The sequence below is a fragment of the Sciurus carolinensis genome, chromosome 8 (genome assembly GCF_902686445.1).
Source record: "Sciurus carolinensis chromosome 8, mSciCar1.2, whole genome shotgun sequence".
Lineage (NCBI taxonomy): Eukaryota > Metazoa > Chordata > Mammalia > Rodentia > Sciuridae > Sciurus > Sciurus carolinensis.
In genome coordinates, this window is record NC_062220.1 from 7,251,659 (window position 1) to 7,393,319 (window position 141,661).

A 141,661-nucleotide genomic window follows, 5' to 3' on the forward strand; every position below is an offset into this window, starting at 1 on the left:
TCCCCCTCCTGTGCCTCCACTGCAAACCTGTAAAATGGAGATAGTAGGAGTCCACCCCTGAGGGGCTGTTGTGCAGGATAGATGACTTAATCCTCGTGCAGCACTCCAAACAGCACTGGCACGAACTCAGTTCTACACACTGTCTGCAGAACAAACAGACTCACCAGGAATCAGCACCATTCACTGAGTCGAGAGAGAATAACACTGGAGCTCAACCTGCAAAGACCCCACATAGGAAACTACTAGATAAGTCAGAGTATTTTACATGAGAGTGAACTACAATCACGTGTATGAAGTACAGTCAAGTGTGTAAGTCTTTATGTACAATTTGATGGATTTTTACATATACACACATGTGACCACCTGAATCAAGACACCTTCCTTCTCTAGCACTCAGGGGCTCCTTGGACTCCTTCCTATTACTTTGTCCTCCCAGGACCATCCCCGTGGATGAGTTGACCTGCTCTGCAGCTGTATCTCTGTGGAGTCAGACCCTATTGGTTCTTCTGTGTCTGGCTTTGTTCACCCAACCTCATGTCAATGAGAGCCATCCACACTTGTCCCCTATGGCAATAATCTGTTATTTAGAATCCTGTTTAGTACTCTGTGTTATGATCAAGCTCTATTGATTTATCTATCCTGCTGTAGATGGAAATTCCATCCGTGTCCAGTGTGCAGCTGTTTCAGTCAGCTTTTCCTCTCTTTGACCAACAGATCCGACAAGAAGAATTTAGAGGAGGGAAAGTTTATTTTGGCTTCCGTTTTCAGAGGTTCACTCCATGGTCGGCCAACACCATTCCTCTGCACCCAACATGAGGCAGAACATCCTAGCTATGGTGTAGTAGAGGGACGCAGCTCAGAACATCACACTCAGGAAGCAGAAAGGGAATCCACTCTCCAGGGGCAAAATAAAAACCACAAAGGCACACTACCAGTGACTGACCTCTTTCAGTCACACCCTACCTGCCCAGAGTTACCACCCAGTTAATCCATACAGCAGATTAGTCCACTGACTGGTTAGTGCTCTCACAATCTCATCCTTCACTTCTCAACATTCTTTAATTGTATTACATGTGAGATTTTGGGGACACCTTTTAGCTATACTGTAACAGGGGCTATTGAGAAAGTTCTGCTATGAACATTCTTGTATGTACATGGATGCCCTCTGAGGATTACATGTAGGGATATAGGAAGGAATAGGGTATCCCTATTGCTAAGTAGTAGGGTACTCATATGGCTAAGTAAGAGGTAATCATACTGCTAAGTAGTAGGGTTCTCATATAGTTAAGTAATAGGGTACTCATATTGCTAAGTAGTAGGGTATTCATATTGCTAAGTACTAGGGTACTCATATAGTTAAGTAATAGGGTACTCATATTGTGAAGTAGTAGGGTTCCCATATGGCTAAGTAAGAGGTACTCATATTGCTAAGTAGTAGGGTTCTCATATGGCTAAGTAAGAGGTACTCATATTGCTAAGTAGTAGGGTTCTCATATTGTTAAGTACTAAGGTTCTCAGTACTTAACAGTTAAGTGATAGGGTACTCATATTTTTGACATAGAAAATGCCAGACTGGTGTTAAAGCAGTTCAACCAGATTCCATTACCACCAGTAGGATGAGTGTTACTGTGGTTGTGCATCCTCATCAACATGTGGAACGCTTAGTTTTTCCCATTTTTACTTTTCTGCTAAGAACATGGTGACATCTTCCTGGCAAGCAATGAGATGTGGACATTCTTTCACATGCTTAATAGAGGTAAAGTTTATTTTGGCTCATTTCTTCATAGGTTCAGTCCATGGTGCACTAATTCCATTGCTCTGAACCCAAAGTGAGGCAGAACATCATAGTGGAAGAGTGTGGAGGAGGAGCGCTGCTCCATATATGGAAGCCCGGGAGCAAAGACAGAGGGGACGGGACCAGAGGGAAGAGGAACCCTTCAGAGTGTCCCCACAGAGATTCACCTCCTCCTGCCTGACCCATCTGCCTACAGCTACCACCAAGTCAGTCATTCACCCCAGGATGGACTGATTAGGTTACAGTTCCTACAATCTAATCACTTTATTTCCTGACCTAACTCAGGAGCTTGCAGGGGATACCTCATACCTAACCCAGAACAATCCACTTTTTGCCCCAAAAAACTTATGACCACCTCAAAGTGCAAAATGCATTTAGTTCATCTCTAAGGGTCCCCACAGTCTTAACAGTTCCAGAATTATTCAAAAGTCCAAATCCAAAGTCTCCTCTGAGACTCAAAGTAAACTCTTGGCTATGAGCCCTTTTAAAATTAAAATCAAGTAAAAGATACAATGGCCCAGATTAAACATCTCATTCCAAGAGGAAGGAATAGGAACATACAAAGAAAGAATGGGACCAAAATCAGACCAAAATCTACCCAGGATCTTGGGTTACTTTTGTTTTCACAAAGTTTTTGTTTAAGACCTGCACTATTTCTTTCTGAAATGTTTAGTGTAACACGAGTTGAAACTACAATGGAGAGCTTGCTATTTTTTTCTTTTTTAATTTTTTTATTTATTTGTTTATTAGTAGTATATGACAGTAGAATGCATTCACACTTTTTGATAGATCGTGCATAAATAGAGTGTAATCTCTCATTTTTCTGATTATACATGTGGGAATCCATCCTCATCTAGCCAGACTATCTTACCTAATCAGACTAGGTTGAGCCATCGGACGCTGATGTCTGGCTTCTACTAACTGCCAGGAAGGTGTGTGGGTGTGGCTCCTGTCTCCTTCTGGATTAGTCCCGCTAAGAAATTGGCTCCCCAACTCCACCTTATCCTGTCCATCACAGAAGAGGCTTCTTGCAGTCTTGGCCCCCTTTACCTGGGTGTCAGTAAATAAGATAGTTGGGCGACTGCATGTTGTTGGAGGCCAGAGCTGGTAGGGCCACACCCATCAGGCCCCCTCTCATTTATGGAGTACTGGTTCTTGTGTGTTTATTGAGTAGATACGTTTATGGATAATTGATTTATACACAGCCAACATCATCCTCCAGCAATTACCCTTTTTCTCAACCTCACAGTACAGAGCTGAGACACCCACATTTACTGCAGGATCACATAGATCAGGCAGTGATTATACATGAGGTATATGCCTCATTGCTATTTAGGACAAAAAAATTTCACTATGGTTTCAATTTCAATTTCAACAGTTGTTGGATTATTCATGAGTTCTATTTCTTCTTGTGTTGATTTTGTAAAACTAAGCTCGGGGGCAGACAAACATCAAAGATTAGGTATAACTATAATTTATTGGGGAACAGGTGCAAGCTGCATCATGGCACCTACACCTCCATGAAGCGTCCTTTATTTCAAGGAAGCATTTCTTGGACTGGACATAGTTGGACACATCCTAGCAAGTCTGACAGAAGATACATCCCACCTCATGTACTTACAGGCAAGCTCGGAGGGACCACACAACAGTGGAAGACTTCTGGGGAAGGAAAGGCCTATCAATAGACAAGACAGTGTGAAGCTGGGCCATCAACTGCTTAGGAAGTAGCTGTGCTAGGACCTCTGTCAGCTCAGATATTGTATATTTTCCATTGAACAAGATCAGTCCTAGTAAACTAAAACAGATTAGTGAGAAGGGAGAGAGAAGCAAGATCATCAAGCAAAGAATTTCTCTGTCTTCATGCAAATTATATTTTTCTAGAAATGTTTCTATGCCATCTAATATCATATTTCATACTCAAAAGTGACTTCTAATATCATGGTACAAGCATTTCAATGTCTTTAGAAATTATGCTAATGTATCCTTTCTAAAGTAATGTCCTGTTGACTATGAGGGTTTCTGTTTTCACTTTGTTACTATTGCCTGAATTATCAATTTTATTAGTTATTTCAAAGAACAACTTTTGCTTCATTGATCCTATTTATTTTCTATTTATCTTTAATTCATTCTTATTTTTTCTTGGATTTATTTTTACGATTCCATTTGCACCTTTGTTGAGAAAAACGCTTAGATTGTTTATTTTCACTTTTTCTACTCACTCTATTGTAGGTGAACTAAGGCTATAAATTGTCCTCTAAGTAGTGCTCTTGCTGCAACTCACAAGTTCTAATATTGAGTATTTTCATCACCATCGGTTAGTACAAAATATTTCCTAAAGCCTATTATAATTTCTTCTTTGATCCATGGTTGTTTAGAAGTACAGTTTTTAGTTTTTAAACGTAAGAATTTTAGAAATCTCATTTCTTCTCATTATTTGATGTTACTAGTTCCCAATTGAATTTTATATTTTTCCTTTCTTTAAAGTTGGAGATAGACACAATGTCGTTATTTCATTTATTTTTTTCATGTGATACTAAGGAAAACCCAGTGCCTCACATGTGTTAAGCAAGTGCTCTACCACTGAGCTACAACTCTAGCTCCTAATTTTATTTTGATCAGAAAACAATCTTTATGATTTTAATACTGTGGATATTCTAAAGCTGCCTTATCGTTCAGTAGAGTCATTTTGTCAATATTGCATGTGCACTTGAAAAATGCATATTTTGCCTTTAAGTGAAAGAATATTTACATTTTAATTCAGTCAAGTTTATTAATCATGTTTAAATCTTGGGTATCACTTCACAAGACAGAGTGTTTAAGACCTCTCATTAGGGATCCAATGGAAATTTGTCCATTTCTTCTTTTTAGTCTGATTAACCTGTGTTCTGTGTGTTTTGAAGCTGTTATAGATTCACTAAATTCAGAATTGCTCTTCATTCATGATTAGTTGACCTCTTCAACAATACAGAATGACTCTTTCTACTCTGAGTGTTAGTCAGTTTTCTGATACTATAAAAAACGCCTGAGGATTCCGCCTTTGGGTCCCCTTCTTCCACCCGGGAGAAGTCTGCTTTTCCTTTTCTTTAATAAAGCTGTATTTTCCACTCTACATTTGCCTCGGCGTGCTTCTCCGGCGTTATACTTCAACACCTGAGGAAGCAGGACTCGTCACCGGGTAAAAAGCGGTATCAGATTTGGAGGTCCCACCGAGATCTACGCCGAGGTAAGTGAGCTTTTCTCTTCACGCACCCCAATCTGTCCGAGGTGCATCTTTCTGTCTCTTTCTTTCTGGAGGGCAAAATGGGCAACCGTCGGCTACTTAAATGCAACTAGTGCAGCCGCCATTCTTAAGACTCGGGTGAGAGGTTTCTCGGCTCAGGCAAGTTTCCAATCCCCTGCTCTGCAGGCACGTTGGGGCTCTGCTGAAGCCGTTTCCTACTTTTCTGTCCAGGCCCGGAGCGCAATTGCCGTGAGTACACAGTGTCCCTAGTCCTGATCTGCCCAGGATGCGTGGAGGCGGAGGAAAGGTTGGAGCAACTGCGGGGTTCTCGGCCCGGGCTACTCTCGGGTGGACCCCAAAGGTTCCTTCTCTGGACTCCCCCTCCCGACCACCCTAAGGGGTATCCAAGGTGGATCAGTAGACAAATGGCACCGAGGGAAAGCGCCAATTACATTTGCCTCCGTATGGGCAGCGCAGCACACCGCACACATCCATTCCCTCCTGGATGTTTTCCCTTCACTCGCCGATCAGACATTAAACATTCAGATAGTAGGATCATAGGAAAATCAATAGGAAAGTACTCAGGTTATCTTTGTTTGCATATTTAGCCTTTGTTAGTTTGTTTAAAGTTTTTCTGTGCTTAAAGGTGCTCAGTGTGTTCTAAGCTGCAAGGAGGATGTATACTTTAATTCAACCCCTCCCTTGAATCCCTCAGAGAACAGGGTATTATATGTCTAACAATCAATAGGTGTCCCCCTCACCCTTTGGAGATCCCTTTAGTCTACAAATAGATTTTGCAAAAGGGAAGGAAAATGGTGTGAGGTACCTTATGTTCAGATCTTCTTTATTCTAAGGGAAGACCCCAAATTATGCCAACAATGTAAAATAGATTCAGCCAGAACCACTACTCTAAAGGAAGAAAGCCTTAAAGAGTCACCTACTGAGGGAAAGGAATTTTCTGCTAAAGTCCATCAGCAGGCCTCCTGTCCTCCATACCCTGGTCCTTCTCCATCTGCCCCAATGGACAGATCAAATGTACTACCTCTCCAGGAGATGCCGGGAGGAGAATTTGGACCAATTAAAGTATACAACCCCTTCTCCCTCCAAGACCTAAGACAGATAAAAACAGACCTAGGGAAATTTTCAGAAGATCCAGATAAATATATTGAGGTGTTTCAAAACCTATGCCAGGTGTTTGACCTCACCTGGAAAGATATTATCCTGTTACTTAACCAGACTTTAACCTCCAATGAGAAGGAAGCCACCCTAAAAGCAGCTGAACAATTTGGGGATGACCTACACCTTGCTTATGCCCCAGGAGCCCAAACTAGATCTAAACCCAACTATCCATCGGGAGCACAGGCAGTTCCAAGAAATGACCCCGACTGGGACCCAAACAATGAACAGGATGCTTGGAAGATCAGACACTTCCAGATGTTAGTCCTTGAGGCCCTTAGGAGAATCAAACAGAAGCCTATTAACTATTCTAAGATTTCTGAAATTACACAAGGTCCCGAAGAAAGCCCGGCTATTTTCATGGAGAAACTCAGGGAGGCAATGAGAAAACACACCACCGTGGATCCTGAATCCACAGAGGGCCATTTACTTTTAAAGGACAAATTTATCATTCAGTCGGCCCCAGACATTCGGAGGAAATTACAAAAATTGGCATATGGCCCTGATCAATCCTTAGATGATATCCTCCGACTTGCCACTTCCGTTTTTTATAATCGAGATGTAGAGGAAAAGAAGGAAAAAGAGTGTAGAGACAGAAGAAAAACTGAAGCGCTGGTCTTAGCCCTAAGAGGAGTTAGCTTCCCGGGTGATGAAGAAAGAAAACGGAATGTACCTCAGGCCACAAAAGGGATTTGTTTCCGTTGTGGAAAGGAGGGACATTTCAGACAGGAATGTCCCCAAGCCAAACGGCCACCACCAAAGCCCTGCCCCAAGTGTCAAGGCAACCATTGGAAAAGTGACTGTCCTCAGGGGCGTAGGTCCTCGAGGCCAGACTCTTCCACACAGGCCTGACGGGGCCCGGGGCCAATTCTAATGGCTCCCGTAACTCCTATCACTACGCATGAGCCCCGGGTATGCTTCTCCGTAGGGAGCCAAGAGGTCAACTTCCTCTTAGATACTGGCGCTAGTTTTTCAGTGCTCACCTCTTATCCTGGACCTCTTTCCTCTAATACTATAACGGTGCAAGGGGTGTCTGGACGGCCTATTACCAGAAAGTTTACTCCCCCACTGAGTTGTGAGTGGGATGGGATGATGTTTTCTCATGCATTCCTGATAGTCCCAGAATGCCCTACCCCTTTATTGGGAAGGGATTTACTTTCAAAACTTCAGACTTCCATTACAATGAATTTGGGACCACAAGGATCATTATGTTTACCTCTACTAGAATGTGATATAAACCCTGAGGTATGGGCCACTGAACGCAAGATCGGACGGGCAAAGAGAGCAATCCCAGTTAAAATAGTCTTAAAGGATCCCTCTGTCTTTCCACATCAGAGACAATACCCGCTACGCCCAGAAGCAAAAAAGGGCTTATTAAAAATCATCCAGAACCTCAAACAGCAGAAACTTTTAGTACCTTGTAACAGCCCATGCAATACACCAATTTTGGGAGTTCAAAAATCAAATGGGGAATGGCGTTTAGTCCAAGACCTCAGAATAATTAATGAAGCAGTTGTTCCCCTCCACCCAGTAGTTCCTAATCCATATACTCTGCTATCTGAGATTCCAGCAACTGCCGCTTGGTTTACTGTGTTAGATTTAAAAGATGCCTTCTTTTGCATACCTCTGGATTCTCAGTCTCAGTATCTGTTTGCCTTTGAGGAACCAGATAGTGGATCTCAACTAACCTGGTCAGTACTCCCCCAAGGATTTAGAGATAGCCCCCACCTATTTGGACAAACTCTAGCTAAGGACTTAGCAGAATTCAAAGATAAGACAACTGCAATTGTTCTCCAATATGTGGATGACATCCTGTTATGCGCCTCCACCCAGGAGGAATGTCAAAAGCTACTACAGAGCTCTTAAACTTCTTAGCCAATCAGGGTTATAAAGTCTCAAAAAAGAAAGCTCAATTATGTCAGCAACAGGTCCAATATTTAGGATTATTAGTCTCTATAATCATCATCATACTCATTGGTGTGTTCCTATGTTGTGGCATTTACTGTTGCATTAATCTTATCCCGGTACTCATAACTTCTTGTTTCTCTTATAGACCGCCCATCTCTCAAATGACCCTCCAGCCTATTACTCTTCAACCAGACTTTTACCGTGGACCCCTCGATCGACCCGATTTCTAAAAAGGAACTCCAAGCTGCTTGCCCCTCGCCGTCCACTTTCAGCTCGAAGAAGTCAGAGCGGTCATCGACCCCCTTCCCCAGCAGCATGGAGTTCCTAAGATTAGAGGGGGGAATGAAGCCAGAATTGGGGACAGGTAGTTAGTGTAGAAATAGGAAATCGGGTCAGATCAAGAAAATGGAGGCCATAAAGTCATCTGCCCCTGGAAGAATGGAATGTCAAGGATCTCCGGAGCCCATTGATTACCAAATTTACCTGCCCTTGTCAGAGACAACAGGCAGGAAGATGCTAATTAATGCCCCCTGGGCCCTTGTCCATCTGGGTCACCTTGACCCTCCCCCTGCCACACCCGCTTTTCACTTTCTACATCTTACCTGCAAAACCAGGCCTAATCCGGTAGGCAGGAAGGGAGGAGACAAGGGGGAAAGAATGGGAGAATGAAACCCATAAAAAGAACGAGATTTGCTCATCCCACGGATTCCGCCTTTGGGTCCCCTTCTTCCACCCGGGAGAAGTCTGCTTTTCCTTTTCTTTAATAAAGCTGTATTTTCCACTCTAAAAAAAAAAAAAAAAAAAAAAAAAATGCCTGAGATCAATTTTATAGAGAAAAAATATTTTCAGTCTCATCGTTTTGAAGTTTATGTCCCTGCCAACTTGGTATCTTTGGTTTGGGGCCCATGACCAGGCAGTTCCTTGTTCATAGCAAGGAACACATAGCAGAGGGAAATCATTCACATCATGGATGGGATGTGATGAATCAGAGGAAGAAAAAGGGGCTGGGGACACAACATGCCCTTCAAAGACATCGCCCACTACAGGAAACCTCACACTAAGCCTCTCCTATTAAGTTTCCACCACCTTCCCAAAGCACCAATCTGTGGAGTAGGACTTAAATGTGTGGTTTTCAGGGACGTTCCAGATTCAATCTACAGCACATAGTAATGCTTTTTGCCTCAAAAATGATGTTGTCTAGTAATAATGAAGGTACACTGTGTGGTACATGTATCTGTCTTTTTATTTGTAACATATTTGTATCCTTGATGCAGATGTGTTTTCAGTGAGGAAGATACAGTTTGTTGCTTTTATTTTTTAATGTAGCAAAATTCTTTTAACTAGGACATTTAATACATGTGTGTTGGAGTATTTGGCATTGTTCTCAGTGCTTTCAATTCACACACACACACACACACACACACACACACACACTATAAAGCAGTACTACTACCAACAGCACCCATTGTGCTGATCCATACAGTAAGACACTGCAGAAGTTGGGCAACTTATCAGAGAAGAGTAAACTCATTCACCCCAGTGACCATCCTGGAGGTTCTGCCACGTGGAGTCAATATCAGACACCCCAAGGGAACCTTGGCGATCTTCCTACAGCTGACAGAAGTGGACAAGGTGCAACGCATCCTCTTAACCCTGAGCACTACACATGATACCTGCTCAGCGGATGACATTCACTGAGTTTTGTGGAACAGTGACTCTGCTGACATGCACAGCCGCCTTCAGGTCTTCACTCGAAGCTGGTGCTTGTCCTTTAGTAAGGTCTTGGCCTCTATCCCTCAACATAAACTTGAGAATTAGGGATCTGGGAATTCAGAAACACATATCATCGCACTGACCAGCTCTGGGTCATGCAACATTTCTCCCTGTGAGCATGGGATGAAGGTGGGGTATAGAGCAGTCCAAATAAGAGGGGAGGTCCAGAAAGGAAGGAAGGGCTCTCCAGGTGGCTTCTGAGACCAACTGTGTGTGCAGTATTATCATGAGGTGGGGGATTTCCAAGACAAGGTGGCCCTTGGGCTCTTGGGGATGATAGTGGGGTTGAGAGGTTGACCCTATGCATAAAATAGATACCACTGTGGTCTCATGTCATGCAGCCGTGAGAGGGAGGCTTTTTGGTTTCAGAATTCCCCAATCCATTAATGAAGGTCTTCCAACGTCAACTGGGGCCCTCCTAAGAGGAACTGCTTAAGGTAGTTACCAAAACAGGACAGTATGTAAATAAGGGGGCACCTGGATTTGAACCAGGGACCTCTTGATCTGCAGTCAAATGCTCTACCCCTGAGCTATACCACCACTTACATGGAACCTCTCATTAGCACCTTTTCATCCGGGGCACCACACCCAGGCTACCTGTCATTTATATTGCAGGTTTCTCTGTATGTTCTAGCATCTGACAGCTTTCTCCACTAGAGTCTGCCCTACCCTCTTTCATCCCAACCTTAACTAGTCACCCCAGCTCCCCTCCCTCCTCACACTGAACCATCTTTGAACCTGGAAAGCACACCTGACTCCAGCATTTCCCTACGTCCACACACAGTGACCAGACAAGAGCAGTTGGTCCTGGTCTGCAGTGATCCTCACACACAGCCCTGGGAGAGCCTGCTGCATGCTGCAAGGACTCAAGGAGGAGGTTCCTTATTTCACTCCATCACTCATTCCCTCAACAAACAATCATGGAACTTGTTAGGCACTGGTTATGTCATTCATGTTAAGGTCAGAGAGACAGGAGAGATACACTCCTTGTTCCTCTAATAATCTTGGGCGAAACAGGAGAAAAACAAAGGAACAAAATGTTTCCACACATATGACAGAAGCTAAGTAGAGGCCTGAGGGAGCAGGGAGAAAGGAGTCCTGCTCAGTCATCAGGAGGGTCTTCCTGGAGAAGTGACAAGGAGGATTTGCCTAAGGAGAAGTTGGGCTCCTCAGCCCCACAGACCTCAGAATCTGGGAGTCCGTGCAATGAGGGAGCCTCATGGTCAATGTCTTAGTGGACAGCCTGTGACACCGATGACCAGTCATGACCTGGAGGAGCCTCACACCCTACCTCTGCTGTCTCCTTGTGCAGAGGATGACACAGATATGACCTGAGAGAATCCAGAGCACAGGTGAACACACAGCTGTTCACAGGACAGGGCTGTGGAGTAAGTGTTAATAGGGATGACATGGTCATAATGTGACTCCTTGTTATTTTCTACTTTAAAATTTTTTCTCTTTGGCATCTAAAGAGATTCTTGCAAGGGGGCACCTGGATTTGAACCAGGGACCTCTTGATCTGCAGTCAAATGCTCTACCCCTGAGCTATACCCCCTGCTATTACATGTCTGTAATAAGCACTCTATACCTGGATGGCCACATCCTGGATCCTGTACCTGGAGACTTGCACTTGACAGGGTCATATGCTTCCTTCATCATACACTTCCTTCCTGCTAGGCCACGCCCCTTCCTCTCTACACACCTGCCTGCCACCTCTACTTATGACCAGCACCTTCCCTCCCTAGTTTCCAGGTGAGTCAGTTACAATAAAATCATGAGTATTTGCAGCTGGATCCCTTCAGAAGCAAATAGAGCTGCTGAAGTCAGAGCTGCTGCTCAACAGACCCTTTGGTGGTCAGGGTGGGGCTAGCTCTACGCATATGCAAAACTCCTAGTTTCTCCCTTGGGATCTCTTAAACCTAGGCATCATGTGTGGCTCTGAGAAGTGCCCTGGATGATGCTGACTTACCTTTAGGAGCTATTTATGTAATTTGTGCCTTTTCATGTACAGATCTGGAAGAAAATGACAGAAGTTGCAATTATGCCAGAAAAAATCTGATAGCTGAGGAGTCATGACTGGAGTCCACATCTAGGCCTCTTGGCACCAAATGCTCTGGGCAGGGCATGAACTGCCCCTTAGTCTCTTCTACTCCCCTCATTTTCTTCATCTGCAGAATCCCTAAGCACTTCAGACAGAAGAAACCTGAAGACAGGACTCAGTCCTCAGAGGTGGGAGTCAGAGAGATCTCCAGTCTCTAGAGTCACACAGAGATGGTCAATGTATGGTCAGTGTGAAAGGAAGGGGCAGCCATTTACTCACAAGCTCACAGCATGGAGATCTTCAACATGTGCACAGAGGCTTCATCTCAAAGAAATAACATTTTAAAAGGAAACCAACACAAAATAAATGACCGCTCAAGAAAAGTGATAGGAGACCAGATTAGGTGTGAATGGCTTTATGGGGAAGTCCCTCCCGAGGATCTGGGAGGGCAGAACAAACTCACCTACTCACCCTGTGTTCCTTCATTTCAGGAAGATTGAGAATTAGGGGACCCTGAAGAAATCAGAAAACACTCTCCCTCTCTTTCTATTTTTTCTTTTTTTTTTTTTTTTTTTTAGTTGTAGATGGACACCTTTATTTTTAGGTGTTGCTGAGGATCCAACGCAGTGCTTCACATGCACTAGGCGAGCACTCTATTGCTGAACCATAACCACAGCTCCAAGGAAGATGTCTTCTAATGCCATATTCAGAGATCAAAATAAGCATAGGGGGGCTGGGGATATAGCTCAGTTGGTAGCATGCTTGCCTCATAACCACAAGGCCCTGGGTTTAATGCCCAGCACCACAAAAAAATTTAAAAAATAAAAATAAGAACAGGTTGGAAGAACATGAATTTAGTTCAGGGCCCCGTGATCAGGCAAATGCTTTTCTCAAAGGATCTGCTGTTGCTATGTCATCCTTAAGGAAAAGGAAGATAGTACAACACCATATTCCTAAAATGTCCCTTCCCATTCACAAAAACCTAGCCAAGTGTAAGTTCCAATACCATTTTCCAGTTAATTGCACTTGTTGGGTGTTAGGATGGACACTAGCAAGGGATTGCAATCCCTCACAGCAAAATTAAAGTTCTAAGATTCCAAACTAAACTAATCAGAAAGATGAAGGGAGATCTCTCTCTTTAGCAAGGTCAGCTGGTACTTCTGATGTACATTCAGTTGGGTAACTGTCATTCAGCAATGATGTCCTTCCACACTGTCAACCTTGCAGAACAACTAAGGACAATCTTCAGAGACCCCTGACAACAGCAGCCTGCCTCCTGCCAGGTAACTGACAGTCCAGAAAAAACTGACATGAGTCTTAGGAAATGTGGTGCTGAGGGCAAACAGTAAGGAGCACAGTGACCAGAGGAGAAGCCAGGGAGCTTTGTCACAAAGGAACATGCCATAGGGGACACCTGGATTCACACGAGGGACCCTTGGTCTGCAGTGAAATGCTCCACCCTGAGCTATGCGCACTAGACTGACTGGGTTCCCCACTAGCATGGGTCACCTGTGTCCCCACACCTCAGGACTCCATGGTGCTCTGAGAGTGTTATTCCTTCCTACCTGATGGTAACTGCCCATGCACCACAACCAGACTAGGGACCCCCATAGGCCAGTGTTAACCTTACAGGCCCCAGAGGGCTCTTTCCTCCCAGTCTTGCTGTGAGCTCATTCTCCATTCCTTCAGTAAGTGGAATTCTGAGCCCTCCCCTCACTCAGGAGGTGGGATACACTGAAGGGAGGAAGGCAGGGTCAGGGCTGTGTCAGCCACTCCTGCGACACTGCCTCACAACACGTGGGATCTGCCAATGAGATCCAAGGATCTGTGTAGATCCAGGTGAGGTTTCTCTGTATCAGAGATCTGTGAACTTAAAGACAATATTTTTGTCCATTGCAAATCCCAAACACAGTGGAAGTGCTAAAACAGACTTTCTTCAAAAAATTTCCAGCACAGAGATTGGAAAAACTGGAATTACAAAAACCTCACAGAAATTCAAATTACTGGGAAAGGTGGACTTGCCATTTTTAAATCTGGTGGTACAGTTGGAACTCCCTTCCAGAAACCAATTTCAGTATTTTCAAGCACATTCCCAATGATTATACATTAATAACCACTTCAAACTCAGCAACACCAATAACACCCATCTAGGATTAGGGAAAGTTCCCTGATTGGGTCCTGATTTGTTAATGGGGAGTGGCTCCAATTCAGAAATTCTGTATAAAAGCCTGCTTGGCTCCACCTTCAGAGAACCCTCCTTTCCATCATTCTCCTTTGCACTTTCTGAAGAAGTCAATGGTAAATATCTGCCTTGGTGGCTGAGCAGCAACCAAGCTCAGCTTACTCCCCCCATGGAGAGGAGAGAAGCCCAGATGTCTTTTCACTGCTCACACAGTCCCAGGGTCTTTTAGGTCCAGTTGCTAATGCTTTTGTCAATACAAGTATCTTTAAAAAAAGCAGGCAGGTTTCCTATGTATGTAATTCCATTTTCCAAAGGCCATGATCACAAATCATTTTGACATCACTTTCATATCTCAGTTATAAGTATTTCGGCACATTATGTTCCTGTGCCTGTCCTAGGAACACTTTGGTCAAACTGAGAAAACATACTTGACACCACCTTAATGATTTTAGTGGTCTTAAGAAAGGGCATTCAACACATACTACAGTGACACAGCCACACCAATGTTTATAGCACGTCAATTCACAATAGCTAGACTGTGGAACCAACCTAGATGATCTTCAATAGATGAAGGGACAAAGAACATGTGTTATATATACAAAATGGAATATTACTCAGCCATAGAAAAGAATAAAATTATGGCATTTGCAGGTAAACAGATGGAGTTGAAGAATATCATTATAAGTGAAATAAACTCAACCAAAAAACCAAAGGTGGAATGTTTTCTCTTATAAAGAACGTTGGACTGTGTAGAGAGAAATGAAAGGAGGGAAGGAGGCAGAGAAAGGAAAGATCGTAGAATGAGATAAACATCATTACCCTATATGCTTGTGTGATCACACAGATGGTGTGACTCTACATCTTGTACAACCCGAGAAATGAAAAGTTGTACTTCATTTGTGTACAATGAATCAAAAAAATTTTTTAAATAAAAAAAGAAAGGGCATTCAAGCCACAGCTGATCTGGTCTGTGTTGGGGCTCATGCTTTACTGGAAAGCTCTGGAGTTTCTCATTTTTCCTCAACTGGTTCTTGCTGTGGGGCTCCTTCCCATGAGCAGCACGTTGATAGCTGTGATTAGAGGGGCACTGAAGGGTGTTCAGGAGAGGGCCCTCTACTCCACTGCCCCGTGTGCTTTGCTTTCCTGCCTCCTGCCGCTGGATATTCCGTGGTGCACACACGCGTGGCTGCTCTTCCCAGGCACATACCCAGGGAATGAAGACCCTCACTGGCCTCGAAGTCCCAGCCAGACCCATGATCATCACCCACTGCCCACCAGCCTCATCTACCTCCCAGAAGCCTGGTTCCAATGCCCTTCAAGGACATTGCATTTCAGGTCTCATTTGCTAGTGTCTCACCATGTCACCTAAAGAAATGTGGTGCTTGCCTGGTGGCTGTGCCCCCAAGTACCTAGGGCACCCAGGATGCTCACCACGAGCACACTTTCCTCATTCAGGGTTGAACCCCAGATTCAGGGGTGGGGGGTCCTGGAAGCAAAATTGCTCCTGATTGAGTCCCAAAGTCAGTGGATATTTAGAGGTTTATTTTTCACCTTTGATTCTTATCCTCCTTTGCCTATTTTTTCAGTATTCTACCTAGAATATGTCCCTGCTAGAAATTGCTCTGTGATTTCTGTCTCTTGGTTGCAGGGACTGAGACACTTGGATGAGCACAGTGCACAGGGAATGGAGAGTGCTGTTGCTTGTGGAGAGGTCCAGAAACGTCTCCAAGCTCAAGGTGAGCACTAGCTACAGACACAGGTGATACACTGTGGAGAGGAGTGAGCATACCTCCCCAACATGCAGAGGAGGCACACCTGAGAAGCCAGCACAGTCGGGGGACAGTGGGGAAGATGACCAAAGACATTTCTAGGAAGGAGACTGCTAAATCTGGAAGGTGGAAGGAGATACCAGCAGGGAGGATAGGGATTTGAACCAGGGACCTCATGATCTGCAGTCAAATTTTCTACCCCTGATACATAACCCCCATTCTGAAAAAAAAAAAGATGATAAAATTGACCCCTTTACATAAGTTGACACACACTGACTGGCACAGCCCAGCAAGCTCTGTCTCTCTGACCTCTGTACTCTCCTGTCACCAATGCCCCTCCATTAGAAAGCTTTCCTTGGTCCTTCACATGTGTGGAACCCAATCCATGTAATGATGTCAAATCCCAGGTAAAGCAGAGTGTAGAGCAGAAACAACCTGTGCTCTGGGGAGGAGGAGTAACATTATTTCTCTTTGTAGAGAGGCAGGAAGAGGTAAAGACAGAACAGCATGAGCATGCTGACGGCCTCACATCACGTGGCCTTGGTCTCCCAAGAGAGAAAAAGAGCAAAGAAGTAGTGTGATGCTCACCACCTGGAACAAAGACAAACTATCAGCCTGGCTCTGTGGGAAATACAGAAGCAGTGAATTGGAAAGGAATCAAAGATTGCTCATTAACAGAGGGTGCTGTGTGAGGTCACAGTGCCACAGATTTGCATGACACCACTTATCTGACTCTATCCTTTACTCCAGGAAATGGGTGACCCCAGAAGGAAGACCACAATGGAAGAAATATTCACTGGCATTTCATCCATAGAAGGAGAAGGAACTGTGAGGACGGCAGAGAGGCCACAGGTCTAGACCCCACAGCAGCCAGATTCATGACTGAGAGGCAACTCTAGGGTCCATAACGGGTTCACAAACAGGAAACCCAAAGGGTTGCCTACCATCATGGCCCAGAGAGAGATGGAGGAGTTGAGGGTCAACATGAGGATAATGAATAGGTTCAGAAACAACAAGAAGAAGAGGAAGAATTGAGGAGAGGAGTCAGAAAGGACTTTGCAGGTTCTAAGATCGTGAAAGGAAACAGCTCTGAGTGTGGGTCAGTTGGTGTTTGTGTAGGATTAGACTTGACTGTGCATGCTGAACACCCAAAGAGCCAAGAATCATCACAATACACTAACAAGCAATTAAACCAGAAGATTCCTTTTCTCCCACATGAAAGTCCAGTGAGGGGTCCAGGTTTGGCATGGATAGCATAGGCTCCAGGGCCATATTCCCTCTCTCAGTTATTCTAACCCACATGGCTTTCATTACAAAACTTCCTCCAATGTTCAAGGTGGCATCTCCCACTTAAGATTTCACTACCTTCCATGGAAGAGAAAAAGAAGACAAAGAGACAAATCTCTCCCTCTAAGATGTTCTGCACTCTACTGAGTGGGGCTGGGAAATGGCACTTTGCTAGACTGTTCCGGTCATTCTGATTCATACTTGGGGTTAAAATAACCACAGTAAAGCCTCAGCGTGGACTGTCTGTGACAAAAATAGCATTTGTCCTGGTGTGTACTAAAGAAGAAGTGGAAATTGAGGCATCGGTGTAGGAGAGGAGGTCAAAAGTAAGCAGGAGTAGGGGGCACCTGGATTTGAACCAGGGACCTCTTGATCTGCAGTCAAATGCTCTACCCCTGAGCTATACCCCCTGCTGCTTAAGAGTGTGGAATAAGCACCTTAAACCTGCATGGCCACACCCAGGATGCTCCTCCTGGAGATGTCACTTGCTAGTGCTCTCCCATCAAACACTTCCTTCCTGCCTGGCCACGCCCCTTCTTGTCTACACCTCTAGGGATAACAAGCACCCTTCCTCCTCCTTAGAACCTGGCTGAGTGCGGGACTTAAATGTCATGGATGTCTGCAGCAGGAACCTCCTTCACACTCAACTAGAGGAACCAGAATACAAGAGCTGTCTGCTCAACAGGCCCTTTGGAAGTGAGAGTGGGGCCTCTGATGGGCAAGAGCAAAGCCTCTAGGTTTCCCCTGAAAACCCCTAACCCAACACTCTGGGAAGGGACCCAGGGATCCCATGTGCCTCTAGCAGCTCCCTGCAGTATCTGACTCACAGACAGGTTTGTGCTATGGCTTTAATCTGGGCCTATGTTGGTCAGCTTCTCACTACTGTGACTCTTTTAGTCAGTTTTTCATCACTGAGACCAAAAGACCTGAGGAGAAAGATTTTAAGGAGAAGTTTATTTAGCGTTCATGGTTTCAGAGGTCTCATTTCATGGCCAGCTGGCTCCATCCTGCAGGGCCTGAGGTGAGGCAGAGCATCATGGCAGAAGGGTGTGGTGGAGGACAGTGGGTCAGGACATCACTCCAGGAAGCAGAGAGATTCCCCCACCACAGGCAAAATATACATCCCCAAGGCAGGTCCCCAGCCACCCACCTCCTCCAGCCACACACCACCTGCTTACAGCCACCACCCAGTTAAGCCCTATCAGGGGATCAAGGCACTGACCATGCTAAGGCTCCCATAACCCAGTCATTTCACCTCTAAACTGTCTTGCATTTCCTCACACAGGAGCTGAGGGAGACTCCTCATATCTAAATCATAATGTTGACCAAAATATTAGATCAGAGTCACTTAGAGGAAGAAAAGTGCACCTCGGACTCATGAATTCAGAAGGTCAGTCCATGGCCATCTGACTCCAATATCCTGGGTCAAAGGTGAGGCAGAACAGCATGCAGGAAGAGTGTGGCAAAGGAAATGTGTGCAGATCATGGGAGGCAGGACGCAGAGACAGTGGTTGAGCCTCCAGGAATTAAATTTAAACCCCAGTGATGTCCCCAGTGGCCTACTCCTCCAGTTCCACCCCAGGTGCTTACAGCTACCACCCAGTTAGTCCATGCAATGCTTAGTCCATCAACCCAGACCTCCTGTGACCTGTGAGTCGCTGCTTAATGGTGGGAGCTCTTGGCAGCTTCCAGATCTGGATCACAGTATACATCACTGTGCTAACAACAGACAGGCTCCCTCCTCAAATGCCCATAGCCCATGTCTTCCCAGCCTCAGGGACTGGTGCAGTCAGCAGCCTGGAGAACCATTGGCTGCTAGAATGGCCTTCACAGTCAAATACTGTGGCCACCATGGTGGGTCCCCACTAAAACACATACTAGTGACTGAGGTCTATTCTAATACACTTGGTAACAAACCGACTCCATCCTTCTAACCCAATACTCAGATCAAGGAACTTGCTCAAAATTAAAATCTACAACAAATTCTACTCCTTCTAGCTTCTTCCTTAGCTAATACACATGAAGAATGATGCTGAATGATCCCCTCCAAGAATTTCAGGAACATTGCGGAATCTCTAAATTTTGACTGACCAACACCAACACAGCTCAAGGACCAGGACGTGCTCCCAGCGGCTTGTCAGGAGCAGGTGACACAGATGCTGACAGCTTGGACCCTAAAGCCACACAGCCTGGGTTCAACTCCCAGGGAAAGGTCACTTCCCCTCCTTGTGCCTCAGCTGCAAATCTGTAAAATGGAGAGAACAAGAAAACACACTTGATGGGCTGCTGTGTAGACTAGATGGTTTAATCCATTGAAAACATCCAACAACCTTGGCACATACTAAGTTCTATACACTGTTTGCTGACCAAATAGACTCACCAGGAAATGACTCCATTCACTGAGTAAGAAAGAGAATAAACATTAGAATCCAACCTGCAGAGAACACACATGTGAAATTCTTAGAATAAATCAGAGTCTTTCATTAGAGAGGTAATGGAAGCTGAATTAAGGATAAAAGCTATCAAAATGAACAATACATATTTTGAAAGAATCAGATGAGACATTCATGAACTAAAAATTTAATTAACACATCATTTGTATTTCTTTTTATTGAAATACATCTTATATAGTACAGTGCATAAGTCTTATGTCTAGCTTGATGGATTTTTACCTACATGCCTACACATGTAACCACCTGAATCAAGACTCAGGAAGTCTCTAGCACAAAGAGGATTCTCTGAACTCCCCCCTATTTCCTTCCTGCAGGACCTAACCACTCACCATCCCTGTGGATGTGTTGGCTTGCTCTGGGACTGAATCTACATGGACTACGTATTCTTTTAACTCTGTCTTCTTTCACCCTCCTCGTGTCAATAAGATCCATCCACATTTATGCACTATGGAAATGATTCATTATTTTTATATCCTGCTTCATGCTCCATGGTCTGACTGTACCATGATTTATTTATCTATCCTACTATCGATAGACATTTCATTCATTTCTAGTGTGGAGATATTTTTGTCAGCTTTTTTCACTGTGGAAAACGTTTCAAAAGGACAATTTAGAGAACAAAAATTTCATTTTGCATCATGGTTTCAGAGGTTCAGACTATGACTGACCGCCTCCATCATGCTGGGCTGAGATGTGGTAGGATATCATGGTGGAAAGGTGTGACAGAGGAGAGCAGCTCAAGACTTGGCAGCCAGGAAGGAGGGAGAGAGAAAGAGCAGGAGAGAGAGAGAGTGAGGGAGCTCTGGTCATCCCACAGACATGCCCCTAGTGACCAACTTACTCCAAAAGGAGGTGCCTCTGCTGACATACACAGGCCGTGCAGGTCTTCACCTCAAACTGGTGTTTCTCCTTCAGCAAGGTCTCGGCCTCTATCCCCCGACTAAAACCAGATGATAAGGGACCTGGGAATTCAGAAACACATCTCATCAGCCAGGGGCCAGCTCTGGGCCAACATGCACCATTTCTCCCCGTGAGCCTGGGATAAAGGTGGCGGGGAGCAGTGAAAGTAAGAGGGGAGGCCGAGGGATGTGGGAAGGGCTCTCCAGGTGGCTTCTGAGACCTACTGTGTGCACTGTCCTCATGAGGTGGGGGATTCCTAAGACATGGTGGCTCTTGGGCTCTTGGGGATGATAGTGGGGTTGAGGAGGTTGACCCTATGCATGAAATGGATATCAGTGTGGCCCCATGTCATGCAGCTCTCATAGGGAGGCTTTTTGGTTTCCAAAATCTCCAATCCATTAATGGAGGTCTTCTAATGTCACGGGGAACCCTCCTAAAGGAACTGCTTAAGGTAGTTACAAAACAGGACGTAGGTAAATAAGGGGGCACCTGGATTTTGAACCAGGGACCTCTTGATCTGCAGTCAAATGCTCTACCCCTGAGCTATACCCCCACTTACATGAAACTTCTCATTAGCACCTTTTCATCCAGGGCACCACACCCAGGCTACCTGTCATTTATATTGCAGGTTTCTCTGCATGTTCTAGCATCTGACAGCTTTCTCCACTAGAGTCTGCCCTACCCTCTTTCATCCCAAACTTAACTAGTCACCCCAGCTCCCCTCCCTCCTCACACTGTGCTGGGGAGCCATCTTTGCACCTGGAAAGCACACCTGACTCCAGCATTTCCCTACGTCCACACACAGTGACCAGACAAGAGCTGCTGGTCCTGGTCTTCAGTGAACCTCACACACAGCCCAGGGAGAGCTGCTCCATGCACCATGGCCTCAAGGAGGGGGCTCGTTATTTCAGTCCATCACTCATTCCCTCAACAAACAAACATGGAGCTTGTTAGGCACTGCATATGTCATTCATATTAAGGTCAGAGAGACAGGAGAGTTACACTCCTTGTTCCTCAAACAATCTTGGGTGAAACAGAAGAAAAACACAGGAACAAAATGTTTCCACACATGTGACTAAAGCTAAGTAGAGGCCTGAGGGAGCAGGGAGAAAGGAGCCCTGCTCAGGTATCAGGAGGGTCTTCCTGGAGAAGTGACAAGGAGGATTTGTCTAAGGAAAAGCTGGGCTCCTCAGCCCCACACCTCAGAAGGCTGGGTGTTCATGCGATGAGGACACCTCATGGTCATTGCCTTGGAGGATAACCTGTGACACAGATGACCAGCCATGACCTGGAAGAGCTTCATAGCCTGCCCTCTGCTGTCTCCTTTTGGAGACCATGACACAGATATGGTGAGAGAATGCAGAGCACAGGTGAACACACTGCTGTTCATAGGACAGGGCTGTGGATGAAGTGTCAATAGGGATGACCCGGTCATTATGTCATTCCTTGTTATTTACTACTTTAAAATTTGAAAGCCTACAGAGTGGGAGAAAATCTTCGCCACTCATACTTCAGATAGAGCACTAATTTCCAGAATATATAAAGAACTCAAAAAACTCTACACCAAGAATACAAATAACCCAATCGACAAATGGGCTAAGGAAATGAACAGGCACCTCACAGAAGAAGATCTACAAGCAATCAACATACATATGAAAAAATGTTCAACATCTCTAGTAATAAGAGAAATGCAAATCAAAACTACCCTAAGATTCCATCTCACCCCAATTAGAATGGCGATTATCAAGAACACAAGCAACAATAGGTGTTGGAGAGGATGTGGGGAAAAAGGTACACTCATACATTGCTGGTGGGGCTGCAAATTAGTGCAGCCACTCTGGAAAGCAGTATGGAGATTCCTCAGAAAACTTGGAATGGAACCGCCATTTGACCCAGCTATCCCACTCCTTGGTTTATACCCAAAGGACTTAAAATGAGCATACTACAGAGATGCAGCCACATCAATGTTCATAGCTGCTCAATTCACAATAGCCAGATTGTGGAACCGATCTAGATGTCCTTCAATTGATGAATGGATAAAGAAACTGTGGTATATATATACAATGGAATATTACTCAGCCATAAAGAATAATAAAATTATTGAATTTTCAGGCAAATGGATGAAATTGGAGAATATCATGATGAGATAAGCCAATCTCAAAAAACCAAAGGACGAATGATCTCACTGATAAGTGGATGATGATACACAATGGGGGTGGGAGGGGAGCAAGAATGGAGGAAGGAAGGACTGTATAGAGCGAAAAGAGGAGTGGGAGGGGTGGGAAGAAAGGAAAAAATAACAGAATGAATCAAACAACATTACCCTATGTAAATTTATGATTACACAAATGGTATGCCTTTACTCCATGTAAAAACAGAGAAACAACATGTATCCCATTTGTTTACAATAAAAAAAATTACATTAAAAAAATTTGGGGGCTGGGGAGATAGCTCAGCTAGTAGAGTGCTTGCCTTGCAAGCACAAAGCCCTGAGTTCGATCACCAGTACCGCAAAAAAAAAAAATTTTTTTTTTTTTCTCTTTGGCATCTAAATAGATTCTTGCAAGGGGACACCTGGATTTGAACCAGGGACCTCTTGATCTGCAGTCAAATGCTCTACCCCTGAGCTATACCCCCTGCTGCTACATGTCTGTAATAAGCACTATATACTTGGATGGCCACACTCTGGATCCTGTACCTGGAGACATACACTTGACAGGGTCATATGCTTCCTTCATCATACACTTCTTTCCTGCTAGGCCACGCCCCTTCCTCTCTACACACCTGCCTGCCACTTCTACTTTTGGCCAGCAGACTTCCCTCCCTAGTTTCCAGGTGAGTCAGTGACAATAAAATCATGGATGTTTGCAGCTGGAACCCTTCAAAAGCAAATAGAGTTGCTGAAGTCAGAGCTGCTGCTCAACAGACCCTTTGGTGGTCAGGGTGGGGCTAGCTCTAGGCATATGCAAAACTTCTAGTTTCTCCCTTGGGACCTCTTACACCTCAGCATCATGTGTGGATCTGAGAAGTGCCCTGGATGACGCTGACTTACCTTTTGGAGATATTGATTTAATTTGTGCCTTTTCATGTGTAGATCTGTAAGAAAATGACAAAAGTTATAATTATTCCAGAAAAAAAGATATCTGATAGCTGATGAGTCATGACTGGAGTCCACATCTAGGCCTCTTGGCACCAAATGCTCTGTCTCCGCTGTTGCAGCTCTGGCCTGAATCACACCCCTGCTGTCGCCAGGGTCCAGTCAGCACCCTCTCCCTTCTCTTCCCTCCCAGCTTTCCGACATCGTGTGGGAAGTTCCTACTTATCTCTAGAGCTGGAGAGACCATCAACCAGCTCCTGCACAGCCCCACCTCAGGAAGGTCCTCTCCAGTCCCAGGGTCCTGCACCCATCGCTGCTCCCACGTCTGCAAGCACACGTGCACACGCAGCTGCTCCTCAGTCTGTGGGGACAGCAGCAGCCGGGAGAAGCAGCGACAGAGCTTAGGATGGACACATCTGAGTTCCTCACCTTACACATGACAAAACCTCAACTCGAAGGGATCCTGACTAACCGTTTCTGGGACACTCGCAGTACCTGCATCTGGAGATGTTTCTCCAGCCTGTGGATCTATGCATCCAACCCTAAGCATGGCTGTCGATGAACGTCCCAGTCTGACTTAGACCATGGAGAAGTTCCAAGAAGCATCATAGAGAAAACACAGTTGAGGACAAACAGGGTCTCTGGAACTGGGCCAGGGAACTCCGGATCCCTAGAAGAAGGTTCTACTCCGATCTTCACCTCTATCCCCACTACATGGATATTTTAATGTGACATCTATATTTTTTTCTTTCAAAGTATGGTGTGTAATTATTTAAAGTCAAATGTTGTTTGTAAAAAACCCTCAAAACTTCATATTTTTCTCCAGCCACCCAGAAACACTCTCCGCCCTTTAGGCTATTCTTCTAATGTGTTCCCTGTGAGTATCAATAAAATAAACTTAATACACTATGTCTAATTTCCTCAGGTTTAGATAACATTAACTGACTCAGGCAGATGAGTATACAACTCACTTGCCTTCTTCCATTCTCACTTTCACAATGTAGTTGTATCTTGACTCTTGGTTAATTATCTCACATGTTGTTATTATGACAATTATTAATAGTGTTCATGTAGTGCTTAGCAGAACTAAGAATTCGGGTAGAACTTATTTATTTATTCTGAGGTTAGTGGTAGCCTGATGTTTTCAATTCCTTAGTGATCTTTTAACATCTAAGTTTTCCCACAACCTCTAATTTCTCTATAAACGCCCTTCAAAACAACATTCCACACTGTGAAAGTGTCAGATCATTCACATTTCCACTTCTTATTTGCTAGTAGCCATCCAACTTTGCCTGGTTGCTCTGTAAAGTCTCATCAAGGCCCCTGGGGCTTCCTTCACCCTTACCAGGACTTTCTTCCTTTCTGATTCTCTCCTGTGCAGTACTCCCTCTTTCCAAGACTTAAGTCTCAAATGCCTCTTAATTTACTTCCTTATTTGGGTCAATGATCTCTTACAATTTCTTTCTGCGAGAAGTGGAAGCAAACTTTTTAAGACCATGTGGAATGTCTTGAGGATCAATTGAGTAAGAGTCTCGATGGTCTTAGATCTCTAGTTACAAATCAGAGAACTTGGTACTGTGAGAGGTATTTCTTCTTCTCTAGGATCTAGTGTTGCTGTTAAAAGTCAAGTGCTGTCCTGATTCCCTGTCCTTGGTATGTCACCAGGTTCTTTTCCTCCTCAAGTTTTTAAGATCTTCCTTCTAGTCCTGGGCTCCTGTGAGTACTCTGTGATGTACTTGGGTGGGTCACTTTTTATTCCTTCTGCTTAGTACTCAGAGATCTTTTCTCATGGGAACCCACATCCTTTCATTTTGGGTAATTTTCTTGAATAATGTCCTCCCATCATTTTCTCTTTCAGTAACTCTCAGCAGTTGGTTTCTTGTTCATTCATTTGTTTGGTATCAGGAATTGAGCCCAGGGCACTTTATCACTGTCCCAATCCCCAGCTCCTTTTATTTTTATTTTTATTTTGAGACAGGATCTCACTGAGTTGCTGAGGCTGGCCTTGAACTTCTTATCCTCCTGCCTCAGCCTCTGCAGTTGCTGGGATTACAGGCATGTGCCACCACACCCAGCTCATTACTTGGTTTTTACACAAACTGGTTTCAATCTCTAGTTTCATTATTTTTATCTCTTTTATTACATTTTCCTTTGTCTATTTGTTTCATTTTGCTTCAACTTTATCTTCCAAAGTTTCTATTTCATTTTAGGCCATTGATCAGGAGGGGTTTCAATGAGCTCTTGCTGGAAAGGTGGGGGCCTTGGGCCTGAATCCGAAGCTGCGTGAGTGACGTCCAGAACCTCAGCCCAGCTACACAGAGGTCCTCGTTCTCTGAGCATTTCTAGATCACAAGGAAAGTCTGCTTCCCTGTCTTCTCGACACCTTCCCCCCTGTGATGGAGCCTCAGAAACTAGCTCCTGGAGACCCAGCAGGGGTGCCCTCGGGAAGAGGGGCTGGCTGGTGGGGAGGGAAGGGGCCTCCGGGCAGAGTCTCAGCAAGGTCGCCAGGCCTAGGCCTCCCCTATCTGCAGGGTCTGAATTTTCTCTCCAAAGCCCTGGTTTTAAGAAATGATAACCATTTCCCAAATCTGGATCTTTCCAATTACAGGACTACTCCCATTCCCAAATCAGGTTCCCACCTCCCACCCCAGGGCGGAAGGAGAGTCTGTGGAGAGGCTAATTAGGAAGGAGGAGGCTGGACAACTTCTAGAGCTTTCACCTGAGCTGTCCTGGCCTCTGCCTGACCCCAGCAGAGGGGGCCTTCTGGTCCTGCTGGGATGGGGAGAAACATGAAGAGCCACAACACATCTACTTTTAAATGGATTTATAGTCAACGTCAAATTTCCAGATATACCCGCTTACTACATCACAGTTGGTGACCAATGGTCACATCTACTCCTAAGGATTCCTCCATCATCTTGCCTCGATCCCCTGCAGCAACACACCCACACCATCTCTTGCAGTGGGCACCCTCTGCAGAGGGACATGCCCACCAAGTTCTCAGAAAGCTTATTTCCAAGTTGCAGTGGCTCTCAAGGAATCAGAGAGCCAACAAAAAATCAAAGGAAGGTTCTAACTCCTCCATCCCCCCTCCCTCCAGGTGACTGAGGAATAAGAAGACCTGCTAAAATGACCCAAAGAGGGGACAGGAATGGAGCTTGACCTGCTAGGAGGCTAGAAGCCAGTCTGACTGTGAAGAAAGAGGACCAGGCAGCAAGATCCTGTGGCTCAGCCTCCAGGGAGAGCTGCTGTTTGACCAGACCAGGGACAGCATGTGGCCGTGGGCACAGACCAGGATGCTTGGCTTCATTCTGAGGGTCTGACAGCTGGTCCCGCTTGATCAGCAAAGTTGGTCCTGGGTTCTCATTACTAACTTCTGCTGGGAAGCATGGTCCCTGATCTGTAAGGTCTGTAACTAAGACTGCCTAGACCTAAGTCCACTTCAATTGCACTGAGTGCCTCTCCCTAGCTTCCGGTGCTCCTACTCACGAGGACCTCACTGCACGCCATCTTTCAAATCACAGCTCACATGGTCCAGTCGGTCATATGCACCCTCCTGAAACCCAGACTTCCCTCAGAAAGAACTGCCTTTGCCTTAGGCCCTCAGGGAAAAAGAGATGAACTACCTAGTGTCCCCCAGGGCTCCTCCAGAGGATAAAGGGCTGTCATCTTGGGGTCAGTGCACTGCTTTTACCAATGAAGCCAAATCAGAGGCCCTTCAACAGAGTAGGTGCTGCCTCTCTCTGACCTGTTTCTTCTCCAGCAAGCTGGGGGCTCATTCACCAGGTTGGTTCCCTTCCTGAGCTACTTGTGGGGTCGGGAAATTAGTCCAGTGAGGCTCTCCTATTTTGAGGGTCCTATAGAGCCGGTGGCCAAGAGGGGATGGGGATGAAGGGGGAGTGTTGGGGCAGGAGTGCTGGTTGGAGCTGCAGCCAGGGAATGACCTGGCCTCTGCTGGAGAAGACCCTGTGTGACAGGCGACCCTGCCTGTGGACTGTCAGGAGGTGGTGGCAATGCTGTGACAACTCTGTAACTCTGCCAAGGAGACCAAGGCTCAGAACACACAAAGGCTTGTAAAGGACAGTCAGAGCAGGGCCACTTCTCCCCGTCATCAAGCAGCTTCATTTAATTACTATGTTTATCACAATAGAAAAAAGTGCTCAGTCAGTGCAGCGACATGCCTGTAACCCCCGAGACATGGGAGGCTGAGGCAGGAGGATTTCAAGTTCAAAGCCAGCCTCAGCAATTTAGTGAGGTCATAAGCATCCTAGGGAGACCCCGACTCTAAATATAAAATCAAAAAGGACTGAGGATGTGGCTCTGCGGTTAAGCACTCTTGGTTTCAATCCCTAGTACAGAAAAAAAAAAAAAAAAACTGCTCCAGGTGGAAAAGGTAGAAATGCATTCCCCTTGCATCTTTCTACAATGCCGAACACAACACGGAGCAGGAACGTTGGTATGCAATGAATATTTGTTGGATAGAAGTCAAAGGAGCAAAATTAGCAAAGACACCTAAGTGTGGAATAATTGTCAATGAACTGAGGAGGCACCAGACAGACGAGCTCTCTTCCTGCTTTGGAGTCTGGTTCTCCAAACTCAGGCATGCACGCTCCCCTGAGCTCTGGCACAATCCTCCTTGCTGGCGGAGAGGACCAGGCCACGGCCACGTGACGCTCTCCAGCCACTCCGCCCTGCTGGCCTCCTGAGCACTAGTATCCTCTTTTATTGAAAAGGGAAGGAGCAAGGAGGGAAATAAAGAAACCCACTTATTAAGAATCCTCTTCTTAAAACAAAAGAAATGCCCTCTTTAAGTCCATCCGTCTGCAAGAAAACTCCAGCAACCGTCATACTTAGTGATACACATCCCTCATACACTGGAAGCATCCTCTTGAAAACTGGAAACAAGACAAGGATGCCTGGTAGTATTGTTTCAATTTATCACTGTATAGAAAGCCAGAACTGGTGAATTAGGAAAAAAAAAAAATTTTTATAAATGGAATAGGAGGGATTTGGGTCTTGGGGTTGTGACTCAATGGTAGAGCATTTCACTGGCAAGTGTGAGGCACTGGGTTTGATCCTCAGCACCTCATAAAAATAAAAAAATAAAATAAATGTTCAGTGTCCATCAACAACTAAAAAATGTTTTTTAAATAGAAGGAACAAAGTACTGTTACTATGATGATCCACATAGAAAACACAAATTAAGGGCTGGGGATATATAGTGTTGAGAACAGGGTGATATCTGTGCTGCTAACTGTCTCAATCACCCAGATGCAGGCAATACAGGACTGCTGGGCCCCTGTGCTTACCCAGGTTGTTAAGAGATATTTGTCCGAGGAATGTGCAGTTGCCTGGAGACCTTATCTGTCAAGGACGGGAGCAGGGCTTAGCCCCCCGACTCATCTCCTGCATAGTTCACCCCTTCCCTCCACCCTTCTTCCACTAGGACCGTTCAGTTCTGGCAGGGCCCAATGAGAATCAAATAGATTGGCAGGACCCAACCAGAGGAGGACTAATGTTTAGCTGTTCAAATGTTAACCAATTAAAAGAACACTGTAAAACTGCTTGCCTTTCATTATAAAAACCCTGCTAAACGAGGGCTCGGGGCCTCTTAGCGTCACCGGTTTTCGAGAACGCAGAGGACCAGGTTCGAGCTTGCTAATAAATGACTCTTTGTTGCTTGCATTGATCGTGGTCTCTGGTGGTCTTTGCGGGGTCTCGAGCCTTTGGGCACGACAATAGCTCAGTTGGTAGAGTGCTTGCCTAGCATGCACAAGGCTCTGGGTTCAATCCCCAGCACTACAAAAAAAGAATCACAAATTAACCAAAAATTATTTGAGATTTTAAGTTTAATAAATTGTAAGATATAAAATAAAGTCAAATATATTTCTACAGATCAGTAAAAAAGGGTTAGAAATGAACTACTTGAAAAAATACCACTTAAAGTCATTTTTAAAATACGGGGGCTGGGGAGATAGCTCAGTCAGTAGAGTGCTTGCGAACACAAGGCCCTGGGTTCGATCCCCAGCACCACACACACACACAAAAAATACGGGATACCTAGGAATAAATGCATATATATGTGTATGTGTGCGTGTGTGTGTTTAGACTATTTTAAAGCTTCACTAAAAGATGTTAAAAGGGATGTGAATAAATAGAGAAATATGCATAAGCTTTAACCTCACAATTCCATTTCTAGAAATCTTTCCAAAGAACACAATCAGGTGAGTGTTCAATAATTTGTATTTGGATGCTCACTGCAGACTTATCTGCAATAATGAAGAAGCAGAAGCTGCATAAATACCAATGGCAGATAAAGAGGCACATGCTGCCGCATGTTCTCCAGCCCCGATGGAATCCAAGCCTCTGTGCCCTCTCCCAGTTTGGCACACGTGGACGATCATGGTATCTCCTCAGCACTGGTACTTCCCATGGCACATGCGTGAAAAGGAGGCCGGTACTCAAGGCTAGGGTGTCTCAACCAAAAGGCTCAAGATGCCCCAACCCCCAAACAACACTGCAAGGATCAAGAAGTGGAGATCTCAGCACACCTTGAATCCCTTCATGGCTTTGACGAAGACATTCTGGTTTAAATTGCAGGTCCGTCACCTCGTCACAGTCCCTCTCCTCTCCTGTTTCCATCCTCTTCCTCCAGCTTCAGATGCTGTTGTCCGTCATCATGACCACCGAATGTGGCCAGCAGTAAAAATGCACCCTGGTTAACTGATCTTTCTACTGCTCCACCACACCTGGTGTGGGCTCCCGGGGCTGACTGCTGGTTCATCTCTAGCCCCATGACTTCCCCACTCTCCTGGATGAGTGTTTCATGCCTTCTCTTCTCTCCCCAAACCTCCAACAGCTTCTCCCTCACTTTCAACTCCCTTCCAACTTCACTGAGAAAATAGAGGTAATGCAGCTGTTCGGTCACACCAGCAGGCCCACCAGGACACCTGTCCGTTCCCCAGCCTGCAAATTCTGCCTGCCCTCCAGTCAGCACAGATGCGCTCGCCCTCTGTGCTCCACGCTGTGGCCAGTCCCTTCACCTGGGCGCTGTGTCCCAGCTCTCCTCACCGGATCAAAGCCAGCTCTTCAGTAACCTCTCCTCTTTTTTTTTTTTTTTAGATGAAACTCACATAATATATAATTAATCATTTCAAAGTGCACAATTCAGTGGCATTGGCTGCATTCACAATGAGGGCAACTGCCTCCTCTCTCAGGTTTAACTTTTTCACCATCCCAGAAGGACCTCTGTATCCCCTGAGTGATCACTTCCCATTCTCCCCAGACTCCCCCATCTCCTGAACACACTCATCTGCTTTCTCTCGGCATGGATTTACCTATTCCAGTTATTTTATATAAAAACCATCACAGAACATGTGATCTTTCGTGTCTAGCTTCTTTTCCTTAGCATGATGCTTTCAAGTTTATGCATACTGTAGCACGTATGATTACTGTGTTCCTTTTTATGGCCGAATAATTTCCCACTGAAGGCATATACCATGGTTGATCCGTTCATCCATTGATGGATATTGGCTCTATGTCCACCTTTTGGCTTTGCTGCTACAAAGAGTCGTGAACAAGTGTTTGAGTGCCTATTTTTAACTCTTAGATACATGCCTAGGAGTGTAGTTGCCAGGTTATATGAAATTCTAACTTTTTGAGGAACCATAGAACAGCTGCACCATTTTCCATTCTTACTTGCTACATGTAAGGATTCCTTGTTTGTCCTTGTCCTGACACTTGTCACCCCACTTTTAAAACTTACAGTCATCCTCCTGGATATAGGTGGTATGTAGATCATCGTGGTTTTAATTTGAATGTCCCTGGTCACCAGCGGTGTGGAGCATCTTTTCATAAGCTTGCTGGCCATTCACGGATCCATGGTGGAGAAATGTCTGTTGGAGACCTTCACCTTTTTTGTTTTGCTGCTGTTAACCCTCTTCCTCTTGTTATTAACTTTCTCCTCCCCACTCCATCAGTCCCATTATCATATAAAAATTTCCTTTCATTTGTCCCAACAATTGACTTCTCCACCCTACCCCACCCTGGGCCAGGACCGTACTTCTCTGCTTCCCTTTATAGAAAAACTCCCTGAAAGCGTCGTCTCTGCTCAGTCTCCAACTGCCCTCCCCCATCTCTGAAACCCGCTCTGAGCAGGTGGCTGCCCTCACTGCTCCACTGGAGTCGCTTGTCGTGGTGGCCGATGGCCTCCGTGCTGCTAATGCTAGTTGTGGTCAAGGTCACTTTCATCACACTTGACTCAAAGTCCTTTCTTCACAAGGCGCATTCGCCCTGGTGGTCCTCCCTCTGCACTGCCCATCCCCTCAGTCTCCATTGCTGGGTCCTCATAATCTCCCTCATTTGTTAGCCATGGATGGCTGCCGGTCTCGTTCCTCTCATGATTGCCTCAGTCTGTGGCTTCACACACCCTCTCTGTGCCGACAACCGCCACACCTGTGTTCCCAGCCGATGTGGTTTGAATGTCCCCCAAAAGCATGGGATGGAAACTTTACCTCCAATGTGAGTGTTGGCAGGTCAGTCGGGCCTGCTGGGATGACCAGGCCATGAGGGCAGAGTCTTATTTAACTAATAGTTAAATCCGTTATCATGGGAGTGTGTTCACCTTATAAAAGTGGGAGTCTCGCCCCTTTTACTCCCTCTAGCCCTCTCCTTGCCCTTCCTCCATGAGATGCCTTCCCCCAGGACCCAGCAAAAGGCCCTCAACCGATGCAGTCCCCCATCCTGGACTTCCCAGCCTACAGAACTGAGAGACATAAGCTCCAGTTTGCTCTAAGTTACCTAGTCTGCAGTGTTCTATTACAGCAGCACAGAAGCACCTGCGACATCAGCGACCGTCTCCCTCCTGTGTTCAAGTGTGCAGTGTGTCACTCTACGCTCAGTACTTCTCCTTGAATGTTTAGTGGACATCTCGAATTTCACGTATCCAAAACCAAACCTATCTTCCTTCCAAAACTTCTCTTCTTCAAGTCTGTCCCCTTCTCATTTACTAGTGTCTCTGGCCTTCCAATTATTCCAACTAAAACTTACAGGCATCCATAGTTCACTTATTCTTCCAGTATCTCACATTCGACACACTAGCAAATTCTGCCGACTTTGCCTGCAGACTTCGGAGGGACACACACACACATATGCACACTACAGTGGGAAGAACTGGCAAATCTCTTGTCCCCCTCCCTCTCAAAGGGAAATCGAATTAAGAGGTTTGACTGTGTCTCCCTCAAGAGAAGTGCTCAAGAGAAGCCTATGGCTCTTCCTCCCTCCTTCCAGAGAGGTGACACTTTTGGAAAGGGGAAATGCACAAGACCAAGTAGGCCAAGGGGGTAGAAGGGAAGTCCACCCAGTGGACAGTTTGAACAATTCCTGATAGATCCAATCAGACCATCCAGACCCGGGTTCTTTCTTCTGAGGAAATCAAGGTAGATTCCAACACCAAGGATAGGTAACAAAAGGGAGCATGCACAGGGGATGCCTGGATTTGAACCAGGGACCTCTTGATCTGCAGTCAAATGCTCTACCCCTGAGCTACATCCCCATGCCCAGCAATTGCTTAAATAAACACCTTTCATCCTTGAAGTCACATATACCACATCCAAATAAATCAATCCATCTGCTATTCCTGCCAGACCAGAAGGCTGACTCCATTACAAACTGACTCTGTGGTGACCACCTCAAAGGATGCTGGACAAGCATAAGCTTGTCCTGCAGTCACTTTCTTGTCCTGTAAACTCTCCTGTTCACAGAAGTGTTTTGCACTCAAGGTTGCTTCCCAGTCACACTGGATGAGGCAGAAGGGAGGTGTTGCCCCCACGCCCTCCCCAAGAAGAGCTGCTGTTATAAAAGTTTTCCTTCATCTTTAAACCACAAGCAGAACAGGGTGGGGCAGCCTGAGAGTTTAAAAAGGAAAGAGCCCCAGACTTTGATTGGGACACAAAGATTGGAGAGCCAGTTCTGCTGGCGGAACTGCCATGGGAATTTAAGCCAATGAATTAAGATGTGGGCCTCAGACACCACTTGGGAAAAGGAGGCAGGGAGACCACTGTTCAGAAAGATTCCCTCTTACTGCACAATTCCAAGACTCTCCAAGTGCTGGACCAGGCTAGGGAGTTGGAGAAAGAGAGGATGAAGGGTTATGGAAAATAATATTCCTGCAACATAGCCCCCAAAGAATAACGGAGAGAGGTGCGGCTCAGGAGGAGTGAGGGGAAACTAGCCAAGGAACAATGGGCCCTGGGGGAAAGGGGCGGATACTGAATGCTGGGTCCTAAACTATGACCTTTGCCCATGGCTAATTAGTCCTCAATGGAAGCACAGCAAATACCGGTGGGCAAGATTTGAGTACTCATCCCTGGGATATGGACTCTTCTCTCCCCAGACAACACTGAGTTTCAACCCTCTTACAATTACCTTCCTAATTAAAGTTTTAACCTGTTCAACTAGCCCCTGACGGTCAAGACTGCACCTACACAGCTCCCAACGATTACATCATTGTACCCTATACAACCAAAATCCCCTCTGTAACTGACAGCACTTTCCCATCTGGAAAATGGGCCCGAATGGCGTTCGAGTCCGCAAAGGAATAAAGTCCTCTCTGAATCTGCCGAGGTCTGCTTCCCATCCTTTTGTGCTTACAGAGGACAGTCAGACAAGTTTAGGAGGACATGTCTGAAATCTCCCGTAGTAGCGGTATGTCAATGGAGTCCCATCGCCATTCCCATGTATATGGTTCCAGAGTCCAGGAACTGACAGACAAGTAGTCCCTGGTGCAAGCTTGGCTTTTACCTCTAAACCCTGGTCTTCAAAATCCTGTTTGCCCTCTGTTTTTCATACATTAGTAATGTGTATCTCTTCTACTTCAACTACCTCAAAGAAGGAAACTTGCCATATGTAGAATTCTGTGAGTAGGAATCTCCTGCTCAGAATGTTCCATGAATTAAGCAGTCTCTGGATTTGCGCTCTATGCCCCAGACCTTCCACTCTTACTCATCACTATCCTGCTGATGCTAGGCTGTCAATTTTTTCTATGAATAGTTCATCTCCTCAGGTCTTTATCATCTTATATGAACAGGCTCTACATTCCTCAAATACCCAATAATAAAGTTAACTAGTAACTACCCAATAATTTCTTATTTAAAAAAAAATTTCACATTCTCTTATTTATCCTCACAATCTATAATAGAAATATTGTCCCGATTCTTGTTTCTCATATAAAGAAATGAAAGGTCAGAATTTAAATATCTCACTCAACATGAGAACTAGGCTCCGTCCACCTGCACTGCAGGCTTTGACTTACCAGTGTGCCGTCTGAGGCCCTGTGCCTTCTGGAAGATGGAGGAGCCCTGCTATGGTTTGAATGTGGTTCTCCCCTCCAAAACCCCTACTGAAGCTTGATCTCGAATGTAATGGTATTCAAAGATGGGGACCTTCAAGAGGACCTGGTGGGAGGTTATTGGACCAGGGCCACCCTTGTGGAGGGATTAAAGCTGGTCTCCAGAAGCGGGTTAGGACTCGCAGGATTAGACTAGTTCCCTTAAGAGTGGGTTGTTCAATTAGAATGGCGATTATCAAGAATACAAGCAACAACAGGTGTTGGCGAGGATGTGGGGAGAAAGGTACACTCATATATTGCTGGTGGGGCTGCAAATTAGTGCAGCCACTCTGGAAAGCAGTGTGCAGACTCCTTAGAAAACTTGGAATGGAACCACCGTTTGACCCAGCTATCCCACTCCTTGGCCTATACCCAAGGACTTAAAATCAGCATATTACAGAGATACAGCCACATCAATGTTCATAGCTGCTCAGTTCACAATAGCCAGATTGTGGAACCAACCTAGATGTCCTTCAATTGATGAATGGATAAAGAAACTGTGGTATATATATACAATGGAATATTACTCAGCCATAAAGAGTGATAAAATTATGGCATTTGCAGGCAAATGGATGAAACTGGACAATATCATGCTAAGTGAAATGAGCCAATCTCAAAAAACCAAAGGATGAATGATATCGCTAATAAGTGGAGGATGACACATAATGGGGGGTGGGAGGGGTTAGTGTTAGGGTTAGAGTTAGGGTTAGGGAGGGGGGCAAGAATGGAGGAAGGAAGGACTGTATAGAGGGAAAAGAGGGGTGGGAGGGGTGGGGGGAAGGGAAAAATAACAGAATGAATCAAACAACATTACCCTATGTAAATTTATGATAACACAAATGGTATGCCTTTACGCCATGTACAAACAGAGAAACAACATGTATCCCATTTGTTTACAATAAAAATAAATAAATAAAAAATAAAAATAAAAATAAAAATAAAAAAAAGAGTGGGTTGTTATACAATCGTAAATATTTATGCCCCTACCAGTGGAGCATCTATGTACATCAAACAAAACTTTCTCAATTTCAAGAATCAAATAGACCACAACACAATAACACTGGGTAACTGTAACATGCCTCCGTCACAACTGTATAGATCTTCCAAACAAAAACTAAATAAAGAAGTAATAGAAGTAAAAAATACAATTGACGATTTAGACTAAAGAGGCATATATAGAATATTCCATCCATCAATGGCTGAATACACTTTCTTCTCAGCAGCACCCGGATCCTGCTCTAATACAGACCATGTTATGTAAGCTATCACATATGTTGGCAGAAAACTGTAATATTGTGAGCTCACGGACCACAAATGACGGAGGCAGGAGACAGGAAGCAAAGCTCAGATCAGCTAGCTTTCCTTTATTCTGCAGGGAAGTCCAACGATCAGGCACAGGAGGACCCATTTTCTGGATATAGTGTTGGCCTCCGTTACAGGAGTCTGGGTTTTATAGTTTCACTGGAGACTGCGGACATGCAGTGTGAACAGTCAGCGGCTAGTTGTGCAGGTTAAAATTTTAAGTCTGGAAAGCAGTTGTTAAAAATCTGAAACTCCCCAGCACAGAAAAAAAAAAAAAAAAAAAAAATCTGAAACTTACTGTCCCTAGGAAAAGAACTCCGTGTTCACTGCTGTACCTTCTTCCTCTGGGACCCTTTGTTACCGAGAGCTTCAGTTTGCCTTTCTTGTCCAGAACTCTTCTGCAATGGGGAAGGGTAAGAGTCCAGGGCCCAGCGTTCCAGCGTCTGCCTCCTTCCTTCAAGATGCTCTGGGTTGGGAAGGGGTAAATGTTTGCTTTTGGTGGGAGATGCTGGGGGTGAACCCAGGAAGGGACCAAAGTTTGCTTTTTCCCCTCAGGGCCCATTGGCATTGGAAAAGGATGTACTGGGAGAGGTTTAAGGTTTGACTAATTTCCCTCCCTCCTCCCGGGCCTCACTATCCCTCTGTTTTTCTTGGGGAGATGTCTTGTAGGAATATTATTTTTCATAACCCTTCAAATATTACCTTAATATATTTTTAGCATCTATAGTTATCTTGATAGCTCCCTTTCCATTGATATTAATTTTTGTGTTCTTGCTTTTTTTCTTGATTAGACTTGTTTGATTTTTATCAAATTTTAGTTGTATTATTTCTTCTCTATTTCATATATTTCTGCTCCTACTCTTATTTTTTATCCTGCTACATAATTTGAAAATAATTTGTTATTCTAGTTTCTTTCTGATACAAGTACTTTAAGTTATAAGGTTCATCTGAGAACTGCTTCATCCCAGAGATCCTGATATTTTAAACTTTTATTACCACTTAGTTCAAAGCCCTTTTTCTTTACTTTTCTTGTGCTTTCTTCCTTGACCTCTGAGATATTCGTAAGTGTGCCATCTAATTTTGAAATACCTAATGTGGGGTGGGATTCTATATATCTTAGGGTGATTGATTTATAACATAATAAATCATGCAGGGAACAGAGTCTTTTAATATTAATTATATTGGTTACATATTAATTGTATTGATTTAATATTATATTAATTGTATTAATACAATTAATGATATTAAATAATATTAATTAATTGTATTAATATTAATCGTATTGGCTACATACATGTCAATGCTGATCAAATATGTGCATGTTATTGTACTTCAATTTTACCATAATAAAGCTATGGGGAATAAAGAGAGTGGGTTATTATAAAAGAGCCTGGCTCCTCCCCAGTTTCTTGTGTCCTCTCTCACAATGTCACCACTCTGGTCTGGTTTTCTCTCTTGGGCACCCTTGTCGTGCCATCACCACGTGGCAATGCAGCAAGAAGGTCCTCACCAGAGGCTGGTGCCATGATACTGGACTTTCCAGCCTCCAAAATGATGAGTTAGATAAATTCCTTTTCTTTATACACTACCCAGCATTAGACATTTCATTACAGCAACAGAAAGTGGACTAAGATGAATCCCTTCCTAGGCCAAGGACTAAATGATCTGTGAAGAGAAAAAAAATAGTAATGAGTAGAAAATGGGGAAGGAAGTTTCAAAGACAGATGCTTCGGTTGTGTTTAGGGGGCCATTGGCCTGGAATGAGGCTGATGAGGTAGAGGAAAGTCCCTGGGATATGAGTCCCATAAAACGTCAGGAAGTGTGGTTCCAGGGCCATCCCTGACTTGTGGAGTCCTGGAGTTTGGCTAAGTGGCTGCTGGGAAGACAACCTCCTCTCTCCAGGGCCTGTGCTTAGTTGATCCCACTCTCCCTCTGGCAATGGACCTCCCATGGAGTCTCTACCCCCATACCGCCCTCTGAGCAACTAGGACTCTGGAATTTCTACCCGAAGGCTCCCGATGCACTTGCAGAGCCTACGTAGACCTCTTGCCTAGAACCACATGCTCAAAGTCTCTGATGAGCATACTCCTAGGGCCATGGGTTGGCCAAGGTGCAGCTGTCACAGAGCATGGATGGGACTTGGTATGGCTGTGGGAATTCATCCGTACATGTGCATGTAAGACTACTGGAGGTGCAAGGTGGAACCAGGAACGAACAAAGAAGGGGAGCAAGCCAAGCTGGTTCATTGCATTTTGAACTCCAGAAAACTCAAGAATGCTAGTTATGGTGTCATTATAAAGGTAAGGTTGTCATGATAGAATGATTAAAAATACATTAATTTTTATGAAAATACACTTTCAGGGAATGCACAGACCTTATAAGGTACAACTGGATGAGTTACGAGAATGCATCTGCGGCCCTGCCGTATGTGCCCTGGGCCTGACTTCTGTCACTCAGCATCATAAACGCTTTTATGTTTAGGCTCCACGAGTCCATTTCTCCTTAATGCTGAGTAGGATTTCATTTATCCACACTTGTACAAGGCTTTTTTGTGGACATATTTTTTTGTTTCTCTGGGATAAAAAGCCTAGGAGTGAAATTTCTGGGTGACAGAAGTTTAACTTTATGAGAAATTGCTGAGCCGTTCTTCAAAATACCAACTGACACCCCAACTGGCCGTGTGCGTGAATTCCCGGTTCTCCGCATCTGCACCTTCTCTCGTTGCTGGTCCTCTAGTCATTCTGTGAAAATGTGCTTCGTTGTGCATTTGCGTTTCCCTGATAACGAATGATGGTAAGCGCTTTTCCACGTGATTTTTTGGACAAACATATATTGTCATTTGTACAGTGCCTGTTCAAACCTGTCCCCTTATATTTAAATGAGGCTGATAATATATAAATATTTATTCTGAGAACAGGACATGAATCATAATTCATGTATTTTCCAGATACAAGAATCACAACTTTTTTCTCCCAATTAATAAATTCAGTGCTTTCATTTCTAATGTTTTCTTTCAGAGAGCATGAAAGTCTAATCCTGATAAAGTCTAATGTATCAGTCATCATCTATCTAGTAGCTCTGTGTCCTTTAAAACTATTTGCCTTCCTAAGACCATGAAGATATTATTCAATGTTTTCTATAAAATTTGTAGTTTTGACTTTTCTTAGCACCATTTGAAGAATAAAATTTGGTGTTCCCTGTTGCGTTTTTTTTTTTTTTTTTTTTTTTTTTTGCAGTGTTGGGGACCGAACCCAGGGCCTTGTGCTTGCAAGGGCAAGCACTCTACTGACTGAGCTATCTCCCCAGCCCCCTATTGTGTTTCTTTGGTGCCTTTACCAAACACCTGTCCTCTCTTCTCTTCCATTGGTCTATTCCTTTCTCTACACCAATACCACCTTTTCTTGGTTACTGTCATTTTAAAGTAATTCTTGACATCAGGTAGAGACCACTGAGTGTGTTTTTCTTTTTCAAACCTCTTAGTTATTCTAAGACCTTTCCACTTCCCTATGTGTTTTTAAATTTAAATCTCTGCCTTAAGAATGATTGAGACGGTCTTGAATATATAAATTTTGGATAGATTGGCATTTTAATAATATCAGATTGTTCCATCTGAACAAGGTATATATCTCCATTTATTTAGATCTTTAATTCTTTTCTCAGCAGTGTTTGCAAAACACACCTTTGTTAAATGTACCAAATATAAATATTAAATTGGAGACAATATCTTAACAATAGAGAATCTTCCTACAAATAATGTATCTCTCTGTTTTTTGCCATTCTTTTATTCTCTAAGTCAAGATTTACAGTTTTCAGTGTGCCACGTGTTTCATCTAACTTTTACTATTTCAAATTTTTTATGCTTTAGTTAATGGCATTTTAAAGCTTTAATTATTTGATGCTACTATATATAAATGCAACTGACTTTTGCATGTTTATTTTTGAATCCTGCAAACTTGCTAAACTCACTTATTAATTCTAGTAACTGTAGATTCTACTGGATTTTCTACAAAGATGATCATGTCAACTGTGAAAGCAGACAGTTTTACTTTTTCCTTTTCAGTATAAATGATCTCTAATTCTTTTATTTGCTAGATTGCATTGACAATAACCACCGTTCTGCAATGTGAAACAGAAGAGGTCAGAGCAAACATCCTGTTCCAGCAGCTTCTCTTAGGCAGAGAGCATTCAATCTTCTTCATCAACTATGATGTAAGCTGTAGGCTTTGGGGTTTTTTTTTTTAACAGACTGCATTTTGACTCACTGTACACAAATGGGGTACATCATTTTGTTTCTATGGTTGTGCACAACATAGATTCATACCATTCGTGGACTCATACATGTACATAGGGTAATGAAGTCCGTCTCATTCCACCATTTTTCATAACTCCACCCCCTCCTCCCTCTCATTTCCCTCTATGTAATCTAAAGTTCATCCATTTTTCTCTCACCCCCACTCTCCCACCCCCATTATATATCATCATCCACTTATCAGGGAAAACATTCAGCCTTTGGTTTTGGGGGATTGGCTTATTCCACTTAGCATGATATTCTCCAACTCCTTCCATTTACCTGCAAATGCCATAATATTATTCTTCTTTATGGCTTAATAATATTCCATTGTGTATATATACCACAGTTTCTTTATCCATTCATCTGTTGACGGGCATCTAGGATGGTTCCACAATCTAGCTATTGTGAATTGAGTTGCTATAAACATTGATGTGACTATGTTACTGTAGTATGCTGATTTTAAGTCCTTTGGGTATAAACTGAGGAGTGGGATAACTGGGTCAAAAGGCAGGTCCATCCCAAGTTTTCTGAGGATTCTCCACACTGCTTTACAGAGTGGCTACACAAATTTGTAACTCCACCAGCAATGTAAAAGTATCCTTTTTCCCCACATTCACACCAATATCTGTTATTGTTCATGTTCTTGATAATAGCCATTCTAATTGAAGTAAGATGAAATCTTAGAGTTGTTTTAATTTGCATTTCTCTAATTACTAGAGATGCTGAACACTTTTTTCATAAATTTATTAATTGTCTGTCTGTCTTCTTCTGTAAAGTGTCTGTCCAGTTCCTTGGTCCATTTATTGATTGTGTTCTTTGTATTTTTATTGTAAAGTTTTGTAAGTTCTTTATAAATTTTGGAGATAAGTGCTCTACCTGAAGTACGTATGGAAAAGATGTTCTCCCACTCTGTAGGCTCTCTTTTCACGTTATTGATTTTATCCTTTGCTGAGAAAAAGCTTTTTAGTTTGAGTTCATCCCATTTATTGATTCTTGCTTTGATTTCTTAAGCTTTAGGAGTCTTGTTAAGGAAGTCTGATCCTAAGCCAACATGATGAAGATTTGGGCCTACTTTGTCTTCTTTTTGGTGCAGAGTCTCTGGTCTAATAATGTTTTTAATGTAAATTTTAGGCTGACAAATTTCCCTTCTTTTCCTAATTTTCTGAGAATTTTCTGTTCTGGATGTTAAATTTCAACAAATGATTGTTCTCCACATATTTAGATGATATGTCATATTTGTCAATGAGGTGAATCACACTGGTTGATTTTCTAATGCTAAGCCAACCTTGCACTCCTGAGATAAACTCCAGTGGGCTATGGAATGTTATCTTCTTCATATGTTGATAGATCTGATTTGTTAAGTAATTGGAATTTTTGCCCCATTGGTTTATAAATTTATCATAAAGACTTTGTGCAGGTTTGTTATCAGAGTGATAATCATCATCATTCTATATCTTCTACTTACTTTGGGTCTATTTTGCTCTTCTTTTCCCAGATTTTTTAAGGTGGAAGTGGATACCCTGATTTGAAGCTTTTCTAATATAAGCATTTAGTGCTTTGTGTTACTTCATTTCCTACCACTATGACAAAATACCTGAGACAAACAACTCAAATGAGAAAATATTTGTAGGGGCACGCAGTTTCAGAGATTTAACTTCCTGCTCACTCAGCTCCATCATTCCCGGGCCTGAGGTGAGGTAGAACATCATGCGGTGTGGAAGATGTGTCAGAGCAAAGCTGCTTACCTCGCATCCACCAGAAAAGATAGAGGAGGGGCCGACGACATGCCCCCAAGAACCTCCTTACTTCAACTAGGGCCCACCTCCTAAGTTTCCACCACTTCCAAAGTGCCACAGACTGGGGACCAAGCCTTTAACATGTGAACTTTTGGGGGACATTTCAGATTCAAATATCACATTCTACCCCCACCCCCAAAGACTTATGTCCATCTCACAATGCAAAATGTGTTCAGTTCATCTCCAGAAGTTTTTTACCTTAATAGGTCCAGCATTGCTCAAAATTCCAAGTCCAAAGTCTCTTCTAAGCCTGAAGGCTAACTCTTAGCTGTGAGTTGCTATAAAAAAGAAAAAAGAAAGAAACTTACATACTTCCAACAAACAAGGGCACAGCATGAATACTCCCATTCTAAATGGGAAGAATAGGAAAATTGCGAGGAGAAATTAGACCTAGACAAGACCAGAACCCAATAGGGCCAACATTTAAATCCTGTTGTTCTGTGTCCAGTGTCCAGAACATACGGTGGCAGGATGTAGGCCCCAAAAAGTTTGGGCAGGCCCCCTGGCCACCTTCTTGGGCTGGCTTAACTTGCTACCTGATGTTTTCCTCAGCAGATGCTCCATATTCCTGGCATCTCTCTCTTCCTGGAATCTCCATGGAAGCTTTATCTTCACTCTCAGTTTCAGGAATTGCCCTTCAAGGGCTGCTGGCAGGGACTTTGACTCTGCATGCCATCTGGCTTCCCAGACTTTCCTTTGAAATCCAGGTAGAATCCTTCTTGACACCACAGCTCTTGCAATTTGCAAACCTGCAAAACCAGAGTCATGCGGGCAGTGCTAATATCTTCTATTTGGTGCAGAGTCTCCTGGCTTCTTCAGACCACAGCTGCAGCAACTTCTAAGTGCCTGGACAGCTGAGCAAGGTTAAATAAATCCTGGGAAGATAATTGCTTAGGTGGCCCTGTGCAAGCAGATCTGCCTGGTACTCTTCTCAAAGCAAGTCTTTAAAAAGAGTTTACACATTTACGTCTTTGAGCATGCCTGGGGTGGGGTCTTGTCAATTCCTGAAATGCCCTCAACGCATCTTTCCTATTGTCCCTGTGCAAAATACTTGTTTTTTTTAAGTAACATTAATTATTTTATCAACCACACTCAGACTACAACTTTTCAAATACTTCTTTTCAGTCCACACTGCAAGTTTTCCAAATCCTTTTGCTCTGCTTGTTTGTCACGATTCTCACGGTATCTCTGGCTAAGAGAAGCCAGCAGTACCCATGCCACTGCCTGAATGCAGTGCTGCTTCAAAATTCCCTCTGCCAGATTAGTCTGTTGCCTTTAAACTCAGACTTAGTCTTGAGCTGGGGACAACATGTAGAAAGTTTTTTGCCAGAGTGCAACATGATGGCCTTCCCAATAGTCTTCATTCCCATACAAGACCTCATGAGCATAGCCCTTTACCATCTGCATTTCCATCAGCATTCTGGTCTTCTGAGCTTCCACCCGAATTCCCTATTAACCTCTGCTTACAAAATTCTAGGCCCACTCCTCCAAACTTTTCTCCTACACACCAATTCCAAAGGCTTCAGAACCATATCATCAGGTATAGTAATAGCAGTAACCCCACTCCTGGTACCACTTTTCTGTGATAATCAGTTTTCTATCACTATAACAAATACCTAAGAGAAACAACTTATATAAAGAAAAAAAAAATTTGGCTCACAGTTTCATAAGTCTCAATCCATGCTCACTTAGTTCTACTGTTTCTGGACTTGTGAGGCAGAACACCACAGTGGGAAGAGTGTGGAAGAGCAAAGCTGCTCATCTCATGGTGGCCAGGCAGAGAAAGAAGCAGAAGCAGAAGGAGGAGGAGGACAGTAGTAACGAAGGAGGAAGCAGAGGAAGAGGAAGGGGCCAGGGACAAGATATGCCCTTCAAAGACATGCCTGCAAGGGCCTGCTTCTTAAAACTAGGCCCCACCTTCTAAGTTTCCATCACCCTCCAATAGTGCTACCAGCCTTAGTCCAGTCTTTCAATACATGAGCTTTTAATATCCAAAACATAATATGTCCAAGTGTTATGTTAGTGAGGTGGTACAAATTTTGATATGCTGTATTTTCATTTTTTCTCACTTTAAAATACTTTCTAATTTATCTTTTTTTTTTCTTTACAGTGAATGTATTTTTTTAATTTTGTTTTTGTTTTCGGTTTTCAACAGATGAATGGAAAAAGAAACTGTGGTATATACACACAATGGAATATTACTCACTCCAGTAAAGAATTACTTTATAATATTTGCTCATAAATGAATGCATCTGTATACTATCATGCTAAGTGAAATAAGTCAATCCCCTAATTTGTCTTTTGATTTGTTCTCTGACATGGGTTATTTAGGAAAGTGTCGTGTAGTTTCCAAATATTTAAGTATTTTTAGAGATTTCTCTGTTGCTGATTTATAACTTAATTTCCACCTGGTCAGAGAACTTATTTTGATTTCTTTTAAATTCTTTCTTGATTTCTTTTAATTTGCTTTTTAGTTAAGAATTGGTTTTATGTACCAGAATACGATCTAACTTGATAAACATTGCATATGCACTTGAAAAGGACATACATTCTGCTGTTTTGGATGGAGGGTTAGAAATGTCAATAAGATTAATTTCATTGATGGTGTTCAAATCTTCTATATTTTAATGACTTTGTCTACTTTTAATATCAATTAGTGAGGGAAGAATATTAAAATAGCCTGACTACAAGTTCTGTTTTTACTACCTGGATCTTCAATATTACTATCAAAGGGCATCAACTTTTAGGATTGTCATATTGCCTTGATGATTCAATCCCTTTTTCAATATTATCTATCTTTCTTTATTAATGGTAATATCCGTTGCCTTGAAAAAACAATTTTTCTAATGGCACCACAGCCAATACCCACTTTATTTTTATTAGCATTAGCATGATACATCCTTTAGCCCATTTTGGCTTTTTTATATTAAGATGTATTTCTTTGGGGACTGGGGTTGTAGTTCAGCAGTAGAGCACTTGCCTAGCACATGTGAGGCAATGGGTTTGATTTTCAGCACCACATATAAATAAATAAATGAAATAAAGTTATTGTGGTCCATCTACAACTAAAGACTTCAAAAAAAAAAAACAATTTTTTTTAAATTTTGGGGCTGGGGAGATAGCTCAGTCAGTAGAGTGCTTGCCTTGTAAGTACTAAGGCCTGGGTTCAATCCCCAGCACCCCAAAAAAAAAACAAAAAAAAAACAAAAGACATTTAATTTTTAAAAAAAGATGTGTTTCTTTGGGCAGTGAATAGCTGGATATTTCTTCTTCTTTTTTTTTTAACCAATCTGATGATCTCTGCATTTAGTTCATTTACATTTAACAAGATTCATGATATGGTTAACTTTAAATCTGTTATCTTCATATTTATTTTCTATTTGGTTCATGAATTCTTTACTCTCTTTTCCCTCTATTTTTCACCTTCTCGTGTATGATTTTTGTTACTTCATTTTATGTCTTTCTTTGTCTTATTAGCTACAACTCTTAGTTGTATATAGTACTGTTTTATGGTTCACTTTTAACTCATCCCAGCCTACCTTCTAGTGCTATTACACCACTGCATGGATGGATAGCGTAGGAACTTTACAATAGTATGCTTGCGATCCCCCTGCCCAAATTTTGTGCTTTTATTACTGTATATTTTACTTCATTTTTTAAAAATAGTTTTAGTTATAAATGAACACAGTACCTTTATTCTATATGTTTTTTTATGCAATGCTGAGGATCCAGCCCAGTGCCTCACACATGCTAGGCAAGTGCTCTACCACTGAGCCACAACCCAGCCTCTTACTTTATTTTCTATTGGTGCATTATAAATATACCTAATAGTGGGATTTATAGTTACATCTTCATACATGTACACAATATAACAATATAATTTTGTCAATTCCATTCCCCAGTACTTCTCCTTTGTATTTTACTTTATTTTCAGACATTTTTGGGACTGGGGATTGAATCCAGAGGTGCTTTAGCACTGAGCTATATTCCTAACCACCACCAGCACCCCACTTTTTTTAAATTTTGAGACAGGCTCTTGCTAAGTTGCTGAGACTGGCCTAGAACTTGGGATCCTCCTGCCTCAGTCTTTTGAGTCACTAGGATTACAGTCAAACATTACTTGCCTTGCTTGTATTTTACCTTAAGGGCTATAAATCTCACATGACATTGTTATTATTTTTGCTTAAAGAACCAGTTATCATTCCTTGTGTTAAAATTAAGAAAAATTATAACTATTCACACCATAGTTACTATATGTGATGCTCTCTATTCCTTTGTGTAGAACCAAAATTCCATCTGGTATCACTTCCCTACAGTCTGAAGGACTTATTTTAGCACCTCTCTCAAGATGGGTCTACTAGCGATAATTGGCTCAACATTATCATGCCAAAAAATGTTTTTATTTGACCTTTGTTTTGGAAAGATATTTTCATGTAATATAGAATTATAGATTGACAAAGAAAGACCAAAGAAAAAGAATTGCTATTCTAGTACTATAAAGGTTTTATTTTGCTATTTCTTGCTTTCATTGTTTCTGATGAACGGTTTGTCATCCTTATAATTGTTCTTCTATACCTAGCATTTCTTTTTCTTTCTCCACCTGCTTTAAATATTTTTATTGTTTGTTTTTGAGTAGATTAATTATGATATCCCTTGATGTCATTTTCTTCATGTCTCTGTGCTTAGGATTCACTGAACTTAAATCTATGGGTATACAATTTTTATCAAATTTGGAATATTGGGGACTACTATGTTTTTTGTTGTTCTTTTGTTTGTTTGTTTGTTTTTGTTGTTGTTGTTGTTGTTTTGGCAGTGCTGGGGATTGAACCCAGGGCCTCGTGCTTGCAAGGCAAGCACTCTACCAACTGAGCTATATCCCCAGCCCAGGACTACGGTATTTTTAGTATGCCCCCCAAAAGTTCATGTGTTGTAAACTTAGTCAAACAATTCATTTGCTAATGGATTTGGACACAGGGTCCTTGGGAGGCATTAGTATTAGACAAAGTCTTGAGGGTGGTCCTGCTTGAAGACATTAGTGGCCTTATGAGAAGAGGAAGAGAGCCCTGGGAGAGCACACTTGCTGTCTCATCATCTGATGCCTTCTGCCATGCTATGATGCAGCAAGAAGGCCCTCACCAGATGCTGGTGCCATGTTTTTGGACTTCCTAGCCTCCAGAACCACAAACTAAATAAACCTCTCTTCTTTATAAATTACCCAGTGTGTGATATTCAGTTATAGTAACAGACTAAAACAGGGACCCTTATTTCTTCAAATTTTCTTCTACTTCCTTGCCCATCTCAGGGATGTTTTACTGCTCATAGATGCTCTGTTTTTTCTTTTCAAAAATTCTCTTTTCTCTAAATGTTCCACTCTGAATATTTCTATTCCTATTATCAGTATTTATCAGTATTTTCTTCACAAAATCTAATATTTGAATCACACAAGTGTATTCTTTTTTAAATTTTTTTTGTCCTAATTGGTTACAAGTTTCATTGAAACCATTCCAGTGTAGCATTTTCATCTCTATGTATTTACTTTGGATCTTTGTGACACAACAGGAAATATGTATTTGGCCTCTGCCCCCATTTCCTAGCACATGGCTCCTAAAGTCCTTGTAACCTCTTATGTGAGGAGTGTCTTTTTGTAGACTAATGAGGTGGTCCATATTGGGGGCTGGTTGCCAGAAGCAAGAACTGTGTGATTAAAGGATTGGAACTTTCAGCCTTATCTCCTACCTCCAAGGAAGGGAAAGTAGCTGAAGTTGAGTTGATAACCAAGTCCAGTGACTTAATCAACTATCCCCAAGTAAATGAGCCCAAAAGAATGACAATCAAAGAAATTTCAGGTTGCCCAACATGGGAAGGAGCTAGGAAGATGACGTGCCTGGAGAGAGCATGGATTCTCCATGCCCCTTCCCCATCCCCGCCCAATATAGCACTTCATCTGGCTGTTCATCCATATCCTTGGCAGTGTGCTTTGTAATAATAGACCATTAGCTATTTTTACCTGAGACGAACCAGGTCTCTAGTACTTCTGCCCCAATTTATACCTGTTGGGCAGAAGTACTAGAGACTGTACTTGCAATCGGCATCTGAAGTGGAGGTAGTCATGTGGAACTGAGCCTTTAACCTGTGGGATGTGACTGCAACTCCATATAGGCAGTGTTAGAATTGGATTAAGTGGTAAAAATTACTGGATGGGGAGCCCTCACAGTTGGGTGGCCAGAAGTGTTCTATGTTGAAAGAAGAGTAGGAGAAGATTTTTCACACTCTATGGAATCTTTAAATAGCTCCCAGGAAACTAGACAATCCATTTGAGTTACTAAAACAAACTACCACAGACTGGGAAGTCAGCAAACAACAGGAATTTATCTCTCACAGTTCTGGAGATAGGAAGTCCAAGATGAAGTCACCAGCAGATTCTCTGCTCAGTGAGGGCTCTCTTGCTTGTTCATAGACAGCTGTCTCTGTTTTTTGTTTTTGTTTTGTTTCTTTGAGGTACTGGGGATTGACCCCAGGACCTCACACACGATAGGCAAGCACACTACCTCTGAGTTATATATCCAGCCCTTTTTTATTTTGAGACAGGGTCTCACTAAAGTTGCCCAGACTGGCCTAGAACTTCCAGTCCTCTTGTCTCAGCCTCCCGAGTCACTAAGATTACAGGCATGTGCCATCATGCCCACCAACGGCTGTCTTCCTGCTGCAACTTCACAAGGCAGAGGCTCCAAGGGAACCCTCTAGGGCCTCTTTTATAAGTGCCCTAATCCCATTCATAAGGACTCCGTCCTCATGACCTAATCACCTCCTATTACTTTCATCTTGGTAGTTCAAATTTCAACATATGAATTGGGGCAGGGGTACAAAATTAGTTTGTGGCATTGCTTAGCTTTTGGAACATATAGAATATAGTTATAATAACTTTCAATGTTGTCTGCTAATTCTTCTGGGTCAGTTTCTATAGCTTGATTTTTCTCCTAATTATGGATAGTATTTTTCCCACCTCCTTAATGTCTAGTAAACTTTGCCTGCCAAACATCATGATTTTACATTGTGGGGTGCTGGATATTGTGTGTTCCTACAAATAGCCCTGAGCTCTGTTCTGGAATGTAGTTGAGATATTTCCATCAACTCCCTCCAGTGTCCCATAGGCACAAGGTCTTCCAGGGTGGCTGCAGGGAACAAGCTCTACCTCCAGCGGGAGGACCAGGCACTGATCCTTTCAAATGGTTCCTTCCATGCGGGGTGGAGAGTTTCCTCATGTCCATGTGCTAATCAATGCCCCGCAGAACATTTGCGTGTGACATTCTGCAAGCTCCAGATTTCTGTCGCTGGGCATCTCTCTCCTGTCCAGTTCTCCCTCCTGCAAACTAGCAGCTTTCCCTCTCCCAAGACTTGAAGCTCCCTCTCAATTGCTGGAATCCGCTGGGCTCTGCCTGGGCCCCTTCCTCCTGCCATGGCCTAGAACTTTCTCAGTAACCCGGGGCATTCACAGGGCTTGGCTTGCTCATTTCCTTTTGATCAAGGATTACTGACCATCACCATCTGATGTTCAGTGTCTCAAAAGCTATTATTTCATATAATTTACCACTTTCTCATTGTTTAGGTAGGAGGCTAAATCCAGTCGCAATTGGGATAAATCTTGGTTGTAAGCAGAATCCCATGGGGGAAAAAAAGTCTTTCTGGCCCCGAAACATGAGCAAACTAAGTGCCCTGTCCCCTAACCCCCGCCCCTGCCCCCGCAGCGGTCCTTGCCTCAGCCTATGGAGCTAACAGAGTCGTCGCCTTCCTTACTCTCGCTCCTCAGCGCGACGTCCCCAGGAGGGTCGGTTCTAGCCCTTTCTCCATGCCAGCACTCTTTACCCTGGGACACCCTTCCTCTCTCATGTGGCAGTTTGTACTGGGTCCACTGGAACAGCTGGAACTGCCTCCCCAGGTCCCAGTACGGATTCAGGTTGGAGTTGGACAATGGCGAATTCGGATGACATTTGAGAGGTGGAAGTGAAGCAGCAGCCATTGTTCTCTGCAGGTCGTTGTCACTGGTTTAGGACACACAGGCATAAGTACCGACGGATTCCAGTGCAGACTGCTCTCCTTCCCTGCCGCCGGCCCTGTCCACCAGCAGCAGGCCAGAGCTTCCTCCAGGCTCCCGGCTGAGGACCTACAGAGCTGAACGTAAACAAGAGTGGGACTTCCCGCCCGGCCTCCAGCGCCGCTCGAGCCGCGGCAGCAGCTGGAGACCAGGCCGGGTCCGACTCTGCGCAGCCTCAGCGGCCGGCGCTGGGCACCGACCTCCGGTCCTCTGGCGCCCCCTTCTGGAAGCAGCTCGGCTGCACTTGGGTCTCCCTCCCGCCGCGCGTTCCTTCATGCTTCCTGTGATTCTGCGTCCCCATGAAAGGCCGGCACACGCGTCTCACTGGGTATGTTTTCTAAGCTCTTCCATTCAAGCATGAAATATGCAAAAATGCACACGTCGTAAGTGTTCAGCCTTACAGATGATTTTCAAGTCACCTATATAACGTGGCATCCAAATCGAAAAATAGAACAGGGTGGATGGAAAAAAGATGGAAAAGACAGAAATGGCTCTCCTCTGCACGCGCATTCTTATAGACTTGACTTTGAATCGTTTTAACGTTTTCACATTTCCAAAAATAAAGCAGCTAATATGAAGGGATAAACCTAGAAATGAATGCAAAGACAGCACGCCTGGTAGCATGGTACGGTGATCACGGTAGAGACCAAAACTCTGGAATATAGTCTCAGGAAGAAAGAGAAGCCAACGAACTGAAGGAAGTCCCTCAGGTGTAATGTCGTTTTGGGGAGCTCGGGCTCCCTCTGCGGGAGACAGGCCCATGAATAGGGAATGCGGGAGGGAGGTATGAGACACCTGTGGTGTGGAGCTGTGGTCTCCCAGGATGCGGATTCCCTCATTCTTCTCTGAGGGACAGAGGGGCCCGGTGGCAGTGAGCGTTCCTAGTGCCCACAGCTTGGCCATAAAATGTCATTAGAAGGAACCAAAAACTCTTGGAGAGGTGGCCGATTCCGGGGCGAGGCAGGAAACCTAAAGGAGCAGCCATGGAGCATTCTGTGCAGAAAGTACCAATGCACCCAAGGGCGGATGGGCAGCACAGGCCCCAGCGAGCGGAGACTCCACCAGCCGAGCATCCAAAGACAGGCGTGTGTTGCAGCTCGTTAATCAAAGAATCCGTGAATCCATGTTAACAAGTTCAGCTCATGTTCAAGGTGGGGAAAAAGAAAGCTCTTATTTATATAAAATGTCCACTAATACATGTAGATAAAATGGTAGAAACATAAAATCACCGTTTTATAACCATCATTGTCATTTCAGTCAACGTAATCGTATTGTAATGACTGGGGTCAGAACCATTAATGGACATTAAACGTGTTAAGCAAAAAATGCTTGGGGAATAAGTTTAGAAAAATCTGTCGAACCCCATTTTAATTGAATAATCAAATTATGTTAAATCAAAAGTCTGACCAGCCAGCATCCTTGCCTTCTGGTGTGATGTGCTGAGAGGGCCAGGTCACCGCTGAAGTCATTAACCAAAATTCAGAACTTCAACAAGTAAGGAAACAATCTGGAAAACCCCCTCCCCAGAAGCAGCCGCCGTCCTAACGTGTGGCCCACGTTTGAACCTTCCACAGGCTTTCTCCAGTGTTGGTGTGGGAGATGCGCCACGCTGCTGGGGTACTCCAGTGCAGGGACCTCCTGCAAAACAACTCTCCTCAGCCCTTCAAAAGCGTTGATTTCATGAAAGCAATTAGAAGGCTCTAGAACTATTCTAGATGAAAGAGGTCTGAAAACACACGACAGCTCTATGTGATACATGAGCCTTCATTGGATCCTGCCTTAGGAATAAAAGATGACATTGTGGGGATAATTGAGAAACAAAGGCTATGCATTATAAAATGGATGAGCATATAATTTATTAACTTCCCGAATACCTAGTATTTATGTAGGAGAAAGCCTTTGTTCTTAGAAGACACGTGTTGAAATATTTTGGGGTGCCAGGGTGTCTTCAACTAACTTTCTAATGACTTAGAAAACACACACACACACACACACACACACACACACACACAAAGCAAATGTGGCCAAATGTTAACACTTGGTGATCTAGATGTACAGTATGAGGACTTTCTTTATACTATTTTTATGATTTTTCTATAGACTTGAGGGGTTTTGAAATAAATTGTTAGGAAAATTACTTTGTAAAGTGAACTTAAAAACAAAAAGAAGAAAAATATTACCCAGAAACCACCCTTGTGCCTCCTCTCAGTCTTAATCTCCTTTCTCCCAAAGCACCACTATTCAAACTTCTAGCAAGATTTTAGCCTATTATTTGTTATAGCAATCATAGGAAACTGTACCTTCTGTTCGTATTATGCTAAGACTTTTATCATGAATAGATACTGAATTTTTAAATGCTGATTGTACATATATTAAGATGATTGTATACTCTACAGTCATGTGTATGTAAAAAGAACTAAAAAGTTGATTGTATAATTATTCTCCTTTATTCCATTAATATGATGAATTAGACAAATTGATTTTCAAATGTTAAGCCAACCTTGAATTCCTAAAATAAATATAATGGGTTATGATGTTTTATCCTTTTAGACATTGTTCCAGTCATATGCTAATATTTTGTTTAGGAAATTTTCATCTAATTCATAAAAGAGATACTTTTGGCCTATACTTTTCTTGTCTTTATCAATGTAAATATCTATATTATATAAAATAAATGTTCATAAAACACTTTGGAGAGTACTTCCTGTTTTGCTAATTCTCTGGAAGATTGTAAGATTCCTATTAGTTCTTCCTGACGTATTTGGAAGAATTCACCAGTGAAGCCTTCTGAGACTCAAGTTTTGTTTGTTAGTTTTTCTGGGAAAGTTTTTAGTCATTAAATCTACTTAGCAGATATAAAAGTATTCAGTTTTATATTTTATCTTGGTCAGTTTTAATAAGTTATTTTTTCAAGGAATTTGAAAATCCCTGTGACAATGGCATCTAACTCTCCAGTAGTGTTGTTGGCTCCGAGTGGCTCCCGGTGTTCCTACCACCTCTCCGGGGTCTCCAGGTCGGGGGACTCTCCCGTTTCTCCTTTCCTGCCCTCCACTCACGGGCCTTCTTTCTTTCCTCTTGGTGGGTCTTACAGGGGGCTTATCAGTCTTGCTAGTCTTTCTTACTGACCACCTTCGAATGCTCGCCCTCTCCAGGAACACCTACTTTCTGTTCTTAGCTGTTAGCTCATTTCTTCTGCATTCTTTGGATTTACTTTGGTTCTTCTTTTTGAAATGGCTACTTATTTTATTGGTTTTTCTGCTTTTCTTCTTTTCTTATATGTGCATTTAAGGATTTACATTTCCATCTAAACTTTACTGTGCAAATTTTGCATCTATTCTAATCTCATTTTCATTCCTTTCAAAGAATTTTCTAATTTCTATGAGTTATTTGGAAGTATATGGTCCAATTTTCGCACATTTGGGAATTTTCTCATTGTGAAAGTCCATTGTTATGGACTTCTAGCTTATTCTAGTGTGGCCAAGAATATACTCCATTAGATTTGAAAATTGCAGTCAGTTGTGGTAAGTGTTCTCTGTGCACTTAAAAGAAAGTGCATTCTCCAATTGTTGAGTACTGTTTTGTGTTCATAATTGTGCTTTTTCAAATCCTTCATCCTTGCTGATGTTCCCTGACTTGTTTTATCAGTTACAGAGAGAAGTTGTTAAAATCACCATCCATGATTATACATTTAAACGTTTTTTTTTTTTTTCTTTTAGTTCTCTTTAATTCTTGCTTTATCCCTTTTGAGGCTGTGATATTTGCTGCATAAAACTTTAAATTTGTTGTGTATTTCTGATAGACCGACCATGGTATCCTTACAAAAATGTCTCTTCTTATCTCTAAGAATGTTTCTTATTTAACATAATTTATGGGCTATGAGTATAATTTCACCTGGTGTTTTTTTTTTAATATATATTTTTAGTTGTAGGTGGACACACAACCTTTTAATTATTATTATTGTTTTATGGGGTGCTGAGGCCCGAACCCAGGGCCTCAGGTGTGGTAGGCAAGCCTGCTACCACTGAGCCACAGGCCCAGCCCCTGGTGTTTTTTCATTAGGTTGACACAGCATATATTTTTCCTGTCCTTTTACTTTACACATCTTCAAGTTAATAGCCCTTATAATTTCATTGTTTAGCTATTTTATTAATTCTAATTTTAAAAATCTTTGTTTTTAAAAATAATTTCTCCATTTCCATTTAATTACCCAAATATTTGCCTTTATATATATTATTTATCTTCTCCTTGTCTCGAGTCTTTTATGCACCTTCTTCTCTCCTTTTTTGCCTTGTTAGTCATTGTAGTGGATTGAATAGTGTTCCCCAAGGTCATTTTCATCTAGAATTCAGGATGTGACCTGATTTGGAAATGCATCTCCTACAGATGCAACTAAGAGTTGGAGTGAGCTCTACGCACAGGAGAGTGTCCTCATAAGAGACAGAGGACAAGAGCCACAGAGAGAAGGCCATGTGGCAACAGAGGCAGAGCTTGATCCTGCCACAAGCTGCGGAATGGGAATGCCGGGAGCTGGAAGGGAGGAGAGAGGCTCCCCAGCCTCTGCAGGGAGTGCGGCTCTGCCAACACCTTGCTGCTGGTCCTCGGGCCTCCTGAAAGAGAAGAGAACACATTTCTGTTGTTTTCAGTCACTTGGTGTGTGGTAACTTTACAACATCCCCAGGAAACTAAGGGAGTTACATATGCTTTTACCCTTCGTTTAGTGTTTCAAATGTTAGGTCATCCAACTATGTCTTGTTAAAATCTTATTTACATGTTGCAGAAGTGTCTTTCATTAAACCAAAATCCCTGTAACTTCTGTACATTGACAGTGATTGCATTACCTTGTGCTTTATAGAAAAGATCTAAACCTCTATAAAACAATTTTACTTAAATGATGCCTCTGAACACTTCCCATACAACATAAGGATCTTACAAGAGTTTAAGTCCACTGACATCTATCCTGCCTCTTCTATTAATATTGTCATTTTTTGATTCTACAGATAAAGCTTATAAAACATTATTTTTATTGCTTTATAAAGTCAAAATTAATTTAGATTTTCACAGCTATACTTTCTTGTTCTTCATTCCTTTTTGTATCTCCATCTGGGTTTCTTCTGCTGTTTTTAAAGGGCTCCATCTTATTTTCATTAGTGAGAGTGTGCTGCTAACAAACCATTTTTGCTTATCTGGAAATGCCTTTATTTCAATATTTGGCAGGGATGCTCTGAATGGGCGTGGAATTCTATGTGGTCACTTACTGTCTTTCAGGACTTTTGAAAGATCAATCTTGTCTTTTGATTTCCATATTTTCTGTTGAGAAATTAGCAACAGGTCTTATTTTATGTTCCTTTGAAATGAATATGTCCTTTTTATCTGGTATATAGAACGTTTTCTTTTTTCTTTGGTTTTTTTATTATTTCTATGAAGAATTTCCCTCATGGAAGTATTAAAAATACACACATTAAGAGCAGTGTTAGGATCACAGCAAAATTAAGCAGAAAGGCCACACACAACCTCCCTGACCAGGAGCATCCTCCACCAGGGCGGCAGGTTTGTCGTGACCTCTGTTGGCATCGTCATTCCCCGAGGTCACGGCTCACGTGAAGTCCCCCTCCTGGTGTTGCAGATTCTGGGGGTTTAAACACAGTATCATATAGGGTGTTTTCACTGTCCTGAAAATCCTGTTCTCCCTCTCCCTGACCCTGGCAATCACTGATCTTTTTATTATTTCTATAGTTTTGCCTTTTCCAGAATGCCACATTGTAGAAGTCATACAGTATGTAGCCTTCTCAATTGACTTCTTTCACTCAGCAATACCCATTTAGGTTTCTTCCATGTCTTTTCATGGCTCAATAGCCCATTTCTTTTTAGTTCTGAATACTATTCTATTATTTGGATGTACCTCAGTTTACTTATTCGTTCTCACAGTTTTCTTTTCATTTATTTTAACTGGAATTTACAATTCTTCTTGCAGTGTGACTTGTCTCACTTCATTAGTTTTGAAAAATTCTTGGCCACACTCTCTCTTGCTCCTGCCTCTGTCTCATTCTCCTCTCCTGAGGTTCTGATTACACGCATGTTGAGTCATCCCACCCTGTTCCATATTTTCTTTTAGATGTCCTATATTTCCCATTATTTTCCTTCTGTGCAACAATCTAGCCATTTTCTTCTGACTGGCTTTTCTTCCTGTTCACTAATTCTTGCTTCACCCCCGCCCACTCTGCTGTGAAACCCATCTAGAGTCTCTATATTATAGAATCAGTTTGGTTCTTTTTTCTTATATCCAGTTCTCTATTGAAATCATCCATTCCATCATTTATTTAATCACATTTAAACTTATAAATCAGTTAAAGTCCATGTCTGATAACTTTGCTATTTGACTCTCCTATGAATTTTTGTGTATTATGTGTATTTCTCTTGATTTTCACTCTAATTTATATTTTTGCACGTGTGCCTGCTTTTGACTGAGTAACAGGTGCAATATTTAAAAATTCATAGACATACTTTGAGACTCTGCCGGACATCACCATCTTCCAGAGAGAATTCACTCTTTCTTCTGGTAGGCAGTTGGGGTGGGAGCAGATCATCACAGATCAGTCAGGGACTTACATGATTGCAAAATGGATATCGGCACCCACGAAGTTGGTCCAGCGTCCTCGTGGCATGTGCATCAGGACTCTCCTGGAAGCTTTGAACTCCAAGACTTTAGTGCTTACCTCTTGACATCTGCTGCCCTCCCCTTAAGGAATTCTTCCTGCCACTTTAAATTTCCAAATGCCTATTTCATTTTGTATTCCCCGCTCAGACTCCATCAGTGACCTTCCAATTCCTAAATCAATGGTTTTTAAAGCATGTTCTGTAGAAATTCTTCTGAAATCTCCAGTAGAGAGAAGAGGGCAAGCCATTGAACACAGCAGTTTCTCATTAATCTGATTTCTCTATTCCTCTTCTCAGGTTTTCATTTGAAGAAAGGGGTTTGCAGCCACCACACTTCCCAGATTATGTCTTAGCACCCATAAGTGACATAAAAACTATGGACTTTCTGCTTAGAAAATATGATCACCTTGATTATATGTCCTTCACTCCCAATACTAGGCTAAGGACCCAGTAAGTACTCAATATAGGCTTGACTCATTCCTACTGAGTAGGTTTTGTCCCTACCCAAGCTAGAGAGGACTTGGTGTCCCTATAAAATATTTCTAATTCCATGTGACTAGCCTTTGATGTGACATCTTTCCCCCACTGTGAAAGTTATAAGGCAGTATCATATTCATTACGAGGTCATCAAAAATTGATGACTCAAGGGTCAGCCTTATAAAACTTCAAAATCTCTTGTAAATATGAGTCAGAATCTGAGTAATAAGCTTGCCTCTATTATAATGAATAATGCCATTGCTGGGGTGGCCATGTTCCGCACAGTAAGTATTCCTGAATTACATGGTGAAATATCTAATTTTTGAAACTAGAACACTATTTTCAAAGCTGTGGAGAACTTAGTTATAGGGAAATTCAGTAACATTAGTTATTAAATTTTGAAAGTAAATCTAAAAACAAACTCTGATGCTGCTCTCATGTAAGTCTGGGTTTTCCCGTGTTTGGAGTTTGCGTAAAGGCCCACCGACACATTCTCTGACCGTACTCCTCATCTCTGCTGAGGTGAGGTGACCTCTCCTGCCTGGGAGAGTTCAGGACCAGAGCCTTTGCCCTGCCCAGGGAGCCTGGACTTCCTGGGTGTTCAATCCTTCACTCACACTGGGGTTCAAAACCCTGGCCACAGGGAAGACACAGAGGCCATGGGATGGGTCATTCTTGAAGCCTGTCACAGTCACAGACAGCCTTGGTGTAGGTGGGTTTTGACATCAGCACATCAGAATAATTGAGGCTACAGAAGCATCTAGAAACCATGAAAGGCAACTTCGGACTCAAGGGCACGATAACTTCCTCCACATGTCATGTGCCCAGAGTGTCCCTGGCATAGTGCCACATGAGAACCCTACCTCCAGGCTGAGAGTGGTGTCACCACAGTGGGAACTTGGTGACACCTGAGATGCCCAGAGCTGTGCTTCAGACTGAGGCAGGGACTCCCCTAGAGAGAGGCCCAGAGTGGCCAAGGATGGGGGAGCAGGAGCAGGGTCCCAAAGCTCCCTTTCACCGACTTTGTTCAGTGATTGATAAATCAAAACAATCTTTAAAATTAGAACACGCATGGACAGTTTATAAAGAAGACCAAAAGGTGTGCATAGATTGGTAAAGTGTGACAACTCAGCACAGTTTCTGAGTGAGTGAGGACAGACACTGCCTCTTCTCTGTCCTCGAGTGCACCGGTGTAGTGTCTCCAAGGCACTGGTCCACAGTGAGCCCCCAGCCCAACCACGGGGCACGCGAGTCTCCCAGCTCCCAGAAAAAGAACTGAAGAGGAGGTAGCTCCATAGAGCCCGGGTCCTGAAAACCATCACCCCTGCAACTTTGCGAGTTTGGGGATTCCAAGCAGGCGCTGGGCACCGGTTCTGCGGGAGAGACTCCAGAGTCTCCCGCACAATGCCACACTAACAGCTGCAAGCCTTCAGGTGGTGCCTCCTTCTCCCTGGGGTGATAAAGTCTGTAAGTCAAGCTTCAACAGATACTGCCTGGAGCCCAAGGGCATCTGCCTCAGTGCCTTTCACCAATCTTTTGTACCAGCTAGGATAGGCTGGGTTTAGCTGTAGTAATGAGCTACCCCACAGTCATGAGACTCGTTAAGCAAAGGTCTACTTCATGTTCATACTACACGGGGACCAAGCATTGGCTGGGGATTCTACTCAACATCTCCTCCCTCCAGGGATGCAGGTCAAACAGCCTGGAAGAGTTCAGGACCACAGCCTTTATAAGTTAATTACCTAAGGTATGCTTGATACAGAGACAGAAATCTGACTAGCACAGCCTCTATTTCTTTGTCATTCAAAGTCTTAGCCATACTGACTACTCTACTTCTCCTAAATGGGAGTCCATTTTTTTCTAGGTTTTCACCCAGTTTACACTTCTACCACAACCCTCTGGTCTGAAACGCTCTCTGCCCATCCTGCAAAATTGTTTAAATTTTAGATACTTTATAAAGTCTGCCCTGTTTAATAAAAGAAAGATAAATATATGCATAATAAACATATACACATATATTTCAATATATATTTTCTTATTGGTTGTGTGATATTCAGTTGGCTGGTATTGGGACTATAAAGATGAGCAAGTTATGGTCCTTGTCCAAGGACAATACATAGCCCAAAGGGCCAGAGTATGTGATGGGGACATGAATTGGAAGAGACCCATGAAATTTAAAATTTCTCACGCTCACAACTCTTTGAGAGAAAGTGATCCTTGGCAATTCTCTCTACATAAAATCGCTGACACTTTTCACCAAGCACAGGGAGTTAGCCTGACCCTGCTATTCTGGCCTCCAGCCCTCCGGGGGTCTTGACTTTCCCCTGTGCTCGGAAAGGGCAGCCCCTATTGGACAGTAAGAACCAGCTCAATCAGACCCTCTTCCTGAGGAAGAATTCCTTTGAGGCACTCACAGACGGCCCCCTAAGCCCACGCAGCACCCCATCCCACTGCTCATGTCCTCTAGGAGACAGGGACGCGTCCATCAAAGATACACTGGACCACAGGAGCCACATCACCATGGAGCTAACACCCGCCTCTCCCTTAAACACGAGTCAGCCCATTCTCCAGTCATCTGGGAGTAGGTCCTCAGGGCAGTGTGTAAGGGACTGGCCAGCACATGGTGGTCATGAGGATATAAGCAAATAATTGTGCAGAGTGACCATCAGCTAGGCCACAGTGAGAAAAGAGGCACTGGTCTTCACTGGGGTTCAGTGTCAAAACAAGTTAGTGATGAAAGAGATCAGAATTTCTAGAATGATCTGTTCCCACCTTGCACATACCCTGGGAGGCTGGCTGACTTGCCCAAGCACCTCAACTGGTCTCCACCTGCCCAGGATAGGTTAGGTTTAGGTGTGTCCTAAAGTTCCTGCTGGCTTTTTTTCCTTTTTAAATTCAGGACCCTGTGGTGAGGCTTCAGGACGCCTTCCTTGCAACTACTATTACAGTCCAGTTGTCAGGGCTTTCCCTTAGTACTTCCCGGCAAACGTGGGTCCAGCACTGACAAAGAAGATGTGTTAATTGGAAGGGGAAGGAATCAGGTGGAAGAAGAACTCAAAGAAAACAACAGGAAAAGGACTTGGAGGCAGATTCCAGAGCATTTGCCTACAGTGCCTGGGGGGAGCCGGCTGACTTCACTTTCAAGGATTTACTCTGAAAGGCAGGGCTCCAGGCAGGAAATCCCTACACTGAGGGACAATCCCCCCAACACACCCAGCCTGGGAGGCCTCAGGAAACTCCTGCATTAGCAAGGGAGAAAGGAAAGTCAGGCCCTGGGAATAGACCTCCCCAGTCAGCAAGGGCTTACCCCAGGACAGCTCCCTGGCCAATTCCATATTTTTACACGAATAATGAATCTGGGATGAGCCCTTCTCTGCTGGCCCGGTGGAGTTCAGACCAAAGAGAGACTAAGGATAAGGGTTGAGATCCCAGCTGCTGGACCACATGGTGGGAAGGTTCCTCATTGGGGAAGTCCCCTGAGCAGAAGCAATTCTGAAAGACAATGCATCTTGGTCATTACTTGGGGGCCTCACACCGGGCTCCTTCCACTAGCCTGCTCACCTTTGCTGCTTAAGGAGTTTTCTCTCCCTGACAAAAATACTACTCTTATAATTACAAAGTAGAAACAAGAGTTTTAAAAAGTTAGATATAAATGGCCTGCCGTCTCGCTAATAAAGAAAAATGTCTAGATTATGTTAATGTACACACTTCCCAACCTGTTATATATAAAATGTTATGTACATGATATAGAAAACATTACATATATACATGCATGTATATAGGATATCCCATATATAGGGCAATTTCATATGCGCATTCTGTTATAAGCACATCTTAAGAAAAAATCGAATCCTTCGGTCCAGACTTGTCTTAATACGTCATGAACATCTTTCCATACCAAGTCCTTCGCCACAATCATTTCAAATGGTGGCGTGTGTCTCGTTATTCGTTCCACCAAGAATACCCACTGTCAGTAATAAACACCACGGGGACTCCCACGCGGTCGCCTGCCGCGACGCACCCAGCCGCTGCCATTGTTGGAGTATGTGTTCCCTTGCAGGGCGACGACGTGCGTGCCGCTGTCCCCGACACAAAGCCGAGTCCCTGGCCGGGCGAGCGGGCCGCTCCAGTCCCCGTGCGGGGCGCGCCGGGCGAGCGGGCCGCGGTGGCCGCGGGCACCCGGAGGCGCCGGGCGGCGGGCGGCCCCGGGCGGCCCCCGCTCGCGCCGGCCGCCAGCGCGCTGCCGTGAGCGGGGACGGGACCCCTGGCCGCGAGCCCCTCGGCCGGGCCGTGGGTGTGCGGGCGGCGGGCGGCGGGGGTCGCGTCCCCGCGGGCGGCGGCGGGCGGGCAGGGGGCGGGGCGGGGCGGGGCGGCGCGCGCTGCCGTTCGCCGCTCGGGCTGCAGGTGGGGCTGTGCGGCCGCGCTGCCTCCAGGAAGCCTCACGGGCCTTCGGCGGCCGGGCCGCGGCGCCGGCTCCCAGGATGCAGTGTGGACCGGCCGGGCGCTGACGGCGGCGGCGCGTCTGCGGGCGGAGCGGAGGCAGGCCGTCCAGCGAGGAGCGCGGCGGGGAAGCAGGGCCGGGCCGGCGCCGCCTGCCGAGAGGACCGGCGGCCGGGCCTGCGTGGGGCGGCGCGCGGCGCGGCGACTTCCTCCGGGCCGGGCCGGACAGCGCAGGGCCATGGCCGAGGCGGCCGCGGCTCCGGTAAGGGCGGCCCGCGCGCTCGGACGCGCGGCCTCGGGGCGCCGGGCGGCCCTGGCCCAGCACACGGCGCCGCAGGCCCCGGGGAGGGGTTCCGGGGGCCGGGCCGGGCCGCCGGGCCTGGGGCTCGGGCGAGCGGGGCGCGGGGTCCGCCGGGGCCTACGGCGCCCGCCGCCCGGGCCCCGCAGCGCGGGCCGAGCCAGGCAGGGGGAACGGCCGCCCCGCGCCGAGCTCCCGCAGCCTTCCGGGCTGCCTGCCCCGACCCGGCCGCTGTCCCCTTGGTCCCCGCGCCCCCCCGCCCGGGCCCCTTTCTCTGCCTAGCGCTCGGCCCAGGCTTCCCTCCCCCAGCTCCCCCCAGCGGCCTGGTGGCACCTGGGAGGTGTCCGGCGTCGATTCCGCAGACACCGAGCGCCCACTACGTGCCCAGCTCCCTCGGGGCGGCGCGGGAGGGCCGCTGGTGTTTGCCGAGCCAGGCGCTGCACCCAGCCCTGTTTAGGCATTATTTTGTCCTCACTGCAAACCTATGGGGTAGGTACTGTTGTTATCGCTGCCGTACAAAAGAAAAACCGGAGGCCCAGTGAAGTTAACTTGCCCGTGTTCGCACAGCTAGAAAGTGTGGGAAGACACAGTGGCTCTGTGTTCAAGGACCCAGTGTGTGGAGGGGAAGCAGACAGGTACACGGGTAAAGACCGTGCAGAACAGAAAAAGGGGAGCGGTGTCCAGGTGGAAGCGCACCGTGGGAATGCAGGAGCAGAAGCCGGGCTGCAGAGACCCTGTACCCATCCTGGCCCAGTATTTTGTTCTTCTGTGATTTGAGCTGCTTTTTGCGGGAGGCTAGGGTTTCACTAGACTGAGCTGGAGCCGGGGAGCTTTCCAGGGAGGGAGAAGGCTCCAGCAAAGGCACAGAGAGAAAGAAAGACCCCACCGTGCAGGAGCGGAAAGGATCTTGGAAAAGATGACTTTAAGAGGAGGCTGCAGAGAATTGGAAGGGGCTGGAAGGCCTGGACTTTGTCATGTGCGTGGGAGCTGTTGAGGGACTTGGCTACTTCTTAGACCAGCAGCTCCTCTTAAGTGGAGTTTGGGTTTTCCTGCTGGTGCCTAAGGCAGCTAAGGCAGCAGAGCTACTCCACACGCCCATTAATGAGGCTCTGGACTTCAACAGAGCACAGTCCCCACTTCCCACTACACACTGAAGGCCTCAGGTAGGGCTCCCAGGCTCCATGAATGGGAAGAAGACTGCACCATTGTTCAGCTGTTAAAGAGGAAATATTCTCTTAATGAAGTTGGAGCTCGACAGGTGCCTTTTCATGCAACAGGAAGATTCTAACAGTGCATTTACAACATACGGGATTTCAGGGGATGAGGAGCAGGTGGTGGGGGGCAAGGATGCTTTTGGAGTAGACTCTTAAAGTCTGGATATATGACAAGGTTGGTCCCAAAGAGGAATAGCAGATGAAGGGAGGGCTAGCAAAGCTCAGAGCCCAGCCAACCCCCAAGGCACCAGCAGGACTGGACTCCACACTCCTTGAGAGCAGGCCCCCTCCCACAACAAACAGCCCTCTGTCCACCTGCACTCCACCCTCTAAGACCCAGCTGAAGTCCCACCTTAGTCGTGCCCAGAGTCCATCCTTCCAGACAGCCAGAGAACTTTTTAAGTACCATCTAGGCAGGTTTTTTTCTACCTCCTGTCAAGCTCTCCTTTTGTCCTGTTTTCTGAGGTGTCCTTCCATGTTCTGATTCTCAGTGACTCGCTTCATATTAATCCACACTGGTTCCTAGAAGTCACTTTATTTTACAAGTAGTTGCCAGCCTTTTGCTTAGGAATGCTTTTCAGAAAGTCATCCATCCATCTACAGTCACTGACCGGAAAAAGCCTCCATAACATGACTCCTGTCTGCCTGCGGGTCCTACCCTCAGATCTTAGTGGGCAGGTAGTCCAGCTTCCCACACAAAATGTGTTTTCCTTCATGGTCTCCAACTGCTGGTCCATCAAGCCTCTGGCCATTTCCATTGACAGGGAAATCTTCTGATTGTTGCTGTACATTTAAAAATATGACCTGGGTGCTCTGTGTCTGTCCTCCCCAGACTCCAGGGTATGTCACTCACTTCATGCAGCTACAAAAATGTCTGAGACCTTCGTTTTTACATTGGGAAAGGTGGGAACCAGGAGGGAAAAAGAATTTCAGGGGGTTCAGATAGTATGAAAAATCCAACTAGCTTGGTGAAGTTGCAGTAATGGTGATCCTAGCTTGCAGGGGTGGGGCAGGGCGGGGAGGGACAAAATACATCGTCTTGGAGGAAGGGGAATTGACCATTAGATTTTTCTGCCTTGTTAAGAGGGGACAGGAGATGCTTTAAAAAAAAGAATTGAGCAACGCTCTTGTTTGTGTGGTTTCAGTGGAGCAGCTGGGGGTTTTTTGCTGGGTCATCATCAGTACAGTTCCTGTGGGTGCCGGGAGTGCAGGCTGGGCTCTAGTAAATCTGCAGTTTACCATTTCTCCACTAAAACACCCCAGCAATGCTAAGTCACTGTTTACTTTGCAAAATCACACTGAGCGCCTGCCGTGTGTCAAGCACTGTTCTGTGAAAAGATGCAGTGCGCCTCCAAGACCACATGCTGTAGGGCATGCAGGAAATGACCAGGACGGGTGGTGAGCATCAAGATGGGGTGCTGCAGTGTGCTCCAGCGGCCTGGGAGCAAGGCGCCCACAGCCACAGGCCAGATCTGAGATTCCCCAAAGAGGTGATCTCCAGGCTGAGATCTGGCTCATGAGACAGGATATTCCCACTTCCCACAGACATGGGCTCCCCACTCCCATCCTGCCTCTCCCACACCTAGGGAGGTGGGCTCACAGAACACAGTGAATACAATGAGTGATGCTGGTTTCTCTCCTATTTCTAAAAGATTTCTCCATGGACAATGGCAGCTACAATTCAGGCCATGGAGAGGAAGATCGAATCGCAGGCTGCCCGCTTGCTTTCCCTGGAAGGTCGAACGGGGATGGCTGAGAAGAAGCTGGCCGACTGTGAGAAGACGGCCGTGGAGTTTGGCAACCAGCTGGAGGGCAAGTGGGCTGTGCTGGGGACCCTGCTGCAGGAGTACGGGCTGCTGCAGCGGCGGCTGGAGAACGTGGAGAACCTGCTGCGCAACAGGAACTTCTGGATCCTGCGGCTGCCACCCGGCAGCAAGGGGGAGGTCCCCAAGGTAGCCTTTGGGTACCCTGGAGTGGGGAGCGCTGGGGGCTGTGCCTGTAAGTGTGGGTGAGCGAGTGTACACTTGTGGTTCCAGGTGCCCGTGACCTTTGATGATGTGGCCGTGTATTTTTCTGAGCAGGAGTGGGGCAAGCTGGAGGACTGGCAGAAGGAGCTCTACAAGCACGTGATGAGGGGCAACTATGAGACGCTGGTCTCCCTGGGTAAGGCCTGGTACTCCCTTCTCTGTCAGGTGGGATTTTGCAAGTCCCCAGATCTCTTTCTGCTGGTCATTTTCATCTCAGTGACATGTAAACCCCTAGATACTTTAAGCAGAGAGTCCTCCTCCTCCTCCTAAAGATGCTGCTGGTGACAGTCAGACTCCTCTTCTGCCTGGCAGAGTGGCAGAATGAGGAAGGTGAAGGCCCCTCTCCTAACCAGGCCTGGACTGTGGGCATCTCTGCTTTTGCTGAGACGTAGATTATAGGAGCTCCTCTACTCTCAGGCCCAGTCTCTAGCTGACCACATATTGGAGAAGGACTTGTTTTACCTTCTCTTGCAGAGCTTTTGGCCTTTATGTGACATTCTTTGGGGTCACTGTAGAACAAGACAGACCTTGCTTCCTGCAGCAAGCATTTTGCATCCCAAAGCCTTGCTGCCCCAGATTTCAGGGTCATTGCCTGGGAAGGGCCTAGATTCGGCTTCCTGGGCCCATTTCCTCTCAAGATGACCTCTGTGTGACCCCAGAGCAAAGGGTGATGAGGTGTGCTTAGCGAGGAAGGGAATGGGCACAGGTGTGATTTCACACTCTAGTGTGCAGGCGTGAGCTGTCGCTTCCTGTGGAGGCTGTGTACCCCAGCACTGCTAGCACTGGACCAGATAAGTCTTGGTTGGGCTGGGGCCCGTCCTGTGTGCTGTTGAATGTTCCAGCCAACGCTGGCCAGTGCCCAGCAGATGCCAGCCACACTTCCTCTAGACTACACAAGATGATCACGCTTTCTAGCAAAATTGCCCACCATTGAGAACCACTGCTCTACACCAACCAAGATATTTAGTTTCCAGACCATTCTTGGTTTTCTAGCTGCCTGTCCCTTGCTCGACAGGAACATGGCCAAAGCTAACCTTCCTGTCTTTCCTCAGACTATGCCATCTCCAAGCCTGAGGTCCTCTCCCAGATTGAACAAGGCAAGGAGCCCTGCACCTGGCGTCGTGCTGGCCCCAAGGTTCCAGACGTTCCTGTGGACCCCAGTCCAGGTGAAGGGTGGGAGAAGGCCAGGGAGACACCAGGTGATTGGATGGAAGCAGAAAAGTTATGGGCCAGGGATGCTAGTTGCCTGTTTCCAGAGAGAGGGGAGAAACATGAGATGAGTGTATGAAGGCTGCCTTCTGTGGTCGAGCTATAACCTCTAACCTACTAAGCTGGCTCTCTGAAGCAGTGCCTTCCACCGTGGAAACGGGCAGCCCAGCCAGTCAGCCAGTGGCACAGAACGAGGGGAAGACAGTGGAGGACAAGGGCAGGGAAGGGAGGAGTCTGTTGAAGACAAAATTCATCCGGCGCTTCACAGCATCCACCAGCCTGCCTTCAAATCTGTTCACAGCTGTACGGTGTGATCCTGTTGGCAAGCTGTGTGGTCCAATATGATTCAATTCATGAATTTATTTAAGTCGAATGCGGATACTAGATATCAGTGTCTCAGATTTCCCTGGAACCAGTCAGCAGGTTTGAAAGTTAAGGAAAGGACGGGGGACACATGAGAAAAACTACCTTCCCAAGGGAAGACTCGCTGGGTCCTTTGGCCAGGAAGACCCTGTCTATCTCTGCTTGATCTCTGCTTCCTTCCGTGACTGTCCCAGGGCTCCCTTCCTCTGACACTGTGATGCAGAAGTCTTCCTGTGGTCAACTCGTGTGTTCTTAAATGTCTTTTTTTTTTTTTTTTTTGCGGTGCTGGGGATCGAACCCAGGGCCTCGTGCATGCAAGGCAAGCACTCTACCAACTGAGCTATCTCCCCAGCCCCTTAAATGTGTCTTATGTGTTTGTTGCTTCATCTCAATTAGATTTTCATTTTATCGAGGACAGAAGCACATACAGAGCTGACCTTGTGGTCACCTTCTGCTAATGCACCCACCGGTTTAGTTTAGCGAAGTATTCTGAGCGTCTTCTAGGTGCTGAGGACAGCGCTGGTGGCTGGAGGATGGAAAGGCAGCAGGAGCAGAGCACTGTCCACAGGGAGCAGCTCCAGGTCACAGGCAGCCTCCAGCTTCCATATCTGGGTGGGAGGTGCTGTGGCTGGCGTTATTTTATCTGTAACACTGGGGCCTTTCCAGGTTTCCACACCACCATGGATAAGAGTGAATGAGGGCTCAGAGGGACCCCAGTTGCCATCAAGCCCCCTCCAGCATGCAGACTCCCATTGTCTGGTGGGAGTCCCATGTGGCCCTTCCCTCTCTCTTCAGAGCAAGCACTTGGTCCCCCACGCCCCCCACGTCCCCCACGTCCCCCACATCCTCGAGCCTGTCCCTGGGGATTGAACCCAGGGCCTTGTGCTTGCGAGGCAAGTACTTTACCACCTGAGCTATATCCCCAGCCCCTGTCCATGCCTTTGTCAAGCCTTATCCCCTTTCTCCCTGTCGTCTATGAATTCCTCCTCAGTGCTCAGCAAGTCCTGCTGGATCCTGAGTGTTCCTGCCTGTCTCGCTTCTCTGCAGTTCTCTTGTCCTCTTCACCATGTCCCTCTGATGTTGGACTTGCAGGAGGAGGTGTCCTGCTCCTCAGTTTGTCCCTCCGCCAGCCTCCTCCTCTCTCTTCTATAAACCTGCCCCAGGGGCTCAGGTCTCTGGGATCTCTGGGGAACCCCCTTCCCTCCTGTCACTCCTTCTACCTTTACTCTTGGCGGTGGCAGTATCCACTTGGATGGTCCTTGGCGCTTCTCTTCCTCACACGACCAACCCCTTCAAACCACCCCCTGCCATCCATCCTTCCATTTCTCTCTAAAGCGGGTCCTCAGGGACCCGCGGGCCTTGAATCCTCCCTCCTTCGCCCTGTCCTGGCCCATCCTCACTTCCCTCTGTGGCCATCTGTAGTGGGCCCTTTCACTCAGCCCCAACTCCCTTGCCCTTCCTTCACTCCTTGTACCCACCTGGCAGAAGCATAATTCTGGGGCTTCTGCCTGCCTGCTGTGCATCTGCACCCAGGTAGCACCGTGACTGGAGCAAACCCTGCAAGCCTGCTGATATTTCCAACCAGCAAGGTCAAGTGAGCACCCTGTACTGCCCAGCAGTCACTGGCATCACCTCACTAGCTCAGAGATTGGCAAATTATGACTTATGGGCGAAAACTAGGCCAGTTGTTCCTGTGGCCCACAAGCTGAGAACAGTTTTTAGTTTTTATTTCAGTACTAGGGATTGAGCCCAAGGGTGCTCCATTGAGTATCCCCCTGGCCTTTTTTATTTTTATTTTTAGATACCAAGTTGTCTAAAAATTTAAGACACTCCGTTGTTGAGGCTGGCCTTGAACTTGTCATCCTCCTGCCCTCAGCCTCCTGAGTAGTTGGGATTACAGACTGTGCCACCCAGCCCAGTTCCCTTTCGGATCAGATTGCATCTCTTATTATAGATAGTTCCTATTTATAGATTCATTGTATGCCTGCCCCCCCATTAGAATATAAATTTCAAAAGGATAAAAATTACCCATTTTATTAACATAATCATTCCTAGCACCTAGAATACTGCCTAGCACTGAGTAGGAATTCAACAAGTGTTTTTGAATGTATGCGAAGTTTCATCATTTAAAAAGTATATGTGGTGTGTGTTTTTGAAATATAATGTTTCTGATATCTTGAGGTCCCTTTGTAGGGTTCCCAGCCCCATGCCTCACTAGGGTAACCACTTGCCCTGAAGTAGTTGACACCTTTATCCTTTTCATTCACATTTTACTTTTTTTTTTTTTTTTTTTTTTTTTTTTTTTGATCCTGGGGATTGAACCCAGGGGCCATTTGCCACTGAGCTGCATCACCAGCCCTTTGTATTTTGTATTTTGATACTGGATCTTGCTAGGTTGCTAAAGGTTTTGCTAAGCTGAAACATCTACTGTATATGTATGTAGCTGTAAGCAGTATATAAGACTTTTCATGTTTTAAAAACTTACATAAATTTCATTTTTTTTTTTGCTCAGTATAATGTTTTTCAGATTTACACATGTTGATACATATAGATTGATTTATAGATGTTTAATATTTGGATAGCAATTATGTGACAATTGATTTTGCATTTTCCATTCTAATTTTTCACTATCACAAGCAACAATACAAGGCCTCTGTGCCCCCAGCATGCCTCTGTGCCCAAGGGCTGCTGTTTCTCCAGGGAGCAGACCCAGAGGCACCCCCCTGGCCACTCAGGCACACTGTCCTCCCCTCTGCTGTTGCCATACTGCTCTCCCAACGTCCACAGATCTTTGAGCAGCTGTGAGGCACCTGTTTTCTCACGTGTTTGCCCACTTTCCATCATTTCTCCCCAGTTGCATAGAGGCACAATTGTTTCTCTGATTTGTCTGATTTGTATTTTCCCAACTGTTAATGAAGTCAAGCGTCCTCTTCATTAGTTTATTTGGTTTCTTCTGTGAATTGTTTTTTTCTGTTTTTCTACTGAGTCCTTTTTTACCTTCTTGTTGATTCTGGATGTCTTTGTACATATTCTAGGTGCTAATCCTTCTCTATTATTTGCATTACAAACATCTTCCCCTAGTCTGGCAGATCTTTTAGCTTTGTAGTTCTTTTGTGGACATTTTTATTTTTGGTAGTCAAAACGTACCAGTCTTTTCCTTTACAACCTGTGCTTTTTCTGTTGTGGCTATCCTTGCCTTCCTCACCCAAGGTCAGAAAGTTGTTCTCCTATATTTTCTTATAAAACTTTTAAAGTTTTGCTTTTCAAATTTAATTCTTTAATCCATTCTAGAATTCATATTCGTGTAGGCTACAAGGGAGAATTTAAATGTCTTCCCCACAAAGATGTCTGCTTTTCCAGCAGTGTCTTGTCCTCTTTCTATTGGTTTGTAGCACAGCTTCTGTCTTGAGCCAGGGTTCTACCCGTGATGAAGCTGTTCCTGGGCTCTGTGGTTTCTGTGGGTCCCTCTCTAGCTAACACACTCTTTCAGCTTCATAATATGCCTCAGCACCTAGCAGACTAAGCCTTCCCTCCTTGTTCTTCAAATTTATTTTTGGCTATTCTTAGATCTTTGCTGTATGAATTTCAGAATATTTATGTCAACTTCTCAAGAAAATTCTGTTGGAATTGTATTTACAATTTAATATTGAGGAATTGCCATCATTACAACATCAAGCCTTGCTCTTCATGGGAAAACTTACCAAAGATTTCTGTGTGGTTGAATAAGGTTTTACAATTTCTTCTGGTAGTTATTGTTTCTCTTCTAAGTCAGATTTATAGAATTAATTACATGTTTTATGATTGGTACAGGGTCAGGTGTGCTATTGGCTTGTGTTTAATAAAAGAAAATTTGTGCTCTCATTAGGTTGAAAGAATTGTCTATTTAGAGGCTCTTGGATTTATTATGTGTTCAATTAAATCCTTCACAATAGCACACGCGTTACCTCTTTTTCAATTTTTTTAGCATTTTGGCTAGGACCTCGTTGAATAGTAGAATGATAGTTAGCATCCTCATCTACAGACAACATATGTTTCCTTAGTTCCCACATTAAATTTGATTTTGCCATAGACATTTTTTCAAATTTTTTTAGATGTTGATAGACCTTTATTATTTTATTCATTTATTTATATGTGGTGCTGAGAATCAAACCCAGTGCCTCACTCATGCCAGGCAAGTGCTCTGTCACTGAGCCACAGCCCCAGCCCCTTGCTATAGACATTTGAAGATTCTCTTAGTATGTCCTTCTGCATGTGGCTAACCAAAAGTTTTAATTATGAATAAATGTTATATTATACCAAATGCTGGATTTTTTTTCCTCCTTTTTAACAGTGTCTAGTTTTTTTTTATGACTGTATTACACACAGTAAGCAAAACTCACATAATGCGTAGAGTGCTAGTCAGCACTGTGCTCCCAGCACCCAGCACAGAAAGAGCACAGCTAGAGCCTTCAGAGCCCGTTGGGCTTCCCTGCCTTCCTCTTGCAGAGCAACAGAAAATCTCCAGAAACAGCTCATCAGCCACTTGCTTTTCTGTACATTTTCGTTTCCTCTGTACTAGTCCTAAGTAACACTGTTTAGTTTCGCCTATTGAACTTTTTATGAATGGAGTCATGTTCCTCTTGAGTTTGCTTTTCCCCTCTGACGTCACGTGCTTGAGCGACTGTGTTGGCACAGTGCAGTCCCAGTTCATTCATTTTCATGAATTGCACCACTCTGTAGTTCTGTTTTGTGACTATAACATATTTTTTCCTTCTGCTGTTGGTGGGTGTTTGTGTTCTTTCTCTCTTTTACTTCAAGACAATGCTGTTGTGAGAATTCTTGTGCATGTGTAAAAGTCCCTAGATAGAGATGTGGGAGTGGACCAGGGGTGCCAGGTTGTGGAAAGATATGTGCTCAACGTTACCTGGTGATGACAAAGTGTCTCTGAAGTGGGGATACCACTCTAGGGCCTACCACCCTGAAGGCGCTCAATCTCATCGGAAGTGGGGACACCAGTCAGTAACCCTCTCAGCAGGGCCTGAGGGTTCCCATCATATCTTATTCTGACTGGCCTTGAAGTGCCATTTCCATTTCTGCCTGTCTGGTAGAAGTTGAAATAGTCAAAAAATTGTGGTTCAGACTTGCATATTCCAAATTAGGGAGCTTCAGCATTATATCCTCTATAAAGGCCATTGGTCTTTTTTCTTCTGTTTATGTCTTTTGTTCATTTTTCTTTAAAGTTGTCTTTCTTATTAGTTTTTAATAGTTCTTTACATATTCTGGATATGAATCTTTGTGTCGGTTATGGGTGTTGATGGTATGTTCTCTGCATGGGGTTTGTTGCATTGCTAGGGATGGAACCCAGGCCGCGTGCATGCTAGGCAAGCGCTCCTCCTCTGAGCTGCAGCCCCAGCCTGTGGCATATTTCAAAGCACAGATGCTTTTCACTTCAGTGTTCTTGGATCTTCTAGTCCTTTGCTTTATGGTTGATCCTTTGTGCGTTCTCTCCAGTTAAGAAACACTGTCTGACCTTGAGGTCGTAGTACACGTCTCATTTCCTACTAGAGGTTTTCTAGACTTGCCTTTCATGTGCAAGTTCTTAATCCATCAGGAATGGATTTTGTGGTGATCTGAGGAAGACCCCGGGTTCTTTTTCACAAGCACTTTGTTCTCATTTTTCCTTTGCCATTCAGAGAAACTTTCAAGTCCCCTCATCAAGCACCATGAAAACTCCAGTTGGGATCGTGGTTGGAGTTGCTTTCAATCTTCAAAGCACTGGGGAGAAAATTGACCTTTCACTCTACTGACCTGTGTTCTCCACGACTATCCTTAGTCCCTCCCTTTCACTCATCTGTGATGTCTCAACAAGATTTATAATCTTCTCCCCAGAAGTGGGTTGAGGGTGTAGCTTGGTGGTAGAATGCTTTCCTAGCATGCCCACAACCCTTGGTTCAATCCCCCATACTGCAAAAAATAAAAATAAAAATAGGTAATTTTCTCCCAATAAGGTCTTAAACATTTTTTGTCAGTTATATTCCTAGGTTGTTGTTTGTTTGTTTGTTTGTTGTTGTTCAGTCTCTGTGGTCAGTGGTATCTCTTTTTAGCCTGCATTTTCTGTTAGTTGCTGGTTTGCGTTGGAGCTTGAGGGCAGGGAGCACCATTTTCCTGCAGCTCAGTCAAGGCCCCATCTCGAGCCCCTGCCCTCCGTGCAGCCCACTTGCCTGCTGCCCCAGGGACAGGCTCCACACTGGCCCAGGTAACTTCTGCTTTTTGGGTCAGCATGAATTCCTTTTGCCACAGATAAAAGCTACATCCTAATTATCAGTAATAATAGCTTAGCCTCAGTGGCGTGCCTCATGTGTTTCCTCAGTTTAAGATCCATGACAGGGATCAGCTCCCTCAAAATCCTAATAACACATAAAAAGGCAGTTGTGTTATTTATTGATATTTCTATACAGGAACTTTACTAAAATTCTCAGTAGCACTGTAACTTCTCTAGTAATTGTCTAATGGTTTTCAGATTTTCTGAAGTTAATCACATTATCTTTGAGTAATAAGACTATTTTTTTTCATTTCAAATCTTTATTTTTATCTTATTTTATTGTGTAGAGAAATCCCAGAAAATCCTTAAATAGAAGTGATGCTAACAAATGTCCTATGGGTTCATGATTTTAAAGAGAATAATTTTTAGCTTCTCACAATGAGAATAACGTTTACTAAATGTCTAGTTTATAAATCCCCTTTATCAGACTGAAGAAGTCTCCCCCATTTCTGACTGGCTAGGTATTTCCAACAGGAGTGACTGGAGTTTTGAAAGTTGTCCATTGAGATGATTATATAATTTTTCTCCTTTAACTCTCTAACATGGTCAATTATATTATTTCCTAATCCTAAGCCAGTGTTGTATCCTGGAGTGACCCTAACATAGTCATGGACCTTTATATACATTGCCAGACTTGTTACCATGATCATTTTGCTTAGGACTTTAGAATCTGTGTCAGTGAGCGAGGTAGGATTATAATTTTCCTTTCTCAGACTGTCTCTGCATTATTTGGGTATTAATGATATAAACTCTGATGCAGTCCCTCTGTTTTATTTTCTCAGAGAGTTTGTATAATGTTAGAATTATCTCTCCCTTGAACATTTAGTAGAAAACCCCAATAAAGCCACCAGGACCTCCAGTTGTCTTTGTAGGGGACATTTTGACTACTGAGTTAGTATTTGAGGTTTCTATTTTTCACTGGTCAATTTGGCAAGTTGTAATTTTTCTAGGAATTTGTCTGTTTCCCCAGGATTTTCCAGTTACTTGGAATGACAGTCATAGGGCCTTGTTATCTTTCTAAGCTCCGCGGCATCTGAATCGCCTCCCCTCCTTCATTCTCCATATGTTTACTGGTGTGGGCTCCTTTCCTCCTGATGTCCTTGCTGGAGATAAACTGGTCTGATCTTCTCTTCAGAGAACCAACTTTATACTCTCAGTATTCTTTTTTTCCCCTTTTATTAATTTATACTCTGATATTTGTCACTCTCTTCTCCTTTTTAAAGGATTTTGTTGTTGGCGTTATTTCTTTCCTGACACCTTGCAGTGACTGCTTGGCCCATTATTTTCCAACCCGCCTTCTGTTATGAGCATACAAGTCTGTAGAAATCTTCCATGCCATGGTGCCTGCAGCCCGCATGTTTGGATAGATAGTATTCTCTACAGGGCCCAGGTATCTTCTAATCATCCTTGGGATTTTTCCTTAGACCCTTGGATTATCTAGAAAGCAAGTTTTTTTTTTTTTTTTATTTTTTATTTTTTTTTTATTATAAAATTGTAAACAAATGGACAATGCGTGCTTGAGAAGCGTGTATGCTCCCGTGTTTGGTTTCTACTTGCGTCCATTTGATTAGGTTTGCCAAGTGTTGTTTGGTTGTTCCATGACCTTCCATTGGTGATGTTTACCAGTCATGGAGAGATATGCATCAGAATCCCCACTGTGAGGGCAGAGCTGCCCATTCCTCCACAGAGCTCGGTTAGTTTTGCTTTATTATTTTGAAGTTGTGTTTTAACGTAAAAATTTAGAATTATTGTATCTCATTGACCAATTTGCCATTGTACAGTGATCTTTTTTTATTTCTATGAATGTTTTCATTCTTAAAGTCAATTTCTTCTGATATGTAGAGCTACATCACTTGTTAATTCTGGCTTAGTTTATCTTTTATTCTTTTATATTGCTGTCTGCATCCTTCTGTTACAGGTGTGAGTTTCTTGTAAACAGCATATCACTGGGGTTTTTGTTTATTTCCAGACTGATAATCTTTGCCCTTTAATTGTCCGAAATTGTAGCCACCAGATACAGGTAGCTATTGAGCACTTGAAATATGCTGTAAGGACAAAATGCAGACCAGATTTTGAAAACTATGTACAAGAAAAGAGAGAGATGTGTATATGACGATGCATGTATAAAAATAATGTGTTACCTATTTTGTATTGGTCGTATGTTGAAGTAGTATTTTGGACATACTGTGGTGAGTCCTGCCAGGTGTTTCCTCAAGCTTTTATAATGCAGCTGCTGGGGCCCTTCTGCCGCGCTGCCTGTCCTGTGGGATCCTGCTGCTCCACACCTTTCCCTGGTCATGGTGACTGGGTGGTGTGACTGACTCCTTCCTGCTCTTTTAGAGGAAGCTTTAGAATTTTTCTTTGTTAGGAGTTATTTTTTGTGAGTCCGTTGGCAATGAACTCTCAGTTTATGTGTACTTTAGTCTATTTCTGTCTGGAAAGATCTTTATTCCATCCCCGTTTGAAAGAGAGAATTTTGGTTTATTATTTTCTCTTAACCTTGTGAGTATCACTTTGCAGAGTCAGCTGTGATCTTGCGGGTAATCTGCCTTTTTTCCCTGCCTGCTTTTAATAAGGCATTGTCTTTAAGAATCTGCAGTTTGACTGCAGTACCTTCATGCGTGGATTTCTTTTTCTTTCTCCTGCTTCAATCTGATTTTTCATCAGTTTAAGGAAATTAGCGATGTTCTCTCTTTGAGTATTGTCTTGCCCCTTTCTCTCCAATCTTTTAATGAGGTTTTCATCTTGGCCTCTGTAACCCTCTCTTCATATTTTCAGCTCTGTCCCCACGCTGAGGTCTGAATAATTTCTTCTGCTCTATCCTCTAGTTAGTTTATCATTCTCTGTTTATTTGTTTCCATTCTGCTGTTTAACCATAGACTGGAATTTTAAATTTCAATTACTTAAATTTTTTTTTAAATTTTCTTATAATTCTAAAGTTATAGTCAGTTCTTTCCCAAAATTTGGTCGGTTTGATAGTCCCTTGTTTCCTTATTTCCTTGATAGTGCTTGTTCTTCACTTTTTATTTCTTTATATTCTCTGTGGATGATTCCAATATTCAAAGGCTTTATGGGGTCCATGATTTCTGCTGAGTGTTGGCATCTTCCTGTTGGGGTGGTGGTTTGTGGTTGTGAGCTCATTTGTGATTTGAAAGTGTGTGCATCCCCCTGAGAATGACACCTCTGCTGGTCACCTGGGGCCAGTGCAGACCCATCTTGGCCTGGAGGTTTTCGGACCACACTGGCACTTGTGAGGCCTGGCGCCATACATCCCTTGCCTGCCGGCCTGTGAGTGTCAGCTGTCAGGAGGCGTCTTCCCCACACAGCCTGGAGCCAAGGACTGGCAGGCAGGATACCGTGTGCAAGTCTTGGTTTGGGTTGCAAGTTTAGTCCACTGGGAGTATTGCTGGTTGGGTGGTGGGTGTCTCCAGCCAGCTTCCCATCTGCCTGTCCCAGTCTTGTCACACTCCTCCCCTACCACGCACATTCCACGTCCTCCATTCTAATTTACTGCTGGATACCAGGACTTTCTTAGTTTCTGGCCTCTGTTTTCCTTACTTTATTTGTAAGTCATCCATACTTTGAATTTTTTTCTTATTTTTATACTATACCCAGCATTTTTATTTTTAGATATTCCAGTCTGGAAGGAGTTTCTCTGTTTCTCTGCACATCTAACCAGCCATATGCCAAAAAGAAGAGTTGAATGCTGCTTTTACATCTGTTAAGATGATCATATGTCTTTGACATTACTCTGTTAACTTTGTGAATTATAGTACCGTATTTTCTAGAGTCATCTTATCCTTGATAAACCTGATTTGTTCATAATGTGTTATCTCTTTTTCTATTTTGAAAATACATTACAGGGTTTGATTTATAATTCTTTAATTTAGAATCTTTCAAATCTGTTCATAAATGAGATTATTTTATACATTTTTCATATACTTTAATTTGTGTAATGAAAATTATAATAGCTTCATAAAAGGAGTTGATATATATTTTCCTCTCAGCTTTTTCTTCCTTTTTTTTTTTTTTTAACCTAGAGGTGCTGTCTACTAAGTCACAAACACCCCCCCCTTTTATTTTTTGAGACAGGGTCTCACTAAGTTGCTGAGACTGTACTTGAACTTGGAATCCTCCTGCCTCAGCCTCCCAAGTCGCTGAGATTACAGACATGCACCACTGTGCCTGCCTCTCTCAGCTTTTTGAAGATGTTACGTTATCTCTGATGTCCTGATTACTGTAGTAAATCTGCTTTTAGGCTGAATGTTATTGTTTTCTCTTTAGTGCTTTTTAAGATTTTTTTCTTTGCTTTTACTCCATTTCACATGAATGTTGTCTATATTTATTTATTTGTGTTTATTTTCTACTTGGGAACATGTGTGTTCCTTTAATCTATGGGCCATTCTTTTCTTGCCTATTGCCAGTTACTCCTTTCTTTGTTCTCTACTTCTGGGATTTCTACCACCATTTGTTAGACCTTCTCATGCTATCCTTCATGTCTCTTAACTTTTATTTCATATTTCGTATTTTTTTATCTCTAGGGCTTTGCTCTCAGTTATCTCCTTAGTTCCATCTTCCAATTGATGAATTTTCTCTTCAGCTGTGTTCAGACTACTAAACCATTTATTGAGTTTCTAATTTCCACAACTGCTTTTGTCACTTATGGAATCTGTTTCACTCTTCTTCAAATCTGCCTGTTTAAAATTAACTTACTCTCCTTGCTTTGGAGATTCTGCTCCTTCTTTTATTTCTTTGAATATTTTAGGTACGTATCATTCAGCCTATCCTATTTTTTGTGGTTCTTGAAAGCAAAGTCTGCCAATGACTCCCATGGCTATTTGGCTCCTATTTTGATTTGTAAGTTTTAATTTTTCCTCTAGTCTTAGTTTGTAAGGGACCCCTTGCGGCCTGAGTTATAGGGTTGCCCCCATGGGGCAGGTTTGTTACCTATGCTGGGATCTCCTGGGCTGCAAGGGCTCTCAGCCAATTTTTCAGTGAGTCTCTCAGCTGAGGGCATCTGCACGGTGTGGGTAGTGTGACTTCTGTGTAGACATTGAATTTCAGTGTGTTATGGGTCACTTTCCCATGCACAGCCCTGGACAGGTGGGCAGCTTCCTAGTAACTCCCTTGAGTGGTTAGGGTTTTCCTAGGCCCCATCTCACATCAAGACATAGCCTTATAGCTGCTGGCTTTGCAGCAGGTCAGCACCACTTGGACACGAAAGACCTGTCCCTAAGGCCTGTGTCCTGTTCCAGCAACTCTCTGGGTCATTTGTGTTCTATAGCAACTCTTGACTGAACTCTGATTCATACATCTGAACTCTTTCTTTTGAGCTCACTTAAACATGTGTGTATAGAGGGTTACACTGGGGGAAGAGGAATTTGAGGTTCAGTTGTATCTGTCACTCCCGTGTCTCAAGTGAGAGCAGGACTTCCCAGGCAGTTCAGACTTCCTCATGGACCAGCCCCAGCCCGGAGTCCCTGCTTGCTATGGCCTTGCTTCCCATCAGGCTCTTTGCTGTTGGACCTGTGGTAGAGCCAGTATGTCCACTTTCTTGGCTGGATGTTCATCAGCCCAGAGCCGAGGGACTCACACATTCTCCCTTCCCCAGGCTCGGGGCCCCCTGTTCCTGCCCCTGACCTTCTGATGCAGATCAAGCAGGAGGGCGAGCTCCAGCTGCAGGAGCCACAGGCACTGGGCGTGGAGGCCTGGGCATCTGGGCAGCCAGACATCGGGGAGGAGCCCTGGGGCCTCAGCCAGCTGGACTCTGGGACAGGAGACATCTCCACAGATGCTACCTCTGGTGAGTGGCTAAGAGAGCAGTGGACACAGGAATGAGCTGTAGAAACTGAGGCTGCGGGCGCTGTGGGTTCTCAGAACATCTGATCTGACTAGTGTAGAAGCTTTCCTACCTGAGGAAGGGCCTGCGCTAAAGCACATCTCACGGGCCTGGGAGGGGCTGGTGACACCGTTCCTGAGTGTTCTTCTGGCCTAACAGATCCTCTAGGCCAACCACGTGCCTGCTCTTCCTGTCCCCCGCCTCAGGCAGTGGCGTCAGAGCTGCCTCTTGTTGGAGAAGGGCTGCTTCTCACCGACATCTGGCTTCCCAGTGCTCTGACTTCAGAGAGGCTGGGTTGTCATGCTCATTCAGAAAAGTCCTCGTGGGGCTCTTGGGGTTAGCTGCCCTGCCCTTCATGGTTTTTCCTCTGCTCCCTGCCCCCTTCCTGCCCCTGACCCTGGCTCTGGTCTCTTCATTGCAGGCGTCCACTCCAACTTTTCAACCACCATCCCGCCCACTTCCTGGCAAGCAGATCTCCCTCCCCACCACCCTTCATCAGCATGCTCGGACGGGACGCTGAAGCTCAACGCAGCAGCCTCCACAGAAGGTATGGGGGTGGTGAGAGAGGAGGCTGGATGCCTCCACCTGGAAGCCCTGTTTTTATTGGTGAGGTACCCTGACCTTTGGGTGTCTGTGGTCTTATGACTATTTTAATTCTGTTCTATATCTCCTCCAAACTGTTTAGGCTTGCACAGCCTTTCTTGGCAGCGTCCATGTTTTAGGCCATTCCCTTCTATGTGGTGGTAAGCAGTCTATTCTAAAGTGTTGATCCCTTGAAGAATAGACCTCCTCCCCAGACTCACACAACACAGGCTCCTCTGGCATCGAAGCAAACAAAGCAGAGCCAAAACCACTTCCTAGGTATTGGTCCTACCAAAGACAGGTGTCTGAAGACCAGAATTGGAAGCATCACCTCCCAAATTTATGTATTTATTGTTTTTCTTCTGTTTTGAAGGTCAGTTATGTTACTTCAGGTTATAATTCCTATCATCATAGCACCCCCCAAAATACGTTTAAAACCCAAGATCTCTGATATAAAACCTTGGGATATGAAATTAGAGCACCTTTACACACATTCCTACTAGTTTTCAATATTCTCATCATTCGCTAGGTGGCTGCTTCTGTAGAAGGCTTGCTGCATGCCAAATGGTGTGCTAAGTAAGGTGCTCTTAGCCTGTTATCTGGCTTGACCCCCTGACATGGGACATTCACAGACAGCTGCTGGTTGGAAGCATGCCTGATGTCCACAGCTGGTACATGGCAAAGCCCGTCTCAGATTTGTCTGAACCATGCCTATGCCTTTGCCCCTTGGGCACATGGACACCATTGGTCAGAATTCCTTTCTTAGGATAAGTTCATGATTAGCCTTAACAGCCAAAATGAAAACAACAGCTGGGGGTGGGCAGATCTGAGTGTTGCTTTGCTGTGGCAAAGGCACCAGGACAGTGTCCCCTGGGCCACCAGGCAGCCTCACCACCATGGTGGAGTGCTCTGTGGAGCTGTGGTCCTAGGACTTGGCCAGGAGGGCCCAGGGTAGTGCCCCAAGGGCTAAATAGCTGCTGTGCTTCCAGTGAAGGCATCAGATCCTTAGTTCCTTAGAGTGAGGGCCAAGATGATATGTGCCTTTCTGTCTTTCTCAGCAGATGTAAAAATTGTGATCAAAACAGAAGTCCAGGAAGAGGAGGTGGTGGCCACGCCTGTGCATCCTACTGACCTGGAGGCCCATGGGACCCTATTTGCACCTGGCCAAGCCACAAGGTTTTTCCCTAGTCCTGTCCAAGAAGGAGCCTGGGAAAGCCAGGGTAGTTCCTTTCCTGGCCAGGACCCCGTGTTGGGGCTGCGCGAGCCGGCCAGGCCTGAAAGGGACATGGGAGAGCTCAGTCCTGCCGTGGCCCAGGAGGAGACCCCTGCAGGGGACTGGCTCTTCGGTGGAGTCCGGTGGGGCTGGAATTTCCGCTGTAAACCTCCAGTGGGCCTGAACCCAAGGACCGTGCCAGAGGGGCTGCCTTTCTCCTCCCCAGACAACGGAGAGGCCGTCCTGGATCCCAGCCAGGCCCCAAGACCCTTCAACGAGCCCTGTAAATACCCTGGCCGGACGAAAGGCTTCGGCCACAAACCCGGGATGAAGAAGCACCCGGCAGCGCCCCCGGGAGGCCGGCCCTTCACCTGCGCCACCTGCGGGAAGAGCTTCCAGCTGCAGGTGAGCCTGAGCGCGCACCAGCGCAGCTGCGGCCTGCCAGATGGCGCGGGCTCGGCCACCAGCACGGGCACGGGTGCGGGCACGGCCACGGCCACCTCTGCGGGCGGCAGCGCGCGGGACGGCAGCGCCCTGCGGTGCGGGGAGTGTGGCCGCTGCTTCACGCGCCCCGCGCACCTCATCCGCCACCGCATGCTGCACACGGGCGAGCGGCCCTTCCCCTGCACCGAGTGCGAGAAGCGCTTCACCGAGCGCTCCAAGCTCATCGACCACTACCGAACGCACACGGGCGTGCGGCCCTTCACCTGCACGGTCTGCGGCAAGAGCTTCATCCGCAAGGACCACCTCCGCAAGCACCAACGCAACCACGCGGCGGGTGCCAAGGCGCCGGCTCGCGGGCAGCCGCTCCCACCCCTGCCCACCGGGCCCCCGGACCCCTTCAAGAGCCCCGCCGCCAAAGGACCCTTGGTTTCCACAGACCTCGTGACCGACTGGACTTGTGGCCTAAGCGTCCTGGGACCCACCGATGGTGGCGACCTGTGAACACCCTCACTACCAAGCCCCTGTGGGCCAAAATGTACAGAGTCCCGAGCTCAGACAGCAGGGCGACGTTGACGGACTAGAGGCAGAAAGGGAGACTCGGCAGAGAACCAAATCCCACGTTGCTGAACTGATCACTGGAAAAAGAAACTATCAAACACAGCCTCCACCTCTAGACAAAGTAGGATTCTGATTGTGAAACTGAACACCCTAGTAGAATTTCAAGTAATTTAACTGCAAGCCTGGTTTTGGTTTTGTTTTCTTTTTTAATTCTTGAGGAAAAAGCTGGAAAACAGTAGCAGCACCAGTTGAGATCTTGTCGTGCACTTTTGGCTTTCGGGGTGTGTGTCTGCCATGTCTCCTGAGTCTGATGGCAGTGCTGGCGAGCTGGTGGGCGGGGGTCCCGGAGGCGAGGAAGGCCCAGGACACTGGTGGCCCCAGGACTTCTAGGAACAGGTCCCAGGACCACACAGCCCATGGGAGATGAGTCACCAGGCAGCCAGTCTGGGCCTGGGCAGTGAGGGGTGCAGGACCTGGAACCCCACCCTCCACTCAGCAGGAAGGACCAGACCAGGAGAGTCAAGGCAGTGGTCAGCTTGCCTCTCCTGAAAAGGCCCCCAAAGCACTGGCCTGGCTTTTCCCTGTTCTGCACCATCTGCAGCATCTGCCCTAGGGCACTTGGCAGCACCCCCTGAGGGACTCCTGGGCCCATCAAGGAGAGCCATATGGAGCGGTTGTGTCAGGTCTGGAAGAGGTGAAGAAGCCGAGGCTAATCATCCCGCCCTTACATCTGGTTATGTGGAGCCAGCGGCTGGCACCCCAGATGCTTCTGGTTTGCTGCCCCTCCTGTAGTGTCTCATTTCCAGAATACTTGCACCTCACATCTCATTTATCAATACCTGACTTTGGGAAGCAGCAAGACAGATGTCTGTTTCTCTAAAGAAATGAGGAGATAAAGGGCTCAGAGGGGCATATCTCTGCCTCTCACCATGAGTACACAATGTGTGCCAGCAGTCAGGAAGAGCCACTGCTGGGACATGGCTCCTGTTCCTGAAGCCTCAGTTTAGGGGAGAAAAGGTTTCAGGTTTTGCCCTCTGAAAAGACGTGTCTGCACCCAGTGAGTCAGATCCTCAGGCCTCAGAGGAGCGTCTGGCTCAGCCACTCTGGAGAACCTGGCCTCCTCGGTGTGTGCACTCATTCACACACACGGGCTGCCCAAGAGGCAGCGGGGGAAGCTGGCAACACGCGAGTGGCTTGCTTAGTCCCACATCAGATACCTTCAAAGTGGAATTACAAATAGGCCCAGATTTCTTGTCCACCATACTGCTGTCCCCACCACACACACATTCATTCCTGTTTTTTGAAGCAGCCTTTGGTCCTCTTGCCCAGATGGGTTCCTTGTCTCCCTGCAAAGGGAGAGATCATGGCATCCATTCGTTCACTCTCTCCTGCATACTTTTATTAGGAATAGACTAGTTAAGAAAATTGTTTCTATGTACTGTATATTTTGTACCTGTTTACACTTCTAATATTGATATAACTGATATTTTGAAAAATAAATGAACAGAAAACATCCTGTTAAAATAAACCTAACCAGCACCAAGGCAGTTTGGTGGGTTCCATTCTTGGACCTGTGTCTGTTGCTAAACACGCATCCTGCAGAGGCTGTGGGTCAGCTTCCTCAGCACCCTCCTGTGTACCCTGGGCTCAAAGAGGTGACTGTCTTTGAGAACTAGGAATGGGAGATCCCAGAGGAGTTTGACTCCTTGGAGATAAACTGACATTGGAAGGACAATCAAAACACATCAAATCACACTGTATCAGAATATAAACAAGGCTTATGTAATTTGGTTTTAATTTGGTATTATGTATGCAGATAGGAAGCCTGGGATTTGGAAAAGTGCAAAGTATAAAAGAAAATGGATGTTGGCTATTTTGTCCTCATCTTTTCTTGGCTGGGTGGTAGGCAAAGGACCGGTGATGCCTATGGTATGATCTTAGTCCCTCTAGTGGCCTTTAAGAACATGAGATGCAAAATTCACTTTCATTTTCTCCATAGAAGACTTGGGAGTCAGATGTGGAGAAGAGATGTTGGTGGCTCTTCCAGGCCATGGTGGAGAGGGGTGATACCAACATGATCCCTCTCCTGCACTCTGGCCCATCTCCCTTGTTGGACATGTCCTGTACTTGGAAGCCAGCTGGGGCTTGCCCTCCACTCCTCCCTGCCCCTCCCACCCTCACTCCCACTCTCCATGTGCAGGAATCAATGTCATGCCTAGAAGCCCTGGCCATGGTTGCCCAAATGGAGGATGCTCAGTATTGGGTTTGGGTGTACCTCACTACATCAGAACTTCAGCCATCCAGGAGGAGGTGGGAGAGCAGACCATGGAAGGAGGGCCTGCACTGCCCAACCCCTGGAAACGCTAGCCCAAAGCATGGCCATCCTTCCTGGGTTCATCTGTCAGGGCTGGTAAACTGCCACACACTTTGTGGCTTAAACTCACACAAATATGTCTTGTGGTTCCAGAGGTCAGAAGTCCAAACTGAGTCTTTTGGAGCTAAAACAGAGAGGTCAGTAAAGCTATGTTCCTGCTGAAGTCTCCAGGGGAGAATCTGTGCCCTTCCATTTCCAACTTCTCGAAGCCACTTACACCCCTTAGCTCATGGCCCCTTCCTCCAAAGGGAACTACAACAACCTCTGCTTCCTTGCCATGTCCCCTTTTTCAGACTTTGCTCTTGCCTCCCTTTCATAAAGACCTTTTTGATTGCATTGATCCCACCAAGATAATCTCTCCCTCTCAAGATCCTACTTTTTCTTGGGGTAGGGGAACATGCTAAGAAAACACTAAGCCACATCCCCAGCCTGTCAAGGTCCTAATGTAACCACATCTGCAAAGTCCCTTCTGCCATGAGAGGTAATACATTTACAGGCTCTAGGGATTCAATGACATCTGTGGGGACGATGATTCAGCTTTCTAAATGCTCCAGTCTCAAGGCGACTCTGGTCACTTCCCTAAGCCCAGGCCAACACTCCCTGGGACACTGATATGTGGCACTAAAATAACTTATGCCAAAATGAGGACACTCGAGGCTTGTCACTCCCAGTCATTCCTTTGTCTCAGTTACCCTCTGTTGCCTATCAAAAGATACTCATCTGCTGTCTGCCGGCTCTTGACATCCATCTCTACCTTCAGGTTTTACAATTTTGTTCTCATTCCCGAAGCTTCCAAAGATGGCCCCATCCCTTCCCATTCTTCCATTGTTGGGTGACAGCACTTCATCATTGTCACATTCAAGACAAGATGGGTCAAGCCACATTCCAAACCTTTCAACAGCATCAAGATCTCTAAAGACCATCCTTGCCACATTTTCTCTGTCCTTCACTGGTCATTCTTCCACATCACTGAAGGTCTGCTGGAGGCCTCGGATCTCAAGTCTATGACTCCATCCCCTTGATCCCCCAGTTCATCCTTCACACTGCCCCAGGGTTAACCTTTTTTTTTTCCCCCCACCCTCGGTGCTGGGGATCAGAACCCAGGGCCTTGTGCTTGCAAAGCAAGCAAGCACTCTACCGACTGAGCTATCTCCCCAGCACAGGGTTACCTTTCTAACTAGGAAATCGGATCACTATTGCTTTCTGGTTTAGAGGCCTCCAGGAAATCCCAATCACCTGCTGGTTAAAATCCAAACTTCAGCACAGCTGCTTCCTTATTCTCCTTTCCCCTGTCCACGTGCATCTCACTCTCTACACAATCGGAACCACCAGCCCTCCCCAGAGCACCATATGTTCCCTGTCTTTGCATGTGCTGTTCCCACTGCAGGCAATGTCCACCCTCCCTTCATCCCTGGCCCAACTGACACGGTCCACTTCCCCATAGGCCTTGGCTCAAAGCATAACCTGGCTCCCTTGATCTCTGCAGCTGAAAGTGATGCCTCCCCTTCTTTTCCCACAGACCCCTGCTCAGACTCCATCTGTTGACTGGTCAGACCCTCCCATACTTTGTAAATGTCTGTAAAAGTTGTCCGTTTAAAAAGGAGGCACTAGGCTTACAATTCATAAGGAGGCCTTTATGCCTTGACTGATATATAGTGGAGTCCCTGATTTTAATTGTCAATTTTCTTTTAACCCAGAAAATTAAGTGGTTTATACATGATTATTTACCAACACTGAAAGCACAGTTTAGACATTAAACATATACACTTAACTTCTGTTTTATAAAAATTTTAGCCATGTGGGCTGGGGATATAGCTCAGTTGGTAGAGTGCTTGCCTTGCAAGCACAAGGCCCTGGGTTCGATCCCCACCACCACAAAAAAAAAAAAAAAAGGAAGAAGAAAAAAAAATTTTAGCCAAAAAAGTAATAAATGCAAATGCTGTGGATTTTATGACCCAAACACACTACTGATACAAACATCTGGAAATTATGGATAGGATTTACTAAACAAATTCAAATACAAAAATAAAAAGAAATCAAGGGAAAACCTATATCCCCAAAATGAAGACAAACTGTAGGCCCAAGTTGTAAACATACAAATCACTACTGTGCCCGGTTGGGGTGGGGTAAGAAGGGCATACAGGCCATGGCCACTCACATGAAGTCCTTGAAGACCTCAAGGTCACCAAATGCAGGTTCAGAAGCACACATCCCAGTGCCAAAAGATGATACGAAGTTGGGTCCTCGGGAAGCAGATGCTGAGACAGTCTAAAGTGCAAACATGTTGGGGAATGAAGCTGTGGAAGACAACAGGAGGAGGAAGCAGGATTTCACAGACCAAATCTTCAGCCACAATATCTGTGAAAGGAAAAGGCAAGGAAGCAAGGCAGGGACAGAAGCAGTGCAGGATGCAGCCCTGGCAAAGCTACAACCATTCGGATGGAATCCCAAGACAAACACTGCCCACTGGGGACTCCAATGTTGGGCAGCAATGGCCAAGCCCTGCACTCAGTCCTTGGCTGGTGATGCCCAAGAAGAGCATGAAAACTGAAGCATTTCCCAAGGGTCACAGCCAGACCTGTGGTCACCTGCACTCCACAGCCAAATGGCAAGTGCTTGGACTGAGATCTGAGCAGTGTGACTGCACAGCTTCCACAGATGACAAACGCCTGCCTGTCTCAGGTGGGGCACCCAGCACTGGGCACTGGCCATGGGGGGGGCCATATCTTCCTTGAGAAATCAAGACCATAGCTAGTACCCCAGGTTTGGGTTCAAATTTACATTATCAACAGGGCTGATAAACTGACATTAAAAAATGGACAGAAGCCAATGGTAGCACTTGAGGTTTCTGGCTGAAGCAAACTCAAAAATAGGAGGAACCATCCCACAATCCAGACCACAAGCCCTGCTCAATATAAAACTCACAATCACATATTGCAAAACCACAAGGAATAAAACCACCATTAATGAGAAGACAAGCGCAGGATTACAAGTCCAAGAACTCAAATTCATGTAAAATACTCCCAAAGAGAATATAAAAGGAAAATGTTTATATAGTATAAATCTAACACAGGGCATAAAGTGGTAGGAGCAATATGAAAAAAGCAGTCAACTGAAATGACCAAACCTTAAGAAAATTTAAGACACTATGAAAAAGGAAATACCATTTGAAAAAGGAACCAGTGGAATCTCTAGAAATAAGAGTAAAGTCATGGGCTGGGGTTGTGGTTCAGTGGCAGAGCGCTTGCCTAGCATGGGTAAGGCACTGAGTTCAATGCTCAGCACCACATATAAATAAATAAAATAGAAGTTCATAGACAACTAAAAAAACAACAAATTTTTTTTTTTTAAAAAAGAGTAAAGCTGGGCATGGTGGCACATGCCTGTAATCCCAGCAGCTTGGGAGGCTAAGGCAGGAGGATCAATAATTCAAAACCAATCTCAGCAACTTAGCTAGACTCTGTCTCTAAATAAAATCTTTTTAAAGGGCTGGAGACGTGGCTCAGTGGTGAGTGCCCCTGGGTTCAATCCCCAATACCAAAAACATTAGTAAAGTCACCAAAAAAAAAGTTTTGTATTTTAACTTAATGGCCTGGTTAAAGAACATAACCTGATACAGCTGAAAAATAATTATGATTGTCCATTGGTATTCACTGGGAAGTCCAACTTCCCCCAGATACCAACTGAGGGCAGATGATCAAGTGCCTGATATAAAATAGCACAGTATTTATACAAAGTGTGCACATATTCCTGTGTATTTTAAATCATCCCTAGATTGCTTATAATATATGACACAAAGTAAATACTATATAAATAGTTGTTATACTATATTGTTTAGGGAACAATGGACAAGAAAAAAGTTTGTACATTCAGTACAAATATTTTATATCCAAACCCACAAATACAGAGGCCTGACGGTAATTAAATCAAAGATAGATGAAAAAAGAACCCAGAATGAAATACAGAGAAAGAAAATGATGGATGGAAACATGATATGTTATAATCATAGACTAGGAACACTTATAGTCTTAACTAGAAAGTGATTAAGAAGTTAAGAGAAAATAAATGTTTTTAAAAGAATGACTAACCAATTTCAAGAATGGATACTCAAGAGGCAAATGTCCTGAATAAGCTAAATAAAGGTAAATCTACACATAAAAATATGTGAAATTATAGAACACCAAAAACAACGAGGAAATCCAAAAGCAGAGAAAAAGACAAACAGACATCAAAGGAAAAGTATGAGATTAAAAGTATGAGACAGCTGTGATACAAACAGATATCAGATGACAATGGACTAATGCCTACAAAGTAGTAATGGAAAATCACTGTCAACCCAGATTTTATACCCTGATCAACTATCATGCAACAACAAAATGAAATGAAGATGTTTTCAGAAAATGAAAACTCAGAATACACCATTCATAGATGCTCACTGAAAAACAACAACAACTGAGGATTATCCTTTAGGAAGGTGGGAACCTCTTAACATGCACTGGATTCAAAAAACAATAATAAAGATAAATTTGGGAAATATAAAACAGCAAAACTAAACTACTAGGCAACAATAACCTATAGGAGGATGGAGTATGACTTAAATGAAAGCAATCTATAGTCCTTGTGATTTCAAGGAAAGAACAGAGAGGTAAATTTCATTTAGACTTTGTAAGTCAAGTGTACGTATTTAAGATGCTCGTTAACACCACTAAGTAGAGGTCGAATGGCTTTCCTTTCTCCGGTGACTGCCCTGTAATTGTGTCCACCCTTCCTTTCTCACTGGCTATTCAGCACCACAATGACATCTTGTTGAAACTCCAATATATTTCATCACTTTCTATTATCAGAAAAGTCTTATTCCAGCCACAATGCAAACTACACTTGAACTTCAGTATGAAACAACATTCAGAGCTGTGTGTCCCTGACCCCAGTTCAGGCTGTCCAGCCATGAGCAGCTGGGTGGAGCAAGCAGGCACCTACTCCTCAAGCCCTGGCAACTACCATCTTCCCTCCTTCCTTCACACCAGTCAAGTCCAGTCAAGTCCTTCAAGTCAAGTTCTTTAAGTCAAGTCCTTCTGGTTTCCATTACGAAGGAGGGAGAGGAGAACACGCTCACGTCTGTTGATACAGGATCTCCATTCAGCGTGGCTCCACCTGTGACTGTGGGCACCTGCTAGTACAGTGGTTCCAGCCGTCACCCTGACCCCTCTGACACAGAGTCAATCCCAGTGAGGTAGCTGGAAATTTCTGCCCCTCACTCTTTCTGGAGAAGGCATCTGTCCTGGGCCAGGTGGGCAGCCTCAGAGCCCCACCTTCCCTCCAACCTCTGGGTCTCTGCTGCACCACCTGGAGCTGAGAACTGGACTGGGGTGAGGATAGCCATGACTTTTCCCCACTTGGAAGGGCTACTCCTCAGAAAACTCTCCACTAAAAACTCTCCATGTCCCAGTGCAACACACACCAAGGGCCCTCTGCTTCTCACCTGTCATGGAGGCTATAAAGGACCATGGGCTGCCTCTTGGCCTCCACAAAATCAGACCAAGTCTTCCCTGTACCCAGGATGGGGGCAGGGTCAGTCAGTGGCTGGCCCTCGGGAGGTGGTGCCTTTTGGTGAGTCTGTCCCAACTCCTTCTGGCCACGTGAAAGTAAAATGTGGGGCATTTCACATCTTTTGTCCTCAGTCCTGATTCCTAGATAAGGGGAAAAAAATTCTTCCTATTCTGTCATGTGCTGTTATAAGAGATATACCTAAAAACTAAGAACACAAAATACTTCAAGTTAATAATGGGCTGGGGCTGGGAGGTGGGGGCCAGCATACGGGCAATCACTAAGCAAAGGAGAGGTGGAGTATAATCTATTGGACGAACAGGCTTTCGAGTAAACAAAAAAATCACCCAATAAAGAGGGTCACCTTTTTGAGAAAGAGAAAAGATTATAAGTATCTAAAAACACAGCCTCAAAAAAAATTATGAGGGGGATAGAATGAAAAGAGGGAGATTTGATAAAATTAACAAAAATTGATAAAATTAACAAAAATTAGTAAGGGCATAAAAAAATTGAAGGGCGCACATTTAACTAGTATTATCCAAACAGATTTTATGTTGTTTTCAAGTATTTACAAACACTGGCTGCAAAACAAATTCCAAATAATCTGTTTTATTCAGACTACCCTTTAAAATCACAACGTGGTAAAATTAGAACTAAATAATAAAATGACACACAAAATGTTTTATTTTGGTATCAGGGATTGAACTCAGGGGTGCTTAATCACTGAACCACATCCACGCCCTTTTTATTTTTATTTTGAAACAAGGTCTGGCTATGTTGCTAAAGCTGGAGTTGAGCGGCATCGAACTTGTGAGCCTCCTACCTTAGCCTCCCAGGTTGCTGGGATTATAGGCGTGCACCACCACGCCTGGCTATACAAAAGGTTTTTAAAAGAGAATGACCATTTAATGAAGAAAATATAAAACAATACTGTTTTTTGAAGCAACCCTACTATGATAAGTTCATAACAAAAAATTCCAGCCAATTACAGAATATTTATTTAATATTAACGTGTGAACATACAGTTGGCAATCTTGAGAGGGAAAATACACCAAGAGTACACACAGTCATAGAAGTAGACTCATATGAAACACGGCACTGTATGGAATGAAACTCTGAGCAGCGGAGAACACCAACTGCCGAGCCGCTACCACCACACGCAGGCCAGATGTCACAAGCAGGGTGTGCGAGAGTAAGCTACGTGAGGAACAGATTCACGGATGCATCTGGACTCACAGGTGGGAAGGAACAGGAGGGCACTTTCTAGAGTGATGAAATGTTTTATGTCTTGGTTGACCATGTGAATTACAAAATGCCTCTGCACCTATGACTGATAAACTTGAGATTTGTGCACTCAAGTGTATACAAATAATACTTTGATTAAAAATTTTTAAATTTTGTGTATCACTGAGCCAGGCATGGTGGCACACGCCTGTAATCCCAGCAGCTTGGAGGCCAAGGCAGGAAGATTGCAAGTTCAAAGCCAGCCTCAGCAACTTAGCGAGCCCCTAAGCAACTGAGCAAGACCCTGTCTCAAAATAAAAAATAAAAAGGGCAGGGGATGTGGCTCATGGCTCAGGGGTTAAACATTCCTGGGTTCAATCACCAGCAACAACAACAAAAAAAAGCATGCAACACTTAAACCATTAAAAATATTAAGACAAGAGGAGACTGGGAAAAGATATTTGCCACACACACAACCCACAACGTGTAGTGAAGATCATAACACCCAGAGTCCCCCTTGTCCACAGGGACGCATTCCAAGGCTCCCAAAGGAAGCCTGAAACCTTGGATAGTACTGAACCCTACACAGTTGTCCCTCAGGATTCAAGGGACACTGGTTCCAGGACCCTGCTGTGAAACCAATATTCAAGAATGCTTAGGTCTGGGCTGGGGATATAGGTCAGTTGGTAGAGTGCTTGCCTTGTAAGCACGAGGCCCTGGGTTCAAATCCCCAGCACTGCAAAAAAAAAAAAAAAAAAAAAAGAAAATGTTCAAGTCCTTCTAGGAAGTAGAGTAGTGTTTGAGAAGAACCCAGATACACCCACCTATAAACTTTTAATCTCTATATTACTTGTAATACCTAATAAAATGTAAATATTATGTGAATAGTTGATTATGTGAATAGTTGTTATACAATATTGTTTACGTGCTAATGACAAGGAAAAAACTATATAATTGGTACAGGTGCAATTTTGTGTGGGGAGAGGTACTGGGGATTGAACATAGAGCCTTGTGCTTGCAAGGCAAGCACTCTATCAACTGAGCTATATCCCCAGTCAGGGACAGATGCAATTTTTAGAAAGCATTTCCTGACTGAGATTGGTTGAATTTCTGGATACAGAACCATGAGTACAGTTACATATGTGCTATTTTTCCTATACATGCATATACAACTGTGATAAATTTTAATTTATAAATTAGGTATATTAAGATATTAACAATAATAATAAAACAGAGCAACAATAACATATTTTAATAAAATTGCCAGCATTACTACTCCTGCACTTTGGGGCCATTACTGAGTAAAATAAGGGTTATCTGAACAGAGCACTGCAATACCACAGTGGATCTGATGATGAAGAGGGCTACTAAGTGCTGAAAGGTGAGTAGTGCACACAGTGTGGATACACTGGACAAAGGGATGATTCATGTCCTGCATGGGATGCATCTCATCACACTACCCAGAATGGGGTGCAATTTAACTTGGCAGTACTTCATCTCTGAAATTTTCCACTTAATATTTTTAGACCACAGTTCACCATAGGTAACTAAAACTATAGATGGTGGCAGGAACTTGGCCCTCTATATCCAAGGGTCCCACATCTGTGAATTCAACCAACCTAAGACAAAATATTGCGGGGGGGGGGGGGGGAATGTGCTTGCAATGAACTTGTATAGACATTTTTTCTTCTCATTTTCCCTAAATAATACTGTATAACTATTTATATAACATTCATATTGTTTTAGGATTATGTTTAGGATTATAAATTTTAGGATTGTTTTAGGATTATAAATTATCTAGTAATGTTTAAAATATACAGAAGTATTATATAGATTATATTCAAATATTGTGCTATTTTATATAAGGGACTTGAACATCTGCAGATTTGGGAATTCTCCATGAGTCCTGGAACCAGTCTCCCATGGGATACCAAAGAATAATTGTATAAACCTACCATGTGTGATAACAATAGCACAAAAGATGGTAAGGATGACCTATTGTGCGGTTATTGCACCAGATGAGAAGTAGTTTGTTAAAGATTAAGGATGCATACATTGTAAAACTTAGGGCAGTCATTAAATTGGAGTGTAATAAATGAAGTGTAACTTTAAAAAGTAGAATACTAACATAAAAATAGAGTTACTCAAAAATAGCCCAAAAACTGACCCCCCCCCAAAAAAAAATGGAGAAAAGAGTATTATTGAACACTTGGAACCCACAGAAAATAACCAGAAAGATGGTAGATTTAAGTGCAGTTGAGTCTGTGGAAGACTAACCTCTAATGTCCTACAGCAGAGCAGGAAAACTGATTGACAACCACAGAATTAATTGACTATTTCAAAATAGCTAGTAGAGAGGAATTTAAATGTTCCCAACACAAAGAAACAATCAAGGTCTGGGGTGATCAATATGCCAATTACAGCTGGGCGGTAGGGCAGGCCTGTAAATCCCAGCAGCTCAGGAGGTTGAGGCAGGAGGATCGTTAGTTCAAAGCCAGCCTCAGCAAAAGTGAGGTGCTAAGCAACTCAGTGTGACCTTGTCTCTAAATAAAATACAAAATAGGGCTGGGATGTGGCTCAGTGGTCAAGTAAAATGCCAATTACCCTGATATGACCATTACACATTGTCTACATATATTGGAATGTCACACTGTACCCCACAAATATGCATAATTACTAGGTATCAATTAAAAATAAAAGCATATTTTAAAAATAAGTAAATGCAATAATATCAGCAACTATGTTAAATGCTCAGAGATAGGATTAATATCCAGATAGTTTACAAAATACCTATAAATTAATAAAACAAAAGCCTTACAACAGAAAAGGACAAAGGATGTGAAGAAGTTCAGAGGAAGAAACCCAATGTTAGTACTACCAATATGAAAACGCTCTACTTCTTTAATGGGGAAATACAAACATAAATGCAAATTAAAATAATGAGTTACCATTTCCCACTCCTTAAGTTGGCAAATGATCTAAGTCCCTTATCACTGAGTTGGCAAGGACCAGAAAACAGGAAGTCTTGTATTGTTGGAAGAGCTAAGTTGGCACCACCTCTCTGTTGCGCCCTCGGGGAAGAATGGGAAAGCTGAAGGTGCTCCTGTACCCAGTAGTCCATGTCCAGGCCCCTCTCCTGAAGACCTTCTCCAACCGTGCACAGTGAGATGTGTGCGGAAGTTCCTGGCGGCAGGTTTGTCTTCATTCCCTTCAGGGAAACTGGAGTTTCTGAGTACTCAGTGAAATACTATATAGTGGTTAAAATGAATGAACCAGATAGGCTTGGTTAAACCCGACTCTATCTCAAAGACACAACGACCCACGAAAAAAGAGCAAGTTGCCACAAGATACAGACTGAATAATATCATTTATCTAAAATATTAAAACATCAAAACCAGTAGTATGCAAATTGTGGATGCACACGTGACAGGAAATGCATAAAGCCATGTGTGGTGGGGGACCGGATGTGGTGGCCTTGCCTTATCTCTAACTTTCCATTTTTAAAGACGTGAGCTGCGGCCTGGTGGCCCGCCGCCCAGGCCTCCCAGGCCAGCTCCGCGCCTGGCCTCCCAGGGGTTCCCTGGGGACGCACACATTCTGCCCCTTCTTCAGCTGGTTTCGGTCGGGTTCCACTGCTAGGGACGGGTCACCTGCTTATACTCGCCTCTTTTCCTCCCTCCCTGCCCAACTTCGCCCCCAGTTACTGGCACCCACAAGGCATTCACTCAACATCTCCAAGTGGACCTGTCCGGGGAGGGCACGGAGGCGCTGCCACCCCCGGGACGTCCCCCTCTAGGCGAGAAAGCCCTCAGGAGGGACGGAAACCCCACTCGGGGTACACGAGTGCTCCCCGCTCGGCTCGGCTTCCTCCTAAGTGACCGTCTGGCCCCCGCCAGGCCTGGCACCCAGGGGCTGCCGCGGGGCTGGGGGCCCTCCGTGCGGAGCGGCACGGGGCGCCTCACAAAGCGCCCGCCCGCTCGCCTCCGCGGGGCGGCCGCCGCGGCCCCGGCCCCGCGGCCCCGCTGGTCACATGAACCCGGGGCTTTCTCTGGTGTGACGGCTCGCTCACATCCTTTGTGCGCGCAGGTTTTGAAAGGGAGCGACCCGGGTTCTGGGTGTGAGAGCAGCAGGGACCGGCGGGAGGAAGGCTGTCGGAGCCGATCGACCCGCCTCCAGACCCGGCACGTCGCCTGGGCTGCGCGCTCCCAATTCCGCCCCGCCGCCCGCCGCCCGCCGCGCCCGCGGGTGCCCGGCCGGCGAGCGCCCCAGGTGAGAGGCCCGCGGGTCCCGGGGGGAGGCCCGGCGGCTCGGCCGGGGCTCCACGACGGGCTGGCCGGCTCAGGGCGTGTCCGTCGCCGCCTGGCTGCTCGCTCGACACTGTTCGCTCCTACCGGCTGTAGATGGAGCTGTCTGGGTTCCGGCAGCCTCCGACGAGCCTCGGAGTGTTTCTCTTTAAACGGCCTGAGAGGGACATGCCTCCCAGGATGCAGTTTGTATCAACATGGCAGCTGCTGTGCAGCTCCCCTGCTGAAGAGGCGCCGGGACGGCAGCGCAGCTCGCAGCCGGGGCCGGGCCGGAGCCGGGGTCGCAGCGGCGGCCGCAGAGGGGCGGCGCGCGGGCCGGGGGCCGCTGCTGAGGGCCGGGGCCCAGCTCGCGGCCGGGGCGCAGCCGGCCGGGCCGCCCGCACAGCCGCGCGCCCCGCTCCGACGCCGCCGCCCGGGCTCCGCGGCCCCGCGCCCGCGCGCCCCGAGCAGGCCGGGGCCCGACGGCCGCGCGCGAGCCCCGCGGGGAAGGCAGGGCCGCGCGGCGCCGCCCGCGGAGAGGACCGGGCGGCCAGGCCTGCGCGGGGCGGCGCGCGGCGGCGGCGGCGGCGGCGGCTCGCGGGGCCCGGGCCGGACAGCGCAGGGCCATGGCCGAGGCGGCCCCGGCGCCGGTGAGGGCGGCCCGCGCGCGCACGGACGCGCGGCCTCGGGGCTCTGGGGACGGCCTGCGTGCCCCGGGCTCGGCGGCCCGGCCTGGGGTCTCGGTAAGGGACGGGAGCGCTGCGACGTTGGCGGGGGAGGGGGCGCCCCGGCGGGCTCGCGCGCCCTGGGCTGGGGGGGCGCTGCGGGCCGGCGCCGGGCCGGGGATCGGCCGCCGTCCGTGCGAGGCTGCGCGGCCGCCGGCCCCGGCACACGCGGCCCCGAGGTGGGGCGCCGGCGGCGCGCTCGCTCGCTGCGGAGCCGGCGCTGCGTCCGTCGGGGTGGCCGCCGGCACGTTTTCCGCAGAGCTCGGCCCCGCCGAGCCTCTCCCGGCCCGGGCGCGGCGCTGACGCGGCTCTCCCATTTCGCAGAGCGGAGACACTGAGGCACAGACACCTGGCGGCGACCTGCCCTGCCTGCCCCAAGGTCACGTAGCGAGTCATCCGTGGCACGGTGCCCGCGGCCCCGGAAAGGCCTGCCTGGCGGGCTGCGGGCCTGGACGGGGAGGGGGCGGCTGGGGTGGGCGGCCTGGGCCGGCGGGCGGTGGCCGCAGCCCGTCGGGGAGGAGGGGAGGCCGGGCAGCGCCCACGCGAGCAGCTCCGCGATGGGGAGCTGGTGACCCGCCAGGCTCCGGCCCTGGCCGCCGCCGGCCTCTGCGTCTGAACTTTGGGTGTCCTGACGGATGGGGCCTGGGGCTGATGTTCCTCCTCGGTGCACCATTCTTAAAAATCGGTCTTTGAACGCCCTCAGTTGCCCTGACTGAGGTGCCCTGGCTGTGCCGGGGAGGTTCACTGCATGAGAGTCAGTGCCTTTGAGCCTCAGTTTCCTATTATGTACAGGAAGAGGGGTCCCTGTGTGGCTTTCTAACAACCCCCCAGTTCTTCTTCTTCTTAATAATAATAATAATAATAGTAATAATAATAATAGAAACTCTTCGAAAATAAAATGAAAATTTTTACCTGCCAGACCTCTGGATTTAGGTCCTCAGGGCTCTTAAATGGTATATAATTCTGGATGAACCATCCTGGGTCATGCAAGGAAATTGCACAGCTTGTGCAAGTCAGATAGTTGGTTATGTGTGTTTCTACTAATGTGGCATGAATCCTGCAGGCCCTATCACTTATGCTGCACCAGGGGAGGATGGGACTGTTAAATCCTATGAAGTAAGGTTCAGAAGGATTCGGACCCTACCCCCTCCCAGCAGGTTAAGAATTGAGCTCGTTTGTTTTAGGTATATTTACTGACCCTCTGTTTGGCCATTGCTTTCTGCTTGGGGTGAGATCAAGCCACAGGTTTACTGGGAGTGATGAAATTATAGCAGGCTGCTTTTGTTTGGAGGCTGGGGGAGGGGACAGTGCCCCTGTGGTCCCTCATCCCTTTCCAGTCCCCCAAATCCCAAAATGGAGAGAGATGGTCTAATAATAGAAAGCAAAGAAATAGTATTTTCCTTTGAGCTCTGATTGGACTGGTTGGTAAAGATGTCTTGCTCTGCTGGCTTTATTTTCTACACTGGAGCTTTTTTTTCATTGTTTCAGTTAAACCCCTGTATTACCCTGGGAGGCTAACTTGGCCTCCAGGAATTTTCCCCTTCTTCCTACTAGTCCTAGGCAAATATCCTAATCCCCCCTGGAAGACAGGGCCATAATGTGCCTATTATGTTGCATTAGGCTAGCCCTTACCTGTGAGTGGGGCTCCTGCCTAAGGCGCCCCCAGTCTTGCCTTCACCTGGGAACAGTGAAGGGTAGAGAGCGGGCTTCACTGTTGATGAGCCTTCAGGTCGAGGGCATCTGTGAACTCTCTAAATGTTTGCAGAACTTTGCATATGTGGTTTTATGTATATTTTTGAGAACCCAGAACTTGCATTAGGTTTCCTAAAGGATCCCTGACCCCACCTCAGTGGTAATGTCTTTGAGAGCATGGCCTTCCACCCCCAGGAAGCCTCCCACAGGTCTGTATTTACCCTCCAGCCTCTGATCAGACCACATACCTGCTGGCTGCCTCAGTAGACAGTGAGGCCTGGAGGCACCTCACAGGCTCCAGCCCGGGGGGGCTGCGTGACCTGGGCAAGTTACTGAGCCTCTCCTATCCTCAGTACCTTCATGTGCTAGGTGTGGATAGTGGTTCTGATAGTGCCTATTTCATAGGGTTTTGTGAGAATTAAATGAGGTAATCTTTTAAAATGCTTATCACAGTTCATGATACAATAAACTTTGAATAATTGTTAGCTATTCCTGACTAATTGGCTCTCACATCAAAGGACAAATGGATGATACTTTCTCAAGGCCTTTTGCTGAATGGGATCTTGAATCTTCAATTCTTGGCTTCAAAGTGTGATGTCATTTCAGCCAAGCTGCTTATACATGAATAAAAAAACACATAAAAGAAAGAAAACTGTAGCAGTCTGAAGAAGTTCGAGATATGTCTGATAGGTGACTCAAGGAACTCCATTACTTATTCCAATAATTTTGTTGTGACTCAGCAACTTACTGTCGATTCATTGAGCTGACGTTTATTGAGCATATGCTATATATCAGACTGCACACTGGGGATGGTCTAATTTTCAAATGAAGAAAATGGAAGTTTTAATTACTTTAAGATCACTTATATAGAGTAGATTCATTGAAGGAAGATTATGAGGAGATGGACAAAAATTGTCATAGGAGAAATTGTTTTCAGTTACAATGAAGACTCTGCTTGGCAGGGTAATACAGAGCCGGTCACTCAGAGGAGCCTGATTTTACCTCCCTAGTGATTCGAGGGTTCTCTCAGGTGGGTGTGGTGAGGTGGGAACAGGGAGAGGTGAGTGAGGCTCATTGAAGTCCCAAAAGGAAACATCTTTATTTTGGTTCTAGGCCTCACCACTCTGATCCAGTCTCTGTATGGGTGACTCCTGCGTGGCTTCCCATCCTTCCGGGCCTCCTTTCTCTCTCACTCCCCTACCCCAACCCGGAAGCACAGGGAGGGACGCAGCCCACCTGAGAACACCTACCCCAGGGCCCACCTGCCCAGGGACCTGGGCTCCTGTAGGAGGGCTGAATCGCCTGCTACCCTCTCCCTGTCCCCCTCTTCTGTGTAGCAGAAGCTAGAGCGGTCACGAACCTGGGCCAGGATGACACAGGCAGCCGTGGGTACAGATGGGAGGCAGCCAGGTGTGCCCGTGCCCCTCGCTTCTGCACTCAGTGGCGGGAAGGCAGCTGTGAAGGCACGCTGCAGGAGGAGGTGGCTCTGTAGGAACCGGGGAGACACAATGTCTCACAGCTCCATCACGGACGCCCTCAGTGCTGCTGTCCCGAGAGATCTGTGTTTGCGGAGCGCTTCTTATCACTACAGAAACTGACGGCTCTTAATGTGAACACTCGGGATCCATTTTGCCTGCTGGGGACTGTGGCCTTCAATCCTGTCTTTTCCTTTCTTTCCTTGAATACAGGTCCAGCAGCTGGACATGGAAAACCAACGCTCATCACCTCTGTCATTCTCCAGTGTCCCCCAAGAAGAAACCCTACGTCAGGCCCCTGCTGGACTCCCCAGAGAAACTCTATTCCCATCCAGAATTCTTCCCCCCAAAGAAATTTCTTCTTTGTCACCTACTGTTCCCCGGCAAGCCTCCCTACCCCAAACTTCCAGTGCTCCCAAGCAAGAGACTTCTGGCCAAATGCCGCATGTACCCCAGAAGGGACCGTCACTCCTATATCCTGCCACCTCTGAACAAGAGACGCATCTCCAGGGCCCCCTGGCTTCCCAGGAAGAGACCCAGTATCCTGCTGAACAGGAAATCTCCCTTCTCTCCCACTCCACCCACCATCAAGAAACCCCACTGCACTCCCCTGAAGTTCCTGAGAAAGACCCCCTGACCCTTTCCCCCACAGTCCCTGAGGCCGACATGGACCCCTTGCTCCAGAGCCCAGCTTCCCAAAAGGACACCCCCTTCCAGGTATCTTCTGCAGCCCAGAAGGAACAGCCACTGCCCACAGCAGAGATCACCCGTTTGGCCGTGTGGGCTGCCGTCCAAGCTGTGGAGAGGAAACTGGAGGCCCAGGCCATGAGGCTACTGACCCTAGAGGGCAGGACAGGGACAAATGAAAAAAAGATAGCCGACTGCGAGAAGACGGCCGTGGAGTTCGCAAACCACCTGGAGAGCAAGTGGGTCGTGCTGGGGACCCTGCTGCAGGAGTACGGGCTGCTGCAGCGGCGGCTGGAGAACATGGAGAACCTGCTGAAAAACAGAAATTTCTGGATCCTGCGGCTGCCCCCCGGGAGCAATGGAGAAGTTCCCAAGGTACGCTCATCCCCCTGGGGCTTCCCGAGAAGCAATCTGAATTGGAGTGATTTAGGAATTTAGTTTAGTTGAAAAAAAGAGAAAGCAGTAGTTGAGAAAGAATAAAACATACACAAAGCTAGTTGCTACCAGTGCTGCTTCACCAAAAGCAAGTTATTTCTGCTGTTGAAGAAAGCACAGGCTAGTACAAAAATGTCCCCAGAATCAGGATCGCCATTTCCAAGGCTGTTCCGTCGAGCCATCCTCTAATGTGCGAGGACAGAAAGCAAAGCCTAATGAGAGCGCTGTGCAGAGGCTTTGTGGTCAGATAGAACCGGCCCTCCATACCTCAGGTTCTGCATCTGGGATTCAACTATGGATGGAAAATACCTGACAAAAGAAAATTGTGTCTGTGCTGAACACAGAAGACTTTTTTCCTTTTCTTTATTCCCTAAACAGTCTAACCATTATGTCTGTGGCATTTACTTTGTATTAGGTATTGGAAGTATGCTAGAGATGAGTTAAAGTGTACAGGAGGGTATGCAGAGGTCTATTATTTAAAAGGAACTTGCACATCCTCGGATTCCAGTATCTTTGGGGGTTCTGGAAGCAATATCCTGCAGATACCAAGCACGATGAGCATTGATCGGTGGTCCACCCCCAGGGTGGCCTGAGGGAGGCTGCAGCGAAGTGTTACAGGCGCTGTCCTGTTCAGCATTTTTATCAGGTCACTTAAAAATGATGTTTATGCCAGTGAAACTGATTTCAAGAGGTTTCCTCAAAAACTAGAGAAGCTATGTTTGCACCTTATTTTCCAAGAAGTTCTGAAGGAGTGTCCGTGGGGACTGGTTTTCCTTCTGTCCTCTGTACTGCTGCCCCTTTCCACAGCCTTGTGTTAGGAGAACACTGATTATGTGCTCAGGCCAGCACTTTTGGAACTTTACTGTGCACACGAACCCATGGGGGTCTTTCTAAATGCAGACCGGCTTAATGGGTCTAGGGTGGGGCCTGGAAGTCTGCATTTCCAGCACATTCCCTGGTGGTGATATTGCAGCTGGTCCACGGACGGTGCTCCAGGGGAGCATGAGCTAGCCTGTGAGGCAAAGGACCAGGCAAGACAATTCCCCCACTCTTTGTGGCCAGGACAGTGGCCAGACTTCCAGAGAGGTCCTGTTGAAGCCTCATAGCTGTGGATGTGGACCTTTCCCTCTGGGTCCTGAGGAAAAGGTGTTTGAGCCAGGGCCTGGGGTGAGTCATGGGAGCTGACCGCCTGTGACTGCCGTCCTCATGGTCCAAGCTGACCTTGTTGTGTGGTTTCAGGTCCCTGTCACGTTTGATGACGTCGCCGTTCATTTCTCGGAGCAGGAGTGGGGAAACCTGTCTGAGTGGCAGAAGGAACTCTACAAGAATGTGATGAGGGGCAACTATGAGTCTCTGGTTTCCATGGGTAAGGACAAGGCTTTGCTCACCAGGGCCACCTTGGCATTGGCATGTGGTCCATGCAGAAACTCAGGGGTGATGGGAAACAGGCAAGCAGAATTTTAGAGAGTACAGTGAATGGACACAGTGGCCTTGTACGCCCACATCACAGGGCAGCACCAATCAGAACAGCTTGTACATGGAGACCCCACTCTCAGAGAAGCCCATGGGGGCAGAGGGAGAAGGCAGAGAACACATCAGGGTCTCTCTTTCCCATGGACCCTTCTTTAAAAAATTAGTTTGTCTGGCAAACTATTACTAAGGAAGGAAAAAAGAAAGGGGGATGCAGACACACTGGGTGCCCCCTGTACACCAGCAGTGTGTAGGGTGCTCCTCAAGAGCCACGTCCTCCAGTCCCCAGCTCTACCATGAGGGAGCCAGGACCCTCATTGGCGCTGTGTTCTTCTTATTCAGGTGACTGAACACCTCACATCCCGCAGGTCCTCATCTCCTTGTGCAGATGGGGAGGCTGGAAGAGGGGGCCAAAGGCTCACCCTAGGTCCCCAAGAGGAGGACAGTCTCCCCGAGATTTGTCTTATCCCAAAATCCGTGGACTCTTGTTGCTTTCATTAAGAATATTTAGTGGGCTGGGGATACAGTTCAGTGGGTAGGGTGCTTGCCTCGCATGCACAAGGCCCTGAGTTCGATCCCCAGCACCACCAAAAAAAAAAAAAAAAAAAAAAAAGAATATTTAGTGACAAAACCCTGAAAAAATATACTTTACTTCTGTTTGTATCCTTTTCTCTGGTATGGAAAAATTTTTTGGCACATACAAAACAATTTTTTAAACCTTAAATGTGCTGTTGGATAGAAACTTTTCATATTTGCTGTAATTGTTAATTTTACACATACCTTTACATAGGATAACCTTCCCCTTTAAAAAATTATTTTCTTTTATTAAAAATACATACGTATAATTGTGAAAAGTCAACATTTAGACTGATGTCGTGAAGAGCAGCCCCCACTCGCCAGCCCAGGCACAGCCACGGTGGCCCCAGGGCCTCTGTTCCTTCTTACCTTTTGTGCATGGCTCCTACCCAGCTGCACCGACAGCGTGGGGCCTGCAGACGGGCCATGGGCTTCCATACTCGCGGTAGCCAGAGACGGCTTTCCACAGGCACACCTAGGCCCCATGGGAAAGAGTGCAGTATCCAGGCGAATGTCAGGCTTCCCACCTCTCTGCTGGCACAGAACATGGTTGAGTCCATGTTTCACTTACAGCTGTCTTTGTGAGCTTAAGTGTCGAATAGTACAGATGTGGAGAAGTGGGCTGCAGAGTAAAGAGGGCGCAGTTTGCAATTCTGTGGCTGCTGCCTGCACCCCCAAGGCTGGGCCAGGGTGCACCCTGCAGCAGCACATGAGGAGGCCATTTCTTCACAGCCCGGCCTGCACCAGCACTTCCCATTTTATACATTTGTGTCTCTGAGAGATGGAAAATGATGCCTTGTTATTTTAATATGCATTGCTTTGGTGACAAGTAAACTTGTGCATCTTTTTATATATTTATTGGTCATTTGCATTTCTTCTATGTGAGTTTCCTATTCATCTCTTTGCTTTTTTATTTTTTACTAACTGCAGAGGTTCTTTATATTTAGCTATGTATGACAGATATGTGTGTGCATCTGTATATTTCTGCCAGGTTTCTTCATTTTTTTAAAACTTTATTTCCAAAGAACTTTAAACTGTTTCCTTGGGTGTAGGGGATTAAACACAGGTCCTCATGCATGCTGAGCATGCGTTCTACTTTCCCAATTCTGAAACTTTTTTCAGATGTGAGGAGATCTATCAGTGTTTTGCTTTATAATTTTTGGATTTTACCAAAATCCAAAAACTTGCGGATTAATTTTTTGCTCTAAAAATATTTCAAATATTGTGTGCTTTTGTCATGAAGCCCTGAGCAGGCATCTGCACCTGTGGCCTGCGTGACACACACAATGTGCGCTGAGGAAGGTGCTTGGACACTTGGCCATTTCTTTTCCAACACAGTCCCAGCAGCGGGGCCATGCCAGGGTACCTTCCCATAGGTGCACACATAGTGTCACCTCATCCCACAGTGTATTTTCTTTCCTTCTTTCTTCCAGACTATGCAATTTCCAAGCCAGACCTAATGTCACAGATGGAGCGCGGGGAGAGGCCAGCCATGCAAGAGCAAGAGGACTCTGAGGAAGGCGAGACACCCACGGACCCCAGTGCTGGTGAGTGGTGAGCAGGTGGCCCAGAGGCCTGCGCCTGAGGTCTCAGTACCCAGCACGGGGCATCTCAGTCCAGAGTGGACTGAGGGGGCATGACAGCAAGGTGAGCAGGCAAAGGGCCTGCAGCCCAGGCATCTGCCTAGGGTCCCCACAGCCACCTGTGGCATAGGTAATTGATAAATTAGAACCCTGTGGGGTTCTTCCCCTCAGGGGTTTTTGGACATGACCCAGGGAAACCTCACTCTGCTTGAGGTAGAGCCAGTATACTGACACACGAATGCCTCACTGCCTGCAAAGAACAAGGCATTGGTGTGCCAGGGCACTAGCACTCTTGCCTCCTAGAAGCATCCTGCAGTGCAGAACTCTAGCAGGATGTCTGGAAGGGGCCCTGAGATAGAGGCAGCAGGCAGGCCATGTGGCCCAGAAGCACCCTGACGTGGGGCTGCCTGCTTTTAAACGAATCCCTTCCTTCCCATCAGTGTCAGTGTTTTGGAGTCTGTTTCCTCATCTGCGGAGCAGAACTGGAGCTAGGTGTTCCACTAGAGCCTGCATGAGGGTTAGCATGTCGCAGCGGCTGTAGTCAGGTGTCACGCCTTCAGTGGCCAGAACAGTGGCACACGTTCACTGATGGTGCTTTCATGGTTAGTTTCTGGAAGCTTCGTTCTGCAGCTGCCTTTGGACTTACATCACATGCCCTTGTCCTTAGTGGGTGCATGTGGGGAGCAAGAATAGCCTAACATCACTGAGAATTGTGTCTGTTGCAAAGGGGAGAGATGATCCAGCTGGAGAATTCAGTTTGGGACTAAGCATCCAAGGCCTTTAATAAATTAATGTCTGATTTCTGGGCCTGTAAACTGGCTCTCAGGAGGGGTTCCAGGAAAACGAGTAATGCCAGCTCTGTATACTAAGAAGATAACTTACAGGAGAGATGGACCCCTGCGAAAACAGACGTACTGGCCTGTCTCAAAGAAATCCAGTGTCAGAACTTTTTAAGAATTTGCCTTGGTACTGGGGTTGTGGCTCAGTGATAGAGCGCGTGCCTAGCATGTGTGAGGCACTGGGTTCAATTCTCAGCACCACATATAAATAAGTAAAATAAAAAAATAAATAAAGGTCTATCAACAACAAATAAAAATATTTAAAAAAAAAAAAAGAATTTGCCTGAAGATTTAAATGGTGGAGAAAGGCTATTCCTGGATTCATTCCAGCACACAAGAGATGAATGTATTTAGTAGATGACGATGTGGAATTGGGGAGAAAGGGAGGCACGCAGCAGAGTGACCCTTTGGTTGGGGAAAATCCATGCAGACTTAAAGGTTTTATTGGTCACGTCCAAAAACAAGGGTCATGTGTGTCAGGAGTGGTGGCACACACCTGTAATCCCAGCTACTCAGGAGGCTGAGGCAGGAGGATTGCAAGTTCAAAGCCAACCTTAGCAACTTAGGCCCTTAGCAACTTAGCAAGACCCTATCTCAAAATTAAGAAAAAAAAAAAAAAAAAACGGGCTGGAAATGTGGCTTAGTGATTAAGCACCCCTGGTACCAAATCAGAAACAAGGGTTGTGTCGGAATAAAGAGATTCAAGGTAGATGATATGGGAAAGAATCATGGGAAGCGGGGATGAGAATTCAGGTGTGATTTGTGGTCAAATCCTGACATACAGCAAGATCCCAGCTGATTCTGTGGTCCAGTTGCTGCTGTGCTAGTATTTCCTTAGAAGGGCTGGGATGAAGGAGCGTCCGTCCCATCTCCTTTCCCATCTTTATCGCAGATGGACCTCCCACAGAATGGGGCCAGGGTCAAAAGGCAGCTGACCCCAGCCCACTCTGCCCGGCTCACACGTGTCCACGACTGAGCTGCTACTGGCAGGTGGCACCCTCACATAGCTGTCCCTGTGTGACTGAACTGTGCCATTTTTTTCCACGGTCTATCTCCAGCCGCACGGAGACTGCAGTGGGAGGGAGGAACTGCCACCCCACAGAGCAGCCTCATATACCCACACCTGCACTCAGCCAAGCCCCAGCCCTACAAGGCTGGGTGTGAAGCTGCAGGCATCAGAGCCCTTCACAGTGTGGCAGCTTGTCCTGTTGTGCATCTCCTCCCTTAGCAAGAAAGCAGCAAAGCCAGCCCTGAGTCAGACCCAGAGGTGTGACACCAAGCGGGGAATGTCCAGAAAACGGAAAACTTCAGAGTTCCCGGGATATCAAACATGGCAGTGTTATGAACTGCCTGTGTAATTCATTCTGTAAACTATCATTGAATGATTTGGATCCCTGAGGGCAAAGAGAACCACAGAGGATTCAGAGCAGAGCAGAGGATCAGCCCTACTCTAAAAACACTTAGAACAGGGACCCTGTTCATGGTCCTGCATGGGTGGTCATGCCCAGAGAAGATCTGCCATCTTCAGCAGATCAGCCAGAGGAAACCAAGCCGGAGGCCAGGCAGAAGTAAACGTCCTCACGCATCACCACTCAGTGTGCGTCGCTTCAGACTTTTAGAAAGCAGTGTGATGTTCTCTCACCTACCGTAGACCCAGAAGGACGTAGCAACCAGTGGGAATGAGTAGGAAGGGAAGGGAGGTGGCATGGATAACTCCCAGCTCTGGGCTGAAGTGACAGGGGAGGTGGCGGGCATGATGCTTGAATCTGGGGAAACAATGAGAATTTAATTTGGAACACGTCTGAAGTAAAATCCCCAGGACACCAAGGAGAAAGCTGCTGAAAGAGTCTGGAGTTCAAAGACAGGTCTGAGCCAGAGATGCTTGGCACTGGGACATTTGAACCTTTGGGCTTTGGTGGTATTGGCGGGATTAACTTGGTCTGCAGAGAAAGAAGAGATGAGAGTGCAGCAATCTCTTGGAGCAGGTTGGGGATTTGGAATATATTGGTCAGGATGGAGCCCAGGTGTTAGTTTTTTTAAAAACTTCCAGGGTGATTCTCATGTGCCCCCAGGCCTGAAAGTTGTTGTAGGATTTGGGAAAAGAAAGAGTAACTAGAGGAATCAAAGGAAGAAGAAAGGGACTAAGGTATAGACATAGTATTTGCCTAGCATGCACTGGGCTCTGGGTTGGATTCCCAGCACCACAAAAAGTAAAGTTGAATATGATTTCAAAGGAAGCAGCACGAGTGGCCAGAAAGGCGGCAAGAAAATCAGGGCAGTGCTCCATTGGTATTTCAAGCAAAATGTTTCTGGAAAGAGGAAGTGTGGTCAATAATGCTGAATTCTACTCTTTAGCTTAGTAATATGAAGACTGGAAAGAGTCAATGACCTTTGGCTTTTGGGGACTGACTTCTTTCACTTAGCATGATAGTCTCCATTTCCACCCATTTACCAGCAAATGCCACAAAGTCATTCTTTATAGCTGAGTATATAGACCACATATTCTTTATCCTTTCATCTGCTGAAGGGCACCTAGCTGGTTCCATAGCTTAGCTATTGTGAATTGAGCTGCTGTGAACACTGATGTGGCTGCATCACTGTAGTCTGCTGATTTTAAGTCCTTTGGGTATATACCAAGGAGTGAGTTCCATTCTTAGATTTTTGAGGAATCTTGGTAGTACTTTCCAAAGTGGTTGTAACTAATTTGCAGTCCCACCAACAATGTATGAATGCACCCTTTTCCCCACGTCCCGCCAACATTCATTGTTACTTGTATTCTTGATAATTGCTTTTCTTACTGGAGTGAAGCTAATCCAAAATAAGTGGGGCAGGGAATAGAAACAGAAGTAAGATCAGAGGAGTAAACAAAGGGGCATGAGGGGAGGGAGGAAGGATGGGATAGGGAAAGGCAGGGGACTGAGTCCAACTTAACTTTCCTGTGTGCAATATGAATATATCATAGTGAATCCCACTATCATGTACCTCCATAAGACATTAATTTAACACAAACTGTAAGTAGATAGCAGAAAGAGTTGAGTAGAGGGAAGGGAACTGGGTGGAATGAGGAGAGGGGAAGGGGAAGTAGAACAGACTCTATTCCATGCTTTTATAATTATGTCAGAGTATATTATAACATCATGTATAACTAAAAAGAACCAAAAAAAAAAAAAAAAAAAAAAACCATGAGTGGCCTTAGCAAGAGAAAAGTCAGTGGCTTGGCACAAGTAGAGGCCCGGATAGATAGAGCAGGTGAGTTCCTTCCAAGAAAGGAACTCTTGGAAATTCAGGAGGCAGCTATGAGGACGTGTCTTCAAGAATGGCTGTGAGTAGGGCATAGGGAGTGGACATCTGGGGCAGGAGAAGTGGGTGGGGGTCGCTGAAGTCTTTAAAATGTTGGTGGAGTATAGTCAACAGGGAATTGTAAATGTAATGTGAAGCCAGTGATGTAAACACTAGAAATAACTGGATGAAAACACTGTGATTTGTAAAGGTTTTCAAATGAGAGCAGATATTACTTCTTAGTAAAAAGATTTTTTTTTTTTAATGCATAATGAAGACTGAGTTGAAGAGGGCAGATTGAAGGTGTTGACTCCTCCGCCTGCCCAAGTCCTCATGAAGCCAGAGGGAAGGGACTTCAGAAAGGGATAAGATTTTGGAAGCCTGAAAGCAGGTGGATGGTGATTGCAGATTTAGGAAGCTGAATCCAAAGTTGGTATTTGGGAAAACTGAGAACCGCAGCGGGCACCCCCTCTCCCCTGCTCAAGACTCAGGAGTTAGGGAAAGTCAGGGGTCATATGTTTTCTCTCATATGTGAAAACTAGAGAAGGGTGAGAAAGGGAATCTCTGGATGGGGGCACCAGGCAGTAGATGATGAGTTACCAAACTGAACACAGGAACGAGTGAGATTTGACACAGAACATGTAGATCTCCAACCCGCTTCCCTTACCTGGTTCCTAAAAGGGTGCTGACCTCCACGATTAAGTGTGGGGCCAGGATGTTGGAATCATCTTATCTGGAGACTTTTGGGACCAGCACAAGAAGTTTCTTACTGAAATGGCCACCAAAGCTTCCTACACGGAAACAGGTAGTTAGCAAGTCCCACTCAAATGCACTGATCTTTCAGTTCTCTCTCGACTGTCTCACTTTTAATTCTACATGGACAACCAAGAACCTCAGTGCAGTTGGGGAAAGCCTCTAATATAGAGAGGCAAATAAAGAAATAGATAAAATCAGAAAAAATATATATTTAGAGGAACAGACCATACTGAGAGGGAAAAAACTGAATAAAAACTTACACAGTAAATTCTTAGTGAAAAGTGAATGCATCCATGACACAAAGTATAATGCTTAGTTTAAAGGAAACAAAGGAACTCTTGGAAATTCAAACATGTGAATACAGTTTTAAAACTCAGTAACAGTGTTGAAAGAGAAAGTTGAGCAAATGCCCCAGAAAATACAACTAAAAGATTAAAAAAAAGAAAATAGGTAAAGAATAAGAAAAGCAAAGGAAGTCAGTCCAACATACAGATAATAGGAGTATCAGAAAAGAACAGTGAAGGCAGTGGGAATCATCAACAAAATAACTCAAGAAAAATCCCAACAATTAAAGACATAGATTTCCAGACTGGAAGGACCTACCAGCTACTCAGAACAGTGGAAGAAAACTGGCCTATACGTTAGACACTTCAGCAGGGATTTCAGAGCACCTGAAGACAGAAGAGGTCCTGCAGGCGTCCAGCCAGGAAGCACAGGTTCAGATACAAGCCCTGGGACACTCCAGACTTGTAACATCTCCTGCTACAAGACAGTAGAATAGAACGTCCCTCTAAAATTATCAGGAAAAATATTTTTTGCAACCTAGAATTTGATATCTAGCCAGACTCTTTTAATTAAATATGAGAATGAAATCAAGACATCCTGAGATGGTCAAGGCCTCCATGCACCTTCTCAAGCTGGGGGTAGCTCTGCCAAAATGAGGATGTAGACAAAAAAAGATGTGCTGAGTTGATAGAGAAAAGACTGGGGGCAGGCTGAGGGCTGTGCAGGAATGTCCTGGGCACATCAGAGGATTCCAGAAATGCTTCTTCAAGTAGATGAAATTGATGCTTTGGAGGAGAGCCGCACAGCAGGACTGAGGAGAGTTTGGAACTGAGTTCATGATGATTACTAGTAAGTTAGGCTGAGTAAATCACTCTACGAGCTGGGTGCCGTGGTGCACGCCTATAATCCCAGAGGCTGAGGCAAGAGGCTCTCGAGTTCAACCAACCTCAGCAATTTAGTGAGGCCCTAAGCAACTCAGCAAGACCCTCTCTAAAAAAAAATACAAAAGGGGCTGGGGATGTGGCTCAGTGGTTAAGTGCCCCTGGGTTCAATCCCTGATACCAAAATAAGTCAATAAATAAATGATTCTAGGAGAAGCAAAAAGGCGCAGAAGAGTCCTCGTAGCGCACCTCGTAGTCTGTTATAGCTGACATTCATATGCTACGGTACTGTGAATACCAAAGCCAGTCCCACTAAGTTCATAACGAGTCTGCATTTCTGATCTAGAGACAGTGGGCCTGACTTCCAGCTCCTGGGCGTCAGTAGGTAGCTGTTTAAAACTGCAAACTCAAGGTGTGTTCCTAGAGTTAGGGCGGGAAACAACAAAAGGATCAGCAGGAAGACCTGAAAGTGGTGGGCTCCAGGGAGCCAGAAATGGGGAGTCAAAGGCTGCAGAAGCACTTTTTGAAAATAGGTTTGAAGAACCACTCGACCCCCAGTCTATGCATATGTGTAACTTACAAAAACAAAGATTGAAAAAAATCATGTACCAGATTTTAAAAAGCCTCATAGAAAGTATAGCCATGAGGAGATTGGAAATCATTATTTCTTTGCTTTGAGCTGGTAGAAATGGTTCATATGACAACACTGGTTTTTAATATTAAAAAATAGAGAGAGTGAGTGCACCTCCCCATGATTCTCTCTCAGGAGTCAAGAGCTTATTCCTTTCGATTTCATGTGCATACACTTACAGACACCCTCGATTATATAAGCAATACGTAAATATATCTGACATCTGTACATGTCAGAATGAGTCCATCTTATTCTTTTTAATAGCAGATTATAGTATTTTGTATTGATTTCATAATTTATTTAAATACTCTCCCATTGATATACATTTAGGGTGTTCATAGGTTTCAGTGCATAAAGATTCTTATAAATAGATCTCTATGTGTTCGTCTGAAACTTTTTTAGAAACAAATTTTCTGGATCAGAGGATATACCCATTTAAACGTTCAATAGATTTTGGCAAGTGGCCTTCAAAACAGTTGTGCCAGTTTATATGCCTTCAGCTAACATGCAGATACTTGCTTCCTCACACCTATGGCAATAGTAAGTACTTTTAGCTTTTTATTACTTGCAAAGTGACAGGTAGAAACAACATTTTGATGTTCTTTCTTAGACTTTCAGAGGATAATATTAAGCATGTTATATCTTTAATGATTACTAGTATGTCTGATTCTGTGAATTATTTCTATCCATTGTTCTTTTGGGTTATTCATCTTTTTATTATTGTTTCATAAAAGCTTTTTATATATTTATTTTTTTGGCAATGTAGGGGATCAAACTCAGGGCCTCCTGCATCCTGGGCAAGCCTTGTACCACCAAGCTACACTCCAGCCCAAAAGTTTTTTGAACATCAAGGATATTAGCTCATGTCTATCATATCTATCCAAATATTTTCCCCAGTTTTTGGTTTATTGTTGTTCATAGTGTTTATGTATATGGTATAGCCATTTTAAGAGTTTTCTTTTTATTATTCTTTTCAGATATGCATGAAGGTAGAGTATATTTTGACATATTTATACAAACTTTGAATATATTTTATTCTAATTGAGATCCCAGATTTGTGGTTGTACATGATGTCAAATTCATACATTTTATTTTTCTGTGTATTCAGACTTATCAGTCATTTTCTTTATGGCATCTGGGTTTCATATCAAGTGCAAAAATAGTTACATAGACCATTTTATTCAGTAAATGCTACCATCACAGGTCTTGGCCCTGTGAGCTTCTTGAAAACCCATCAAAGCATTAAAAACCTGAAACCTTTTCTCCCTCTCTAGGAAACAAAAAGAAAATTGCTAAATGTGAATAATTAAATGTTTATTTTAACTAAGTGCCTCCAAATATAGTATTATATCTGTTCCATCAATTATTAAGTTCAGGCCTCAAAAACATTTAATAAATTTGAAAACAATTTGTAGGCTAGATTTTTCCATTTCCCCAGAATTCTTAGGTGCACATGTGACAGCAGCAATCAAGAGCCAATCACAGATTAAGTGATCTCTCAAAGCCAGTGTCAAAGCAGACTTCAAGACTCCTTTCAGAACAATTGACAGCAAAAAATTAGAGCTGATGTGGCTTAGATCATTTGATATGTTTGGTACCAGTGACCATACAGCTTCTAGAAGGAATTATCTGAGGCCTTAGAGGTAGAGGAACGATCTCCAGTCAGAGTTATAAAATGGATGTACCTGGGCTTTTTAAATTGTAAATGCTTATAAATGCACTTTGGTTGTCCATATACTTACCAAAGTTGTTTGGAGTGCGCAACACTGGCCCCCTGCTCTCCAACAAGCAGGTGGGGTCTGAAAAGGTGTTTCGAGAGAACCTGCAATGCCCTAAAGAGGAGGGAGAAAAACTTGGGTTCAGAGACCAGCAGGTTCCACTGAGAACCTGGTTAGGCATGCGGTGGAGCAGGGGACGTGGACTGGGTCCAAGTCAGGGCAGTTGCAGATCACTACTCTTCAAGGGAAGCACCCATGCTCTGGAGGGCACAGGAACCTCTCCAAGAGGAGCACAGCGTGGGTGGCCTTGAGGCTCCCTTTCCCAGGTCCTTGACCCCCTCATTCATAAACTGATCAGCCAAGACACACGTGTGGCTCCTGAAATGTGATCCTCGGCTCCCACATCTCCTACTGCATGGACACAGAGGGGGTCCTCCTGGCCCTCCCTCACTGTGGAGCCCTCCTCTGCAGTATAGACCCTTTGGATCACCAAAGAGGGAATCCAGAATGTTGGGGTACATGTCAAGAAGTGTGTCACTTGGGCCTGAAAGACAAATTCTATTCCAAGTTAGGTTGTTTGAAATATTTTGCTTTCAACAAAATTGAAAGAGAACCTAATCAAGTTGTCAGCTAATAGGCCATTAAGAACAATTTTTTGTGGCATATAATTCAGGATAAGTTCAAAGAATCAAGTGACAGTTTCATAACACAGCTTCTTCCAGCCCATCTACATATTGATGAAATAAGGTTTCCCAATGCTTGCATTTATGAAAATGAAAATTAGAATAGAATTGATTCTGAACTCCGTCTCATTATACAATAAGAATATGTATTCATTCTCAGATAAGTGAACTAATTGGGAAAAAATAATTCCTATTCATTCTCATAAGAGATACATTTCCAAAAGTTTTTGTTTTCTATCTTGGATAATTGGTTACCATTCTATAGTAATAATCACTAAGGATAACTTCATCCAGGAAAATAATGAACACCTAGAGCCTACAGTTATTAGAAATGAAAGCAAAATTAAACTTTCAATTTACATACACATTTTTTGGCAGATGAAGTGATCAGTAAAAGCCTTCTAAGCATAAAAATATGCTCTACTAGGATAAAATATTGTGGGTAAAGTGGGAATGGAAATAGAAGTTCAAGGTGAAAAGGAATGATGTAAAAATTCCAGCTGTCAAAGAAGTACTTGTTCACGTATTTTTTTTAAGTGAATAATGGTGGGTTTAATAATTGCTAGGGTTCTTAGATTCCATTGGTGACATTAAGGGATGTGGGAAGAGTTTACTTCAAAATATCAATATTTAGAATACTCCAGAAATTACATCTTTTACAGTTACTGACGCATTTTATATATTTATTCAAAATGGTGCAAAGGGGCACATAGTTTTGAAAATTATTTTAGGGAGTAGGCAAGAAAAATATTTTCACCAAGGAAGTCATGTTTGTGGAGGGAGCATAATGGTCTAGTGCAGGGATAAAGACTGAAGACAGAGGGGACAGGGCATACTCTTGGAGCAAATTACCAGAAGGATAACATGGGCAAGGTTAAGGAAACAGAGGATTTGGGTTAAAGGAGGAAGTGGGAGGTGGGACCCTACTTTTTCTGAGATTGGTGAGAAAAGGGGGCATTTTGTGTCGCTGTAACAAAATATCTGAAGCTTGGCACTTGATATAGAAAATAAGTTTATGGAGGTCTAAGAGCATGGTGCCAACACCTTTGGCTCTGATGGGGGCCTTCTAGCTACATCATAACCTGGCAGATGGCCTCATGGTGGGAACCCATGAGAGAGAGAGAGAGAGAGAGAGAGAGAGAGATCACATGTTGAGATAGGAAACAAGAGCTCAGAGGGGCCAACCTGGCTCCTTTGTAATGACTTGTTTTCTCTAACCCACTTTGAGAGATCAGCATTGCTGCCTTCACAAGGGCAGTGCCCCAATCTAATCATCTCTTCAAGGTCCCATGACCTCAATACCAAGCTGGGACCATACTACAAACCTTTGGGGGACACCCTGGAAGCATCCAAATCATAGCAGGGAAGGTGGTAACTTTCAGCCTGAACAGGAAGAGGAGGAGGGTGTAAATGTGGATGACTTTTGTGTTTTGTTTACTGGAGAGCAGGACACAGACACCTTTGGAGGGTGAGAGTGAGACATTCCCTTGATTCCAAGGGAAAGTAGCCCAGGTCCACGCTGAAGACCCTCAGGACCGCCACATGGGAACGTTAGAGCGCTTTCTATTCTGTCAATCCCCAGTGGGTTGTTGTGGCTGGCAGGGAGGAATTAAGGGTTGCCAAGCATCAGAAATCACCCCGCGTTAGGTCACAGGGCATCTGTTTTCAGCCTCGTGGGTTGGTCTGATTACTCAGTGACCTGGTCCACACTGGACTGGGAAAGAAAAGACAGGACAGGAGAAGACAAGGAGGCTTCCTGAGGGCAAGGCTCTCTGCTTCCTTCACTTGCTTCCTGGTTTGCTTTACCCCCTCACAGCACTGTCTCCTTCTAAAGTACTATACAATGTGTCTGTTGTGTTCATTGGCTTATGTAAGATGTGTGTTTTGTTCACTGATAAATTCTAGGTCATTGGAACACACTGCATGGCCCATAGCTGGTGCTCAGTATGCCAATAAACATCTAATGAAGGAATGAATATATTTATGCCTTACATATTTATCATTTCCTCAACTAAAAAATGTGTTTTTTCAACATAAAAGGGGCTTATGCTGGCCTATACAAGTCTATCCATATGAAAAAAATTAACTTGAACCCATACCTCATACCATATACACAGTAAAAATAAATTCCAAGAGTACTGAAGACTTAAATGTTAATAATAACAATTAAAAAAAAAAAAAAAAAAACAACTTGGGATAGTATCTAGAATCTAGGAAACCAGATGCACCATCTAGCTGCAGAGGAGACTTGAACTAAGAAAACTCGGAATCCATAGAGAGGGATACATTTTTGGCCATATGAAAACTTTTAAAGTTGTATGGTAAAAGGTACCATACCACTGGCAAATGACAAATTTGAGGGAAATAATATTTGAAATGCAGAGAAGAGAGTGAGTTGTCTTTAATACAAGACTAGAAATTCTTACAAATTGTTAGAAAAGACCATCTAATTGGAACCAAGTCAAAAGATGCACACACCAGTACCTACCAAAGCCTATGTAAACCAGTGGCTTCACTTGCACCCTGCATTGGAGGTGACCCACAGACCTATGGGCAGGGTTAAAAAAGCACAGTGTATAATAGAGATGCTGTTTAGCTTAAAACAAAGCCAAACTGCTCCTATTGTACTCTTAAATGTTCTTGAAACTGTGGGCCAGAAGAGCCCCAGGAGGTCTAGAAGTGCAGTGGAGAGGAGATGGCCCTTCCCTTTTATTCACCTTGACAATGATCAAGCCAGTCCAGGGAAACGGTGGGGGGGTCCTGGCTCCCTAACCTGGGGAAGGGAATGAGGTCTCTAAAAGCTTGTGGGGCTGGTGGAGAATAAAAGTTGCATCTGTCCTAACTTGACTCCAGTTTGTATTGGTGTTCAGGTCTACAAAGTGCCCAGAAAATTCTGTCCACTCACCACCAACTCTATTATATTTCTTCAGGATCTCTAAAATAAGAACTGTTGGAATGTAAATTCTAAGGCTGTGGAAACCTGGGCAGGTGCATGACCGTGTTCTGGATTCTCTCCCCCTCCTCCTCCCAGCACATGATGGCATCGTGATCAAGATCGAAGTACAGACCAACGACGAGGGCTCAGAAAGCTTGGAGACGCCAGAGCCCCTAATGGGACAAGTGGAAGAACATGGCTTTCAGGACTCGGAGCTGGGCGACCCCTGCGGAGAACAGCCAGACCTGGACATGCAGGACCAGGACAACGCACTGGAGGAGTCCACGGAGGGCTCAGGCGAGTTCAGCCAGCTCAAGCAGATGCTGGTGCAGCAGAGGAACTGTACAGGTAAGCTCCAGGCAGGTGAGGAACCTGCAGGGGTCTTTCAGAGAGACAGCGGGACACTGACAGGCTGACAGGTGTGAAAAGCCCCGAGCAAGGCCTCTGTTAGCTTTCCTGCTCAGCATTTATAAGCATCTGTCTCTGGACTAGGAATTAAGTTGTTATACCCAAAGACTGGTTCAGACAAGGACGCAGAGATGGTGGAGATATCTGTCCCGCCCCCTCCTAGAGGCAGACAAGGCCACATCCGTTGTCTAAGGCCACGGCTAGAAAGAACTTCCTCCTCCCAACATGTCCTTGATTCTGTCACACTGGAAGCCTCAGCCAACCTGGAAATTTCAACCCTAGAGAGATGTTTTTAAAATGACTATTATTACTGTCTTCCCCTGGTAGAATCAAGCCATCTTTTTTGTTCATTATAGAACCTCAGTTTCATCATTCTGCACCCATAGCTCCTTGGGAGTACAAGAATGTAATATTGGCAGTGGGCTCACAACACCTGATCCCAGAACTTCTGAGGTTGCACCACCCTTGCGTTCCTGGGAAAACGCTTGGTGTACGCCGTCAGCATGGTGTACTTTTTAAGTACATGCTCCTGGACTTAACAAATCTTTTATTCCAGGGTTTTGCAACTATATTCATAAAATACAGTGAAACTAAACTGGTCTTGAATGATCCTCATCTAGTTTTAGAAACATCATTATTCTAGACTTATTGGATGGACTGGCCAGGTTTTGCTCTTGTTCTATATTCGGGGGGCAGGGGGGAAATCAGTAAGGTAGGAATTAAGTTCCTTGAAAATTTGGTAGAACCCGGTTGGGTTTTGGCCTTTGCTTGGATATTTTATTTATGTGTTAGTGTCATTAGCCATCACATATCTGTATGTTATTATTCATAGTTAGAAATGTGTACATAGCCAGTTATTTAGGTTTTTCAAATTGGATTTTTTCCATTTTATCTATAGATAGTTCTAAAACTTGCCATTTTTGTAGTTAATAAAAGACAAAGGGCATCCTATATGGTCAAGCAATTGATCTAAGTCCTTATTTTTAAAATAACTATATGGTATTTCAGAAGTCTTTTGAATATTCTACATTCTCTTTGATAAAAGAAGAGCAAAGCCAGGCGTGGTGGTGCACGCCTGTTATACCAGTGGCTCAGGAGGCTGAGGCAGGAGGATCACAAGTTCAAAGCCAGCTCAACAATTGAGCCCTAAGCAACTTAGTGAGAACCTGTCTCAAAATAAATAATGGGCTGGGGACGTGGTTCAGTGGTTGAGTGCCCCTGGGTTCAATCCCTGGTACCAAAAACAAAAATAAAATAGCAGGAAGACATAGTCAAATTCTGAGTATATTCTAAGTTGGGAGCATCATAATATAAATTCCAGATTGTTGTCTGAACATTCCCCATTAATTCTAATAGAACCTTAGAAAACTACTAAGCAGTTGGTAGAAATTTGAGTCTTGGATCTTAGGGCCAAATGTTTCATTTTCATCATTTCGTTAAAGAAAAGTGACATTGATGCTCAAGGAGAGTTTAGATCTCTAAGGCTCAGCCTTTTAGACCTGACTGTACTTTCAGGATAAACTCCAGGGTGGCCAGCTGCGCACTCCTTCCTGATCTTTTAGGGATTGTGCTCCAAGGGTGTTCTGGGTCACTTCCTGTTGGGAATCCTGACACTGCAGAGGCAGCCTTGACTTGAGTCCACTGTCCCATCTTAACACTAGTTTAGAGGCCCCAGAGGAGCAGTGGAGAGTCTGGCAACTGAACAAGACCCAGGCCAGCTCACAGATATCACTAGCCTCAGTCTCCCAGTCAGTGAGAGAGTAGGCCAGATAGTCCTTTAGCTGCAAGCTCCAAAAAGGCCTATGACTTTTTATTTTGCTAAGAAACATTACTTGATATCTCTGGGCTTTGATGCTCCATCTGTGAGATGGGGATGATTCTTGACTTTACACCAAGATACTGTGCCTATGAGAGAAAGCAAAGGTGTGGAAGTGCTTCCAAGGAGTTGTTTGTGAGGATTCTGCAAGTGCAGAATTACCGATGGACTCAGAGAAGTGAGTGACTTTGGGACTGAGGCTGTAGCTTAGTGGTAAAGAGCTTGCCTGGCATGCATGGGATCCTGGGATCAAACCCCAGCACCACAAAAACACAAAATACAAGTAACTGTCATGTCACACAAAGTCAATGACTTAAAATAGAGGTAGGGAGTGCCAAGTAAGTACAAGACATCTGAAGAAATTCAAATAGGAGGTGGAGGCCACTCCTTTTCTCTTGCACTGACATTCTCGTGCACCACTGAAAGAGCCAGACTAGCAGGGGGAGCTGGGAGGCTCTCCACCAGTCAGGGCTGAATGCAGCCACTGCACACCAGAGTTTGAGTGGAAGAGCACCCTTCTGACCCTGGGGTTCAAAGCTGGTAGTCTGATGGAGTAGTGAAGGGCTCTGGGAGGGTCAGGACCACCGAGGAAGGCCTGGAGAGGAGAGGGGATTGCTTGAGGAGTGTGCATAAGGGCCACACTGAGGTGGGTTGAGGAAAGAAGGAAGCCAGTCTGGCTGAGCAGAGTTCACGTAGAGGAGGAGTCCTTAAAAATGAGAAGATGGAGAACTTTGAGTCAAGACCTTTTGATAGAGCTGGCAATAGCCTAAATGAAAAAGGGACGTTTGTGGACTCACATAATTGGCAGGTTCACAAGTAGGACAAGTTCAGGCACAGCTGGATCTGGGTGCCACTCACGCAGGACCCTGGAGCTGGTGTCCTCCTTTTCTGCTAGATGGTGCTGCTCCAGAAGTTTCCCCTCTTGACCAACAGGGAGCCACCTCCCCTGCCTCCTCTGCATACAATGCCAAGAGAGAACTAAATGGCCCAGCTTAGGCCTCTGCTGGTTCCTGACCAAACGCCATGGTCAGCCTGGGTTACATGGCCAGTCCCGTGGGTTGGGGACCATGAGCTGCAGGGGAAGGAATTTGGACAACAACATGATACATGTGCAGTGCCTCCACCCGGGGCAGGGGCCCTCGCCAGCAGCTAACGCCTTTCTTTCTCTGTCCCTGGAGCAGAGGGCATCGTGATAAAGACAGAGGAACAGGAGGAGGAGGAGGAAGAGGAGGACGACGATGAACTGCCCCAGCACTTGCAGTCCCTCGGGCAGCTGTCCGGGAGGTACGAGGCCAGTAGGTACCCAACCCCGCTGCCTGGGGAGATGTCCCCCGAGGGCGAGGATAGCCCCCCGCCCCTGCAGCTGGGAAGCCCGGCGGTGAAGAGGCTGGCGCCCCCTCCGCACTCGCACTCGCACTCACACTCGCACGGCGAGCGGCACCTGAGCGAGAACCGCGGGGCCTCCAGCCAGCAGCAGCGGAACCGGCGCGGCGAGCGGCCCTTCACCTGCATGGAGTGCGGCAAGAGCTTCCGGCTGAAGATCAACCTCATCATCCACCAGCGCAACCACATCAAGGAGGGGCCCTACGAGTGTGCCGAGTGCGAGATCAGCTTCCGGCACAAGCAGCAGCTCACGCTGCACCAGCGCATCCACCGCGTGCGCGGCGGCTACGCCTCGCCCGAGCGCGGGCCCGCCTTCAACCCCAAGCACGCGCTCAAGCCGCGCCCCAAGTCGCCCAGCTCGGGCAGTGGTGGCGGCCCCAAGCCCTACAAGTGCCCCGAGTGCGACAGCAGCTTCAGCCACAAGTCGAGCCTGACTAAGCACCAGATCACGCACACCGGCGAGCGTCCCTACACGTGCCCCGAGTGCAAGAAGAGCTTCCGCCTGCACATCAGCCTGGTCATCCACCAGCGTGTGCACGCGGGCAAGCACGAGGTCTCCTTCATCTGCAGCCTGTGCGGCAAGAGCTTCAGCCGCCCTTCGCACCTGCTGCGCCACCAGCGGACTCACACGGGCGAGCGGCCCTTCAAGTGCCCGGAGTGCGAGAAGAGCTTCAGCGAGAAGTCTAAGCTCACCAACCACTGCCGCGTGCACTCGCGCGAGCGGCCGCACGCCTGTCCCGAATGCGGCAAGAGCTTCATCCGCAAGCACCACCTGCTGGAGCACCGGCGCATCCACACGGGCGAGCGGCCCTACCACTGCGCCGAGTGCGGCAAGCGCTTCACGCAGAAGCACCACCTGCTGGAGCACCAGCGCGCGCACACGGGCGAGCGGCCCTACCCCTGCACGCACTGCGCCAAGTGCTTCCGCTACAAGCAGTCGCTCAAGTACCACCTGCGGACCCACACGGGCGAGTGAGCGTGCGCCCCGCCGCCGCCCCGGCCAGGCGTGCGGCCAGGTGCGCGGGCCAAGCCCCTCGGACACCTGCCTCGGCCACGCCAGGCCCGAGCCCATCGGGCGGGGGCGGGGCGCCCCGAGCCCCTCTGCTGTGAGCCCCCCTTCCCCTTTCGTCCCTCCTCCCAAGGACGCTAGGTAGTGAGACCTGGCCGCTTGCTGCCTGTTTCCCCTGGGCCCCTGTGGGGAGAGCGTGGGCCTGGGGAACCCCTTCGGGCTGTTAATTTCCTTGACAATAAAATGGATGAAATCAATCAGCACGGGGGGAGTGATTTGGCTGCCGGCCACTCGGAGGGGCGGTACAGGGCCATTTAGTTGGGGATAGAACTTTATAATTACCTTTTGGATACTGTGGTTCTATTTGATAATAATAGAGTAATTTTTAAAAGACGAGCGTTTCCTGTTTGCCGTTTTTGTTTGGTTTTGAAGGGGAGGGGCTGAGAAGGAGGCCCGAGGGACATGTACCTAGTGTGAGTTGACAGGTTCTACTGAGTCCTTTACGCGTGCTCATTCTCCACGTTGGGTGGAGAAGGAGAAACAGCTCCCGCTGATTATAAAATCAAAAGGGAGGACGGCACTGACCAACTGAAGAAGTAGCAGAGTCTAGGGAAGGGTAGGCTCCGGGCTGCCGACTTCTTGCGTGCCCTGGTGCCCACTGGGGCCCTGGGAAGTCAGGATGGCTCTATGACTAGAATGGTCAGGGAGAGTGACAGGTTGGAATGATCTGGGGGAAAAGGTCCCATAGCAAAGCTGGGCACCTTCTTCAGGTCCCACCTTTGCTGCCCAGCTTGAAATGCAGCTGGCAGAGAAGTCAGTGGTGGAAGTGAGCAGCGGCCTAAGGGTTACAGAAGCCCCGGTGCCACCCTCTGGGGTGGCCACAGAAGGCATCAGTCAGAAGACTGTTTATGTGAATGTTGTACCAAAGTGGCTCTCCAGGACTGTTGAATGCACTGAGGAGCCTGGCTCCTCCGGGAATCCATGTTTCTCTTCACCTTCAGCTTTCTCTCTCTTACAGAAAGAGAAACTGCAGGCATAGTTCACGGCCCACAGAGTTACTTCCTCTCCCTCTGTGGCTGGGCTTGGAAGTAACCAGAGAGGATCCTGGCAATTTGAAGGGACAGTTGGTGGAGAATAGCAGAAGCTCAGCTCAGCTGTGTCAATGGGAGGCTGGGCTTCCAGGAAGGCAGAGGCTTGCCTGAGAGCAGAGCAGAGTGCTCTCAAATGGGGCACCTTGCGTGTAAGAAGCTGCTTATGCAGGGTTCCAAAAGGACTTTGGAGGGAGATGATGTTATTCATCTTGAGGGCACTGTAGGTCACAGCCCACTCTTCTGTAAAGATGGAAACTGAGGCACAGAGCTGGCACACGAACTCACATTCGAAAGGATATAACATGTATTTACACAGCTGGTTTCTAAAATGATGGTAGGACATTAGAGGTGACAGCCAGAGCAACAAGCAGGCCAGTCCCAAGTCCCAGCTGAAGAGGTAGGATGGATATGGGAGCAGGACATCAGGGTAGCATGCTGTAAACACCAAGTGCCAAGCAGAGGGTAAACAGGCCTCAGGCTCTAGGTGGGCCCTGCCAGAACAGGGAGGGTGTCCCCAGCAGGTGGAGTCCGGGAGTCTGTCCAAGGGGCAGGATTTCTATAGGTGAGAATAGCAAGAAAGATCTAATAGGTGAGGTGTTCTTAAAAGCCAAGGTGTGGCAGGGAGTCTGCAAGGAGATGAGGGACAGTGACCCACAAATCCCACCAACCTGGAGAAGGGCCAGCTATTGGCTTGGAGTGGACAGAGGGTGCCGAAAGGGTTCTGGGTGTAAGGCTTCAGGCCGTGCAGCTGGCATTGGCTCTTGTAGGAGAAACCGGGGAAGACATGAGCAGGAGGGACAAGATGCCAGTGGTTATCCGGGAGCAGATTGGAGGGGGAAGGAAACTAACCTCAGATCACTGGGACAGTGGCTGAGCTTCGTGGCCAGCTCACAGGTGATGGAAGTTGTGGGTGAAGGTTGTAGGGATGGCAGGGCTTAAATGATTCTTTTGAACGTGGAAATATTCAAAGCCCCAAGGAGATAGTAGCAGAGGTCTTTTGCTGCTCAGTCTTTTCTAGGCCTAAAATTGGAGGCCCTGGGTGCTGGAAGCACTCCCACTCATGGAGGCCATTTGGTTTAGGGTGGAGCCCAATCAGGTACTCCAGGTGATTTCATCTGCTATGCGAAGTTACCAGGAATCCACGAGATCAAGTGGGACGGTGCTGACGGGCCTTTCTTTTCCTAGGAAATCTAGCCTTTAATAGAATTAAACCAAATATAGTCAAAGACTGGTATTTCTCATGTGGAGCTGGGCTGCTAGCGGGTGTTGAACTTGCACCTCCCCTTCCTCGGCTCTAACCCCGTCTTCACACCTCTTTTTTCCTTTAGGCCCAGCACCCTATGCTCCAAATCATGGGTCCTCTTGTCCCACCTCCCTACTGCTCCCCTGATCCTTGCTCTCCATCTGCTGTACTCTCTGCTAGTGACCAGAGGCCAAAATCAAAGAGGACAGTCACTGAAGCGTACACAGACTCTAGAGTCAAACAGATACAGATTTAATGATTGCACAACCTTGACTCTAAACAAGTTCATTATCATCAACTTCCTCATCTGTTAAATGGGAATAATGAAGTTCCCATTGTTCCCAGGCCTAAGTGACAGAAAGCATAAATACATAGCAAAGACATGGCCACATAGTAAGGTCTCAGAGTTTGCTAATTTCATTATTAACATACTGCTAATGATGATTTAACTTGGGAAAAAACAGAAGCTCAGCAGGCTAGTGTTGTATCCTCAAAGTAAGAATCTCTGAGAAGGAAATTTCTTCGATGGACAGAAACAGAAAATTACTGTGGTGTGAGGAAGGTCAAATCAAGCCACATCCTGATATCCAAGTGGACAGAGGTCTAAACCAGCCTCTCAGCCCCACACCAGGTTTGCCACAAGTGGGAGCCCAAGTCTCTGAGTTTTCTGGTACTTTCACTGTGATTTCTTTGGGTGCCCTTAATTTAATTAGAAAGACTTTGAAATTCATAAGTTGTCTGTTGCCATTGGCCCCCTGAGGTTGTATACCAGAAAGAATTAGCTGCCATTTATTGGACACTTCATATTTTTGAAGACCTTATTGGCATTATAAACTCTGAGGTATTTACTGTTACACCATTTTATAGGTGAAGAGCTTGAGACTCTGAGAGGTTAAGCCCAAAGTCACACAGCAACCAAATGGTAGAGTCAGGATTTGAACGCAAGTCTTCTGCTTCCAAGCAATGTGCTTAGCCACAAAGTTCTTTCCCTGGGACCTGTGTGGCTGTTGAAAACAGTCAGCACCTCCTTTAAGTTATTCCATTTTATTCCAGATTTTTTGACTTAAGATAAATTTGGGGGAAACGGAACATATCACGCAGAACATGCTCTGTTTGTCAAAATGATGACTCTACCAAGAATCGAAAAGAACTTCAAAGGCAGAGATGACTTAGAGGCCAGTCCTATTACTTCACAGCTGGAGATGTTCTGGTCACCCCAGCCAACTCACTGATACTGACGCAAGAGGCAGCGAATGGGATGCTCGCTGTCATTCAGCCCCCCAGTATTTATTATGCACCACTTGTGTGCAAAGCATTGTGCTGGGCCCCATGAAGAAGCACAAAAGGGTTAGAAAACCATCGCTGCCATGACAGCACTTAGAATCCAGGCCGACTTCGCAGCCTCGTTCTGTAAACTGAGCCCTCAGGGATCTGGAAGAGCCGGGCCTTCAGGGAGAATCCTAGGCAGCTGTCTTGGGCAGAAAGCGCCACGTCTCCATCTTTCCTGCTTCCTCTTTAGTCAGAGCCGCAGTGAGCAGCCAGGTGTCGGGGAGACCTTTCCTGAGGCACTGTGTGGCAGCTCCTCAGATTAAGGGATCAGGGACTGAGGCCCTCCAGGCCCTCTTGTTGCCAGGGCAACGCTGATTCAGGCTGGGGCCTCTGCTCCAGCTTTCTGGGAAGCCTTTGGACTGCAGAAGCTTCCTGTTGTTTTCCAGTCACAGTGGAAACTTGACATTCGAATTTCTTAAAAATCAATTTTGCATTGATCACGTTTTGTTGGGTTCCTTGAAATGAGTATTTCTAGTCAGGACGGAATCTAGCCCTTGTATTTCCATTTTCTACAAAGGCTAGCTCCAGGCTGGACTCTTTAAAAGGAAAAAATATAAGAAAGGAAGGAGGGAGGGAGAGGGGAAGGAAGGAAGGAAGGAAAGAAAGAAGTTGGGAAAGGAAGGAAGTTAGGAAGGAAGAGAGGGAGGGAGGGAGGAAAAGAGAAAGGGGAGGAAATTAACATAGTACTACTTATGGTGCCCTTCCATGAAGACTTCCAGTCAGAAATCAGACCCATGGATGCCCAGGATAACGGTAACGTCACTATGATTCAGAGTCTTACCATGTTCTAGACGCTGTGCGCAGTGAATGTTTTCATTTTATCTTGCAACAAGCTGTGAAATTGGTAAGTGTGTCCCCTTTAACAGATGAAGTTCCCAGAGGTTAAGCAATCAGCCCAAAATCACACGGCCAAACTTAAACTGAGTGTGTAGAACCAAAGTGTTTGCTGTTACCCGCTGTTATTTACTGCCTCCCAATTGCAAACCAGATCCTTAATAAAGAAGAAAAAAGGAAAACGGAAAATGGTACTATTTCTCTGTGATTCGCAGCTCTGACTATCCATGGACACCCGTGCAAGTCCGGACTGGACTGAAAGCAGACACCTCTGGCCAGCCCAGCCCAGACCCAGAAAGGCCAGGACAGGCAACGCCCTTCACATGACCTGGGCGGAGCAGACGCTGCTGGTGCATTGGGGGCCGAAGCACCAGCACCACACTGGCCCCCATTTAAACTGAGCCCTTCTCTTGTGAGGGACTTTGAGACACGTTTGTCAAAATGATGACTGCAGTGATGTGAGGAAGTTCAATCAAACTGCACTCGCAGCCACGCGGCCCTGACGTCGGAGGAGAGAGGGGCCTAAGAGGCTTTTGTTCAGAGAAGCCCTTGCCAAGGGGACTGCTGTGCGGAAGCCAGGGCTGCTCCCGAGTCAAACAGCACAGGCCAACTCCAGCCCAGGCCGGCCGGACACGGTCCCCACCAAGGTCCCCGCCAAACCCCCCCACCACTACCACCTGCATGGAACTCACTACTTCTCTTTATGAAATAATAAAAACTCCAGCATCTAAGACAGAGCATCACTCCTGGCTATTAATTGGTATAACAGAAAGTTGAAATTCAATGACAAAATATGCCAGTGATAATTTCTATCCCCACTATTTTTATTTAAAGACTATCAGGACAGACTTTCTTAGAATCAGCATAATTTGATAAGTATAAAATCTTTTTTCAAGAAGTAAATTAAATCAGTTCTTTATTTATAGGATCCACGAATGCTAAAATTGTGCTCTCAAAGCATTGGGAATTGATTGGATTTAACCTAACCTCAGTCAAGACAAGTAAACTGGTGACAAAGTTGTAACATTGCCATTTTTCTATGGAAAGTAAGATCAAAGAATTGTATGGACCCATGATCCAAGTTTTGGAGGTAAATTACTTACACAAATTCTAAAATATAAGGTAAAATTTTTATGTAGATATTTTGCTACTTGGATGAACAGACACCACTGAGAATCATATTAATTTTGTCCAGAAGTAAAGACACTAAATTGGCTTCCATAGTTACCCTCTCAACAACTTAATAAAAAGGACTGCCCAACCCAAGTCATTATTCCTTCCCACTTAAACCCAGTGGTGGCTCAGCTTATCTTGAATTAATGCCTCACCAAGCCAAAAAATTGTGGTATCTTCTGAAATAACTTTGGGGAAAAAGCTAAAACTCAAAAGTTTCAGAATGCTACTGAAAAAGCAAGTCAAAACCCAGGCCAAATTAAAACAGTCTCTAGCATATTTCATTTAAACAGCAGACATACTGAGAGAAATCGACACACATTTCTTGTCCAAGACTCCCGTTAGATCTTTGGAGTCTTGCAACAAACATCAGCTGCACTCAGACTTGCTTGGGTGTCCACTTTACCAAAGAGATTAACTCGCATTCATATGAAAGAGTATGAAAGCATCACATAACAGAAAATTCTTTTTCTCCAAATGAAAAAAGCATTATTTTTTTTCTGACTGTAAAAAGAATTTCTAAGTTCTAAACAATAAAAATTCAAAAATGAATGTGTCTCTTATTTTATGAGAGAAGGTATCAGTCTCTTATGAGGGAAGATATTCATTTTTATTTCTGACCCATAGCTTTTAACCATGTCCATACCTGTGACATTAGGGAGTTATTTGGAAGGTTTCACCCCTTCTGTTGTATATTTTAGAATCTCAGATTCAGGACTCAAAAAACTTTTATCAAATGTAGAAAGCCAATTTTTTTTTTAATTGGAGCTTGAATCCAGGGGTGCTTTACTACTGAGCTACACCTCCAGCCCTTTTTTGTTTTGTTTTATTTTATTTTGAGACAAGGTCTCATTAAGTTGCTTAGGGCCTTGTTAAATTGCTGAGGCTGGCCTTGAACTTCCATCCTCCTGTCCCAGCCTCTCACTGGGCTGGAATTACAGACAAACCACACATACTGGGCTGTCAAATATTTTGTGCTTCAAATTTGCTATTTCTTTTGCCAGTGTTTTCAAGTTTTTGTTTTTAGCCTCAGCATTCCTTGTTTAAATAAAAACCATTTTCAGAGTTAAATATGAAAATAACTGGAAGCAGAGAATCTGGGGTGGCTTTAGGGGAGCCAGGCCCACCTGCTTGCCTCCCCCTGCCACTGCCTGCACTGAGGAGCCTCCAAGGAGGATCCTCCCTTCAAATCCCATGCCCGGGCAAGTCAGCGAAATTCTCTTTCCCTTGCTCCAGTGTTTCCCAGTCTTAATCCAAACTTGATATGTTTGATTTATTCAGTGACATTTCCATAATTACTTAATTCTTTGAAAGAGCACAGGGCTTCTTAATTTTAATTCTCCTTGTGGAATATACATGCATTTCTTTTTCTATAACCTCTGTGTTATTTTTCTCACCATGTCAGAACATGGTGGGCTGGGGTCCTGGCTCAGTGGCAGAGTGTCTGCCTAGCACCTGTGAGGCACTGGGTTCGATCCTCATCACCACATGAAAATAAATAAATAAAATAAAGGTATTGTGTCTATCTACCTTTTTTTTTTTTTTAAGTGATGTTTGACAAAGAAAATGATGATTACAACAAGCACTTCCACTGTGAAGGTCAGGGAAGATCCAAATGCAGGGAAGAGCCCTGCAGGACCTCCAGGCATGGTGGGGGGCGGGGGACTCTCCTGGGCTTGGTGGTGCCTCCAGGGGCACTCAGTGGCCATTGTGTGCTTGATTTCCAGTGGGACAGGGATGGCGGTTGTTCATTTGTGCTTGCTCCAGAATCTGGCAACCAGGTTTCAGCACATAAGAGCTACCCAGTAAATGTGGACGCTAAGCCACAGATGACACTGTGCATTAAAAACAGGGACAATCCCAAATCTCTGCCTACCTAGGATGGAGATGATTTTTTTCATTAAAATTAATCCAAAACCTAGTTGGGGGGGGGGGGGTTTACCACGACTGTGCCAGGGACTTGGGAGGCCGAGACAGCAGGTTTGCAAGTTCAAAGCCAACCTCAGCAAGAGCGAGGCACCAAGCAACTCTAAATAGAGACCCTGTCTCTAAATAAAATACAAAATAGGGCTGGGGATGTGGTTTAGTGGTTGAGTGCCCGAGTTAATCCCCGGTACCCTCCGCCCCAAAATAAATCCAACACCTTTCGAAGACGTCTAGGGAGCCCTCCCACCCTTCCCAGCTGGCAGCGACCCTGAGGGGCCTGCAACCGCCTAGTGTGGCCATCCTGCTTGCTCTCCAAAGCACAGAGGCTGACCCGGGAAGGGTCTTCTCCCAGTCCCAGGCCCCTGAGCCCTTCCGAGTCTCCCCAAGTCCTCCCGGTCTCCTTCGGGGGCCTCGCTGCCCCATCACAGACTTCACAGGATCCCGAGCCCCGATCCGGCACGCGTGAAGTGGGCACAGCGCGGAGTGTCACAGGGTGCCCAAGCTGGGCAGGGACAAGGACGCCAAGAAACTGCGCCGTTTCCTAATTTAGGAGGTGTGCGTCCGCGTGCCTCCGTAGTTTGCTAGGTGTAGGTCCATTCTATGCCCTTATTTTTTAGGGTCGCAAACGCTCAACACTCCTCTGCCCCGGCGTCTCCTCCCCGTCCGATGAGGCGGGGGCGGCGCGGCTCGCCGCCCGCAGGCCCAGCGCGGGGATCTCGCTCCCGCAGCGCCACGTCGGGCGGCGCGGGCGGGCGGGCGTGCTGCCCCCTGCCGGCCGGCGTCGGGGAGGCCCCGGAGGCCCGGCGCCCGCACCTGGCCGCTGGCGGCCGCTCTAGGAAGGCCGGGCCCTCTCGGTGGTGGCGCGGGGCCGCTTCCGCGCTCCCTGTCCCCGCCCGCGCCCGGGGCTGGGCTCGCCCGGCCCTGTGGTCCCCGCGCCGGGTGGCCGGTGCTCGGGGCGGCGCGGAGCGCTCTCCTGCGCGGGAAGCGGCCTCCTCTCAGCGGCAGGCCGCGTCCTCGTTGCCTTGGAGCCTCGGGCCGCCCGGCCCGGCGCCCGAGGTCTGGAGGACCCGTCCATTGTGCCGACCCTCGGGCAGACACAAAGCGAGGCCCGGGAAGGGCAGAGCATGGCGGGTCCGCGGCACCCGCCACCGACGGCCCCAGCCCGCGCGGAGCAGAGGACAAAGGACCGCGGAGGAGCGGGCGGCCCCGAAGGCAGGGGCGTCCCGCGAATTCACACCTCGCTTTCGGGCGGCCCGCCCCTCCCCGCGCAGCACCTCCCGCCGCACTTTCCCCTTTTCGTGCTCGAGGAAACCGAATCCCGGCCGTTTCCGCGGCGGCAGACGTAGTGCCCCGCGGAAGCGGCCCGGGCGCCTCTGTGGGGACAGGCCGCGCTGTTTTTCTCATTTAAAGACACTGACTAAGAGCCTGGGCTGTGGCTCAGGGGTAGCGCACTGCCCAGCGTGTGGGAGGCACCACATTTAAATAAGAGTGCCCATCGACAACTAAAAACAACATAAAGAAAGAATATTTACTTAAGTTATTTCCAAAGACTAGATTCCTAGAGCCGTCTCGGAGCGTGGGCGTTAACTAGGACCGTGGATGCTTGTCGCCCAACAGTTCTCTCTGCGGTCCGGGCTCCTCTGTGGGAGGTGGGGAGGCAGAGCTGCCCCCCCGGGATGGAGAAACGCTAAGCGACCCGTTCTTAGAGGCGGGCAGAGGCGTTGGAATGCTGGGCCCGACTCAGTGAATTTGGGAAAATTGGGAACTTAGATCGACCAGAGTGGTCCTGGTCTGGCAAATCCAAACATGGTCCTCTCCTGCTTAACACCCTGGGGGCTTCCCCATCTTTCTTAGGGTAAACTAAAATCTGACCAGGTCCTGCCCCCAGTCCTGACAGGCGTTAGTTCCTTGCCGGTGGCAATCTGGAGGGACGGTGGGGATTGCTTTAAAGAAACAGAAATTTATTCTCTCACAGTTCTGGAGACCAGAAATCCACCGTGGTGGTGTGGGCAGAGTTGGTTCTTCCTGGAGGGTCTGGAGGAGAATCCCCACCTCTCTCCTAGCTTCTGGCAGTGGCTGGGCATCCCTTGGGTTGTAGACGCATCTTGCCAACGTCTGCTCCATCTTCACTTGGGCTGTTTCCTCCACCCCTCCCTTCATAGAAAGATGACAGTGAGATTGAATGAAGACCCCCCTGTACTCTACTATGACCTCATCTTAACTGACCCTATTTCCAAATTAGATAACATTCTGAGGTTCTTGGAAGGACATTAATGTTGGGAAGATTCTCCTCAAAACACAAGAAGCTGAGTCCCCAGACTTCAGCACCCCAGGCCCCTCTCTTCTCTTTAGGCCTTCACCATCTTGCTGGGCCACTCAACTACGAACCAATTTCCTTCTTCCTGCAAGGTGCTAGAAATGTCACCACCTCAGAGAAGTCTCTGAATCCCCAGCTGAGTAACCCACCCACCCTGGCCTGTTCTGGGCTCACAGCATGTGTCACAGTTATAATTGGGGTGACGCTGAGTCACAGTCTATTCACGAGTGCCTTCCTCACTGAGATCTGCTTCGGAGGGTAGGAAGCAGGTCAAGGGAATGACAATAACAAACTTCATTCAAGGCCAGCGTGCTTGCACACTGACGGGGGAAGCCTGCCTCAGTAGGACAGGCCCTAGATAACGAAGGCCTGTGAAGCGTCCACTGCAGAGTCCACTGGGAAGGTCTCAGAGGCAGTGGCCCCTCTCCACTGGAGGGAGACTCAAATTCAGGCTCCATTGAAATAAAGCACATGAAATAAGACCCCCACCCTGATCATGGCTCTATATAAACTGACCCCACTCCACCTCCCTGACCTTTCCTGGACTCACTGCTCCGTCCCTTTGCTGCGGCTACCCTGGCATTCTCTTGCTCCTTGATCCTGCCAAGCCACTTCCTGCTGCAAAGCTGGCTTGTTGTCACTTGTTACCATTCAGATTCCCGAAGCATGTAACCATTACACCTTCTCTTGTGAGCTCTATTCTGGTACTGAGGATTGAGCCTAGGACTCTACCACTGAGCTACATTCTAGATCTTTTTATTTTTAATTTTGAAACAGGGTCTTACTAAGTTGCTCAGGGCCTCACTATATTGCTGAATCTGGCCTTGAACTTGCAATCATTCTGCCTCAGCCTCCCAAGCTGTGAGATGAGATGGTCACTCTTACAGACCCCCTTGATTCAGCTTCATATTATTCCAATGACCCAACCTTTGCTACAGAAGGATAGTTGTGTGGTCTTGTGGAAATGGTTCGGTATCAGACAGAGAAGTCTTAAAATTGATTCCTTGGAAACTTTCTGAGGCTGTGTCCTCATCTGCAAAATGGAAATAATTATTCCTACAAAAGTTTGCACATGTCCTATGTAAATTTTAATACACTTATTAGCAGTTCATGGATTCTTGTCAATTTAGCAAAGATTTATTAATTATGTCAATAGGAAATAGTATCACTTGCAATTACTAGAAGCAAATATGCTTACATTTGTAATATTTATCATTCTAAAATTTTCTAATTTTGGAAGTAATGTTATTGCAGATAATTTGGAGACTATAGAAGAGAAAGAGAAGAAAATTTAAAAATCATCCATAACCTGTTTTTGCAGGCCTCACCTGTATGCTGTGGATTAAATGATACAAATGAAGTGCATCCAGTTAGGAACAGAGGTGACCAGGGGAGCCAGGCAGCCTCACAGATAGGGCCTGCCAGGCGATGGAAAGTCCCTGTGTTGATGTTAGGGCGCCACGATGCTTGACAGAATTCTGAGAGTCTAGGCTTTGCAAGGTGTGGCCCAAGGTAGGACATTTGATTATAGGTCAAGAGGTTCCAGATTGAAATCACAAGTGCTTCTCCCGGTCCTTAATTTTTTTTAAAGAAATATATAAATGTTCTATGAAAAAAAATATAATTACTGAGAATATAGAAAAGTATGAAGAAGAAATAATCACTAATATTGTTACCATGGAAATAGGCACTGTTAGGATTTTCAGAATATTCCCCTTTTGCTTGTTTGGTTCCATTTATTTTTACATTGGCGATAATGTTCTGTCATCCAACACCATGATTCCCAACATGGCTGCACTGTAGGGACCCCGGCTTTAAAAGCACCAAGCTCTTCTCCCTCTGGTTAGTGGGTTTTTTTTTTGTTTGTTTGTTTGTTTGTTTCTAGTGCTGGGGATTGAACTCGGGGCCTTGTGCTTGCAAGGCAAGCACTCTACAAACTCAGCTGTATCCCCGGCCCCTGGTTAGTGTTCTTAAACCACCTGGCGACTCTAGTGAACGGTCAGACCTGAGCACTGCTGGCTTCCCGTATGAGCCACAGTTTCTTGGACATGCCTACCTGTGGATATGCCGCACTTGACTCACGGCTTCTCTCGTGTTCGGCATCTCAGTGGTTTAACTTCGGTGTGAATGTTGGCTGGAGAATCAAACCTAGGCACTCTGCATGTTAGGCAGGTGCTTCAACACGAAGCTACATCCCACTCCTGTTAAATATTTTAAATAATACTTGAGAGCAGTTAAATATCTGTGAACCAGACATTTCAGGCTTTTGCTAAGGATGGATTCCTAAAAATTGAATTACCTAAGTCAAAGAGAATTATCTCTAGTTTTTCCTCCCAAGAAAGATCGTACGAGTTTATAGCCCTACATAGTACCAGTCTCACCATGCCCTTGCCAGTATGGAAACCACGGTCTTATTTATTTTTCTATTTTAAACAGTGAAAGCTATTATAATGGTGCTGTTTTAATTTGTATATCTTTGGTTTTACCAAGACTTATTTGGACATACTGAGTTTGAACATTTAAGTCTATCAGCTGCTCTCATTTTCTTTTATGAATTGTCTGTTGATGGCTTTTGCTATTATATGTGAACTCTTTACATATTAAGGAAGTTAATTTGTAATATTTTGGATGTCATAAATGATGGAAATATTTTCACGTCTTGCTATTGTCCTTTTGGCTCTTTGTACGTACCTAAATCTTTAGTATTTATGTAGCCAAATCCATTTACATAACAAGCCTTCCCTGTCATGCAGAAATCAGTTAAATGCCATTTATACTTTCTTGTATTTATATTTATTTGATGTTTAATGCTCCAATCTACATGGTCCTCCTTTTGGTATATGATGTGAAGTTTAGCTGCCACTTTATTTCGCCCAAATAGCCATCCAAATCTCCCAGATATATTCTGTAAAGAGCCCTTCTTTCCCCTGTGAATCTGAAACTGCTTTATTTATCAGACAGTAGAACACTGTAGTTAAGTGCATGGACTGTGGTGCCAAAGGCCTGAGTTTCCATCCTTCTTACTAATCCTTTGATGTTGAACAATTTGCTTCACATCTCTGTGCCTCAGTTTCCCCATCTGTAGGGTGGGGATGGGTAATCATGGCGCCTGTACTGCGGGGTTGTTGTGAACATAGTTACTACTCTGTGCACACTCATGATTGTCTTTTATTTAATTTGTATTTGTACCCTGCTGTGTTCCCAAATCTAAATTCCAGATATTCTATCCTTGCTGTTTTCATTCTGTGTCTTAGTAAATGTCCTGATGTTTATAGTGAGACAAACTTTCCACTACTGCTTCTTTTTTCTTGTTTGTTTGTTTTCTGTTGTTGTTGTTTTGTTTTTAGTACTGGGGATTGAACCCAGGGACACTTAACCACTGAGCCACATCCCCAGCCCTTTTTATTTTATATTTTGAGACTGGGTCTTGCTAAAATGCTGAGACTGGATTTGAACTCTCGATCCTCTTGCCTCAGCCTCCTGAGCCGCTGGGACTATAGGCGTGGGCCACCAAGCTGGGCTTCCACATAGCTCTTGTGACTTGGTTTTCCTAGCTTCTGTCACCTGTTTTGTTTTACAAAATCAGTGGTCTTCCTGTTGCTAACTGAGCCTGACATCAAGGAGGATGGCAAGAGGAAGGACAGTGGCTGGAGAATGAAGAGGAGAGGGCGAGCGGAGGGAGCAACAAGGTGGAGGATGGCGAGGTGGCCAGGGCTCTCGGGTTGGAGCTGGGTGCTGCCAGGGCTCCAGGGGGCTTGGTGGGTGCTGCCAGGTAATGAGAGCGATCTTGCTTCACTGCCGCCTGGGCTGTGGGCAACAGATCAGGATCAAACAAAACAGTTCACCAAACGGGGGAAGAGAGCGAGGAGGAATGTCCCCACCAGGCAGAAAGACCGTGTGGAGTGACCAGGAGAAATGTCCCCGCGGGTATAGAAAATGCAGGGTTCGTGGGGGCCTGCGGGCACTGCGAGTTCCAGGTGGTGGCTGGTAAGCCAGGGCAGAGTGGGCGAGGCTCGGGAGAGCATGCGGCTGTCAACCAGGGGTCCCTCATTCAGATCTGGACACCGGCTTTGTGCAGCCTTTGAGAATTTCTAATCGGTGGCAAGTTTGTGTAACCAACCCCCTGACGGGCGATCCCAGAGCAGGCAGGCATGCGAACTGGTCCCTGTATTTCCAGGCATAAAGGACAAGACGTTTGGTATCTGGAAACAGCAGACTCTTGTGTCCCCTGATGGGGTGAGTGGACCTCAGCCACCTGATGTGTAGGTGGTTCAGGTCGGCACCTGGGGAGTAAACCAGGATGCTAAACACAATTCCCGCGGTATACTTTTTGGAAATGCTTAATTATCACCAACAAACTTGTTTTAGTTTACTGACGGACCCACAAAACAGTTCTATTCAGTAGCTATTTTCAAAGATATTTGCATAAAGTGCTCACCCCCATGGTAATCCTTTTGCATTAAATCAACTCTGTCACAAAACTAATTTAGTATATTCACTTCTGTAGCACCTTTCTTCCCTTACGAATTCCGCTTTTATATTAATTGGCAGAATGGGACAACTCGTGTGGATGCTCTTGTGAGTCACACATGCATCACCACGGGTTCCAAAGATGTTTCTGCTTCCTTCTGTCAGGATGTACTAGATTTCCTCGTAAGAACCCTGTTTCTTGTTTTGCTTGCTTGCTTCCATCAGCACAGTGCTGCAAACATTGCACTCTTGTATTATCACTGCAAAAGCAGAGTCTGCCTTCAACACCGAGCTTGCAAAGTGACTGCCACCGCATTCACCGCAGGCATCACACCTTTGACAAAATGAACTTCCAAACGCTTTGCTTTGATTCCACGAGTTGGATACCAGGACAGCAGGCCCGAAAGAGGGGTTGTCTCCAGTCAGACTTACATTCACCCTTCCAAACGAGGACTTTTAGCTCCTTCACTTCCAGAGTCACCAACTTATGACCAAGTATCCTGGGGATGGGTGTTTTCCTGGGAAAGGGTCCTCTCCATGCCTGGGAAGTCAACAGGATGGAAGAGAGAGGACCAAGAGGGCAGCCCCTGCCCCTCCCAAGGCCTGGGGTTTAATCTGGGGCAGAAACCAAATCCCTGAGTCCTGGTCCTGACCACCACCACCAGTCCTGCAGTGCCCAGGCAGGGCAGAGCCTCTTCCAGGTGGAGCTTGGGGAGTCTGCCGGGCCAGTTTTCCAGTGGCCTTGAGCTCTCCCCAGGGTTTAGTTTTTCCTCTTTGTATTTCAATAACAATCTTCACGGTTTTGTTTGTTTTCGGTGCTAGTTAACCCTCATGCGCTTACCACTGAGCTTTTTCTGTTTTCCCCAGTCCTTTTTATTTTTCACTTTTGAGATATGGTGTAATTTGCCTAGGTCGGCCTCAATCCTGCGCTCCTCCTGTTTCAGCCTCCCTAGTTACAGGGTTTACAGTCAAATGTCACCGTGTCCGGCTTAATGTTTTTAACACAGGAATGTGTGGCCTCTTTATAATCAAGAGCTGCTTCCAGATACTCAGTGCTGGCGTGTGCCTGAGTGCTTATGATTGTCACCACGTAGAGCTTCCATACCTGTGACGGCAAAAGGACAGAAGCCAACGGAAGTGTGCCAGAGGAACATGGGAGCACAAGAGGCAGGCTGATTGGCGTGTTTTCGAGAGGCACTGGGGCCCACGGAGTCTGGGCTGGCTTGGTAGCTTGGCTAACGAGCCAGATTAAATTGTGATTCTGTTTGTACTGATTTTTTAAGTTATTTTGTCTTTTACAGTGTATAAAACTGGAAGCACAGGCATTTACATCTCATCTGGTGTACATATTTGTACATAGACGTAAGCACTGTGATAACTAAAATTAACCTGTGAGCTCTTGCTGTTTAAAGGTGTATCAGAGAAGGGTAAGGAGGTTAAATGGAAACTGGGGAACAGGGATTGGGATGGAGTCTTAATTTTTCTCTGTGTGCCATTTTCGATTCTGAGCCATGAGAAAGCATGACTCATACAAAAGCCAGTTAATTCATACATTCAGAGAACCTCAGTTCAAACGTCTGGCTTCCAAAAACCTGCGTTGACTCCTCTCAAAGCATCCGGATAGAAGGCTTTCTGCTTCTCTGGGCAACCCCATCAGATAAAGGCCTACAGGAAGGCCAGGGGGTCATAGAGCAAAGAGAAGGCAGGGAGGGGGCCGAGGAGGCAAAGCTCTGGAGCCCATCCTGACCGACAGCCGAGTCCAGGCAGGGTATTAAGTGATTGTTTAACTCTTGATTCTGCCTCTTTAATTTACTGTGATTTGGGACAAATTACTTCAATTTCGTATGTCATTGCCATCCATAGGGCTATTACAAATAATTTTTAAATCTACATACATGAAACTCTTAGAACAGTTTATCTAACACTTACTTTACAAGTGCTTTAAAAACATTAAACAGAATTACTGCAGGTGTCCTGGCTATGACTTCAGCAGAAAGGAGTGCTCTGGAAGCCACTTCTGCCAGCAGGGGGTGTAGCTCAGGGGTAGAGCATTTGACTGCAGATCAAGAGGTCCCTGGTTCAAATCCGGGCGCCCCCTAATTATTTGTCTCCCTCTTCCAATTCATGCTACCTTAACCAGTAAGGTAGAGGACACACCAGAGAAGACAAGCTTCCCTGGATGACCTTGACCCCATTTCCTGGGGGGTAAGTGCTGGATGGCAAGGGAATTAAATCAGGTGATAGAAGCAAAATGCGGTTTAGGATGTCTGTTTCCTTCTGTGTTTCTGCAGCAAGGACTCTGCCTTTGCCTGTGAATGCCTGGAGAGTGGTCTGCGTCCATTTTGCATCCACCTTTTTCCAACTGAGTCACCTTGGATTCCAGAACAACATCTGATCTGATTAACATTTTGTGATAAATCCAAGCTACACCCCACCCCCACCCTCACACACAACAGCAACTTTCTTGTGGGGAAACCTCCCACCCTCCCCTGCTCATTCCTGAGACCACAGCTGATTGAGGTCATTGGCTTTAGCAGCTGGAAAATGCCTCCATCTCTGCAAATTCCCAGCCCCTGCCCTCATTTTCTTTCTGTAAAACTGTCCCGACCCGTGGGACATCAACGAGGAACGGCAAACCTAAGAGAGAAGGAATGAAGGGACAAGAGACGCAGGGAGAGGCAGCAAGACAGGAATTCTGATCAAGCTGCAAATTTTTATTGTTCTCACGGGTATTTATGCTGAGGGAATGAGGGGTATGACGAGGTGCAGCCTGGTTGGTTGTACTCTTCTGCTGGGTTCCTGATAGGGTGCAAATTCGCGCTGGCGGGAAGGTGAAGTTCGCGCCGGCGGGAAAGTGTAGTCCCAGAAGAGAAGCCGTGGGCGCCATAGGCGCCATACTGTCAGAATTATCAGCCGGGGGGGGGGGGGGGGGGGGGGGGGGGGCGCTGCTGTTTATTGTAAAGGTCAGAATGTTCTCAGAATGAGAATTTCTTGGTCCCTGACATTTCCCCCTTTCTTATATAAAATTATTGACCATTTTTCGATAGCCATATTTTAAGGGGGTGATAGAGGTTATGTGGCGAGACGGGGGCACAGCTTGCCTGAACAGGTATAGGGCTGGAGTGACAATCCCTCGGGAACTGCGCCTGTCTTAGGTTGTCCGTGGCAGAGCAACATCCTTACCCGTCATTGGATAATGAGGCTCTAGCCCTCATTTCCTGTCTTAGGTTGGTATGAGCTCTTACGAATCTTACCCGTCATTGGCTGTCCAGTTCAGCTCACAGGGGTGATGGTCTTTTAAGATCACCATCACGATCCATCATCTCCAGTCGATGGTAATGAACCTGAATAGGTTTCGCCTGTATAGCCTCAATTTGAGCTTTAAGAAAAGCCATGATCTTGTTGAATATCAAAGGACCTATAGATACAATAAGCAGCAAGCAAAGGAGGGGACCTTAGCAGGGTCCTCAAGTCCTGCATGGCTGTGGGAGAGCAGTGAACAGGCAGCCATTATCCAGAGAAGCAATGGTGTGCAGTCACAGGGTCTGTCATTCAGGGGATTTTTCGCATAGATTGTCGGCTGCATCTATAAGAGAGGAAGATTCATCCTCAGGGGGAAGGTTTCCGTCCCTGGATTGTGGTAAATCATTGACCTGTTTGACCAGGCATTCTGGTAACCATCTTGGGGCTGCTTGTTCTTGATCTAAAATACAAGCTGAGCCTCGTCCCCAAATGAGGACGGGATCTGGGCCTTTCCATTTATTTGTTAAAGGATCGCGCCACATAACAGATGGGCGAGCAGAATTAGAAGAGGGATGCCAATGTCTGTCTGCGGTCGAATGTCCTTCATTGTCTAGGGTAAGAAAGTTAAGAGCAAATAATGCATGATTAAGGCGATCCCTGGGAGTGGTAAATGCAAGGGAAGAGGCCTTAAGGCGGGTAAGCCAGGTTTTTAAGGTGAGGTGTGCACGTTCCACAATGCCTTGACCTTGAGGGTTATATGGAATTCCAGTAGTATGAGAGATTTGAAGAGTGGCACAAAACTGTTTGAACTTGGTACTGGTATATGCAGGGCCATTATCTGTCTTAATATGTGCTGGCTTTCCCATTATGGAAAAGGCTGAGACAAGATGAGAAATGACATCCTTGGTAGCTTCTCCGCAATGCGGTGATGCAAAAATAAAGCCACTAAAGGTATCTATGGAAACATGTATGTACTTTGTTTTCCCAAATTCAGGAAAGTGAGTAACATCCATCTGCCAAATCTGATTGGGCAGTAATCCTCGAGGGTTAACACCCAGATGTTGAATAGGAAGGGAGACAACGCAAGCAGGACACGCTTTTACAATTTCCCTTGCTTGTTGCCTGGTAATTTTACAGAGTAACCGAAGGCTCTGAGAATTTAAGTGGTGAAGTTTGTGTAAATCTGTGGCCTCTTGGATGGATCCAATAAGAACTGGGAAAAGGGACCGAGTGGCTGCATCAGCCTGAGCATTACCCCGTGATAGGGGACCGGGAAGATCAGAATGTGCTCTAATGTGTCCTAAGAAAAATGGATGTTTTCTAGCCTGAATTAGTTGTTGAAGCTGGTTAAACAAAAAGGCTGCATTGGAGGAAGCCTTAATGGCGGGTGAAATCTCCAATAGGGGCACAGAATGGGCAATGTAAGCACTGTCTGTATAAATATTAATAGGTTTATCAAAAAATGTCATAAAGACTTGTGTTATAGCAAACAATTCTACAAGCTGTGCTGATGGATAAGCAGTGTCAAAGGTGGTAGGCTGATTATCAACAACAAAGGCTGCACGGCCATTGCTGGAGCCATCTGTAAAAACAGTAAGGGCTTGTGGAATAGGAGCCTTCCGAGTAACCCGAGGAAAAATAAATGGATGTAACTGAGCAAAATGCAAAAGGGGGTCATTGGGAAGGTGGTTATCGATTATTCCCAAAAAGCCTGATAGAGCAATACCCCATTCATCCCTCGTCTGTAGCAAAAATTGGGTTTGATCCTTAGTGTATGGAATCAGAATGTTATCAGGGTCTTTGCCAAAATGTTGTCGAGAAAGCAAGCGACCTTTAATAATGATAGAAGCTACCTGAGCAGGATAGACAGCAATAACTTTAGAGGATGTGGCGGGCAAATGAACCCAAAGCAAGGGGCAACCCTTATTTTTAAAATGTGGATCCCGCTGCCAGAATAGTCCCGTGGGTGTATGAGGGGTGTGTAATATAACCAAAACCAAAGGAAGGTTATAAGATATTTGTGTAACAAATTGTTGAGCGATGGCTTCTGTGACTTGAATTAATGCTTGCCGTGCCTCGGGAGTAAGCTCTCGAGGAGAAGAAGGGTCAGAATCTCCCCTTAAAATATCATTAAGAGGCAAAAGCACATAGGTGGGTAGTTTTAAATATGGTCTTAGCCATTGGATATCCCCTAGTAGTTTTTGGAAATCGTTAAGAGTGTGGAGATGGTCCACACGCAATTGTATATTAGGGATTTGAATTTGATTAGTTTGAAGTTTGAGGCCCAAGTAGGTGTAGGGGTCCTGTGTTTGTACCTTATCAGGGGCTATCTGAAGTCCCAAGGCAGTAAGGGCTTTATAGAGATCCAAATAACAATTGTTAAGATCATAGGTATTAGGTGCAGCAATTAACAAATCATCCATATAATGTAATATATAAACTTGTGGCCACCGCTCTCTCACAGGGTCTACTGCTTGAGCAACATATTTTTGGCAAAGACTAGGGCTGTTAGCCATACCCTGGGGAAGGACCTTCCATTGAAATCTTTGCATAGGGCCCTGAAAATTGATGCAGGGGAGGCTGAAAGCAAAATAGGGTCTGTCATGTAAAGGAATAGTAAAAAAGCAATCTTTTAAGTCGATGACCATTTTATAATAGTCCCTAGGAATAGCTACCGGTGTAGGGATGCCTGGCTGTAATGCCCCCATCGGGCGCATAACCTTATTGATAGCGCGCAAATCCTGTAAAAGGCGCCATTTGCCTGATTTCTTCTTAATAACAAAAATAGGAGTATTCCAGGGTGAGGTTGAGGGTTCCACATGGCCGGCTGTCAACTGTTCCTGTACTAACATGGAGGCAGCCTCTAATTTTTCTTGGGTAAGGGGCCACTGATCCACCCACACAGGAGTTTGAGTTTCCCAAATAATTTTGTCTGCATGGGGTACAGGAGGGTCAGGGACCAACACTAAAAATCCACATACCCAAGTCCAAATTTGTCTGTTTTTTGTATGGGCTGTACAGGCTCAACCTGTCCTTGTCCTAGCCTTCCAAGGCCTGTACCAGGGATAAAGCCCATACGAAGCATTTGATGAGTGACTAAAGAGTCGGGACTAGCAAGAATAACTTTCATTTGGCTTAGAATGTCTCGTCCCCAAAGGTTGACAGGGAGATCAGGAACAACGAAGGGGGTAACGGTTCCTTTATTCCCTGTGTTATCTTTTGTGTCAGTCCAATTAAGCACCCTGGAGCTAACTAAG

At 45.8% G+C, this 141,661-nt stretch overlaps 2 protein-coding genes and 8 non-coding genes across 16 annotated transcripts; 3 read left to right on the forward strand and 7 right to left on the reverse strand.

Moving 5' to 3' along the window:
• Window positions 1-10,340: 10,340 nt before the first annotated feature.
• Trnac-gca (transfer RNA cysteine (anticodon GCA)) lies at window positions 10,341-10,412 on the reverse strand. Its single transcript has one exon. It is a non-coding gene; the product is annotated as a tRNA-Cys (tRNA).
• Window positions 10,413-11,355: 943 nt separating this feature from the next.
• Trnac-gca (transfer RNA cysteine (anticodon GCA)) lies at window positions 11,356-11,427 on the reverse strand. The gene has a single exon. It is a non-coding gene; the product is annotated as a tRNA-Cys (tRNA).
• A 6,062-nt stretch (window positions 11,428-17,489) lies between these two features.
• On the reverse strand, window positions 17,490-17,561 carry Trnac-gca (transfer RNA cysteine (anticodon GCA)). The gene has a single exon. It is a non-coding gene; the product is annotated as a tRNA-Cys (tRNA).
• Window positions 17,562-20,984: 3,423 nt separating this feature from the next.
• Trnac-gca (transfer RNA cysteine (anticodon GCA)) lies at window positions 20,985-21,057 on the reverse strand. Its single transcript has one exon. It is a non-coding gene; the product is annotated as a tRNA-Cys (tRNA).
• Window positions 21,058-23,069: 2,012 nt separating this feature from the next.
• Trnac-gca (transfer RNA cysteine (anticodon GCA)) lies at window positions 23,070-23,141 on the reverse strand. Its single transcript has one exon. It is a non-coding gene; the product is annotated as a tRNA-Cys (tRNA).
• A 9,941-nt stretch (window positions 23,142-33,082) lies between these two features.
• On the reverse strand, window positions 33,083-33,154 carry Trnac-gca (transfer RNA cysteine (anticodon GCA)). Its single transcript has one exon. It is a non-coding gene; the product is annotated as a tRNA-Cys (tRNA).
• A 14,029-nt stretch (window positions 33,155-47,183) lies between these two features.
• Trnaa-ugc (transfer RNA alanine (anticodon UGC)) lies at window positions 47,184-47,256 on the reverse strand. The gene has a single exon. It is a non-coding gene; the product is annotated as a tRNA-Ala (tRNA).
• A 14,762-nt stretch (window positions 47,257-62,018) lies between these two features.
• On the forward strand, window positions 62,019-83,631 carry Znf746 (zinc finger protein 746). Of its 7 annotated transcripts, none has more exons than XM_047561928.1 (7): window positions 62,019-62,301; window positions 65,204-65,503; window positions 65,588-65,714; window positions 66,631-66,744; window positions 79,063-79,254; window positions 79,712-79,837; window positions 80,931-83,631. In XM_047561928.1, exons 1-7 carry the CDS (start codon window positions 62,278-62,280, stop codon window positions 82,028-82,030), a joined length of 1,983 nt encoding a protein of 660 aa, XP_047417884.1. In that variant the 5' UTR covers window positions 62,019-62,277; the 3' UTR covers window positions 82,031-83,631. The 7 variants fall into 7 exon arrangements, with proteins under 7 accessions (XP_047417884.1, XP_047417885.1, XP_047417888.1 ...); XM_047561929.1 differs by having other exon boundaries at window positions 80,934-83,631; XM_047561932.1 differs by having other exon boundaries at window positions 65,633-65,714.
• A 12,422-nt stretch (window positions 83,632-96,053) lies between these two features.
• On the forward strand, window positions 96,054-121,171 carry Znf777 (zinc finger protein 777). The gene is made up of 6 exons (XM_047562616.1): window positions 96,054-96,255; window positions 99,618-100,466; window positions 101,766-101,892; window positions 104,006-104,119; window positions 116,259-116,510; window positions 119,568-121,171. Exons 1-6 carry the CDS (start codon window positions 96,139-96,141, stop codon window positions 120,743-120,745), a joined length of 2,637 nt encoding a protein of 878 aa, XP_047418572.1. The 5' UTR covers window positions 96,054-96,138; the 3' UTR covers window positions 120,746-121,171.
• A 16,016-nt stretch (window positions 121,172-137,187) lies between these two features.
• Trnac-gca (transfer RNA cysteine (anticodon GCA)) lies at window positions 137,188-137,259 on the forward strand. Its single transcript has one exon. It is a non-coding gene; the product is annotated as a tRNA-Cys (tRNA).
• Window positions 137,260-141,661: the final 4,402 nt, after the last annotated feature.

What these genes read in the sequence shown, in the direction of transcription:
- Znf746 (XM_047561928.1), top strand. Translation starts at nt 62,278, where the DNA reads ATGGCCGAGGCGGCCGCGGCTCCG. An exon ending in TGAGACGCTGGTCTCCCTGG is followed by an intron (nt 65,715 to 66,630) that starts GTAAGGCCTGGT and finishes GTCTTTCCTCAG; the next exon opens with ACTATGCCATCTCCAAGCCT. An exon ending in CTCCACAGATGCTACCTCTG is followed by an intron (nt 79,255 to 79,711) that starts GTGAGTGGCTAA and finishes TCTTCATTGCAG; the next exon opens with GCGTCCACTCCAACTTTTCA.
- Znf777 (XM_047562616.1), top strand. Translation starts at nt 96,139, where the DNA reads ATGGCCGAGGCGGCCCCGGCGCCGGTGAGGGCGGCCCGCGCGCGCACG. An exon ending in CGGCCCGGCCTGGGGTCTCG is followed by an intron (nt 96,256 to 99,617) that starts GTAAGGGACGGG and finishes CCTTGAATACAG; the next exon opens with GTCCAGCAGCTGGACATGGA. An exon ending in GCAGCAGAGGAACTGTACAG is followed by an intron (nt 116,511 to 119,567) that starts GTAAGCTCCAGG and finishes TCCCTGGAGCAG; the next exon opens with AGGGCATCGTGATAAAGACA.